Below are 125,156 nucleotides of genomic sequence, written 5' to 3'. Positions count from 1 at the left end.
ATTGAGTGCACCTGAATGTAAACTGCACGTTGCTGTCTCCAACGTCTCGCCATCGATTCACTGATGCCAAGCTTACATGCAGCAGCTCTATTTCCTTCTTCGACAGTCTGATCGATTGCCTTTAACTTGAAAGCTGCCTCATATGCATTTCTTCATGTGTTTTCCACGATGAGGGTGTGTGCATGATGCGCAAAATGACTGATCTGAAGAATTTAGTGTGAGTGTGTTTGATTGATGGTGATTCAAACAGTTTCATTGGTCCACTGTGACCGGTTTGGTAATTTCATTGGTCTGGTGTGACAAGCCTAAATGTATTGGCAGCATGAAGCTCGTTAGCCTGTAAAACATGAATTAGCCGCATCATTGTTTAAGCCACAGGGTTCAAAGTGTGCGAAAAAAGTAGTTGATTATAGTCCAGAAATTATGGTATATTCATCTGAAAATAAGAAACATGAATGTGTTTGTTGCCTTGGAATGACTATGTGGGACAAAATGTTTCAGCATATCTCCAAACAGACCTCTTCTTTTTTCTGTTTTGTAGAGGGTGGAATCCAGCAATACAGTTCGGTTGCATATCACACAATGACCCTTTAACTACTAAGGTGTAGTTATTATTCACTGGACTTCCTGTCCTTCCTATCAGGCTTCAGTTCTTCTGTAGTAATGTAACAGTGGGCTCAACAAGGTTAAAGTCTGTCCTTTAATATGGACATAAACAGCTCCTCAAATGCAGATGAGGTTGCGTTTGTAAGGTAAAGTTGCCATGGTTACATGAGGAGGATCAAGCAAAAAAAAATGCACACTGCGCTTTTGAAATTATGGAATTATTTCACTGTTAATTTCCTAGCAACTCCATTAGAGACACTGGATTCATAATTCGAATTACAGGGGGTACTGGGGGGGTCGGTGGTGGTTCTGTAACCCCAATAAAGACCCCAACCCCCTCAAAAAGACAAAAAAAAAAAAAATCACTTTTGAGGGGTCGGATAATTCTTCTGATTTTATCTCATTTTATGAAAAAAAAAAAAATTTAAATACAAGTCAACTGCCATTCTTAGTGTAGGAACAGTTTAATGTGGGCCTGTTCTTGTGCAGCTGCGAGTAGTGCCGCTGTGCTGTCTTTCAGTCCACCCTTTTCCAGCCACTGGTACGTTTTCTTGATATCAGTCACTTCCTCAATTTGATGGTGGTACATGCCATGCAAGGACTTGTCCTACCATAATCCTCCTACACAGTAGCTCTGACACTTGACACCTAAAGATGCTGGACTCAGGGTGAAACCCTCCATGCCTGGATCTTATTTTTGCTATTCAGGACAGGTATTTGTAACTGTCCTGCACATCTGCAATGTTCCCTTCAAGGTAGTTCAACCTGAAGTTCAACCTGAAGTACCTGCAGTGTACTACATATATATATATGTGTGTGTGTGTGTGTGTGTGTGTGTATGTATGTATTTATCTATTTTCTATTTTTCTGGTATGTCAATGTAGGTGTGTATGTATGTATGTATTGAGGAAGAAAATTTGTGATTTAAGAACACAAGACAGCACCCTTTTGTTTGAGAGCACAGAAGGCACCCTGTTGTTTCATGTTCCCTGCCGAGCTAACCTCTTTAGCATTAACCAGTGATGTTTTGATTATATGTTAAGATGCCTCCACCAGGTCTGAGAGACTTACCCTCCCTTCCCTTAGTGTGAACCCCCCCCTTCCTGGAGTGCGACCCCCCTCCCCTTTCCCCTGGATGTAAATTCTCTTGTCTCCTTCCTAAAATACAACCCCCTTTTTCTTTATTACTTTGTTTGTCTTTTGTTTTCTATTGACTGCTTTGAAGTAACTGTATAAATACCATCTGAAAACATAGATTCGGGGTCAGACTACTGAAACAGACTCTGTCTGCATCGGTACTCCCACCATGCTCCGGAACACTAAATAAAGCTACGCTGATCACAGCAAACTTTGAACCACGTTTTGTGATTTTTCTTCAACAAATGGTGCCGTGACCCGGATGGCAACAGACCTTCAATGGAGACTCCTCTTTCCAGACAAAACAACGCCAGTGACCTAACAGCCAAATTTCAGAGGTAAGGGTCCTTTTGAAAACCCAAAATTTTGTTGCTGTGCATTGTTGAAGGTCTGAGAGCTGGAGTCCCAAAGAAGGGTGATGCCATCCAAATTTTAAGTAAGTTTGCTGTGTGAATGTGGACAGAGGTTTTCGTTAAGGTTTTGCTCTGTTATTGTTATCCTGTGTATGTCTAGGAATGCTTGTATTTTCATAATATACTTAGTGGCAAAAGTTACTTGCATCGTCCTGCTGTAGAATCTGACTCGCTCTTCCAGCGGTTTAACATCTCAGGTAAACATAGAGAACAGAAACTGGCCAATGTGCATAGACCCTTGGACCTAGTGTCTGGGACACAAGAGAGATAGGTCCGCAGTGTCTGGGACACTGTTAGGAAAGTGTCTTGGAGACACGGTAAGGAAAGTGTCTTGGAGACACGGCAAGGCAAGTGTCTGGGACACTGCTAGGTAAATAGGCCTATACAGGACTGGTAGGAAGAAGTGGGGATGATTTGCTCTCCCACAGATGATTCGCTCTCCCAATACTTAGTGGCAGATTTCTCCCTCGATGAATAAGAGGGGATGATTCGCTCTCCCAACACTTAGTGGCAGATTTGTCACTCGAGGTATATCTCCTAAAGGCGGCCTTACACTGTGTGAGTTTAGAGACGATTTCTCACTCGTGTGACTATTTCTGGGATTGGGCCCGATGTGCCTCTAATCGTGTGTCGTGCTTCGTGCAGTGTACATGGGGTAAAGAGAAGCAATTAGCACCTCATGACCACCTCACGACCAGCAATCGTGTGTTCGCAAGGAAAATGGAGCTGTTTGAAATCCTGCTCGCTCCTCGTGAGTGTATCGTACTGTCAAAGCAGTGCCACAAACCGATGTGCCTCAAATTCTCACACTGTGCATGCGCAAACACAGAAGTGGAAGTGTAAATTCACAGAAGCAACATGGCGACGCAGTGTGTGGTTTGGACTCAAGTAATGGAGGCTACACTCGTTGAACTGTGGCAGGCTCACCCATGTCTTTTCGATGTAACCTCACAAAACTATCATGATTGGAACAACCGTGAGAAAAGTTGGTGTGAGATTGCCACTCAATTGCAACTGTCTGGTAAGTGGAAAGTTTGTTTACTAGCTAAATTGCTAATGTGTTGCCGTTTCTCTATGCCCCATCCGAATACTCCAGCTAGTATACAGTTCAGTACGACAAATTACACACACACAGACACACACACATATGTATATATATCCGAATTCATTACTGCTCATCCGCTTTTACGTCGAAGCCGTAGGCACAGGCTTGTAAAATGTGTGTACTGCGCATTCGGATGGGGCTTGTGTATTTGTGTGTGCTAATACGGTTGCTTGTGTTTGTGTATTTCTTGACTCTGACCAGCAAATAGATATGCTTAGTCACTAATATGCATAATGACTGGTTAATATTACTTTTTCAGTGAATAAGGTGAAAACCCGTGTGGCATCACTCAGAACACAGTATGGGAAACTTCTGAAACCCAAGCCAAGCAGCAGTGGCCACAAACCACTGACTTCAAAACAGTAGTGGATACTACAGCATTTGGATTTTTTGAAGGGTCATGTCATTCACAGACCTATTAGTAGAATGTTGATTAGAGGGATTGGTAAAGTGATTTGTGGGATAGAGAGAGTGTAGAGAAAAGTTGTTTTGGTGTTGGGAAGGATCTTACAGAAGGGCAATGGGAAGTTATTTTAGAAGAAAGCCAGGGAAAGAGTTAACCAGTCCTGTCAAGTACATGTACGAGAACTATGGTACCAGTAGTGTTAAATTTGTTGCAGCATGGGTTGAATTAACTGCAAATGATGGTCTGTTGAAATTTCCCCAAAACAGGACATTTGATCGAACCAGATTAGAAAATTTAAAGGCAAAATTAAGTATTTGAACAGATAAAAACAGCACTTTAATTCCCTCAGATTTTGGACAAATGAAAGTAAATGTCATCATGCAGAATCCCAAATAGCTTCACTTACTGATCAAAATAACAAATTAATGGCCCAATTGGAAAAAAAATAAATAAATAAATAACACAACGCAGATAAAAACTAAATTGAACAGCGTCACCACTATCAAAAATGATAAAATAAAAATGCTATATCTTGTCAAAGAGCTAAAAGAATCCAGTGATGACATTAGTGATGAAACCAGTGATGATGATTTTCTTTTGAGTGTCCAAAAATCTAAGGTGAATAGTCAAGGAGCATAAAGGTGGGATGCAGTTAAGAGAGATAGAAAATTAAAGAAAACATAACAGATGGATGGATGGATGGATGGATGGATGGATGGATGGATGGATGGATGGATGGATGGATGGATGGATGGATGGATAGATAGATAGATAGATAGATAGATAGATAGATAGATAGATAGATAGATAGATAGATAGATAGATAGATAGATAGATAGATAGATAGATAGATAGATAGAACAAGGGAAAGATGATAACTCTTGGGAGCTTTATGAAAAATTCAGAATGACAGTGAGAGAGAGAATTGTAGTTTATCCCAATATATATAAATAACTAAATATAGAAATAAATAAATATATAAATAAATAAATCGAGCAAAGGAAAGATGATAATCCTTGGGAGATTTATGAAAAACTCATGATAACAAGAGAGAGTTTTAGTCTCTGACAGTATCAAATTGATGATCTTCCACCTAGTTTTTCTTTTAAAAAAAAAGTATTTTGTGAGTAGTCTACAACCAAAAGTTTAAAGAAAAGGTACAGTTAACTGTTGGATGGACAGGAAAAATCAATGTCAGAACTGTTAGAAATAACTTAACATCATTGGGACAATACTGCACAAAAAGAATATAAAGTGTGTGAAATGCTAATGTTCGCCCAAGTGTCTCACTGTCCAGGCAAGAGCAACCAGAGGGAAAACAACGGCAGAAGTAACGGCAGCAGGGAAGGTGGGGACGAGCCACATTTCACACCTGGGACAAAGCAACCTTTCACCCTTCTCAAACAAAGGGCGTGATAATTGCTTCTATTGTGTTGAACCATTCCACTGGGTGAGAAACTGCCCACACCAAACATTTCAACCCCAGACAAACCCTGCCTATGGCACCTCCAGTAAACATTCAAATGGAAAACCATAAGCCCCGCACTCATAGAGCTGCCAGGATAGAAACCAAAGTGAAACAGAGATAAATGTGATCCAAGCTCCTTTAATTAAATTGGCAAAAACAGATTAAGAACCTCATCTATTGGTAGATGTTAATGGAAAATCTACATCATTCCTAGTAGACACAGGAGCTTCACTTTCAACCTTAAAACCAACAGAATCCACTAATCCAAAGTCATCTAAAGAAACTGTAAGAGCTGTGGGGGTTGAAGATATTCCTATGTGCCAACCTTAATCTGAGCTGACAGTAGTTTCTATAGATCCTTTTACTGAAAGCATGTCAAGTTTAACCCCAAAACGGCATGGAAGTCATCTCTTGTTCATCTAAAACCTCGCTTTGACCTTTCTGAAACTCCTCCTTCTAACTCTGATCTTGTTTTTGATACTAATGGCTCAGCATATAAAAAAAATAAAATAAAAAAAAAAAAAAAAAATGGAGTGCCACACGCGGGGTATGCAATTTGGGATAATTTTTGAATTATTGAAAGTGCCACTATGCCACCCTCAAGCTCTGCCCAAGTAGCTTGAGTTACATGCATTGATGAGAGCCTGTCAACTTGCAAGAGGTAAAACTGTTACCATTCATATAGATTCCAGATATGGTTTTAAATGTTCATAAAACTTTAGTACACTGTGGGCAAACCGAGTATTCATCATATCCTCAGAGACACCCATTGAACATGGCAAACTGATTGATGAATTGTTAGATATAAATATGTAAATAATTTGAGGGTCGACGATGACGGCCGCATTGTGGCTCCTGCATCCCTGTGTCTGTGGCTAGCACGTATTTTACATGGGTTATCACATGTAGGCAAAAGGGGGATGTGTCAAATAATGTTGAAAGACTGGTATGCTCCAGGATTTACATCTTATGTCCAAAAACACTGTGAACAACGCCTGATCTGTCAACAGCACAACCCAAGAAAGACAGTACAAGACAACTCTGTCAACACATCTTTCCCCTGGAGGACCTTTTGCAACTCTGCAACTAGACTTTATTCATACACTGAAATGTAAGGAATATGACAATGTTCTTGTGTGTGTGTTGATACTGTATGTTTTCCAACTGACTGGAAGCCTGACCTTGCAAGAAGGCTGACTCCATTTCAATGACAATACCTAGTTGTCCATTACTATGTATGAAGATGGATCTCCATGCTATGAATGAGTCTCTGACCTCATTCTGCTCTGCCCTAACCTATGCTGTTCAGTCAATTCACAGACAGATAAAAGCTGTTCAGTCTCCTCCAAGTGACCAACAGTGCCACACATCCAATCAGGAGACTGGGTCTGCGGGACCGTTTACACAGCGTAGGATTCAGTCGACTCCGGGAAGATTTCATCGCGGATTAGCCTTCTGTTAACATGGAAACGGTGCCTAGAGTGCCTGAATCCGGAAACTTTTGATACCAGGGTCCAAGGTGGAATGTTATCGATACGCTCCGCATTTCAGCTCCGTGTTAACGTGAATTGGAGCGTTCCGGGGTAAAATATGACGTCACCGCATGCGCGCGCAGCCAAGAACCGCCAGTTAACCCACTCCAGGCCAGTTGGTGGCGGTAATGCGCCTCCAAGCTGGTTTGCCAGCCTCTATGACACAATAAAGCTGCTGAAAAAGAAGGAACAACCACAACAACAATGGCCGGTTTCAGAACAACATACGTGCTGTTGACTGTGCTCAGTTTGCTGTCGCTTCTCCACCAAAAGTTAGACTTACTGCGTCTACACTCTTACCAGCAGAGACGCATTTCTTATATCCACCTCTTCTTCTTCTTCTTCTTCTCATTTAAAGGCTGTCTAAACCAGAAATCGTTTGTGCGCAGGCGCGTGTTTTACTGCCACTGTTTCACTACAGCTCTACATCGCCAGCTACTGGTCTGGCATGGCCACTACAGCGTATTCAGCCATCCTTGCGGACTCATGTTAACGCAGATCGTTATCATAGCGGCTTCGTCTTAACGCGAAATGATTTTATAACGCAAAGGAGAAATCTTTGCAGAATTAGATCCTAGTGTTGCCGTGTAAACGTACCCTGCATCAGAGAGTTCCTGCGGAAAAACGCCCTGAAACCCCACTGGTCCAAACCACAACACATCCTGCTGAGCACAGCAGTCAAGTGTGAGGATCGTCTCACTTGAGTCCATGCATCACATTACAAGAAGACGCCTCCTCCATTGTGCACCACAGACCAGCGGAATCCTTTACATCCTGTGGGCCCTCTTCTTCATCACCTACAGTGCCATAGAATGTCAACTGCATCTCTGGAGGAATCCATCTCACCTGAAGGACAACGCAGGCATCAGAGTCCTAGAAGAAGCTGACCAACAACTGCTACAATCAGAGGAGCAGAGGAACAACGCTGGCACCGGAGTCCCAGAAGAAGCTGACCAACAACTGCTACAGTCAGATGAACAAAGGAGCAGCACAGGCACCGGAGACCCAGAAGCAGATGACCAACACTTTCCAAAATGGACCACAAGCACAATTATGGAGAAAAAGTCTGAGTGGATTATTGCCAAGAAAATTCCTGAATTGATTTTGTAAAACAAACCAGGAAATCTACAGATACCACAAACATGACCTTTTGGTGTATCAGAACAGAGAGACACCAAATGAGCATGAACCACAACCAGAAAATCAGAAAATTAATGAATGAATGAAGTGTTGGTGATTCCTTCCTAAATGTGTGCTAGTGTTTCCCGTCACACTAATGGCGGCAAATTCAGATGTAAAGTACATGTTTTAATATTTAGTCTCTAATGTGTCTTTGAAAGGGCCAAAGGCCTTGAGGGATCCCACCAGGAAACCAGAGGGAAGAGAACTGAGGACATATTTGATAAAATGTCAGAATGGTATGAATTTTTGAAAAAAAACTAGGCATTTTGGGGACCTTTAACCTACAACATGACCTTGACATTAGACATTTCACTGTACAAAGTACTCTTACGATACAATATGGCACTTATAAGATCATTAAATGGCCCATCATGAACAGATTTATGACTGCACTGGACAAAAGAGTGAAGAAGCTGGGAAAGTTGTAATTTTCAGAATTAAAAAAGTAATTTTCAGGGTAGGGGGGGGTTTTGGATGAAAATTTAAAAAAAAAATGACACAGGAGTGCTTAGAACATCTTGTTACATCAGAAAATCAGGGCTAATATGATATTTGATATTAAGCCCCCCACCCCATTATTAACTCTTCAGGTAACGTTCTCCTTTACTCCTCTTATAAGCCTCTCTCCACTTTTTTCGTTGGGCATGCTGTCCTCTCTCACTGCGGTCTTTTTGAAGCAACTTCTTTCCTGTTTCTCCATCTTTCCTCCACTTCTGTCTTTCTTTTAGTAAACACTGTTGTCTCCTCTGTACATCAGCATCACACTTGGCACGGTGGCATCTCTGCTTTTCAGCAGCACTCAATGGTGGGCCACACTGTAAGAAAAAAATTATCTAACTTAATTTAGTGTCCCCTATTATGAATTGTAACTCATTGTTTATATATAGTTTGATTTATGTGAAGTTAATAATCCCATCAAGGTAGCTGCTGCAACCATAATCCATTTGGACTACAATTAGGAAATAAAAGGAAACAATACAGTCTGGAAAATTCAGGAATGTGTTTACAAGATGTAGATGAACTAAATTCTATCTCAGATAATGTAAATTATTGACTTGAACCATAAATAATAGTTTGTAAAGTCTGAGTAAACTGGAGGAGATGCAACCCTATTAATGTAGTGCAACCCTGTTACTCTAATCACAGTAACAGGGTTGCGAGTAACAGGGTTGCAAATCCAGACTAATATTATCTTTTTCTCAGGCATAGAAGCTAGCTACTTAGCTAGCTGTTACTGCTGACCAAGAGGACACACTTACTTATGTAAATAAGTAAAGAAAAAATCAAAAAGAATTTGTCTTATTCTATTAATATTGTAATGCTTTCAGCACAGACCCAGAACCCAAATGCAGAACGCAGAGACGGATGTAAAAGTTTACAGGGTTTATTGAATACAATTAGTACGATAATGATAAAGAACAGGATCTTGAGGACAGCGGGCAAGGAAGTCCTCGTCTGAACCGTCCACCGGGTTTCGAACACGAACCCACGGTTCGGCACCGGGTTTACTGCCGGAACGCCGACTAGGGGAAAGCAGAGGGAGGTCAGGGACGGAAACAGGTCATGCACAGGAAGGCAATCAGACAGGCGACAGGACATAGGGAAAGGCAAAACTCACGTACCGAATAAACAGGCGAAGGCGTCAAAAAACCAGGAAGGCAGATAGAGGCTGACAACAACCGACAGGGAGCAGGCAAAAGACAGGTAAAACGGATGACAAAAAACAGGTCGAACACGGTAAGGCAAACGAACAAACAGGATCAGAACGCTGGTAAGTTATCTACAAGAGAGAACAAACTGGCGTCTGATCAGGGGAAAAGGCAGGGTATAAATACACAAAAGGGAGGGAAGACAACGAGACACAGGTGGAACAAATTAGGGCGGAGTCAGGAAATCAGGGTAAGGGTGAACACCAAACAGGAAGGGAAGTAAAGACAGCAGACAAGATACATGAGGAAAACTTAACAAAATAAAACAGGAAATGACAGACAAACATAGAAGACAGACAACCCCAGACTAACGTCCGGTAACCGGCTTCACAGTACCCCCCCCTCTAGGGACGGCACCAGACGGACCAGGGGCATCAGGATGACGTCTATGGAAGTCCCGAATCAGGTCTGGGTCCAAGATGAAGGAGGCCGGCACCCAGGATCGTTCCTCAGGTCCATACCCCTCCCAGTCCACGAGGTATTGAAAACCTCTCCCACGGCGACGAGCTGCCATAAGGCGACGGACAGAGTAGGCCGGGTCTCCATCGATGAGGCGGGGGGGGCGGCGGCGGTTGGGCGGGTGGAACCAAACGGCTCTCCTTGGCCGGCTTCACTTGGCTCACATGAAAGGTAGGGTGAATTCTCATAGACCTTGGTAGTTTCAAACGAACAGAGACAGGATTAATCACTTTAGAAATAGGGAAAGGACCAACGAACCTGGGTGCCAGCTTGCGGCTCTCCACTCTCAGGGGGAGGTGCTTCGTGGATAACCACACCCGCTGGTCAGGATGGTAGACTGGAGCTGGAGTCCTATGGCGATCAGCAGCCGACTTGTACCGTGCAGAAGCCTTTAACAGGGCCTGCCTGGCCCGGAACCACGTCCTCTTACATCTCCGGATAAGCGCCAGCGCCGAAGGGACACTAACCTCCTTTTCCAAGGATGGGAACAGAGGTGGTTGATAGCCGTACACCACATGAAACGGGGACAGCCCAGACGAAGCACAGGGTAGAGAGTTGTGAGCATACTCCACCCACAACAGCTGACGACACCAAGAGGCGGGGTTCTGCGAAGCCAACACCCGAAGCCCCACCTCCAACACCTGGTTCAAACGCTCCGTCTGTCCATTAGTCTGTGGGTGGAAACCAGAGGAGAGACTGACAGAGGCCCCAATCAGGGAGCAGAAGGCACGCCAAAATCTAGCAGTAAACTGCGGACCTCTGTCCGAGACAATGTCTTTAGGAAAACCATGTAACCGACACACATGTTTCAACAGCGCCTCTGCAGTCTCTTTCGCAGAAGGCAACTTAGGCATAGGGATGAAGTGAACCATCTTAGAAAACCTATCCACCACAGTCAATACAGCAGTGTTACCGTCAGAAGAGGGAAGGCCAGTCACAAAATCCAGGGCAATATCCGACCAGGGCCTCCTAGGGGTCGGAAGCGGACGCAACAGTCCGGACGGAGATCTGCTTGACGCCTTACAGGAGGCGCAAACGGGACAGGCAGCCACATACTCCGTCACGTCCTTTTCCATTCCTCTCCACCAAAACCGCTGTTTAATGATGAACAGGGTCCTCCTCACCCCGGGGTGACAGGCCATCTTGGTGGTATGGGCCCAACTAATCACCTGGGAACGAAGGTTATGGGGAACAAACAGCCGGTCTGGTGGAACACCATCCGGGACAGCATAATTAACCAGTCCATTAGCAACAGCTCTTTCAATGTCCCACAGAAAAGCCCCCACAAAACATGAGCCTGGTAAAATGGCTTCAGGGACATCAACAGAGTTATCGGGGTGAAAAACCCTAGACAGAGCATCCGGTTTGCCATTCTTAGATCCGGGACGGTAGGACAGGGTGAAGTTGAAACGAGTAAAGAATAGGGCCCATCTAGCCTGACGGGAATTGAGACGTTTAGCTGACCTTAGGTATTCGAGGTTCTTGTGGTCGGTCCAAATCAGGAACGGAACCTCCGTCCCCTCCAACCAGTGTCGCCACTCCTCCAAGGCCACCTTGATGGCTAACAGTTCCCGATTGCCGATGTCATAGTTCCTCTCTGCCTGAGAGAGTCTTCTGGACAGAAAGGCGCATGGGTGGAGCTTATTGTCCTTCAGAGAACGCTGGGAGATTACCGCCCCCAGTCCCAGATCAGATGCATCGACCTCCACCACGAACTGCAGGGACGGGTCCGGCACAGACAGGATGGGAGCCGAGGAGAAGGCTCCTTTAAGGGCGTTAAAAGCCCTGTCCGCCTCCACGCTCCATCTAAACACAGACTTGGGAGAAGTGAGACTATGCAGGGGGGCAGCCACTCTGCTGAACCCCCGGATAAACTTTCTGTAGAAGTTAGCAAACCCTAAAAATCGCTGAACTTCCCTCCGAGACGAAGGCGTGGGCCAATCCTTGACAGCACTAACCTTCTCAGGGTCCATTTGAACCCTTCCCTCGGAGACGATGAAACCCAGGAACGAAACAGTCGAACGGTGAAACTCACACTTCTCCGCTTTGACAAACAGCTGATTCTCGAGGAGCCTCTGTAGGACCTGACGAACGTGCTGCACATGAGACTCTTCGTCTGGAGAGAAAATTAGAATGTCGTCCAGATACACAAAAACAAAAACGTTCAACATGTCTCTGAGCACGTCATTCACCAGAGCTTGAAACACAGCAGGGGCATTAGTAAGGCCAAAAGGCATTACGAGATACTCGTAGTGGCCGCTAGGGGTGTTAAAGGCTGTCTTCCACTCATCCCCCTCTCTAATCCTCACCAAATGATAGGCATTACGGAGATCCAATTTAGTGAACATCTTAGCCCCATGTAGCAGTTCAAAAGCAGAAGACATTAGTGGTAAAGGATATCTGTTACGCACAGTGATGTCATTTAATCCTCGATAATCAATACATGGTCTGAGTGACTTATCTTTCTTGTCGACAAAAAAGAAACCAGCCCCCGCAGGGGACGAGGAGGGTCTAATAAGGCCGGCAGCCAGCGACTCGTCTATATACTTCCTCATAGCCGTAGTTTCAGGTCCCGATAGGGAATACAATCTCCCCTTAGGGGGAGAAGTGCCAGGGCGCAGTTCAATGGCACAGTCATACGGCCGATGTGGAGGAAGGGACGTGGCCTTAGATTTACTAAAAACCTCCTTAAGGTCATGGTAACAAGGAGGGACCTTCTCTAAGGCTGGAAACTCCTCTTCACTATTCTTAGGGAGGTAGACCGGTGCCACAGCAATCTGTGGAGTCTCAGATACAGTCACAACAGAATTCACACTTAAACAATGGGTCTCACATCCCTTACCCCAAGACTGGACCTCCCCCGTGATCCAGTCAATATGAGGGTCATGTTGTTGAAGCCAGGGAAACCCCAAAATGAGGGGCTGTGAATCAGACTTATACACATGAAAACTAAGATTCTCTGTGTGCCCATCCGGAAACTGTATGTTGACAGGTTGGGTGCGATGAGTCACACGACAGATAACATGGTCATCCAGGGCCCGGGCCTCCAACGGACGCTGTACTGGGACCAGTTCCAGGTTCAGTCTCTTGGCCAGGCTACTGTCCATTAAATTCGCGTCTGACCCGGAATCGATCAGAACGGGAAGCTGCAGAGACACAGAATCAGAACAGAGAAGAACCAGTGGAAACTGACGAGATGAAGAGGATAAACATACAGTCCTGCTTAACAGGGGCCCCTCACCTGACTTGCCCTCAGGCTTAGTAGGGCAGCTGGCGACCCTGTGGCCCTCCTTACCACAGTATAAACAGAGACCCTCGGTAAGGCGTCGTCGTCGTTCTTCCGAGGATAAATGGGTACGCCCCAGCTGCATGGGTTCCTCCTTAGGCGGTCTACCAGTCTCTTTTACCGGGAAATGAAAAGTCTCTCGAGCGACCACAGTAACAGACGAAGCGGATGGGTGATTCTCAGATCCTTCTGCCCGCCAAACTGCCTCCTGGTCAGCGACCCGGATCGCCTCGGCGATGACGTCATCCAGAGAATGGAGCTGTTGACGGAGCACCATCTCTCGGCCCACTATGCGGCATAAGCCGCCTAGGAAGGCAGCAATCAAGGCCTGATTGTTCCAGCCCGATTCTACCGCTAGGGACCGAAAATCACTAACATACTGCCTGATAGGCCTGTCTCCCTGTCTCAGCCTCAATAGCTCGTGACTGGCTAGTTGGTTTCTAACTGGGTGATCATAAACCCTTTTTAGCTCAGCCACCAAACCGGAAAAAGACTGAACGGCCGGGGAGCCTTGTTCAAATAGAGCATTAAAGTAGCTCAGGGGAGGGCCTTCCAACAGACTAGCAACGTAAGCAATCTTGACAGAGTCTTTAGAAAATCGAGTAGGTTGAGAGTCAAAAATGAGTTGAAGCTGAGTGAAAAAATTACGACAAGTGTCAGGGTTACCTGCGTACTTAGAGGGAGGAGGGATGTTAGGCTCATCCGTACCTCTCGTCGGGGAATTGGTAACCCTGGATTCGCCTGAGGCGGCCGCGGCCGCAGCCTGGGTACTGGTGAGCAGCGAGACCTGAGTAGTCAGCTGATTCATCTTATCCAGCAGGGTATGGAGGGCTTGATCATGTCCCCCTAGTCTCTGTCCCTGGGACTGTATTGCTTCCCGGACCTGATTAAGTTCTGCTGGGTTCATTTTCTGGCCAGTTTGTACTGTAATGCTTTCAGCACAGACCCAGAACCCAAATGCAGAACGCAGAGACGGATGTAAAAGTTTACAGGGTTTATTGAATACAATTAGTACGATAATGATAAAGAACAGGATCTTGAGGACAGCGGGCAAGGAAGTCCTCGTCTGAACCGTCCACCGGGTTTCGAACACGAACCCACGGTTCGGCACCGGGTTTACTGCCGGAACGCCGACTAGGGGAAAGCAGAGGGAGGTCAGGGACGGAAACAGGTCATGCACAGGAAGGCAATCAGACAGGCGACAGGACATAGGGAAAGGCAAAACTCACGTACCGAATAAACAGGCGAAGGCGTCAAAAAACCAGGAAGGCAGATAGAGGCTGACAACAACCGACAGGGAGCAGGCAAAAGACAGGTAAAACGGATGACAAAAACAGGTCGAACACGGTAAGGCAAACGAACAAACAGGATCAGAACGCTGGTAAGTTATCTACAAGAGAGAACAAACTGGCGTCTGATCAGGGGAAAAGGCAGGGTATAAATACACAAAAGGGAGGGAAGACAACGAGACACAGGTGGAACAAATTAGGGCGGAGTCAGGAAATCAGGGTAAGGGTGAACACCAAACAGGAAGGGAAGTAAAGACAGCAGACAAGATACATGAGGAAAACTTAACAAAATAAAACAGGAAATGACAGACAAACATAGAAGACAGACAACCCCAGACTAACGTCCGGTAACCGGCTTCACAAATATGGGTAACAGGGTTGCGTGAGGTAGAGTGAGACATTCAATCAAGGCTCACAATCTTATGAAAATATGAAAAATAGAAGAGAGGACATACCTTTGCTCTACCCATTCTTTTGGAAGACTGTTTGATGATGTCAATTCCAGCATATCATGCGATTCACTGCTTTCTTCTTCTTCTACCATGCTAAAAGGTTATGGGTAACAGGGTTGCGTACATGTTGTGGGACACAGGTTCCATGCATAATAATTATTATTTAAAATATTATGTTTATTAAAAAAAATGTTCCCGCAATTACAAGAGACAGCAATGAAACAAGTCATACCAAAAAAAAGAGATTTAAATTTCATTTTAACTGTTTTATTTGAGATTCAATTTGGTCATCAGGGGGTTGGGACAAGAGAAAAATGGCATTTTAGGGGGTACTCCAGACTTATTTGGTATTTTTAAAACTATTTACAAACATTCTTTTCTCCCAGTTTTTTTAGATTTGGTCTCAGGACGAGTAAATTTACACAGAAACTCCATGTTTTGATATTTTGTACATGGATTATTTAAAATTTGATGGGTGGGACGTCAAATGTCCTCCAATTCTGGAATACCCTCAGAATGAGATTGATGATGTCTGAATAGGAGATTTAAAAAAAAAAAAAAAAGTGTGGATTGAGGAAGAAAATTTGTGATTTAAGAACACAAGACAGCACCCTTTTGTTTGAGAGCACAGAAGGCACCCTGTTGTTTCATGTTCCCTGCCGAGCCAACCTCTTTAGCATTAACCAGTGATGTTTTGATTATATGTTAAGATGCCTCCACCAGGTCTGAGAGACTTACCCTCCCTTCCCTTGGTGTGAACCCCCCCTTCCTGGAATGCGACCTCCCTCCCCTTTCCCCTGAATGTAAATTCTCGTCTCCTTCCTAAAGGCGGCCTTACACTGTGCAAGTTTAGAGACGATTTCTCACTCGTGCGACTTTCTGGGATCGGGCCCGATGTGCCTCTAATCGTGAGTCGTGCTTCATGCGTGTACATGGGGTAAAGACAAGTGATTAGCACCTCACGGCCACCTCACGACCAGCAATCGTGTGTTCGCAAGGAAAACGGAGCTGTTTGAAATCCTGCTCGCTCCTCGTGAGTGTATCGTACTGTCAAAGCAGTGCCACAAACCGATGTGCCTCAAATTCTCACACTGTGCATGCGCGAACACAGACGCGTACAGTAGCGTACAAGCTAACAGTAGCTGGCTATTGTCCTAGTGCAGTTTGGCTGTTGCAGCTTACCTCTAGTTCCTGGATGACAGCCCATACTGTCCACGTCTGGACAACCAATGCCTGCACCAAACACATCATTGTCTTTTCTTCTTTTTTGATTCCTCACAGATAATGGCACATATTACCAAAGCAGCTCGTTGGTTTTTGTTTAGCACTACCATTTCGTGACTCACGCCAATGCACAATCGTCTATGCACTTTTACGGATTCCTTGGTATTTTAACATTGTATTTCCGGATACAACACTCAAACGTGTCGTGCGTCCTGTGGTGTATGGTCCTACAGTGTGAGCAGTCAGGTCGCATACGAGCGTCGGTCCATACAGTGTGAGAACAGGAATCATGAGCCTGACTGTACGACTGATTCGCACAGTTTGAGATGGCGCTGCGTGCGATGATCGAAATAATCGCACAGTGTATGGCCGCCTTTAAGTACAACCCTCTTTTTCTTTATTACTTTGTTTGTCTTTTGTTTTCTGTTGACTGCTTTGAAGTAACTGTAAAAATACCATCTGAAAACATAGATTCGGGGTCAGACCACTGAAACAGACTCTGTCTGCATCGGTACTCTCACCGTGCTCCGGAACACTAAACAAAGCTACACTCATCGCAGCAAACTTTGAACCACGTTTTGTGATTTTTCTTCAACAGTATGTATGTACTGTATGTATGTATGTATTTATTTATCTATTTTCTATTTTTCTGGTATGTCAATGTAGTTTTGTGTGTATGTATGTATGTATGTCTGTCTGTGTGGATGTATGTATGTGTGTATCTATGTAGATATGTATATGTGAAGATGTGAAGATGAGAAGTGAGGTTAACTGATCCAAGGGACTTGATTTTTCATGTATTATGCTGATAGGAAGCTAAACGACTGTTTTGTGGCGAAGGGGTGGGGTTAAATAAATTTTACTTCCTCCCACTCCTTTTCGAATATGCAAATGAAGTCATACTTTGTTTTCATGTGTATGTACAGGTTTTTGTTTGTTTTGTTTTCTTATGATCTGGTTCATTTGTAAAAACTAAGTGGGATTACTTGGTTTTGCTGCATATTCGAAATAATTAAATTAAATTAAATTAAATTAAATTAAATTAAACAGATACAATAACACATAAAAAGAAATTTTCTGATACACACAGAGACAATCAGACACACTTAATTATAAAACACAATCCCACAATACACAAAATCAACAAAAAGGCAAAAAAGAAACCCCTGAGAGGTAAATGGGGTGGATCCACAGTGCCCCCAAGGACGCACCAGCCAGCGAGCTTCGGACAAAGCGGGGCAAGCCTGTGCCGACCATGGATAAATTGAGAAGAGATTTAAAAAAAAAAAAAAAAATCCCATCTGAGCCAGGACAGCAGTGCCTCCAAGAAGAGGGAAGGATGGTAGGCCACCAGCAATGGGGGGCCACGCACCAGCTCTGCAGCCCAGCCGCACAGAGGATAGAGGAGGAGCCTTGGCCCACGACTCAACTATGCTGCAGCAGAAAAATTACAATCAGCCTGGAGCCAGGTAGCAGACAGATAGCGACCTATCAATGGATATACGACTGTGCCCCAACAGAACTCCAGCGGGGCAATGTGCTCTCCCCACCATACTGCAATGAATAACTGGCGTTACCAGTGTTCTTTTATGCACCCGACCATGCGGCTACAGAGAAAGAGGTAGGGTATGGATACACCTGTGTATATAAGGGCATGTAGAACCACCCACTAATCAGTGCCAACTCAGGACATGGGGGGGAGGGGAGGAACGGAGCAGGTTCTCCGGTCACATCAGCGAGATAAGCAAAGTCTCTTTGTCTGTCTTTAAACCAAGTTTTTACATTTTTGTGATGTAAAATTTATTATCATTTTCCATGGAGATAAACTCCCTTTGTTTCCATTCTCATTTTATCGTGAATAAATTGTGCTGTAGAGGTACAATCAGTGACAGTGTTGTGCAAGTTTACACTTCACATGAACTAGTTCAAAGTTCAGTTCATACAGGGGGGCACTAGTGTGCATCGTATGGAGTCGATGGTTTTTTGAGAGATTCTGCAACCCTCACCAGAAATACATAATAAAACACACTTGTACTGCGAACAAAATGAACAAAGGCCACAAATCTGTAAGGGGATACAAACCAGCCAAAAACTGTTCCCCGAAAAGGAAGGTAAAGCTACTTCTAATGTTATTGACAGCAATGCTAGCTTAACTGTGCTAGCTAACAACTCCAGCACCGCTGGCACGTCAGGTTCTCTGGCTAGTATCTTAGCAGCTACCCAGAAGCTAGAGGGGGACATCAGCACCAGATTCACCATGCTGGACTCAAACTGAATGCAGTCCAAACTTTCCTCACCAACCACACAGCTTCTATCACTGACTTGGAGGAATGTACAACTGGCCATGAGACCCGTATTACAGCCCCAGAGAAACAATGCCAGGAATTGACTGAAAGGAACAAAGCCATGAAGAGCAAACTAATCAGCTTGAAGGGCTGTTCAAGCTGTTCAAAATCACTTGTCTACCAGAGAAAGTCGAGAGCGGCAACCCACCACAGTCCATGGTAGAGTTCTTACCTAAACTTCTAGGAGTGCAGAGCTCAGCACAGACTCAAAGTAGACCAGGCGCACCTTATCGGAGTGCAGCCATCATCCACAAGACCTCGCACCGTGATCACTAAAATCCACCACTTCCCAGAGAAGGTCCTGAAATTAGCCCGCCAGCAAGCTCCACTGTCCTTCAACGGATCCCGCATCAACTTGTACCTAGACTTCGCGCCTGAATTGACCGAGCAATGCCGAGCCTTCACCAGAACCATGAAGAAGTTGAGGGATGCATGGATAAAACACAGTCTTCTCTTCCCTGCTAGACTGATCTTCACCCATACAAATGAGGAGAAAATATTCTAATACACCCCTTCACGGATTGTGATCAAGCAGGAACTCTCCAAGAGCTTGCTCCCTGCTCTTCTCTTCTCTAAGAACATACCTTTGAAAACCATCACAGGTGATAATTTTATGCTTATAACCTCTCTAATATCAAATCAAGAAAGAATTTGCTCTACCTGACGTCCCTGGATACACCCATTTGCCACAACCATGCCTTTCCCCATTCTCTCACTGATAAATCCTTCACAATTTGAAACAACAAAGGTTTCACCACTATCGCAAACCTTTATATAGACAACTCTTTTGCCACTTTTACACATTTGAGGGAAAGGTCCCTTATCCCAGTTTCCCACTTTCTCCATTACCTTCAAATAAGAGATTATGTCTGCACTAATTTGCCTAACTTTGCAATTACCCCTGCTGCTATCAGTTTATGTATTCTCATGAATCAGGCCCCCCACTCAAAGAAATTGGTTATCGTTGGGCCCTCATTGCTCTGACCAAGACCTTTGGGAAGAAAATACCGCTGCCCAGGAATGGATTTGGCATTGGCATAATAAGATATGATGATCCTCTCTGCTCCTCCTCCTCTCTGTCCTCCTCTCTGCTTCTCTTCTCTGACCTTTCTCTTCTACTTATGCCCCAGCAAATACATGCTACTGACTTGACTTCTTCACTGGAGTCTCTATGCTTAATCACCTCAGGTTTTCCCTGGATCATCCCTGAATCTGCTGCTGTGGTCCCTTTTCTCTCCTGCCTTCATTATCATTGCTCACTTATCCATATAGTTGTGATAGTGTTTATTATATAGTTACATAAATGGAGATACAGTAGTAGTTGTAGTAGACTGTTAATACTTGTAGTAGTAATTAGGACATTAACTGAAAAGTCGGTTTGTCGACACGTTGACATCTGTGGCACAAGTCGATGTTACTTTGGAGGAGTCAACTAGTCGTATGTTATTTTCTCTCTCCCTTCCATCACCCAACAGCGCGCGAGCCTTCATTCAGCGCATGTTGATACTCTCATCTTTCTACATGAAAACATGGAGCGCAGTGAGCAGTAGTGATGCGCAGATCAGTGGACCCAGCTCAGGTTGGTGCGGGTCCAAAACATGTCACTTTATTTGCGGGACGGGTCAAAAAATTCCACAAAGTGAGTTTTAAAAAAAATACCCACGCATCACTAGCGCAAGGCCAAGACTGAAGGAAGAAGACGACTCAGAATAGGATTACTAAACTGACTGTGATCTAGGAAAAGTATGGTCTCAGAAATGTTCTGTGAAACTTGGAAGCACCACCAATACTGAAGAATAATTTGGACAGCCAGTGTGTTTCGATTATTCTGTTCATTTATTTCATGAAGACAATGTGCTCTTTTCTCTAACATGCTGTGCGTCTTTTCTCCCGCTGTCTTAACTTTTTCCCACTTTAAGTTGTTCACTTAAATTTAAAAGAAAATTCAAGGTGTCAGCCTATGTTTTGTTTTGGTTAAATGTCTGAGAAGGACTGTTGATGCTCGTGTCTTAGTTTTTTATTCTGCTCTTTACTGCACATTGTTAATGTTACAGTGAAGGTTAGTACTAGTTGCTCATTGTTGAATGGCTGTGTGTCTGTGGTGTTCCTCCGCTGTTAATGTGATGACATCATCATATGACAGGTCAACTTGACTTCGACTTTATTGACAAATACATCAACCTGAAAAAATCTGGAGTCACTAATGCCCTAGTAGTAATATTAACAGTTATGGACATTTGTTCTAGTTATTAATAATTATACTAGCACCAGCTGTTCTACTTTTAAACAGGTCAAATTCAGTTTGCTGTGCATCCATTGCATCCATGTGTCTCCCCCTACTTCTTCCTTTACCTTCTCTCTTTGACCCCAACTGGTCAAGGCAGATGACTGTCACATCCCTATCTACTCTGCTCTCTTTTCCTTCTCTCCCCCTTGGCCACACCTCCTCATTCTCTCTTTCCCGCTCCTGCTAATCAGCCTAACCCGTTCCACCTGTGGTCACAGCCTCGGCTCATTAGCTGGGGGCGTATATATTCTCTCTCTCTGCTCTGGTCATTTGCCAGATTGTCTCACCTAGTGTGTACTCTCCAGCTTTATTGTCCGAGGCTGTTTCTAGATCCTGACCGTGCCCGTTCTGACCTGACCCGCCTGCCACCTGGATTCAACCCCGCTTGCCTGCCTGACCTCGCCTGCCTGTCCTCGTCCCTCCTGTAACGACCAGCCTTTGTTTCACCTCGCCTCTCCGCCTGAGCCCCGGATGTTTGAACTGCCTTCTGTCCCCGACCATGTCCTCAGCCTGCGCCCACCTGGTTCAGATTGGGTTCCCCGGCTCCCGACCTCCCGCCTGTCTCTGACTCTCCTACTGCTTAAAGTCTGTCTGTTAATAAACTGGTTAAAGACTTTAATCGGTGTATCTGCTTTTGGGTCCTCTGTACTACCCGTGATAGATGACCATCCTTCAGGAGTCAGGGTCTGCTCCAGGTTTCTGCTGTTAAAAGGAAGTTTTTCCTTGCGACTGTCACCAGTCACAAGTGTTTGCTCTTGGAGGATTCTGTTGGGTTCTGTAAATTGGCTTGAGAGTCTGGTTTCGACCAGCTCCATATGTAAAGTGGTATGAGATAACTTTTGTTATGATTTCGCTCAATATAAATAAAATTTGATTGATTAATTGATTGATTGATTTGTCAAAACAGCATTGAACACATTCTAATGTATGTCCATATTTGTACCTACCACTCTGTATTAAGTCCATGTACTGTATACTAACCTTCATAATTACCTCCGCCAAGGACGGCGGCAGTTATGTTTTCAGCGGGGTTTGTTTGTCAGTCTGTCTGTCTGTCAGCAAGATAACTCAAAAAGTTACAGATGGATTTTGATGACATTTTCAAGAAATGTTGATACTAGCACAAGGAACAAATGATTAAATATTGGTGGTGATCGGAGTGGGGGATGAGGGGGGGCAGGGACAGGGGGAGCAGATTTTTTTTGTTTGTCTGTTAACAAAATAACTCAAAAAGTTATGGAAGGATTTTGATGAAATTTTCAGGAAATGTTGATACTGGCACAATGAACAAATGATTAAATTTTGGTGGGGATCAGGGGGGACTGATCTGCCTTGGAAGAGGTCTGCACTCTCCAAGTGCTTTTCTAGTTACTGTTATTATTTTTTTTAGACTGTACTGAAAATCATTGTAGATGTATACTCAGCTATAAGCACAGGTAAGGGTTACCTGCAGGGTGTTTCCACCTGACTCACCTCCGACAGTGCCTGTGGGGTAGCTGCAGGGTCATCAGCCGGGAGTCACCCATCATTGATGTTTTGCCCCATTATTCTCGGAACATCTCACGGTGGTGGAGCCAACGGTAGGGACATCTCCCTACCGCCCCCTGCAGCTCCCCCTAGGACCCTTGTTTTCCCCACGTCCCATCCTTTCTTCTCAGCCAGAGCCAAAAACTTGCTCTTTCCGCCTCCTCTGCCAACTCCTTGGAGGCCTTCCTCAGTTTGGGCCCTGTCACTCCCACATTCCTCAGAGGCCACTGGATTGAAGTTCCGATGAAACCTCTACAGCCAACCTCCACCAGGTAGATGACAGTTGACCATCCTGCCTCTCGACACTGCGCTGCCAGCTCGGCGTATTTGTCCTTCTTCCTTTGATAAGCTGCATCCATTCCTCCCTCCCAAGGGACAGTGAGCTCTGCCATAATCACTGTTTGGTCTGAGGGGGACCACAGGATGATATCTGGTCTCAGAGAGGTAGTAATTATCTCTGTTGGGATCTTAAGCTGCCAATCGATGTCCACTCTTAGGTTCCAATCATCTCCAGGTATTAACAGAGATCTTCTCTCTCTTTGGGCGATGTTCTGAGCCCCTGTTCCTTGTTGAACGAAATGTATCAGCTTCTGAGATGTTAAGGGATGTTCTTTGGCCACTTCCAGCCTGCGTGCTTTGAGGACTTCTGCCATCTTCTGCAGGACCTGATCGTGGCACCACCTGTACCGATCCTGAGCCAGAGCTGTTTTGCAGCTCGACAGGATGTGCTGCAGGCTTGGCTTGAGGGCATTGCAGAGTGGGCAAAGTTCTTCGGTACCATACCACCAACACAGGTTGCTGGGACTGGGGAGGGTGTCGTAGGTGGCCCGGTTGAGGAAGCTTAGCCTTGCCTGGGGCATCTTCGATATATCCGTCCACTTGATGGTCCTGTCATCTACTCCTTCCCAGGTTGTCCAACATCCCTGCAGCTGTTGGCTGAATGCTCTGATCTTACTGATCTGACAGATAATGCTGATTGTGCTGTTATATTTTTCTTTTGTACCCCTTTAGAGCAGATAGTTCTTTTGTTATTGTCGCTTTTGTTGTCCTCTGTTTTATTTGCTTAGGGGAGGAGGGAGGGGTGTGGATTTCTTTTTCTTACTTTTTCTGTTTTGTGATGTATCTGATATGTTCTTGAAAATGTAAAAAAAAAAAAAAAAAAAAAAAAAAAAAAATCTATCAATAAATTTGATTTAATTATTATTTTTAAGTTCAGTTCACACAGAATAAAATAAATTAATTCACGTCCATAGATCATTTCATATGAGAACTAGTTAACATTCAGTTCATTTAACATTTTTTTAAGTGAAGAAATAACAAGTATTTCTGTGCTTATCTTTCCAGATAAACCCTCGTCATATTTTTGCCCATCACTACTATCTCCAACTGTTGTGAATATCATTTATACCTGTTTCATTTATCACAGCTAAGGCAATAACCCCATATTACCAAGATTTTATCTGGTTGTAAAACATTCAGAATCTAAGAAAAAAGTTGTAACTGGTTCAAGTTCTGCAGTATTTAAATAAATGTAAATATGTTCAGTTCAGATCATAGAAAAATAAATGTAGTTCATCCACAACACTGATCAGTGAAACCTCTGGGGGCAACATAAAAATAATGAGCTAGTAGGCTAGGCAAAATAGTGCGCCCTATTCTTTGAAGTCAGTTTGTATTGTTTCTACGTTCCATAATTTCTTATTTATAGTTAGATATTTATAGCTTCACATGGGAGCCCAGATACTTTCACAGAGACACTGTGAGGAAAAGGGAAGGGCACACTGACGTCAGGCACTTTTTTGGTGCTAAAAGACTAAGTAAGAAACACTAGCACTGAGATCTATAGACCGTTATAGCAAAAGTGTTGGTGCAGTTAGGTTTTACACACTGTTCATGTGTATGAAGGAAAGTAGTGGCCAGCAGGCAGGAGGAAAGCAGTGAGCAGGCCGCAGGGAGACAACAGTATGAGGGCAGTGAGCAGGACATTGAGCAGGTAGCAAAGTGACAGCAGGAGGATAGCAGTGTTCAAAGAGAGAAAGGTTTTTTTGCATCAGGAGGTCATGACAGTGTGACCTGACAGAAAATGACACTGAATCTGCATTTTTGCACAGATTTTGGCTTTTAAAGGCTGTGGTCTTAAACGTTTGATTGACTGATGAACGGCCTATTTCAGGTTAATTGTTGTTTTCAATAAATTGCTTAGTCAAAATTTTTTGGTCTCACTCCCATTTCTTGTTTTTCCATTTTGAAACTGTACTTAGAACCTTCTTAAGCTCCAACAGTGCCAGTGCAAAATGTAAATTCTTGCATTTTTTCAACTGGCCTTAACATATATATATCTATATATATCTATCTATATATCTATCTATAAATATATATATATATATATATATATATATATATATATATATGTGTGTGTGTGTGTGTATGTATGTATATAGATAGATAGATAGATAGATAGATAGATAGATAGATAGATAGATAGATAGATAGATAGATAGATAGATAGATAGATAGATAGATATTATACGGTGTGTGTGTGTGTGTGTGTGTGTGTGTGTGTGTGTGTGCGTGTGTGTGTGTATGTGTGTGTGTGGTGTGTATATGGAGCTATATTTGTGTTTGTTCTTTTTTGTTTTATTGATAATTCATTCCCTGCTATTTATAATGATACTTGACTGGAACAACTGTAACACAATAATTCCCCTCTGGCATAGATAAAGTATTCTGATTGTGATTATGCAATGCAGTAATTATTCCAATCCAGGTCAATAGGTGTCAGTTTGTGCGATATGAACAAAGACAAAGAAAACTATTAAATGATAGTAAACACAGTGTTACATAAGGGAAGTTATATTTTCTCCGTTCCATTAGAGCACAGGTGTCAAAGTCCGGTCCTCGAGGGCCGGTATCCTGCATGTTTTAGATGTTTCCCTCTTCCAGCACACCTGACGGTCGTTATCAGGCTTCTGCAGAGTTGGATGATAGACTCATCATTTGAATCAGGTGTGTTGGAAGAGGGAAACATCTAAAACATGCAGGATACCGGCCCTTGAGGATCTGAGTTTGACACCCCTGCATTAGAGTGACTTAGTTAATTGAAGAACGGCGATCAACCACCGCGAGTTTCAACGCACTTGAGGGGTTGGTGGTTGGTAAGCACTGGGCTGTGAATGGATGGAGGATGGCAGAAGGAAGTGACGGATCAGGGAGTGAGTTGGACATGGAGTATCGTGGCGGGGGAATTGAAGGTCGGATGCCAGTAGAGAGGAATAGTAAAAATTCGAAGCGTAGAAAGAAAAGTCAAAGTATTAATGGGTCAACATCAGATGAGGGTGGAAATGAAGGAAATGGAAGAGTCGAGGAAAAAGAGAAGGAAGAGCACAAAGTTTTTCTCAAATTAACACAGGAAGGAGCGTCGTTTGGTGAGTTCAATCCCATACAGTTGACGTAACATATTCATAGATTGATAGGTGAAGTTAAAACAGCTAAAGTGTTAAGAAGTGCTGCGTTGTTAGTCATTTGCAAGGACAAAAAACAACTAAAGAAAGCTTGTAAGTTGAGTAAGATAGACGGGAGAATGGTCCAAAATGTTAGCCAAAGCAGGAAGCAGGTAACTCGAGGAGTCATCACAGGAATACCAGTGTCAGTTTCAGAAGAGGATTTGAAAGGAAACATGCCTGGGGCTAAAATCTCTGAAGTCAGGCATCTAAAAATGTCAAGAAATGGAGAAAGGAGTGATAGTTTGTCGGTTATGATCGGAGTGGAGGGTGATAGAATCCCGTCAAAGGTGTTTGTAGGATACATGAGTTATGAGGTTAAACCTTATATCCCTCCCCTGCTCAGATGTTTTAAATGTCAGAGATTTGGCCATGTAGCGGCAGTATGTAAAGGGAAACAGAGATGTGGAAGATGTGCAGGAGATCATGAATACAGAAAACGTGAAGAAGGAGCGAAACTTAATCCTTAATCCTACACGGCGTAGGATTCAGTCGACTCCGGGAAGATTTCATCGCAGATTAGCCTTCTGTTAACATGGAAATGGTGCCTAGAGTGCCTGAATCCGGAAACTTTTGATACCAGGGTCCAGGGTGGAACGTTATCGATACGCTCCACATTTCAGCTCCGTGTTAACGCGAATCGGAGCATTCTGGGGTAAAATATGACGTCACCGCATGCGCGCGCAGCCAAGAACCGCCAGTTAACCCACTCCAGGCCAGTTGGTGGCGGTAATGCGCCTCCAAGCTGGTTTGCCAGCCTCTATGACACAAAGCTGCAGAAAAAGAAGGAACAACCACAACAACAATGGCCGGTTTCAGAACAACATATATGCTGCTGACTGTGCTCAGTTTGCTGTCGCTTCTCCACCAAAAGTTAGACTTACTGCGCCTACACTTACCAGCAGAGACGAATTTCTTATATTCGCCAATGCCTGAGTCAATCCCTAACGTACCATCGAAGGAGGACAGTTAGGAGATCGCCAGCTACTGGTCTGGCATGGCCACTACAGCGTATTCAGCCGTCCTCGCGGACTCATGTTAACGCAGATCATTATCATAGCGGCTTCGTCTTAACGTGGAATGATTTTATAGCGCAAAGGAGAAATCTTTGCGGAATTAGATCCTAGTGTTGCCGTGTAAACGTACCCTGAGATGAGGTGTTGTAATTGTGGAGGAGAGCACAGGTCAGCCTTCCGAGGATGTGAGGCTCACAAGAAGGCAGTGGAGGTGCAGCGCATTAAAAATGAACAGGGAATCACATATGCAGAGGCTGTAAAGAAGGTTCAACCAATTACTAAACCTATGGTAGTGCCAACAGTTAAAAAGGGTGTAAGACCATGTGAGGGATTCAAAAAGATAAAAGAAGACACGCTCCTTGTATCAAGCAGTGATTTTGTGCTTTTCATGGTAGACATAATTAACTGCACAGCGCGAACTGACAGAACAGAGAAAATCAAGATAATCGTCAAATCTGCGGAAAAATAGCTCACAGTCAGAGGCATTAATTGGGAGTTGGTGAAGGACAGGCTGAATGGAGGAAGAAGTAGTCAACCCCCAGGGGCTAGTTCATCCTAATGGCACACTGTAAATAAAATACCTGTAAAATAACAGTAAAATACTGACAGCAGGGACGCCAGTATTTTACTGTTATTTTACAATGCACCTACTGTAATTTATTTTAACAGTATAGTACAGTGTTTTGAACTACAGTAAATTACCGTAGGATAACAGTGGGTGGTGTAATTTTACAGTGCATCTACTGTTTTGTTTTTTTTTAACTGTACATTACAGTAGAATGACGGTGTTACGGTAATTTTACAGTATACACCAGTTTAAAGGATATTAAAGGATATTAAAACTGCCATTTTGCATTTTATTCCCATAAATCCCCACAAATTAAAAAATAGCTTATAACATCATTCAGGGCTTTTGAAATTCTGGACTGAACAGCAAGTCAATCTGGACCCATGTCCATCAGCATGTTTATCATGACAGCAGGTAGCTTCTGTCATTCCGTCCTACTATTAACACACAAGACCAGATATTTTACTTAAATTATGTACCTTCTTGTGCCTGTAAAATACTTTGTAAAATACCTTATTGTACTTGTGTAATACTTTTCTTGTATTTTAGGTAAATTTTTTACCTTCTTGTGCTTGTTTCAACCTGAAGCCTGTCACAAACGTACTCAACATGCATCCATCAATATGTAAACTAAAGAAAAGTTGCAGGTTAAGCTAGCGAAGGAGACTGAGAAGAGTAACACAGAATGAACAATGCATCAACCACTCATTCTGATGGTGTTTTCAAGAATCAAGAACTGACAGAGTATAGACGCTCACACTAATGGTGTTTCCCAGAATAATTAGTGAACGGATTTGTTTTTGATTAAATGTTATTGCCAATCATTCCCGAACCATTACCTTGAAAAAAAATAGATCAGACCTTTAAGTAGAAAGTTTGTGAACCCCAGGTATAAATCACCCAAAAGAATACATATTTCATAGCATTGCTGTACTTTAATATAAACCGTCAGCAGACTTTGTAATACATAACATTTAGAATGCATGTACAGTTCATAACAATAAAATTATTAATGGATTTACTAAGAAGCATAACTTCAAACACTGCATTAAAATACCATCAAGAAGAGTGTAACACTATATTAACATACCATAAAGAGCAGTGTAACAGAATAGTCTAGCTTGTAAATAAGTATTTTGCAATGTGAACAAAAAGAGTAAATGTGGAGAAAGAGAATAGAAGGCGAAAGAGAGAGAACAGTGAGTGTACTTGACTGTAACATTTGGCTGGTATCCTTAATCACTGATGACTTGTCCCTGTAAAACAAACAGAAAAACAAACAAAAATTTAGCAACACAATGTCACTAGTAAAATATATAAATGTGAAACAGACTAATGGAGGGAGGGAAAGACACAATTATGAGGGGAGAGAAAAGGGCCAGAGCAATAAAATGTTCAAGGGAGAGCGAAAATTAAAAAAAAAAAAAAAAAAAAAAAAAAGAGAAAAAATCAAGAGACAAAGTTGGTATAGTTTGGGGAGGGGGTTAACTCTTAGGTGGGCTAAGTCAGTACAGCGGTAGCATGTTGTTTAAAAGTTGAGTAGGGCTTGTGAGAGGAATAGAGTCGAGCATTGTGTGTTACAGTATGTGCTTGCTTTCACTTCAAAAAGTGGAGCATAGAAATATTTTAAGATAATCTTAAGCTGCTTCAGCTTTATGTTGCTGAAGCAGTAGTTGAACAGGCTGAAGCAATACTGGTATATTAAGAAGTTTAAAGAGTAGGATGAACAGTGCTCTTATATATTATAGTAAAACTAGGCCATTCCTATGATCAATGTTAAAAATAAGATGAAATTGTTTGCACCCACTCCTACTACTCTTCTTCACCAAGCGCAGCCTGCCTGTTGAGACCATGGTGTTCCAGCATGTTGCTTTGGCAAATTTATCATATGCTGTATACTCAAAAAAGTGCTGTTTTACTGGAGCTGAAGCAAGCCAGTCCATAAAGAAGTGACAAGACAGCTGCAGCATGACCTACCTAAACGAAGTCCAGCAGGTTCCTCAGCAATGTGGCAACATGCGGGTTGACACTTTTGGCCCTTTTCTGAGCCACCTTGCCAGTCCTCTTGGAGATGACCTTTCCATGGGTGGCCTTTCTACGTCTTTCAGGATTTATACCAATGAACCGTCTTTAACACTTTCAGTGCCATGGGCCGATTAAATCGGCTTTACGAAAACAACCTGTAAAGTGCCACGGGCCGATCAGATCGGCTTTGGAGAACACGCCATATTTGTGTACAAACAAACCATCCACCCCCATTTCTTTCTCACATTTCGATGACGTTCTTTCTGTGTCCCCCTTTTGAGACCAAGCAGACGGGAATTTGAGGTCACGCGACCGAATAATATTTTTATATCTTTTTAATGTTTCTTATTCTCCGGTGTTTCATCAGAGGGAGCCCTCCATGCCGGGGGGCGGCTGTGAACTCCGGGGGCTGTGGCGGGTGGGGGTCTCAGTTGGCCCTCTCCCACTAGTTGGGATGCGGGGCTGTGTTGCTGGTGCCTGGTTGCCGACTGAATCCTGGTGCGGAAGGCTCCCTGAGACAGCACCTCCTAAATTGATGTTTTACTTTTACTTGTACATTTTTGTTCTGGTCTACCCGTGCTCAGTCAGTCTTCTTAAGTATGTGTGAGCTTGTGGGTTTGCATGTATATGTGTGTGTGTGTGTGTGTGTGTGTGTGTGTGTGTGTGCGGGTGGGTGGGGGGCGGTACTGATTTTTAAACTGATATGTAAAGCACTTTGTGCTACAGTTTTTAATGTATGAAAAGTGCTATATAAATAAAGATGATTATTATTATTATTATTATTATAAATTATGCAAATTACGATCAATAATGAATCGGCTGCGTCCGGTGCGTTTTGGATCTAATCAGCAATCGGTCGGATGTTACCGAGCGGTTTCCTGCAGGATTCTTCAAATATTATAAAAACGACGCGAAATACTGAAAAACGGCCAAATTCTGTGGCACTTTTAAGGCTTATTATCCCCTTAACTGTCTGGCACTTAAAGAGTTAAAAAAAAAGAGAGAGGGAAAAAGTTCCAAATACTGTAAATGAATAATTATCAAATTGGTCTAGTGACAGGAAATGTGTCTATGATTGCTTAGCTCATAAATAATTGGAAACTGTGACGATTTGAAGCACTTGTAAGGTTTTTTGCTGAAACAATTTGAAAGTAGGTGTTGCCTTGCAAATGCAGGACACACTCTCCATTAAAAGCTACTTTCCAAAAGAACCATCATTTTAGGGTTCTATTGGCCAATATGAAGTGGAAACTCTTCCTCTTCTAGTCATTAAATAAGCCTCTAAATCATCTTAACCATCCTCACTCATGTTGCATACAGTGGGCTCTTTGAACAACTCCACTACTTCCTGAACATAGTACAGCTTCGTTTCCTGTCTTTCACTGATGGACAAATTGATTAAACCAGGTGTGCCTGACCTCAGTAACCATGACAACAATGGCCAAACACACCTGGATTAAACAGTTTGTCCAGTAATAAAAGACAGGAAACAAAAGAGCTGTATTAAGTTCAAGAAGTAGTAGCAGTGTGCAAAGAGCCCATATCAGTGGGTTTAATGAATTAGTTGCATCATTTACACCAATAATAGCCACCTATGAATGAATTCCAGGGTTTGGGAGGCTGCGTCTGGATACTGGAGGTTGAAATTGTAAAACACTGCAAACAGTGCAGCCAGTCCAGACACAAAGGTTGGCTGATTGCCCTCACAGACCACGTGCCCCTCGATGCTGATCATCCACTGGCTTGTTGTCCTGGGCTCATCTCCTGTTAAGTATAAAACATGAAATTACTTAAGAGTCTCCACAGCCGGAAGAATTTTTCACCTTGCCCAGGGCCATCTGACATAAATTTGAATGACATCTACTATATTTTTCAAAAACAGGGAAACAGAAAGTTGCCAGGAATGTTATATGGGCAGAAAACATTGAATTTGACTGGAGAATACATCCATTTTTCAAGTGTACCGCTGTAATTTCAGTTTCATTTGAACAAAATCAAGGACAATTGCTCCACACAGTTTTTCAGTATGATATGGCATTATATTGATGGACATGGAATCTGCACAAGCACTTTATATAGTTACCTCATTCTCATTGGAGAATAAACTTCTTTTAAAAATGTACAGCAAAATACATACCAAGCAAAATGAGCCGAGGGCTGGCTGGTAGAGTAATGCTCCTCTCAATATCTGCAGCAGTGGAAGACACCTGAAGGATTAGGAGAAAGAAGAACAAAATGACATTGTTACAGTACATGTTCAATCACAAGAATAATGCAACAATAACTGACCAATACTCACATCGGTATGAATCATCAGTCCATCTGGGCTCTCACCAAAATGAGCCATGAGAAGCTGGACTACATGGAGAGTCAAATCACCATCCAAACCCTGGGAAACAATAGCTTGGACATCACACTGGTTCGATTTGGTCCTGAAGTACTCCACAACTGCTCGTCCACATTCCTCCATGGAAAGCTCCAACACCTGGAGTACTTTGATATCTGTCAGCAGCTCAAAATGAGCATAGATGCCCCTCTGAGTAAAAAGGAATGGCCATTTCATCCTTAGATCCTCAATGGAAGATGCTGGCATTTGATTTATATGGGTACGCTGAAGGCTGTATGTAGTCTCCATCAGATGTATCACCTCCGCCCTCTGTCCTCCATTCAAGCCCTCGTGCTTGTACATGTTTTCCATTTGGTCCCGTTTCTCTTCCAATGTGTCAACAGTCTCTTCTGCTGGGGGCTCTGGCTGGAATCGTGTGCAGCCATAGGAATCAGTCGGTCCACGCCGAGGTCTAGTTCCGCTGTTGGATCTCACTGAGCGCTGCCGATACAGCCCCCCGATATTGATATTCTCAGTGCGAGTTTTCACCTACTGAAGCAGTGAGGTAAAGCCTCCAGGAATGAGGATTCCTTTTCTGGTCATGTCGGCGAAACTCTTTGGGTACTTCCTAACAATGCTCTTGCAAACAGTGCGGCACTGGGAGCGAGTGGGGTTGGTGTTGTATTTTCTAATTTCATCCACCAGCACTCGGATCATATGGCGTCACCACTTAGGAGAAGGTCTTCGACCATTTGTGATGGCTGAAAGTAATTCCTGGGGCATTTTATCCCATGGTACCTCAAATCTGTCAGGCCATGATATGTCTTGTGGAATTGCACCTTTTGGTAGTGGGTGTGGTGATGAGCTGGAGCAGGAGGGGGAGCTGCTGAGTGAGGGTGAGGTGGATGTGAATGAGGAGTTAGGCTGAGTAGAAGCAGTTGAATCTGATGAATCACTGGAAATAACTTGGAGATCCAAAGTGATAGTCTCAGTTTCTGAAACAACAAAGACTTAAACATGAATAACTGTTAGAGGAAATGTTTTGTGTTCTTTTTCCAACTTTTTTTTATCCATAGACATCTTTAAAGTAGCTTTTGCAATGAATCGCAGTTTAAAAAAGATCTGTATTTACTGTATACTGGCTGTTTACTTAGCATATCTTAAACAGCCTGTTATAGCTTCCAGTAACCCTGCTGTGTTCTGATTGGTCAGCTTCCAGAAGCTTTGTTCCAGAGCAACACAAACAAATTAACAAATTAAAAGTTGGAAGCCTAGCATTTAGAGAGGTCTGAGGCTGTACCTGTAGCTTTTTGATCATAGGTATTACTTCTACAGGTATTATTTTGGCCACATTTAATATGAACAAGCAACATCATAACATATTATATACAACAGAAAACAAGCAAAATATGTCCTTTTTACAGAAGAAAATCACTAATCTAAAAATTGCCTTTTGAAATGCCGTCCTTATTGGCATGAACTTTATGCAGCTATGATTACACTTTACTGAATGGAAATATATGTGAAATAATCTAAGTATTAATTACCAAATTTGAAGGCCTCCAGTAATTTTCTCTGCTGTATGACTGGTAGCAGGCCTTTGATGTCCTCAAGTTGCACATATTTCAGGTCATCCAGAGACTCAACACCAGATGTCTGAAGAGTGGAAACAATCTCTAACTGTGTCTCCACAGAGAGGGAGGGCAAAGTGTTGAAGATAATCCTCTTGATATTCTCTTCCAGTGAAGACATTCTTCTAAAACATTGGGATAGAATGACGTAGAATTAGGAGTGACATTCCCCAAACAGTGTATTCTGTCAATGGATAATAGTCAAGTAGCTTCTCATGAGCAACACAGCAATACGCTCTCTGCATAGGTGTAATGCAAAAAATATCCAATTCTGGCAGACACACGACTTGATACTGTTCAGTGATGAAAAAAAACATATGAACTCTTATGAATAAGAGCTTGTTTAATTTTCCCAACAATGAGGCCATCATCATTCTGAGCTATTACAACAAACATTTTGCTCCTATATTCAGTCCCCTTTACTGACACATCATGGGTAACCAGAGTGTTCAGAGGATCAAAGTTGTAATCTGCAACTGACTGTCTGATGTCATCATTGTGGTCTTCCAACACAAACTCTGTGCATCTTTCCACCACAACATCTGGTGGGAAACGGGAGCCAGCACCCAGAAGAGCTTGTAAAAGCTGATGTCTCTCTGCTAAGGTACCACATAGGTTTTTAAAGTTTTGCAGTTTTCTTGCACAACACTTGAAGTATATATGTTTACTTTCAAACCTTAATGTTCACAAGTGGATGAGTGGTCCAAAGTCAAAGATGAGATCAGGATAATGGGTGATATAGTGGTGCTTGGGCTTAAGTGGGTGATCGGGAAAAGCTTGTCGTCTGGAATCCAGATACTCCTCTATTAGGACACCCAAATAGGCTGCCTGACCTGTGGAAATAGCAGGAGCAGTGATAAGGTCCACAATCTCCCTGAGCTGTAAAATTAGCTGCCAGACCTCACTGTCCCCTGGATTTCCCATTTTGTCACCAATCAACACTGGTAACATCCTGAGAAAGCACCAGTTTTTCTGCTCCCGGGTTCACCTCACAAGGTTTGTTTGCATCACGACCAAAATATTTGAACTGAGTAATGCGGCGATGCAAATCAAGATAGGTGAATTGTTTCTCTACTGTGGCGAGATGTTTAATATAGAGTGCCAAATCAGAGGACAAAATGCCCTCAAAAAGGTCATGGCCTAGGCAGGGAGGTAGCCCAGGTTGGCAAACGTGAAAATGAGTCAACTCATTGAAAAATGAGTCAAATTTGACTCCTACATTTTGAGTCTGAGCATGTTCCTGATATGACTTTTCAGTACGCTCTTGGCACTTAGCAAGAGGATCTTCCAGAAATGTTGTACGGTCAATCTCACAATATCTACAGAAGTGTAAGCTCTTGCTGAAATTCTCAGTGAAGCCTCTGATGCAGTGAGAACCTAAGTTATCATCTGCAATGGCGCACACAGTTCCTTTGTAGGCCTTACCATCAGGCATGATGCCACTTGTCTCAAGATCTTTTAGATCCTTTATCAGAGAGCCGAACACAAGCTCTTGGCCAAAATACTTAAAGTCCTGTTCTTTACAGAGTAACACCAGTTGTATGTGGTCAATTTTTGATCTGTTGTGGGGTAAAATATTAGCGAGGGTAGCATATACAGCAAGGATTTTGTGCTTTTTTTTTCCCCGACCCAAGTGGATTAACAACCTCAAAGGCATCCTGATAGAGAATTAAGCCTAAGGAGTTTTCCACCTCAAACATTTTGTTTTTTTCAATGTTTGTGCCATCCCACACATCTGTGAACACTTGCTGTTAAGCTGATAGTACGGACCCAGAACCCAAATGCAGAACTAGGAGGCGGATGTAAAAGTTTACAGAGTTTATTATATTCAGGTAGTACAAAAATAAAGGCTGTGATAATGAACAGGATCTTGAGGACAGCAGCCAAGGAAGTCCTCGAGGGATTCGTCCTCCGGGCGAGGGACATGAACCCACGGTTAGGCTCCGGGTTTTGAGTCGGCACGCCAACTAGGGAGAAGCAGAGGGAGGTCAGGGACGGAAACAGGTCAAACACGGGAGAGCAAACAGACAGGCAACAGGACAAAGGGGTAAGGCTAGCTCACGTACCAAAAAACCAGGCGAAGAAGTCAAAATCCAGGAAGGCAGATGGAGGCAGACAAAACCGACAGGGAGCAGGCAAAAACAGGATGACAAAACAGGTCGAAACACAGGTAGGCAAACAAACAGACAGGATCAAAACGCTGGTAAGTAGACTGCGAGAGAATACAAACTGGCATCTGACCAGGGGAAAAGACAGGGTATAAATACACAAAAGGGAGGGAAGACAATGAGACACAGGTGGAACACATCAGGGCGGAGTCAGGTAATCAGGGAAAAGGTGAACACGAACCAGGAAGGGAAGTAAAGACAACAGACAAGACACATGACACAACTAAGACACAACTTAACAAAATAAAACAGGAAGTGACAGACAAACATAAAAGACAGACAAAACCAGACTAACGTCCGGTAGCAGGCTTCACACTTGCTCTGATTTGACATTGATATTTGAATGCCAATGTTCAAATACATTATGTTGAATGTTGAATGTTGAATGTTTATTTATTTCAGTTAAATACAAGATACAAAACACACACATATAAAATACATTAGTTTGCAGAAGAGATACAACAGTCTCTTTGATGGGGATATATTGCACAAAACTCTCTTTGCCTGATTTGTTCTGGCCCAGACAAATGGGCTTCAGCTCAACATAACGGAAGTTCATCTTGAAGACTTTTTTCCTCCTCTGGTCAGATTTCAATGTTTCCGTATTACATTTTCTGAAAAGATCTTCACATTTCAGTGTATCAATTACATTATCTATGTCAGTTTCTGCAATACCAAGATTTACCATCTTTTCCTTAAGCTTGAAAAGGAGATCTGACTGACTGATGTCAGGCATCTGTTGATAGTCCTCTATGATAGTCTGAATCACAGAGGCTGGAAGGAGAAATCTGGCTTACAACTTGATATAGAACATTGCTAAATTTCTGAAGAACTGGTTTTCTTCCACAGCCTCTGGGCAGACCTCTGATTGTTCACATGTCAACTGACCTGGATCATCAATCTGCATATCTCCACCAGCATCTAGAGAACTGGACGGATTCACAATGCAGTCCATCAAACTCTCTTCTGATGATTTTTTATGTTTCCTTGAAATATGTGATGAGAATGTAGACTGGACTTTAAATCTTTTGTCACAGTTTCTGAAATGGCATGCCACCTCTTTCCCCTCTCTTATATGCACTTTCAAGTGCGAGTAAAAGCTCCGAGTACAGTCACATTTAGTGCTGCACAAGCCGACGTGACAAGTTAAATCAATGACACTACACAATCTAGACGTAGACTGGCCATGATAGTGACGGTAGCTGTGAGATTTAAATGATCTGAACTTTTGAAAAGTTTTATGACATCCAGGAAAAACACACCTAAAAAAAGCATTAGGTGTGCAACTGTGGGTCCACATGTGCCTCACATATGTTAAGATATCAGTGCAAGTCTTAGCACACATGCCACACAAGATCATCCTGCTATCGTTAAATGTCTGTCTTTGACAACAAATATGAATTCATAGGTTCAGTGCGTTAAAAGGGATTATTTTGGGATTTAGAAGTACTGGGCTGATATGACAGCATGATAAATGAACATAGTTGCCTACAGTATGTGATGAACTGATAAATGTGAAGTTAAGGAAGCCAATTTGTTTTCAATTTCTAAACTGAATGAGAAAGTCAGGCATTAATACGATGGAATTTAATGTATTTAAAATAATGTTGCTTCTGAGAAGAGCACACAAACACACCGCACCTTACAACGAAATATTGGTGAGTCCAGGTTCTCACTCCGTCTTGATGATCCTCCTGTTCTTTCCCATTTTGGTTGTTCTGTCAGCTCTGTAATAGCACAAATAAACACAAGTTCATATTCACACTATAATGCATGCATGTTCTTTTAAACAAATGCCAGTTAAGTCAATGTCTTTCGCTGAATAGTGACACAGAATTGAAATTCCTTGCATTCAAGACGAGAAGCTATAGCCTATGAACAGGTTATTAGTGACGATTTTCCCAAGATATTTTCAAAGACTGCGCAGTTAGGACTAGTGTGTTTGACTGTTACCCACTGATAAAGAACAGTTTAACTCAGCATTTGATCTGCAAAACAAGTACAGAGCTAACGCAACAGACTTCAAAAGGTGAAGCAGCATGCATTTTTTTCTGCAAGCACGGTATCTCACAGACAACATGGTTTGGATTCTCAAGGCGAGTGAGGTCCCAAAATGACTAACCACCGTCAACACCACCTGTAACAAGTACAACCGGAACCCAGAAGCAGACCGACACAAAGGTATGAGTTTGAAAACCTTTACTGAAGCTTTGTTGAAGCAACAGGAGTTCAATATTTCAGTGACAGTTTTAAACGCAGTCACAAACTCAGTCCCAGTAATCAGACAGGGGTAAGGCAAAGGGGGGCGTCGGGGACAGGCAGATAGTCCAGTAACCGGGGAGTCCGTAGAATCCAGAGGGGCTGAGACAGAAGACAGGGTCCGAGGCGGAAACAGGTCGATACCAGGCGGCAGGCAGAGAGACGTGGTCTGGGACAAAGGGCAGGTCGAGCACCAGGGAAACGGACGAAAAGGCAGAACCAGGCAGACGGGTCAGGCAGTGATCAGACGACGAGTAGCAGAGCGGGTCAGGGAAGAACGAGATCAGACACGAAGAATCAGGTCGGTATAACGCTGGAAAGTTTCTCACAGGTAGAAGACAATCTGGCAGAGCACAAAGGAGAGAGAGGTGAATATAAACCCTCTACCTAATGAGCCCAGGTGTGCTCACAGGTGAGGGGAATGAACTGATGAGGAGGTGTGACAGAAAGAGCAATGAGGAGGTGTGGCTGAGAGTGAGGGGAAAAAAAAGAAAGAAAGAGAAACAGCAGAACAAAAAGACAGAGATGTTACAGAACCCCCCCCCCCCCTCAAGGGACGGCCCCTGACGTCCCAAAACAAAGCTGGGTGGGTGGAGGGGCGTGGAGGAGGGTCAAAACTCTTCAGAAAGGACCTCCTCCTCTGATCTCGACCCCTCCTCCTCCGAAGAACTCCCCTCCGCCGCCAGCAATTCAGGAGCGTGGGAAGGAGGGGAAACCACACCATTGTCAGCGGCGTGGTGTCGGTTACTAGATGGCTGATCAGAGTGCAGACAATGAAAATCACGGATGAGCTGACCATCTAGGATCTGACGAGCCGGAACCCACGACCTTTCTTCAGGGCCGTAACCCTCCCAGTCAACCAGGTACTGGAGCCCCCTGCCCCGGCGACGAGAGCACAACAATCTGCGCACAGTAAAGGCTGGAGCGCTGTCAATCATCCAAATATTAATATAGACTGTAGAGATATATTAAGTGGTGTTTCCTAAAGGTCCTCTATATTATAATAATTTGAGACTGGTTTGGAGTCTCTGGGTCACATGACTAAGAAGCTATTGAAGAAAAACAGACATTTTTATTAAAAAATATGAATAATATTCATTAAAAATATTAATATAGACTGGAAAGAAATATTAAGTGGTGTTTCCTAAAGGTCCTCTTTATTATAATAATTTGAGACTGGTTTGGAGTCTCTGGGTCACATGACTGACAAGGTATTGAAGAAAAACAGACATTTTTTTATTTAAAAAAAATATGAATAATATTCATAAAAAATATTAATATAGACTGGAGAGAAATATTAAGTGGTGTTTCTTAAAAGTCCTCTTTATTATAATAATTTGAGACTGATTTGGAGTCTCTGGGTCACATGACTAAGAAGCTATTGAAGAAAAACAAACATTTTTATTAAAAAATATGAATAATATTCATTAAAAATATTAATATAGACTGGAGAGAAATATTAAGTAGTGTTTCTTAAAGGTCATCTTTATTATAATAAGTTGAGACTGATTTGGAGTCTCTGGGTCACATGACTGTGAAGCTATTGAAGAAAAACAGACATTTTTATTAAAAAATATGAATAATATTCATAAAAAATATTATTATGGACTGGAGAGAAGTGTTAAGTGGTGTTTCCTAAAGGTCCTCTTTATTATAATAATTTGAGACTGATTTGGAGTCTCTGGGTCACATGACTAAGAAGCTATTGAAGAAAAAAAGACATTTTTATTTAAAAATATGAATAATATTCATAAAAAATATTAATATGGACTGGAGAGATATTTTAAATGGTGTTTCCTAAAGGTCCTCTTTATTATAATAATTTGAGCCTGATTATGAGTCTCTGGGTCACATGACTGAGAAACTATTGAAGAAGAACAGACATTTTTTCATAAAAAAAATATGAATAATATTCATAAAAAATATTAATATAGACTGGAGAGAAATATTAAGTGGTGTTTCATAAAGGTCCTCTGTATTATAATAATTTGAGACTGGTTTGGAGTCTCTGGGTCACATGACTAAGAAGCTATTGAAGAAAAACCTTTTTATTTAAAAATATGAATAATATTCATAAAAAATATTAATATAGACTGGAGAGAAAAATTAAGTGGTGTTTCTTAAAGGTCCTCTTTATTCTAATAAGTTGAGACTGATTTGGAGTCTCTGGGTCACATGACTAAGAAGCTATTGAAGAAAAACAGACATTTTTATTTAAAAATATGAATAATATTCATTAAAAACATTAATATAGACTGGAGAGAAATATTAAGGAGTGTTTCTTAAAGGTCCTCTTTATTATAATGAGTTGAGACTGATTTGGAGTCTCTGGGTCACATGACTGAGAAGCTATTGAAGAAAAACAGACATTTTTATTAAAAAATATGAATGATATTCATAAAAAATATTATTATGGACTGGAGAGAAATGTTAAGTGGTGTGTCCTAAAGGTCCTCTTTATTATAATAATTTGAGACTCATTTGGAGTCTCTGGGTCACATGACTAAGAAGCTATTGAGGTAAAAAAAAAAGACATTTTTATTAAAAAATATGAATAATATTCATAAAAAAATATTAATATAGACTGGAGAGAAATATTAAGTGGTGTTTCCTAAAGTTCCTCTTTATTATAATAATTTGAGACTGATTTGGAGTCTCTGGGTCACATGACTGAGAAGCTATTGAAGAAAAACAGACATTTTTTGTAACAAAAATATGAATAATATTCATAAAAAATATTAATATAGACTGGAGAGAAATATTAAGTGGTGTTTCTTAAAAGTCCTCTTTATTATAATAATTTGAGACTGATTTGGAGTCTCTGGGTCACATGACTAAGAAGCTATTGAAGAAAAACAAACATTTTTATTAAAAAATATGAATAATATTCATAAAAAAATATTAATATAGACTGGAGAGAAATATTAAGTAGTGTTTCTTAAAGGTCCTCTTTATTATAATAAGTTGAGACTGATTTGGAGTCTCTGGGTCACATGACTGAGAAGCTATTGAAGAAAAACAGACATTTTTATTAAAAAATATGAATAATATTCATAAAAAAATATTAATATAGACTGGAGAGAAGTGTTAAGTGGTGTTTCCTAAAGGTCCTCTTTATTATAATAATTTGAGACTGATTTGGAGTCTCTGGGTCACATGACTAAGAAGCTATTGAAGAAAAAAAGACATTTTTATTTAAAAAATATGAATAATATTCATAAAAAATATTAATATGGACTGGAGAGATATTTTAAGTGGTGTTTCCTAAAGGTCCTCTTTATTATAATAATTGGAGCCTGATTATGAGTCTCTGGGTGACATGACTAAGAAGCTATTGAAGAAGAACAGACATTTTTTCATAAAAAATATGAATAATATTCATAAAAAATATTAATATAGACTGGAAAGAAATATTAAGTGGTGTTTCCTAAAGGTCCTCTTTATTATAATAATTTGAGACTGGTTTGGAGTCTCTGGGTCACATGACTGACAAGGTATTGCAGAAAAACAGACATTTTTTTATAAAAAAAAAAATTATGAATAATATTCATAAAAAAATATTAATATAGACTGGAGAGAAATATTAAGTGGTGTTTCTTAAAAGTCCTCTTTATTATAATAATTTGAGACTGATTTGGAGTCTCTGGGTCACATGACTAAGAAGCTATTGAAGAAAAACAAACATTTTTATTTAAAAATATGAATAATATTCATTAAAAATATTAATATAGACTGGAGAGAAATATTAAGTAGTGTTTCTTAAAGGTCATCTTCATTATAATAAGTTGAGACTGATTTGGAGTCTCTGGGTCACATGACTGAGAAGCTATTGAAGAAAAAAATACATTTTTATTAAAAAATATGAATAATATATATAAAAATAAATATGGACTGGAGAGATATTTTAAGTGGTGTTTCCTAAAGGTCCTCTTTATTATAATAATTGGAGCCTGATTATGAGTCTCTGGGTCACATGACTAAGAAGCTATTGAAGAAGAACAGACATTTTTTCATAAAAAATATGAATAATATTCATAAAAAAATATTAATATAGACTGGAAAGAAATATTAAGTGGTGTTTCCTAAAGGTCCTCTTTATTATAATAATTTGAGACTGGTTTGGAGTCTCTGGGTCACATGACTGACAAGGTATTGCAGAAAAACAGACATTTTTTTATTAAAAAAAATATGAATAATATTCATAAAAATATTAATATAGACTGGAGAGAAATATTAAGTGGTGTTTCTTAAAATTCCTCTTTATTATAATAATTTGAGACTGATTTGGAGTCTCTGGGTCACATGACTAAGAAGCTATTGAAGAAAAACAAACATTTTTATTTAAAAATATGAATAATATTCATTAAAAATATTAATATAGACTGGAGAGAAATATTAAGTAGTGTTTCTTAAAGGTCATCTTTATTATAATAAGTTGAGACTGATTTGGAGTCTCTGGGTCACATGACTGAGAAGCTATTGAAGAAAAACAGACATTTTTATTAAAAAATATGAATAATATTCATAAAAAATATTAATATGGACTGGAGAGATATTTTAAGTGGTGTTTCCTAAAGTTCCTCTTTATTATAATAATTTGAGCCTGATTATGAGTCTCTGGGTCACATGACTGAGAAGCTATTGAAGAAAAACAGACATTTTTATTAAAAAATATGAATAATATTCATAAAAAAATATTAATATAGACTGGAGAGAAATATTAAGGGGTGTTTCTTAAAGGTCCTCTTTATTATAATAATTTGAGACTGATTTGGAGTCTCTGGGTCACATGACTGAGAATCTATTGAAGAAAAACATTAAGAGCAGTAATTTATTGATAGTCTCTAAAGCGATGGGTTTTGAATGTCTGTCGAATATCCAACCCGCTGCTAACTCCACCTCAGTTCATAATCATGCAAACAAAACAATACTGGACACCGACAGTTTCGGAGATAAAAATAACATTACCTCTTCGGTTGAAGAACACGTAGCCTACTGCCCAGAACTGATGTCAAACGTCAGGTTCAGGTCACACTTGTCACTCAAAAATGACGTAATGTGAAAAGTTGGATTAATAAAGATTGGGTATCATCAAAACAAAAACATAAGTTCACAATTATAATCAAGATGATGATGGATAGTGACAAGATTTACGAAGGAATGTGGTGCCTATCTCGACCGCGTGACAGAAAATACTGTTTTATACTGTTAAATTCCAGTTTGTTGTTATTACCAAGCATTTACTGTTAATTTACATGTGGGGATGGCTATTTAACAGTATTTTACAATTTTTATCAAAAACAGTAAGATACAGTAGGAAATTCACCGTTAATTTACAGAAATTTGTTACAGTGTACTCATAATTTTGCAATGGAATGCGAGGAGTTTAATAGCCAATGGACAGGAATTTAAGAGTTTTATTGCAGAGTTACAAAATAAGACACATGTATTATGTGTTCAGGGAACCTGGTTAAAACCGCAGTTAGACTTTGTTATAAAGGGATATAAGGCAGTTAGGAGAGACAGGGATTCAGGAAATGGGGGAGGTGTGATAATATTTATAAAGGATGGGCTGAGGTACTCAATATGGGATATAGGGAAAGGGAATGAGTATATAATGGTGAAAGTATGGGCAGAGGAGAATAAATTGGTCATAGTTAATTATTATAACCCATGTGGTAAGTTAAGTGTAGATACTCTGGAAACAGTCGGGGAAAGGGTTCAAAATGATAAAGTAGTTTGGTGCGGGGATTTTAATGCTCACAATACAGTACGGGGAAGTAGGAAAACTGATTGCAATGGGTTGATGGTAGGGAAATTTATAGAGGATAAAGGGCTAGTGTATCTCAATACTGTAATGATCTGAGTACGGAAACTGAACCCAATTGCAAGACCCGGAGACAGACGTAAAAGTTCACTGCGTTTATTAAACACAATAATAAATGACAATTCACAGACAGAATTAATAAGCAGATCCTTGGAAACAATGGGTCCCGGACTCTTCACAGGATCCAGAGACAGGAACAGAGATTGGGCTTCACCGCCCAGACCGGTAACACGTGTTGGTAACCCGACTAGGGAAAAACAAAGAACTGTCAGAGTCCAAACCAGGTCATACACGGGAAGACAAACGGATGGGCAACAGGACATTAGGAACAGGCAGGCTCACATAACAGTAAATCAGGTTGAAGGTCGAACACACGTAGAATCAGTTGGAGGCAGAGGCACAGACAAGGGTTGGACAAAAAGGCAGGAGTCAAAAAGGCAATCCGGGTCAAAAACAGGCAAACAGACAAACAGGATCCAAAAACGCTGGTAAGTATCACACAGAGGAGAATACAAACTGCCACAGGATAAAGGGAAACACAGGGCTTAAATACACAAGAGGGAGGGGAGAAAATGAGACACAGGTGTAGCAAATCAGGGCGGGGAAAGGTAATCACACAGGTGGGAGTAATGGGGAACAGGAAGCAAAGACACCAGACATGACACATGAGGAGGACTTAACAAAATAAAACGGGAAATGACAGACAAAACAGACAAACCCAGACTAAAGTCTGGAGGCTGATGTGACAAATGATGGCAGTGGCACAAGATACAACATTACAACTAACACAGAAATAGTCGTTGATTTAACTTTGGTTGCATGTGAATTGGCAGCAATAAGTACTTGGAAGGTGCTGAATGAGACAACCATAGGTAGTGATCATTACCCAATAATCACAAAAATTGGGGTAGAAATCCAACAAGCGGGGGTAAAGAAAGTGGCAAGATGGAACTTGAAAGGGGCTAATTGGGGGTTATTTGAACTACAGATAGAAAGGGAAAGTGTAAGTTTTATTAAGGAAAGTATATTGGATGTAACTAAACATAATAAAGAAATTGTGATGGCAATAAACAAAGGAGCTGAGGGAGCAATACGGATAAGTTCAGGGGTTAGACATGGTAAGGTTGTGCCATGGTGGAATAAGGAGTGTAGTAATGCTATTAAACTTAGAAATAAGGCAATTAGACAGATAAAAAGGCATCATTCATTTAGCACTCTTATTGAATATAAAAAGGCGCAAGCAGTAGTAAGGAGAACGATTAGAACTGTAAAAAGATCATATTAGAGGCAATTTTGTAATAAAAAAGGGAGAGAAACTAAATTGACAGATATATGGAACACAATTAGGAGGATGAATGGGATTAGAAGGAATTATGTACTTCCAGTTCTTGTAGACGGAGATGTAACAGCAGTTAGGGACCTGGAAAAGACTGAATTATTAGCTAAAACATTTGTGAAAATTCACAGTTCAGAAAACCTTTCTGAGGAAGTAAGGGCTATTAAGGAAGAACATTCTAAAGGAATATTGGTGGATAACTGAGAAGAGGGAGGGACCAGAAGAGGTATTAGATCAACCGATTACCTTGGTCGAATTAAAAAGGGCAGTCTCCAGTGCTCGCCAGTCTGCACCTGGAAAGGATGGGGTAAGTTATGCTATGCTAGATCACATGAGTGGTACGTCTAGCATGTTAATGTTAAATCTACTTAATGAAGTTTGGGAAACAGGGGTAATCCCTACAGCATGGAAACATGCAGTTATTGTTCCGGTACTAAAGCCAGGGAAAAAAACATCAGATCCATCCAGTTACAGACCAATTGCTCTAACATCTCATATCAGTTGAGGTGATGGAAAGAATTGTCACTGAAAGATTAACATACTTAATAGAGAGGGAAGATCTTCTATCTCCATATCAAAGTGGGTTTCGTAGAGGGCGAAATACTATGGACTCTGTTTTATGCCTAGAATCCAACATAAGAAAAGCTCAAACTAATAAGGAATCAGTGATAGCAGTCTTCTTTGATATAGAAAAAGCTTATGATATGATATGGAAGGGAGGGTTATTAATCAAACTATATTCACTAGGCATAAGAGGGCGGTTGTATAATTGGGTTCTTAGTTTTTTATTTGATAGAACTATTCAAGTCAAGGTGGGGACAGAGTTCTCCAATGAGTACTCAGTAGAGAATGGAACGCCACAAGGGAGTGTATATAGTCCAATACTATTCAGTATAATAATCAATGATATTTTTTCAAATGTAGACAGTAAAATTGGGAAGTCCTTATTTGCAGATGATGAAGCTTTACAGATAAGAGCTCGAAATCTCAATTATATTACACAGAAAATGCAATTATCAGTTAACAAGGTAGAGCAGTGGGCAACTAACTGGGGGTTTAAGCTGTCAGTAGGAAAGACTCAAGTCATTTGTTTCTCCAAGCGGCATAAGACAGTGTCTTTGGAGTTGTATAAACAACCAATAGAGCGGGTAAAGGAAGTTAGGTTCCTTGGGGTATGGATGGATGAAAAATTGACATGGGAAGAACATATTAATAGAACTACGAACAAGTGTAGGAAAGTAAATAACTTACTGTGTTGCTTGACAGGGCAAGGATGGGGAGCTAGTAGGAAATCATTACTTCAAATATATTGGGATTTAGAGAGAGCGGTATTGGATTATGAGAGCATAGTTTATATATCAGCAGCTGAATCTAATCTAGAAAAACTGGACAGAGAACAAGCAGAGGCTTTGAGAATTTGTAGTGGCTCTTTTAAAACATCACCCGTTACTGCATTGCAGGTGGAAATGGGAGAGATGCCACTTAGGATCAGAAGAGTTAGTCTGTCAATGGCGTACTAGGTTGGAATTCGGGGGCATAAAAGTTCACATCCAATCAAGAAAGTGCTAGAAGACTGTTGGGAACATAATGAATCAAATTTTAGAAATTTTGGATGGTTTGGCCAAGCTAAAGCAGAGAGTTTGGGTTTGTGCAATTTCAAGTACTGCCCTATTGTCCCTATATCAAACATACCTCTTTGGCTTTTTAAAACATTGCATATAGACATAAATCTGCATCAGGTTATAAAACAAAAAACACATAAGGTTCATACACAAGTTGCAGTTCAGAGATATATTGACCAGCACTGTGTGGGGAAAACTATTATTTATACGGATGGATCAAAACAGCCGGAATCAGGGAAAACGGCAGCAGCAGTTTTCATTCCTAGTCATGATGTAGCGATTAAAGAAAGGGCATCAGATCATTTATCAGTTTTTACTGTAGAACTTTTGGCAATTAGAACAGCTTTACAGTGGGTAGAAGAGAATTCAGAGCAGGATGTAGTTATTGTATCTGATAGCCTCTCAGCTCTATCTTGTTTGAAAAGTGGAAAGTTGGGATGTAGGCAAGACATTCTGTTTGAAATTTTGAGTGAATTATATCATCTCCAAAAGAGAGATTGTGAAATAAGATTTATTTGGGTACCTGCTCATGTAGGGTTAGAAGGTAATGAGAAAGTAGATCAACTGGCCAAACTAGCATTGAAGAATAAGGATGTAGGCTTTCAGACTTCTATCAGTAGGGCTGAAATGAAAAGTTATATTAAAAAGCAAATGTATAAAATATGGCAGGAGTATTGGGACGGGAGTGAAACAGGTAGACCTCTGTATAACATAAACTCACAAATAGGAAAAGGTAGGATTGGAGGGTGAAATCAGGAAAATGAAAGAATCATAACATGACTTAGGATAGGACACATTGGATTAAATCAGTCTTTACATTTAATACGAAAACATCCAACAGGTGTATGCAGCAAGTGCAGTGAGGTAGAATCTGTGAAACATACATTATTGGAGTGTAGGGCATATTCAGTACAACGTGGAAAATTATTTAAAGCGCTAAAGAAACTGAAAAATACAGATTTTTTTTTGCAGGGGCTTCTTGGGAGTCAATTTGGATGCACATATAAATATATTCTAGAGTATTTAAGGGATATCGATATTATAGGAAGGATTTAGGGTTTTTTTTTTTGTTCGTTTTGTTGTTTTTTCTCTTCCAAATCTCTGTTCACACTCCAGTCCAGTTGGTGGCGGTAATGCTCCAATAAATTGGCTTGCCAACTGCCATTAAAACTAAACGAAGAAGAAGAAAAGGGGGAGAAAAAGTCGCAGGAGAAGACGAAGAGAGTCGCTGCTATTTTGTTCGGGTAAACTGAGTAGGACTGGTTGGACAAGTGTTTGAGGATCATGCTGAGGGCTTGTCTGAGAGGAGCTAAAGCCACAGCTCCGGTAAGAGCCCGTCCTCCCCGGCGGACGTACACCACCGCGGCTAACATCTCGAGCTCAGTGTTAGCTTAGCAGTTGTCATTCAGTGACCCACAGACAGTGCTGAACCGTCATGGCACCGTGGCACCAAGGTGCCATGACGGTTTAGCAGTGACCCAGGGGTAAAACAAATTCTGCTCTTTAAAATTAAGTCTAAACAATTAGTTCTAATGAGGAAAGGTCCGATGGAAAAAACTGTCAGGTATGAGCTAATAGCTCCCATTCGTTCAGATAGCAAATGACATGTCATGGAGACAGGAGAAGCGGTCTCAGGTTTAGCTTGCAGTGCACACGGACATGTCTGTAAAGACTATTTAGATGAATTACTTAATCACTATTGCAAACACTTTCTTTTGTTACAGTGACATCATTCTCTCAGTATAAACGTGTAAAAAAAAAATAGTCAACACTTGTGGAGGATTTCAAAGGATCTTGCAGGCCTGTATTCTATTGCAAGGTTTTCCTTTGGTTAGGGTGCTGTCAGCCGCCCCCCCTACAACTCAAGTACTAACCCCCCCCCAAGACCTCTCAGGCCTGAAAAGGTCATGGATTTAAGTAATGTCGTCAAAAGGTTTGGAAAAGTAATAGAAAATTCTGTAAGTACCTCACAAAATGAGCCGTTTTGGGAGCAGAACTATTTAAATATTAATGACCGGTTTAATTGTAAATTCTTAATATATGGTGACGGATATAGAGTGACCTAGAAATAATTTTCAAATATTACAAGAAAGACCATAAACTAATTTAGTTCTCTTGATTGACGCAAAATTGATTGTAAATCCACTATTTAAAGCTGATATTTTCATTCCTAAGTTGTATCTTTTAAGAAGTTCACAAAACTAGAGAGTAAACCTGTCAGATTTGAGACAAAGACACTGAAGAGACTAATCATAGGGTGTCTCAGGGTACTACACTAACACTAGGTCTGAGGAGGATAAGTTCATTAGTCCAGTTCATGCCAAATTGCTGTTTACAGTAATCTGGAATCTTCTCAAATTTGCATGGGTGAAGTTTGTGGCAGACTTGGGGATAATAGGAAAATTCACCGTAAAACTTTGAAAATGCGAGAACAGACAAGTGTCCAAAAATATTAAAAAAGAAAGTTGAAAAAGAGTGGACTGTGGAGCAGCTGCAGCCCTGGGATGTGGTGATAGTTGTGTGGTTTTCATGGCCTTCACATTGATTTTTACATCAGTTATTGATTTTTAACCAACGTATATCTGGAGGTTGTTCGATAAAATCACAGCTTACTGATCATTTGGAAATGTGTAACTTTTCCATCTCAAACATACAATGATGAACTAATATAAAAAAAAATACAAAAAGTTGAAATCCAGAATAAGGAGGGACATTTTATATTTTTGCCACACTTGTCCACACAGTTAGAGTCCATGGTTCAGGTCTCCCATGGATGTCACCAGTATCACAAAGTAAGTTTAGCAGACCCAGGATTTGTTTCTGTGTCCCATTTTAACAAAACCAAACACCATCATTTCCAGTGAGTGGTGTCATGTCAGTGGTTTTCAACTGGCAACCCCAGGTTTAAGACGCTGGTTATGAGTGTGTTCCAGACCTGTGGCTTTGTAGTAATTCTGCTCATCCTCGTGTTTTCTGCCCTGCTCATTCTCCCTATCTCTCTCCATTTGTTCAGAAGAACTATGGGAGGTCTCCTTTAAATGGTCTGCAGCATTCCCGGCACTACACAGCTGGAGAGACCAGGTAATACATGAACACACAGTTTGGAAACACTCACTCATTAACCTTTAATAGGGTGATTCTCTGAATTCGGTGCCATTTGGGGTCTATGGTTGCTGGAAAAAAAAACATAAATGACTATGTTTTTGAAGATTCTTCTTGGCGTCCATATCGTAGAGTCGCACCATGCCGATGCCGCTGCCTAGCAACAACAGGCAGTCCATTTGGTGAAGGATTACTTGAACCTCTGTAAAAACATGTTTTCCCACCTTAGGCATTAAATGTCATTCAGTATTATGATTGTGTTTGTCATATATGGTGTATTAAAGTCAACCCTATAACAGGACATTTTGGCTTCAGTGTGAATATTATCCTAAAACATATTCAAACTAATTCTCTCTGTGTCTTGGGGAACACCTGTCCCTTGTGTAAAATAACTCATCGTAAGTGTATTTTATTTTATTCTAACAAATTTTTATTTGAGTTAATATTACGATATGGTATTTGATGTACAATTGGTCTTCATAAATCATGAAAAAATACTTATACCTTCAAATTAGATAGGGCTTCCATATATTTTCTACTTGTCCCCTAAGCGCTGTTAACATTTTAACAAACATTTATCTTCTATTAGTTGTTATCAAAAAAAATATAAAAATGTATCAAGTAACAGGGTTGAGCACAATGTAACGGGGTTGAACACACTGTAACAGGGTTGAATGAAATCCAACATTTAAGCAAATTAAAATGAACTTTATTGAATTATCAATTAATGAATGAATAAAAAACATACATTGTTGTATTCTCTAAACAAAAACTTAAGTAAGCTTCTCTAAAATCTTGAACTAATAAAACTTTTCCAGCGTGCACGCTCCCTCCTGAGATATTCTCCCCTTTTCTCAGGATCTGAATTTATTCTCGCCCTGTACTCTCTTTGCCTTTCTGCGTTGGACTTTCCCATATTTGAAAATAATGAACATGAAATGACATAACAGAGTAAGAACAGTCCAATCTTCAGCTCCATAACAATGATTCAATCCCGTAACAGCATTTTTTGTTACGGAGTTGAATGTTACGGGGTTGATGATTTTAGCTGAAAGTAGCCACAAATCTCCATTAGCTGGACACCACATGGCATGAGGAAAACAAGAATGTAATATATTTTACCAATATTATCATTTGATTTTTCCAAAAAAATATTAAATATCATTCATATACGTAACAGGGTTGAACGGGTGAGCTTGACAATGCCAGTCTGACAATGAAATACAGGAAAGAAAGCATGTTAACACCTACCTCTCTTTACAGTGTCAGTTGGAGAAGACTTGAGTGATGTCACTTCCTGGGTGCTGAGGAAATTGGACTGAACCTTTATGTTTAAAAAGGGGGGAATTGGTGTTCTGTTACGGGGTTGAGTGAAACTGAGGGACACGATTAAATAATGATATTTTATTAGTAAATTGTGTGTTTTTCTCAGATTTCATTTATGTAGGTTGAAGTAAAAAATCAGGTCATTTCATCAATATAAAAAACTTCGGCATACAACTGTTTACTCTTGGTTTTAAATCCAATAAAAATATAACTTTAGTCACTTGGGACATGCATATTTGGCTGACCTCTACACTTTCAGCAATCAATAAAAAAAAACAAAAAAAAACATGATTTTCACAGTATGTTTGTGTGTTATAGTCAAAGACACATGGGCCTTTCCATTTCTGACTTAACAATGCATTTTGTGGTTTACTGTATGTGAAAATATTTAGGGTAAACCAGTGGGACACAAAAGGCACCGAATTCAGAGAATCACCCAGTACATAAGTTTGAGTGTACAGCGATGTTCAGCTTTCATCACGTGCAGCTCTCATGTGATAATTCTTTTACTCAAAAAAAACAGAGACATATCTGGGAATTCCTTGGTGGTGTTTGTTATCACATGATCAAAACCCTTTGCTGTTCTTTCCATCACAGCAGTGCTGCTAAAGTGGTTGCGGCAGGTTTATTAACTGTCAGTAGTGGTATTGGAGGAACAGTACTCTACGCCAAATGGAACCACAAGTTCAGATCATCGGTGGAGAAAAACGTTCCATACGCCGACTGGCTATTGGGTATAACTCTGGGACCTGCTCCCCAAGACTCCAGCTCACCTATAAAGAAACAGGTCAGCATGTTCAGTAAACTGTTGAAACTACTATGTGTTCCTCGTCAAGTTTACATACATGACCATTAGGGCTGGGTAAAAAAATCGATTTGACCGATCTTAGATTGATTTCGTTTTAATTTTGCATAATCTATTAATAGTGGGTGAGATTGATTTTTTTTTCAGAGCAGGACCGGAAGTACGCGGAAGCGCGGGCGGCTCTGTCTTGCGAATGCCTGGAGAAGACTTGGTTTCGCTCGTGACGGCTCTGGCGCAGAAAAGACATAGAGGACGGTTGGGGAAAATCCCTCCACTGGAGGTCTTCCCCGCCTCAAACTCGAACCCACAGTGTGAAGATACTGGCCGTGCGGAGGTTCTCCGAGGCAAGTTGTGGAAGCCGGCCGTTCTTGGAATATTAACTTGGATCCATACTATCACCTATATGCCTGAGTATGGAATTAGAGGAATAGTAAAGCAACAATGGCCAACTGCTACGCTACCCCTCCTCCTCCCTGGAGCGCCCCCCTAGCCCCACTCCGACCACCAACAATCAGGGAGTGCAACCCCACTCCCACTCCAATCACAGCCCCCCCCCCCTGCAAGCGAGTAGAAGTTGCCGGCCATAAAACAGAATAAAGATGACAAAGAAGTCCGTTCTGAGCCACTGTAGTACATGGCAATGTTTCTGTCTTGTTCATAATTTAAGAGCAGATTCAGCTATTTACTGCTGAAGTGTCATATTTATTTCCTTTCTAATATCAATATTGATCCTAGTATTGATGTGTTGCATGACTGCGGTAGTCAAATAATCAGGTTACAACTCAAAATTGTACTTTGGTATCACTAAATTAATCTGAATCAATTAATACTGAATCGAATTGATATTGGATTGAATCAAATCAAATCGTGATTAATCGATTCAGAACCTTATGAATCAACACTGAATTGATTATGAAAATTGGCCATGATACCCAGCCCTAATGACCACATGATACAATGGTAGGTGTACTTTTAACCCCAACCCGAATAGTGTGATCAAGCTGAGAATATTTGAAACAGTCATCTAAACATGTAGCTCAAAAGCATTAAACATGATTATGTTGGAGGTTGTAATTAGTCTGGTAAACATTGCAGTCCTATGAAGTTTGATGGTATACCATATTTTGGACATTGGTTACTACACCATGTATATGTATTACCAGCAGTAATAAACAAATGGAATAAATGGAATAAGCAAAAGGACTTTTGAAGGTGAAACTTTGTATCACTAGCATTAAACGTTACTGTTGCTAACATTGCATTATTAACATTGATGTTAACATTACGTCATTTTTACAGGCCTGAGCAAAATATTCATTAAATTTATTCTTGCTTAGGTACATTTCTCTCACCCTTTTCTCTCCCTTTAGTCTTCTCTGTTACCTCTCTGCCGGCATTCTCAAGTGAGCCAAAGTAGAGCCGGACAGGAAGTTGAGACTCAAGTGTCTAGTTAGTAGTAGGGTTGTGTTTTGTAGAATTTAGGGTTAGGGAGTAGGGATAGTAATAGGGTTGTGTTTAGGTAGGGTTAGTAGTCGGGCTGTGTTTTGTAAGGGTTGGGGTTAGTAGTAGGGTTGTATTTTGGAAAAGTGAGGGTTAGTAGTATGGTTGTGTTTTTTAAAGGTTAGGGGGTTAGGATTAGTCATAAGGTTGTGTTTAGTTACAGTTTGTAGTTGGGTTGTGTTTTGTAGAGGTTGGGGTTAACGGTTAGGGTTATTAGTAGGGTTGTGTTTTATAGAGGTTACGGATTAGAGTTAGTAGTAGGGTTGTGCTTTGTACAGGTTAGGGTTAGTAGTAGGGTTGTGTTTCTTGGAGGTTAGGGTTAGTAGTAGGGTTGTGTTTAATTAGGGTTAGTAGGGTTTTGCTTTGTAGAGGTTAGGGTTAACGGTTTGGGTTAGTAGTAGGGTTGTGTTTAGTAGAGGTTAGGGTTAACAGTAGAGTTGTGTTTGGTAGAGATTAGGGTTAATAGTAGGGTTGTGTTTTGTAGGGGTTAGGATTAAGGGTTAGTGTTATTAGTGTTTTATAGAGGTTAGGAATAAGGGTTAAAAGTTAGGGTTAGTAGTAGGGTAGTGTTTTTTTAGAGGCTAGAGTTAGGGGGTAGGGTTAGTAGTAGGGTTGTGTTTCCTGTAGGTTAGGGTAACTTTATCCTAACCTTAACATTTGTGTTTTGTACATGTTCCCTGTGGGCACATCTAACAAACTGAGTGGCTATCATTTTATATCTGGTCCAGTGTCTTAAGGTAATGATCGAGCAGCATACAAAGTGAATGAAGAAGAGCGAGCACTAATAGTTAACCTTTTTTGCTCAAATGACAAAAACCTTGAGTATGATTTGCAACTCAGTGATATAAACCACAGAGCCTTGTCAACAATCAAACAATCTTTTCGTAGCATCAAACATTCTCCATGTATAGGCTGATGTCTCACCATTGTGGTTCAATAACCATCACATAGGAAGATCAAGTGGAAATATTAGAGGGAAGCTTCTGATATCCCAGTGACTGTTGTTTTTGTGTTTTAGATGGAGTTGGTTCAGCCTCCCAGTATGATGGAAAAGCAAGTGAAAGTGCCTAAAGCCAAGACAGAGAAAAAGGTCAAAGACACAGCGGAGAGTCCAAGCGTTGTCCCACCACCGACTGCACAGAGTATAGAGGGTAAGTGTCCGATCTAGGAAATACTGGACATGGCTGCAGTGCAGTTGGAAAAACTGAGCAACAGCTCAGCTCAACTGGGACGGAATTCTTAATTACTTTGATATATATTTATACATTTATTTATCTTTATAGTAGATATCTACCATAAGATAGTATATGAAGATAGATCCATAACACCCCCTCCTGCCACTGTTGGGAAATCCACCAACACTGGGTAAGAGCACATCATTTTCACCTAGAATATGGACTTGGGTTCAACTTAAAGTGTTCAGTTAAGATTGTTTGTGGAACACATGCATACATGGTTGTGGAGTTTGGTGCTACTTCCCCAGGAACAAATCATATTTTTCAATAAAAATTTAGTATCATTTTGGACCAGTCTTAAATTCATATGTGTTTACAAACGTTGGAGAAGTGTGTAAAAAGCTGAGGTGTGTCCATCTTCAATTAAGTCTGACTCATACACATGGACAAAATATTAGAATGGGACTGTTCACTTATTAGTGTAAGACTGGATTCCGCTTTACCTCAAGTCTCAAATTCAATTAACAGTTGTATTTTCTTTGAGATTATTTTTTGATTTGTTAAATTGTATGCTTCCCCCCCACTCCACCACACCTCATCACCACCACAGAGACCTCTCAAGGTAAGCAGCAGTGGTAGCAGTAGTCCTTAGAGCTATGATGACCATGTATAGTTAATTATTAGAAATATTCTTTGACTGTAAATATGCTTTGACTGTAGCTTAGGGCTGGGCAATATGTCAAATAATCAGATTAATACATTTTGCTTCCTGAGAAAATTCCTAAATCAAAAAGTCAAGATTATTCCTCTGAAGACTCAACAAAAATTAAAGATGTAATGTTTTTTTCCCTTGTAATATATTAATGGTAATTGTGTTTTCCAGTCATACATGCTGTATAATTGTAAAAAGAGAAAGCTCATGTTTGCCCATAAACAAACCATTAAAACAGTAAATTATCCATAACATGATTTAATTTTTTTGACATATTTCCCAGCTCTAATGCAGCTACTCTTTGACTGTTGAATTGTTAGCAAATTCCTAATTACCTTACATCTTTATCAGGTAAAGGCCAAAAATTCCCACCTTCTGAAATGCATTTAATGTACTCCAGATATGTTTTTCTTGTTCTTCAACATTTTTACTATCTTTGAGTGATTTTTTTTAAATTTTTCTCTTGTCACGGTCTGCTATTTTATGGACAAAATCTGTTAAGTAAATAATCAAAATTTGCAGTGTAATGAATGGATTACATTAGATGTCTTTTGTAGGATAATGGTATTTCAGTTTTTAGGGGTTTTCATTGTAATGACATAGCTCTGTGACACCCACTAAAGATGACTCTTGTGTTTTCTGATGATATTTCAGGTAGTTTTTGGCCTCCTGAATGGAACTGTTTTAATAGAACAGTGTGATTGCCAATGATGGCTCTGTTCTGTGTTCTGTCTCCCCCAGCAGGCCTTCTGTTCTTTGAGTTTATTAAAAGGTTTATCAAGGTCTGTAAGGTCTATGTATCGTTATCAATCTGTACTTTTGTGTATTCTACCGGTGTCAAGCAGAGGCTTCTGCAGAGGCAGGTCATATTATTTCAGCCATCAGTGAGGTCCAGTCCGTCCCTGCTCCATGTGACACAGAGGCAGCAGCACCACCTGTTGATGGTAATGACACCAAGCATCATTACTGCACATAATGACTTATACAGAGCACAAGTTTACTAGGGGACCATGAAGAACTGTGGTTGTATCTGTTAGTTGTGATATCTGATGGTATTAATTATTGTCTGTGTGTTTATTAAATGGGACTTGAATCCCTGTAAGGATGAGCCTTGAACTCCAGCTCAAATTTCCCTCATGCTCAGGTTCAGCGGTTCATTCCACTGTTGCTATGCAGTATGTACTCTGTGTAGTACTTCAACCAATGGGAAATGTGTAGTAAGAACCTGAAAATAGTCCCCCTTTATTAATTTTTTTTTTTTATTGAAATAGTCAAATTAGTATCATGTTAGTACGAGGTGGCTTCAAAAAGTTTGTGGAAAAAGAACATAGCTTTGACATGGTTTAAATGGCATGGCCCTCAGTTTTACACAGATAGACTTAAAGGCTGGTATTAATGGCTATAGAAGTGTACTGACCTAGATGGAGCATATGCTGAAAAATAAACATAACTTAAAAAGTTTTTCCAACTGTCTTTTTTCCACGAACTTTTTGAAGCCCCAGCGTATTATCAAAATGCACTTTTTAACTGCTCCCATTCACAGTAATATTGGTGACTTACCCCCCACCATATGCTCAACTGTAACTTCTGTTTGCCCTGTAGAATGCAAAGAGTGCCATGAAGGCAAGGACACCCCAGTGGCAGCAGAAGTTCACCCTGAAACCAAAGCAGCTGTGGCTGCAGAACCACTGAAAGAGCGTCCGGTGGAAGAGGTGGCTGCTATACTGGCCCAACAAGACCAGGAGGAGCAGGACATCCTTGCATGTATGAACCCACACACCCAACTGTTAAACATATACTCAACATCCACAGCCCTGGAAAAAGCAAATAGAGCTTTAATAATAAGTCACACTTCAGCGCATTAGGATTATTAAATACTTTTTACAGTTACAGAATTTTTAAATGTATGATGCGGGTGTCTGGGCTCTTCTCATTTCAACAGTCAAACATACAGTTAAATAGCACTTAACGTGATAAAGTGAACATGAACGATGATGAAACACATGTCCGTAACTTGTTTACCTCCAACAGTCACCGGGACCATTCTCACCTCACTCCCATCCATCTGAACATCATGACTTTATATTCATATCAAAACACTTTACACAAACTTCTGCACATGAAAGTAAATTGACACCCTTACTTAGGGCTGCATGATTAATCGATTTTAAATCGAAATCGGATTTTTTAATTAGGACGATTTTTAAAAAAGGGAAATCGTCATATTGATTTCATCTTTCTCATGTCTACGGGCCGCGCCTGCGGGCTACCGTAGGCTCTTCCTCCTATCAGTGACAGCGGTCTTTCACAGAAGTCTGTGTAATGACCACAGACGTTAAATCTGCTAATGAGCCCGCAGTACTTACAGCAGTATAAGCCGTGACTTCACGCATGGATTCTGCAATTAAAATCAGAATCAGAGTAGCTTTTATTGTCATTTGACAGCACAGCACAATGTACAGTACATCAAACGAAATTAAGATTGATGTTAGGGGCATCGAGCTGCTGCAAACTTAGTGCGCCACCACAGACCTCCTTCTTTGAAAGTTACATTGAAAGAACAGAGAGGATAATGCAAGCACATACGTAAGACATCATACATTATAAACACAGTACACGTGGTCACGTGTAGCAACTTTTTCAGTGGATTTGGTGGGAGTGTGGGGGACAGGAGGAAAGAAAGAGGATGAGGGCAGAGGGGATGGGAGAAGGGAGGGGGGAGCATGCATGAGTGTTAGGTGAGTCCTTGGGAAGTTCGTGCGTGAGGATAAGAGACACAGAGAGGCCTTCTGTCCTTCAGTTGTTGTCAGTCCTTATCAGTTCACTCCCTCTGTGTCTTGACTGTGGAAAATGTTTTGAGTGCAAATGGGTCATTCCATATAATTTCATCAAGTGGTCCCCACCTGACCCTCTCAGATTTTTCTAAATTTTTATATACGTATTTGGGCGTACATACGTACGCCCAAAATGTCCATATTTAATTTGAACATTTAACATAGAAGGATTTATAGAAGCAAGTTGTGCTTGGTGTCAAAATTTAAAAGTAAAAGACACCGTGTGAAAGTATAGGAATTGCCCTAAATTTTGACACCAAGCACAACTTGCTTCTATACATCCTTCTATGTTAAATGTTCAAATTAAATATGGATGTTTTCCAAATGGCTAAAATATGGGATTTATAGAAGCAAGTTGTGCTTGGTGTCAAAATTTAGGGCAATCCCTGTACTTTCACATGGTGTCTTTTATTTTGTGATACTACCTATCCCACATGCTGATATTGACCTTTGAATACGAAGGTCGGACAGATATTTTTGATTTTAAGCTGTTCATATATCATACATAACATAACATAGGACCTTCATTTTACACAGATCCATTCCCTAAGTAGCCAAGATATAGCACATAAAATTTTTAATGAATATGATGATTAGTTTATGTGTAATGAGTGGCCAAATGTAGCATTTTGGAAGTTCGCGATGGATAAAATCTCAACTTTGTCATTCTCTGTAACATGCAATTATAAATTTTAAGTAAATATTTTCACATTTCTTAGGACTATTGATTCCTGTGAAATGATTCTGAAATTTTCAGACCTCTAGCTCTTGTTGTTCAGAAGTTATAGAAGCCTGAAAATAGCCAAAAATTTCAAGTCTTAATTTTGGTCGCAATTTTAGGGTACCCCCTACCTACTTCTTTCCCATCAAATATAATGTTCTGTAAGTATGTAAAAATTTAGAAAAATCTGAGAGGGTCAGGTGGGAAATTTTCTTAAAATCTGTTGATTTCATATGGAATGACCCAAATGAAAAATCGAGTTTTTAGAGGAAAAAATCTGGATTTTATTTTTTACCAAAATCGTGCAGCCCTACCCTGACTGTTGATAGACTCTTAAGAATCAGACTTGACACCTGCTAGCCATATCACAGCAATGCTGACATCCCATAATACACACTAGTAAAGCCTGGACATTGCTTTACACTGTTTAGTTGGGGGAAAAAAAGCAAATGTTCAAATATCAAAATTAAAATCCTGTTTTCCAGCTGTCTCAACTACTCTGGAGGACTCACTGGGCAGCTCAGCTAAAGCTACACTACAGGCCATCGGAGCCCAGGAAGCGGCTCTACAGGCAGTGATACGACATACCCTCAAACTGAAGGAGGCCATGGAAGCTGAGGTACACAGCACCACTATGTGTAGGGAGGAAAAAAAACACACCTACTGTGATATAGGGATTGAATTTATGTGGATTATTTTTGCAGAGTTGGATTGAAACAAAGTAACCAGCCTGTTTTGAAAATGTTAGTAATAGGAACTACAAATATTTGTGTTGAAATATAGGGACTAAATGGATAAGTCATCAGAAAAACAGAAAGTGCGGGTTACAAAATAATTATAGATGTAGTCTCTGGTTTTAAATCCATACAGATGATGTACTGTAACTCAGGGCGTTTGTGCATGTCTTGAAAGTCTTAAAGTATGGAAATTTGTAACACTTTTTTCCAGACCTTGAAAAGCCTGGAATTTTGTGTGAAAATCTTAAGTCTTTGATTGCGATTGAGCATGCGCAGGAGCTGAGCAGACGGGGATGACACTGAGCTCTGACAATTTGACTACGTTGTGATGCTTAATCAATTTAAAAAGTGATGTAATGGGAGATCCAAGATGGCGTGTTGGTGAGAGGACACATGAACTTGGCTCACTCTGAGATCCTGGAAAGAATCCTTATGAAGACGGTCGACAACACTGTTATTTCATGGTAAAAATCTTGGGAGATACAAAAAAGAGACTATGCCATCTAAAAATCAGAAACTTGGTCAGCTATCGTTTAAAACAGCGGTGCAAACCAACACAGTTAGCCCCGCCGCTAACAGCACCGCTAGCGCTAATGCTAAGAGTGCTACAGATAGCGCTGCAGATCCGACTAATGCTCCGGATGGAGATGAGAGAGAAGCTACTGCTGCGCCGACGAACAGCGAAATACTGACGAAAATTCACTTGCTTAAGGAAGATTTTGTGAAAAAAATCCAATGATATGTTGGAATCTATTAACAGTATTAAAGGAGAAGTAATGTCACAGTCAAAGAGAATTGGGGAAGCTGAAGAAAGAATCTCCCAGACTGAAGAGGATATGGTTGCTGTTCAGTAAAAAATTAAACAACTAGAGCAAACGGTGGGCAAATTAAAGGATAAAATCCAAGATCAAGAAGATTGAGGAAGGTGCTCTAATCTGAGACTCGTCGGCCTCCCCGAAAAGACAGAAGGCTCCAATATGTGTAAATTCCTGGAGGATTGGCTTCCGAAAGCACTGGGTGAAGCCTTCACCACGGCTCCGGTCATCAAACGGGCACACAGGATAGGTCATGTGAACCCAAGCCAGCGCTCCCGACCCAGAACAGTTTTTGTGAAGTTTTTGAACTACAGAGACCGTGAGAAGGCACTGAGAGCGGCCAGCAAAATGAAGGAGGTGAAATATGGAAACCAGCGGGTGAGCTTCCCAGACCTGTCAGCACAGACACGGGAGTGGCAGCGACGGTTCGATGGAGTGAAGACCCAGCTCCGGGCCATGGATATCAGATATGGCATACTCTACCCGGCTCATCTGATCATCACACATGACGACAAACATCTCATCTTTAAGATTGTGAAAGAGGCAGAAGACTACATTCAGAGGATATAACCTGCTCCATGTTCAAAAAGGAACTGAACTCCAAACGCGTAAGAAATGATCTTACTCTAGGTTGATACAAGGTATGTTTACACCATATTTCACAAATGGATGGCTTTTACATTGTTACATGGTTTTTGTTTTTTTTTATATTCTAGGACGCTATAATTATACATGTTAGAGGGGAAAAAAAACGGAATGAACCTGATTGTTTAAAATCTACATATTTGAAATATATATATTTTTTGTTTTGTTTCTGTGTGGCGAGAAATCCAATTAATGGACATAAAAAATTTAAAAGTCCCATCTCTATTTATTTTGCTTACTTTGTACTTTTTATTTCAATACGCTTCCTAAAGCTTCTGAGGGACGACCGTTAGACGTTTCATTTGTTAGTGAGCCTGTTGTATATGCAAGGATGTGTGCACACTCATATGTTACCACCTGTAGTGTGGATGTAATGTACTACATAACTAAATTTTAGTTGTTTAAGGGGGTTAATAGATGCATTTCGTTTGGGGAAATGTACATGGGTTTTTAGGGTGGTAGTCTTCTCTCAGTGCTTTGTCACAAAAAATGTCCTTGTTAATCGATGTAGTTTTCTGTACAGACAACAAATACAACCATGGCAAAGCATCTCTTTAAGTCAAACTAAAATATACACTTTACTGAGGTATGAAGGATAGGTCAGAGGTAATAATCTTTAGCTGGAATGTAAGAGGTTTGAATAAATTGGTGAAACTTAAACAGGTATTGGGCAGAATTAAATAGATGAGATCCAAAATAGTGTTTCTTCAGGAAACTCATTTAGTGAAAAAAGATATGAACAGATTTCAAAACAGGTGGCACGGACAGGTCTTCTCAGCCTTTTTCAACTCACATGCAAGAGGGGTGCTAATAGCAATTTATCAATCAATTCCGTTTCAGTTAAAAAATAAATATGCGGATCCATCAGGGAGATTTATTATTTTGAATGGTACTATAATTTCTGCTCAGGTTAACCTGATGTCAGTATATGCAGGTAATGGAGATGATTCCTCTTTCTACCGGCACTTATTTCTTACCCTGTCCTCTTATAGTGGACATTATATAATTGGGGGTGATTTTAACTGTGCATTACATCCAGTAAAAGATCGGTCAACCGGTATAGATAATACTCACCAACAAGCAAGAAAGGTTCTCAAAAACTTTGACTGATCTAAATCTAATTGACATTTGGAGACATTTGAACCCTGAGAACAGAGAATCCTCATGTCTCTCTAATACATATAAAACATATTCACGGATAGATTTTTTTTTTTAATATCAGTTGGAATATTGTCAAAAGTAACAACTTGTTGGTATGACAGTATATTACTATCTGACCATGCTCCCATGTCATTATCTATACAGATGTTTAATATATTCCACTGGGTTACAAAAAAATTTTTTTGCAAGTTGTCTAGGTTTTTTCAACTGAATTAGGACCATTTTGCACTGCTAAATCCAAAAATGACATCTGTTTTTCTCAATCAGGTCAGGTTTTTTTGCTAATTGGATTTTGAAAAATTTGATCTTCTCACAAAATTGATTGCATTTTTGTGACTTTATCAGTTGATTTTTAATATAGTTCTCACCCAAAATAGGTTTTAAGAGAAAAAAAAAATCATTTTCGAACAGGATTCCTGTTAGGTACAATGGTGTATTCACCGCAGAAGTAGCACAATACGTCAGGCTTATTTTTGCAAGACCGTCTAGTCGAAGCCATTTCATTCACCTGTAATATTAAAAAAAACATTAATCATAAATTGGCAAAAGTAAAATCTTCAGAACTCATTTATTGCAAGAAATATGAAAGAATTTTGTATCATATGATGTGGAAATGCCCATAAATGTAAGCAAAAATGTTAAAAAGCCAGTATGTAGCATAGTTCAGAAAGTTGACGTGATTGAGCAAAATTAATGTGATTTTTGGATTCAGCGCACCAAAATTATCCTAAATCAGCTCAAAAAACTTAAACAATAAATTTGTTGTTGACCAGTGTTCTCATCCTCACCACCATTTCGTTTTCAGGCCAAATGGCTTCAACTTCCAGAGTTTGTAGAATTTTTGGATAAAAAAAATAAATGAATACTTCTCTATAAATACAAATCAGACAAGTGCATCAGTGAGGTGGGAAGCATTTAAAGCTTATATAAGAGGGGAAATTATAAGATACACTAAATATAAAACCAAGACACATTATGAACAATTAGATGCCCTTGAAAAAGAAATAAAAGCATTAGAACAAGATTTGTACCATAGTAATGTTATAGAAAAACAAGAAAAGCTGCTTCTATTAAAAGCCAAATATAATGAACTTACTACAAACAAAATAGCCACCAGTTTATCATGGCTGAAACAATCTTATTCTGATCAGGGTGAGAAGGCAGGTAAACTTCTATCATGGAGAATTAAGAAAATTCAGACTAAAAGAACAATTAATTCAGTTACACTAGAAAGTGGAGAGCAACTTATCGATCCTCTTGATATAAATAAAGCACTCTCCGAATATTATGAAGATCTATACAAATCAGAATATCCAGATAATACAGAGAAACAAAACAGCTTTCTAAACCGACTTCAATTCCCAATATTAACAGAAGAAGTTAAAATGGGTATTGAAAAAAACCTGAGTATTGAAGAACTGACAGAGGTACTAAAACATATGAACAGTGGTAAAGCACCTGGGCCAGATGGCCTACCTATAGAAATTTACAAAACATTTTCAGGGAAACTGCTTCCCCAACTTCTTGAAGTGTTTAACGATTCCTATGAAAAAGGCAGTCTTCCAGAATCACTGAGATCAGCAGTTATTTAAGTTCTTCTGAAGCCCGGTAAGTCTGCCTCAGAAGTGGGCTCATATTGCCCCATATCTTTAATGTCATGTGACACTAAGATTCTCTGCAAAACCTTGGCCAGAAGAACTGAGTCACACATTCCCACTTTAATTGTGAAAGATCAGAATGGATTTGTGCTTGGTAGACAAGCATACCACAATACATGAAGGCTATTAAACATATGTGCAAAACACAATGCTAGTGACCACGCCTTCCTGTCATTAGATGCCGAAAAGGCGTTTGATAAGATTGAATGGAGATATCTCTTTGAAACTCTTAAAAGATTCGGCTTTGGAGAAAAGTACATTAAATGGATTAAATTATTATATACAGACCCACAGATTAAAATATCAACAAATAATCAAATTTCAACATCAGTCAACCTTTGCAGATCCACATGCCAAGGATGCCCACTGTCCCCTCTCTTATTTGTATTTGTGATTGAACCTCTCGCTATGGCTATTCGCCAGTCCCCTGAGATCTCAGGTATTTGGATTGGTGAAACTGAACATCGGCTGGCCCTCTTTGCAGATGATGTTTTATTTTCAACAAATTTAGATAAATCTCTGAAAGCGCTTCCAAAACTTCTTGAAACATTTGGTGAGTTCTGTGGCTACAAAATTAACAAAAGGAAAAGTGCTCTACTACTATTAAATAAGCAAGAGAGAAATAATCCTTCTATACAGTCACAATTTACTTTTACCCCTGATGGTTTTGCATATTTGGGAATTAAAATAACACCTGACATTAATAAGACTGTGCCTACAAATTATAACTCTGTTTTACAAAATGTGTTGGAATCTCTAGAGAAATGGAATGCATTACCAATTTCAATGTTTGGACGAATTAATATTATTAAGATGTCTATTCTGCCAAAATTTCTATACCTTTTTCAGTCTGTTGCGCTCCCTCTTCCGGCCACCTTTTTCTCTACATCGAAGAAAAACTTAACAAGATTTATATGGAACAATAAACGCCCAAGGTTATGTCTTTCTCTGCTGTACCTTCCATATGACCATGGTGGGCTTAGACTACCCAATCTGAAACTTTATTATTGGGCTGCCCAACTCAGCACGGCCACACAATACTTCTGTACCACAGAGGCCCCATCCTGGATAAACACAGAAAACTACTCATTAACACTACCAATACAATTATACCTTTATTCTGCACAAACTAAAATGTTGGAAAAAAATACTCAAAACCCTTTTCTCAGAAATACTATATCTGTTTGGCACCAAGCTCACCACTTTTTAAACGAATCTCATGGGCTTTCATGCTCTTCACCAATCTGGGGGAATCACAACTTTAAACCTGGAAGAGCTGACATGGGATTTAGATGTTGGAAAGAAAAGGGATTATGTAAAATAAAAATCTATATAGAGAGGGCTCTGTAATGTCTTTTGAACAATTAATAGATAAATATAATTTGCTGAGGAAACATTTTTTAAAAAAATATTTACAAATAAGGAATTACATAATTACACAAATTAAATCTACATTAGAACCTTCTCTATCTACTATTGAAAGTATTACAAAGAACCATAGTCATAACAAAGGTCTTCTGTCAAAATTTTATGATGTGCTGTTGGCAGGTATGAAGGACAATTCTCTCTCTCATTTATCAGCTTGGAAAAATGACCTTCAAACAGAAATATCTGTAGAGGATTGGGAGAGGGCCTGTCTTATAGCCCAAACACAAACAATTAACACCAGGTTCAGACTATTACAGTACAAATGGTTATTTAGAACATATGTCACCCTAGTAAAACTACACCGTTTTAATCCTAACATTCCTGGCATTTGTACTAAGTGTAATAAGGAAATAGGCACTTTGTTTCATTGTATGTGGACCTGTGAGAAACTTCAGAATTTTTGGAAAGAGACTCTTAATTTAATTTATAGATTTACAGAATGTGTTATTCCTGTGGATCCAAAATGTTGTATTTTGCACATCTTCCCTGAGCAGTTTCAAACAATTGGAGGAAAAAGGAAACTTTTAAATTTTTATTACAAGCCAAACGAGTCATTTCTTTGAGATGGAACGATATTCAAGGACCTACAGTGAACCAATGGATTAAAGAAATGTCTTCTGACCTGGCAATGGAAAAGCTGACGTACCAGGCTAAAGGAAAGATCAAAGACTTTTATAAGATTTGGACACCTTTTTTGCAATTTTTAAAAGACTTCTCTGTATAGTCAATTTAAATTGTCTGTCAAGTATGTTTTGTTGCACGGGAGTGGATGCTATTGTGTGGGTGGGGGGTGGTAGGGATTGTTTTGATGTGTTATGTTTTTTTTTTTTTTTTTTTTTTTTTTTTGCTTGTTCTTATAAAACAATGAAAAAGGACAATAAATATATTCATGAAAAAAAAAGTGATTTAATGTAAACTTGCCACATGTAAGAGACTTTATGCTGTGCTACGCCGCACAAAAAGCCTAAGTACAGTCAAAACAAGGTGAAGAAGTGTTGCAACAGGTGGGAGCAGGTAACAAGGTGAAGAAGTGTTGCAACAGGTGGGAGCAGGTAACAAGGTGAAGAAGTGTTGCAACAGGTGGGAGCAGGTAACATGGCAGATGTGGAGTGCAACACGGACGAACTCTTAGTCCTGACACGTACTATAATGCGAGAGGAGTTGAACGTAGTGGTGGATAAGCTAAATAAGGATGAATAAGAACTAGATAGATAGATAGATAGATAGATACTTTATTCATCCCATATGGAAATTTACAGGTTCCAGCAGTATCCCAAACTTAAAAAACAGTCGTAAAAACACAATAGTAAAAAATACTTTAAATTCCACAAGCAGTCAGTGCAAGAGAGAGTGTTTAGAGAGTCTGTACAATGAATGAGTCTGTGCAAAACGGTGAGTCTGTGTAAAGGGTAGAAGTGTAATGTGAACTGTGTGAGTGTATGTGTCCTACAGTCTAGGAACAAGAACATGAGTGTTTGTGTTAAGTACTACTTAAACTTCTTCCCCCTTGCGTAGAGTTAAAGAGCCGGATGGCATGGGGGAGGAAAGACCTCAGTCGGTCAGTTGAACAGGACAGTGACAGCAGCCGGTCACTGAAGCTGCTCCTCTGCCAGGAGATGGTGCTGTGCAGTGGATGCTGTGGATTATCCATGATTGACAGAAGCCTACTCAGCACCTGTCGCTCTCCCACAGATGTTAGGCTGTCCAGCTCCGTGCCCACAACCGAGCCCGCCTTTCTCACCAGTTTGTCCAGACGTGAGGCGTCCCTCTTCTTGATATTGCTTCCCCAGCACACCGCCCCATAGAAGAGGGCACTCCCCACCACAGTCTGGTGGAACATCTGCATCAATTTTTGGTAGCCGTTGAAGGACGGTAGCCTCCTGAGAAAGTACAGACGGCTCTGTCCTTTCCTGCACAGAGCATCAATGTTGGCAGTCCAGTCTGTCATCCAACTGCACCCCCAGGTATCTGTAGGACTGCACCGTCTCCACACAGACACCTTTTATGGTCGCAGGCTCCGGTTGAGGCCTTGGCCTCCTTAAGTCTACCACCATCTCCTTGGTCTTGGCGGTGTTGAGGTGTAGGTGGTTGGAGTCGCACCATGCAATGAAGTCCAGGATCAGTTTCCTGTACTCCTCTTCCTGTCCCTTCCTGATACAGCCTACGATCGCAGTGTTGTCCACAAACTTTTGCACGTGGCAGGACTCTGAGTTGTATTTAAAGTCCGACGTGTATAGGGTGGACAGGACAGGAGAGAGCACAGTCCCCTGTGGTGCTCCAGTGTTGCTAACCACCATGTCAGACCTGCAGTCCCCCAGTCGTACGTACTGAGGCCTGCCTGTCAGATAGTCTGTAATCCAGGCCACCAGGTGTGAGCCCACTCCCATCTCTGTCAGTTTGACTCTGATGAGCAGAGGCTGGATAGTGCTGAAGGCGCTGGAGAAGTCCAAAAATGTAATTTTCACAGCCCCACTGCTCCTATCCAGGTGAGAGAGGGATCAGTGTAGCATGTAGGCTATAGCATCATCCACCCCCACCTTCTCCTGATATGTAAACTGCAGAGGGTCGAGGGCATGATGGGCCTGTGGCCTCAGGTGGTGTAGCAGCATCCGCTCCATGGTCTTCATCATGTGTGACATCAGGGCGACTGGCCTGAAGTCATTCAGCTCTCCAGGACGTGGTCTCTTAGGGACTGGGATGATACAGGATGTCTTCCACTGCCGAGGGACCCTCCCCTGTTCCAAACTCAGGTTGAATAGGTGCTCCAGAGGGTCTCCAACCTCCAACGCACAGGCCTTCAGCAGTCGTGGGGAGACTCATTCTGGACCCGCTTCTTTCCTGGAATGAAGCCTCTGCAGCTCTCCACTCACCTGGGCTGCTGTGGTCACCATCTTTGGAGGCCATCTTCTTCTTATTCAGAAGGCCCTTGATGTCACTTGTGATCCAGGGCTTATTAGCATTGCAGTGTACAGTTCTTACCGGAACAACAGTGTCCATGCAAAAGTTTATGGTGTCCATGGTGATGTTGACAGCCTCCTTGATGTTCTCACCATGTGACCTCTGTAGTACATCCCAGTCTGTAATTCCAAAGCAATCTCTCAGAGTCTGCTCTGCTTCAGGAGACCACTTCCTGAATAAGCGAGTGGTAGTGGGTAGCCTCCTCACTTTAGGTTTGTTGTGAGGCTGCAGCAGGATCAGGTTGTGATCTGCTTTCCCCAGTGCAGGCAGCGGGATGGTGCTGTATGCATCCTTCATGTTTGCATACAGTAAAGCAATCGACCTATTTCCCCTGGTGTTACAGTCCACATACTGGAAGAAAGCAGGTTGTGTTGTGTCCAGAGTCACATGATTAAAGTCCCCAGAGATTAACACAAGAGCCTCAGGGTGCTGTGTTTGCAGTCTAGCAACAGCGGAGTGGATGACGTCACATGCTACCTCTGCAGCCGCGCGTGGCGGGATATAGACAATGACAACTAGGGATGGGAATCAAGAACTGGTTCTTTTTGAGAACCGCTTCCCAGTAGCTTGATTCCTTGGAATTGTTTGCCTGCCTGCTTAACGATTCTGCTTATCGATTCCGCCTTCGTTGTTCATGCACGATGACGTCACACGTACGCTGCATTGTTTTGGTCAGAACATAGCCAACATGGCGTTGAGGCAGATTTAAAAAGACGACACCAGGTCCACTTACTTGGAACACTTGTAAAGCTTCAATGTCTTCAAAAGGGTGGAATCCCTCCAATATCCTCAAACATTTGTCCACAGCATGTGATTCATTTACAGGAATGTCAAGTATTTGATTCACTACTTAACGGCACTTGTGAATCTAGCGGCAGAGTGAACGTCGGGTCGGTTCCGGTGTGGGCAACAAACGTCGTAACTCCTCAAATACAAGTTTCTGAAGGTAAGAAGGGAAAGGAAATGAGGTGCACAACGGGAGACAAGCCGAGCTGAGTCGAACCAGTTCCATGTTGTAGAAATGCGGCAATAGAGGAATTAGTAAAGCGTCTTTAGTTTCACTTTCACTGTATGCCCCCCCCCCCCCCCGGACCAGACCCGGCGTCATCTGTTATTATTATTTGTGCTTACTGTATATGTTATATTTTCTGTGCAGAGATGGAAATATAAAAGACAGTTAATGCAAACATACCCGTTTGTACTCTTTTTATTCCCTCACCCAATGAGAATCGATAAGAGAATCCATAAGGAATCGGATCAATAAGCAGTATCGATAATGGAATCAGGAATCATTAAATTCTTAACGATTCCCATCCCTAATGACAACAATGGCATGTCCAAACTCTCTGGGCAGGTAATAGGGACGCAAATTTAAGCCAGAAGTTTGATGGCCCTGCAGCAGGTGGAGATTTTGATGCTTACATGGCCAGGGTTACACCACCGTGTGTTCACATAAAGAGCGAGTCCTCCTCCTTTCTGCTTCCTGCAGGCTTTTGGGTCTCTGTCTGACCGGATGATGCTAAAGCCAGGTAGCTCCATGTTAGCATCTGGGATGCTAGCCGTTAGCCACATTTCACAGAAGCACAGCAAACTGCACTCTCTGTGGGTCTTAACATTCTTCACTAACACAGCCAGTTCGTCAATCTTATTTGGTAGTGAGTTCACGTTTCCCACAATCACAGAAGGTACCGCAGGCTTATATCGCCACATCATTGCTAGCCACTTAGCCTTTAGCTTAGCGCCAGCACTGCAGCCACGATACAGCCTCCTCACCTCATCAGGTAAATTTGGAACCACACTGGCTTGGGCCTTAGTTCTCTGCACGTAGCTGGTTATTCGAATAAACAAGTTTCAGTGAGTGAAAATCCATATCCATAGGATAGATAGTAATTCAAATTAACACTAATGAAAAATTAACAATAAAAACACCAAAAAACACACGGTAAAACACGGAGCTATTAGAAGGGCTGCCACTTGCGACGGCGCCAGAAGAAAAAAAAAAAGATAATGATGATGACAGATCAACTGGACTTTAGCCTACAGCACTGGAGCTTAAAGTGACTTTCTATAAAGCTATAGACTAGTTTTGTTGTTGGTCAGGTAAAAGGACAGTTTAATTTGGATTAACCTGTGATCACAAGTCTTTGTCCCTGAATTTAATTTAAGACCACATAGCTGATATTTAGTTTAGGAGATGAATTATTTGTCATGCGCAAGCGTGGCTCAGTTGATGCATTTTCTTTATTTCATTACAATGTTGAAGATATTTGTGGGTGTGAGTGTGTACATGGGACGTGAGTGTTTGTATGTCATGTGTGTTTCCGTGATAGCTCAATTTAATATGAAAGATAAAAGTATTATGGTGGTAAAACAAGTGTCTGATGGTTAAAAATAATTTTTTGGCATATAAAGGGGGGGTTAAAATAGCTTTAAGGAATAAAATAAATGACATCTCAGACATATTACGGAATCATAATTTACAGACATTAGCCATGTCAGAAATGCACTTAGATTTAACAATTAAAAGTCCTGGGTATAATTTTTACAGGCAGGACAGAAACTTACATGGAAGGGGAGTAGCTCGTTATGTTCAAAACCATATTCCAGTTAAAATTAGAAGAGATCTTGCCATAGCAGGATATCTTTGTGAGGCTGGGTTTTCTGCGATGACAGTTACCAAGTAGACTGGATATATGGAACACAATTGGAGTGTGTGTCTCCCATCAGCCTAAGATGGGACCATCTAGTTGCAGGGAAACAAGTCAAACAAGGGTTCTGACTGATTCTGCATTAGGGTGAGTTGATATTATACTGTAGAATCATTGTAATTGCCTGATGTACAGTGTAAGTGTTTCAGATCACATGCTCTGAACTGACAAAGTTTTTTGTTATTGGAACCCCCGCACCTCTACCCGGTCTGCAGAAAATTTTCATGCATGACACTGGTCCGTAGTACAAAAAAGGTTGGGGACTACTGGGATAAAGCATGTGAAATAGGAAATGAAATCTACTTCTTTGGAGATTTTAATATAGACTGGAAGTCTGCAGGTTGTACATTAAAGAGCAAATTGCTTTCGTTAGCCAATACTTGTAATCTGTCTCAAATAGTTAAGGATTGTACAAGAGTAAGTTTTAAAGCTGATGGCACATACTTAGCAACTCTTATTGATTTAATTTTTACAAATGCAATAGACTTATGTTCAGAGGCAGTTTCTATTCCAGTTGGCTGCAGCGACCGTAATTTAATAGCAGTTAAAAGAATAACAAAAGTGCCTAAATCAGGTCAGAATTTTATTTGTAACAGGATATTTAAAAAATTTAACAGGAATGATTTTGTAGAAGAGAGAAGGACTGTTGATTGGTCGGAGGTTACACAGCAGCAGAATCCAGGTAGAGCTGTGGCCATCTTCAACAACTTGATAACCCGGGTACTAGACAAACACGCTCCTATAAAAAAAAAAAAAAAAAAAAAAAAAAAAATGCAAGAAATATCTCAACTCCATGGCTGGATCAAGAGCTCAAAGAATATATGAGGCAAAGGAATAAAGCCAAAGTGGATGCAATTAAATACAATGATGTTGCTCAGTGGAATAATTATCGGAAATTAAGAAATCATGTGACTAAAATGAATAAATGTAAAAAAACGAATGTATTATCAAAATAAAATTAAAGACGCTGGAATGGATAATGCAAAGGTATGGAGTACACTGAATGAATTAATGGGAACAGAAACAAAACCAGATACAACATCTTTAGAGGTTGATGGGATTTGCCTTACTAAACCAAAAGAGATCGCCAACTATTTGAGCATGTTTTTTAACAACAAAATACAAAAAATTAGACAAGCCATGGAGTTGGTTCAAGATAAAAAATATTTCATATGAATTGATAACAAATAGTATAGGGGTGAAACGATTCCTCGAGTTATTTGAGTACCTCGATTACAAAAAATGATCAAGGAATTTTCTCTGCCTTGAGGAATCACTTATTAAAGCTCATAGTACGGCATTTCCCACGGACTACTTTGAGGCACAACGCGCTTATGTCACTAACGCAAAGGAAGATGATAGAGGACACAGAAGTGTTCGGTTGAAGCAGCGGGAAGATGGAAGAGGCGAGTGAATACAACAATGTCAAAAGACAAAAAAAACAATAAAAAAAGACAGAAAATGTCGAACATGTGGAAGCATTTTGGACTGAACAGCAAGGTAAACACTGTGACATGTATCCGTTCTAACACGGCCCTTCCATACCACAACAGCACATCTCCAATGTATCATCTTCTCCAAAGACACCCAGAATGAAGCAGAAGACTTGAGCTAAAATAAAATTAACGTAGCACAAATCAATGAGGTTAACGTTAATGTACCTTACTAACATATTGTTAGCCTTGTGGAGGGCTAGGTTTCTGTTAATTATGGCTAATGTCGAATGTGTGGCTAGTTTATTACAATTGTGACAAGCATAGATTTAGGCAGCGAGCCATGCACCCATGATTTGCACAGATAATTTCCCAAAAGCACGGCCAAAAACGTGCACGGCTTGGTGAAAGTTTTCTCTTACCTTGTCACGGCCTAATTTTGGCAAATTCCAACTACTTTTTGCAGAAATTAAGCGAATCATCAATTAACTGGACGTGTATGTGTGTGTGTGTTGGGGGGGTTATAGGTTATGAGACAGACAGATGAGGTGGGGGGTTATAGGTTATGAGACAGATAGATAAGGTTGTGGGGGGGATAGGTTATGAAACAGACAGATAAGGTGTGTGGGGTTATAGGTTATGAGACAGACAGATGAGGTGGTGGTGGTGGTGGTGGGGGGGTATAGGTAATGAGACAGGCAGATAAGGTGGGGTGGCCATTGCCTTGATTCTCCTGAATATAGCAGAAATGTGTAAAACTGTTCATGCATGGACTCGTTCCAAGTTCCCGTTAAAATGTTCTTGCCTCTTATACGCTACAACACATTCCTATTATTTCTAAATTGTAAATTCTGAAACTTATAGCTGCCAAAGTTCAGTTGCACAACAAAAAGGCAATGTTTATGCTTTTATTTATTTATTTTTATTTATTGATGCCTTATATTTTTGATACTTACAAGAAATACTAAGTTGAAAGTATTTAAATTTTGTTTATTTTTATTTGTATTTTATGTATTTTTATTTGTGTTTGCCATTGCCTCTCTGGAAATGTTTCTTGTCAAGAAAATACATTTTGTTGTATATGCACAATATGAATGTGAGACATAAAACTGTTATCGAAAAAAAAGAATTGGTCCTTCATTATTAATTGAAATACCTTATTTCCTCTTGTGTATTTATAATTGCTCCTTAACCAAGCAAAAATAAGTTTTATCCGATTACTTGATTAATCGAAGGAATTTTCAGCACAATACTCGAATACTAAAATATTTGATAGCTGCAGCCCTAAAATGGTATAATGACAAAAGAGTGTACATTTAAATTTGACATTGTAACAGAGGACAGTGTGAAAAAAATACTACAAAAAAATTCCGCAAAACGGGTTAAAAAAAAAAAACACCCATGCATCACTAGCGCAAGACCAAGACTGAAGGAAGAAGACGACTCAGAGTAGGATTAGTAAACTGACTGTGACCTAGAAAAACTGTGGTCTAAGTAATGTTCTGTAAACCATGGAAGCACCGCCAATGTTTAATAATAATGTGGATAGACTGTGTTTGGATTATTCTGTTCATTTATTTCATGAAGACAATACGCTCTTTTCTCTAACATGCTATGTGTCTTGGCTGCCGTGGTCTTCACTTTGTGTTCACTTAAATTTAAAAGAAAATTCAAGGTGTTAACCTATGTTTTGTTTTGGTTAAATGTCTGAGAAGGACCGTTGATGCTTATGTCTTTCCAGTATTTTATTCTGCTCTATACTGTACATTGTTAATGTTCCAGTGAACATTAGTACAAGTTGCTCATTGTTGAACAGCTGTGTGTCTGTTGTTCCTCCGCTGTCAGTGTGATGTCATCATACGACAAGTCGACTCGACTTCGACTTTATTGACAAATAAGTCGATCTGAAAAAATCTGGAGTCACTAATGCCCTAGTTCACAGTCTACTTTAATGGTAGCTACTCAGGTTGAAAAGATGAGTTCTGGGGTGCCCCAGGGCAGTTCTTTAGGACCCCTTTTATTTTCACTTTCCACAAATGATTTTCCACTGGTATCTAAACATGCAACCATGGCAATATAAGCAGATAACACAATGTGTTGGCAAAAAATGTAGGCCAACTTAATACTATCTTAAATAAGGAGTTGGACTCAGTTGCACAATGGATTATAGACAATAAATTACTTCTTAATGCAGGCAAAACAAAATGTATGGGTGTTGGGTCAAGATATTTTCTTGAGGTGTCACCAATGTTGCACTTCACTGTAGGAGAAAATGTGATTCAGTAAGTAGATGAGGCTAATTTATTGGGTGTAATTGTTGATGGCACACTATCGTGGAATGGCCAAATAGATAATATATTGCCAAAAATGGGTCGAAGTATAGGAATAATTAGACACTGTAAGAAATTTATTCCCCAGTGGTTGACCACGCTATTAGTTCAATCATTAGCATTATCACATATGGATTATGCCTCAGTTATTTGGTCAAATACTAATGAAAATTAAAGCCGCAAGTGGCATCTAAAGGCCCTCGCCAAGGGGACGTCCAGTGGAAGTATGCCCATCGTTCAGCAGGTGGTGCTCTAGCACCAAATTTCAGTTTCTTCTGATGAATGGGTGTAGGCCTGGAAGATTGACAACTGATTCAAATTTGAGGGAAATCATTGCTTGAATGTCCGAAGTAAGGAAACTTTTGTATAAGTAAATCTGTAGGGGGCGCTATGCAGCTAAAATTAAATTTCTTCAATTGATTGGGTGTAGGCCTGGGAGATGTACCACTGATTCAAATTTGAGCCAAATCGGTGTTCTTATGTCTGAATTGATGCAATTTTCATGAAGGTAAATTTGTAGGGGGCGCTATTGAGTGAAATGGCAATTTCTTCTGATAAATGGGTGTAGGCCTGGGAGATTGACAACTGATTCAAATTTGAGCCAAATTGGTGTTCGTATATCTGAAGTGAAGTTATTTTTGTAAAGGTAAATTTGTAGGGGGCGCTATGGCACCAAATTTCAAATTTTTCTGATAAATGGGTGTAGGCCTGGGAGATAGACGTCTGAGTCAAATTTGAGCAAAATCGGTGTTCGTATGTCCGAACTGAAGCAATTTTAATAAAAAAATATTAAACATTTTTGTAGGGGGCGCTGTAGTGCAAAATTTCAGTTTCTTTTGATAAATAGGTGTAGGCCTGGGAGACAGATGTCTGAGTCAAATTTGAGCCAAATCGGTGTCCATATGTCCGAACTGATGTCATTTTTGTAAATGTACATTTGTAGGGGGCGCTATAGCGCGAAATTCCAATTTCTTTTAGTAAATGGGCGTAGGCCTGGGAGATGGACGTCTGAGTCAAATTTCAGCCAAATCGGTGTTTGTATGTCTGAGCTGAAGCAATTTTTGTGATGGTAAATTTTCGAAAAAACTTCGCAAAGTTTGCAACCTTGTCGCACAAAAACGGTGACACAGATTAAAAAAATTCGGCTAACTTTTGATGCCCCACTTGTCTAGATACTGTACACCGATTTTGAGCTCATTTGGCCAAATGGCTTAGTAGGAGATAGTTAAAATACAACGTCAGCGAAAACGCTGACTCAGCATTTTGAAAATTTCAATCCAACATGGCCGACTAAGGTTTGGTTTAGGGGCGTGGCCATAATAACATTTTTTGTTTGTCTCCTCATGATGAATCTGTGTACCGATTTTCGTGGCTCTATGACAAACTTTATGTTGGACGTGCTCCCATTGGCGCAATGCATTTCCACTTTTCAAGGGGGCGCTGCAGCAACATTTCTTTACCGACATCTACGAAACCTATATGTAAATGCAATTTCTCACATTTCTGAATTTTGTGCAAGTTTTGGTGAGTTTTCGTAAATGTTAAGGGGGTCAAAATTGAGCTCAAAGCGCAGGAGAAAGAAAAATAAGACAAGGTGTAGGCCTGGGAGATTGAAAATTGACTCAAATTTGAGACAAATCAGTGTTCGTATGTCCGAACGGAACAAATTTTTGTATAAATAAATCTGTAGGGGGCGCTATGGAGCCAAAATTCAATTTGTTCCATTGAATGGGTGTAGGCCTGCGAGATGTACCACTGAGTCAAATTTGAGCCAAATCGGTGTTCGTATGTCCAAACTGATGCAATTTTTGTGAAGGTAAATTTGTAGGGGGCGCTATTGAGTGAAATGGCAATTTCTTTTGATGAATGGGTGTAGGCCTGGGAGATTAAACACTGCTTCAAATTTGAGCCAAATTGGTTTTCGTATGTCTGAAGTAAAGTAATTTTTGTAAAGGTAAAATTGTAGGGGGCACTATAGCTCCAAATTTCAAATTTTTCCAATATATGGGTGTAGGCCTTAGAGATAGATGTCTGAGTCAAATTTGAGCCAAATTAGGGTTTGTACGCCCGAACTGAAGCAATTTTAATAAAAAATTAAAAAAAAAACTTGTAGGGGGCGCTGTAGTGCGAAATTTCAGTTTCTTTTGACAAATAGGTGTAGGCCTGGGAGACAGATGTCTGAGTCAAATTTGAGCCAAATCGGTGTCCATATGTCCGAACTGATGTCATTTTTGTAAATGTACATTTGTAGGGGGCGCTATAGTGCGAAATTTCAATTTCTTTTAATAAATGGGTGTAGGCCTGGGAGGTGGACGTCTGAGTCAAATTTGAGCCAAATCGGTGTTCGTATGTCTGAGCTGAAGCAATTTTTGTAATGGTAAATTCACAAAGAAACTTTGCAAAGTTTGCGACGTCGTCACACAAAAACGGTGACACCAATCCAAAAAATTCGGCTAACTTTTAATGCCCCACTTCTCTAGATACTGTACACTGATTTTGAACTCATTTGGCCAAACGGCCAAGGAGGAGATAGTTAAAATACGACGTCAGCGAAAACGCTGACTCAGCATTTTGGAAATTTCAATCCAATATGGCCGACTAAGGTTTGGTTTTGGGGCGTGGCCATAATAATAATTTTTGTTTGTCTCTTCATGATGAATCTGTGTACAGATTTTCGTGGCTCTACAACAAACTTTACGTTGGACGTGCTCCCATTGGTGTAATGCATTTCCACTTTTCAAGGGGGCGCTGCGGCAACATTTCTTTACCGACATCTACGAAACCTATATGTAAATTCAATTTCTCGCACTTCTGAATTTTGGGCAAAATTTGGTGAGTTTTCGTAAATGTTCAGGGGGTCAAATTTGAGCTCAAAGAGTAGGAGAAGAAAAATAAATTAAAAAAAAATAAAGAAAAATAATAAGAATCTGAGCAAGAACAATATAGCCGTTTCTATGGCAACCACATATTTGGCCTTATGTGAAAGCTCTCGAGGTCCCCCACATGTCTGTGGGGTCAGATGTCACGTGTCGTGCACTTACACCCACATGACTGACCCCGAGTGGGCGTGTCCCATTGACTCCCATTCATTCTGAGCAGGTGTAAATATGCGATTTGTGCACATGTCATGTACATCTTCGGAAAGGTCTCAGTGCCGTGAATGTGAATATGTGTGAGAGTGGCGACAGTGGCGAAAGGCGACCGCGCCACTGGCGATTTCGTCCCCATGCGCCCACTGCAGACTCAATAGGCCCTGCGCCGGCTTAACTCGGCTCGGGCCTAAAAAATAAAATAAATTAAAGCCGCAAGCGGCATCTAAAGGCCCTCGCCACGGGCATGTCCAGTAGAAGTATGTCCATCGTTGAGCAGGTGGTGCTCTAGCACCAAGTTTCAATGTCTTCTGATGAATGGGTGTAGGCCTGGGAAATTGACAACTGATTCAAATTTGAGGCAGATCTTTTTGCGTATGTCCAAACTAAAGAAATTTTTGTATAAGTAAATCTGTAGGGGACGCTATGCAGCTAAAATTAAATTTCTTCTGTTGAATGGGTGTAGGCCTGCGAGATGTACCACTGAGTCAAATTTGAGCAAAATCGGTGTTCGTATGTCCGAATTAATGTTATTTTCGTGAATGTAAATTTGTAGGGGGCACTACTGAGCGAAGTGGCATTTTCTTTTGATAAATGGGTGTAGGCCTGGGAGATTGACAACTGATTCAAATTTGAGCCAAATTGGTGTTCGCATGTCTAATGTAAAGTAATTTTCGTAAAGGTAAAATTGTAGGGGGCGCTATGGCACCGAATTTCAAATTTTTCGGATAAATGTGTGTAGGCCTGGGAGATAGATGTCTGAGTCAAATTTGATCCAAATCGGTGTTCGTATGTCCGAACTGAAGTTATTTTAATAAAAAAATATTAAAAATTTTTGTAGGGGGCGCTGTAGTGCAAAATTTCAGGTTCTTTTGACAAGTACGTGTAGGCCTGGGAGACAGATTTCTGAGTCAAATTTGAGCCAAATTGGTGTTCGTATGTTCGAACTGATGTCATTTTTGTAAATGTACATTTGTAGGGGGCGCTATAGTGCAAAATTTCAATTTCTTTTAATAAATGGGTGTAGGCCTGGGAGATAGATGTCTGATTGAAATTTGAGCCAAATTGGTGGTTGTATGTCTAAGCTGAAGCAGTTTTTGTGATGGTAAATTTCTGAAAAAACTGTTAAAAAACTTAAAAATGTTAGGGGGGTCAAAATTGAGCTCAAAGCGCAGGAGAAAGAAAAATAAGACAAAAAAATAAAAATTAAAGCCGCAAGCGGCATCTAAAGGCCCTCGCCAAGGGCACGTCCAGTAGAAGTATGGCCATCGTTCAGCAGGTGGGGCTCTAGCACTAAATTTCAATGTCTTCTGATGAATGGCTGTAGGCCTGGGAGATTGACAATTGACTCAAATTTGAGACAAATCAGTGTTCGTATGTCCGAACTGAACAAATTTTTGTATAAATAAATCTGTAGGGGGCGTTATGGAGCCAAAATTCAATTTGTTCCATTGAATGGGTGTAGGCCTGCGAGATGTACCACTGAGTCAAATTTGAGCCAAATTGGTATTTGTATGTCTGAAGTAAAGTAATTTTCGTAAAGGTAAAATTGTAGGGGGTGCTATAGCGCCAAATTACAATTTTTTCTGATATATGGGTGTAGGCCTGAGAGAACGACATCTGAGTCAAATTTGAGCCAAATTGGTGTTTGTATGTCCAAACTGAAGCAATGTTACTAAAAAAATTTTTTTAAACACTTATAGGGGGCGCTGTATTGCGAAATTTCAGTTTCTTTTGACAAATAGGTGTAGGCCTGGGAGATGGACATCTGAGTCAAATTTGAGCCAAATCGGTGTTTGTATGTCTGAGCTGAAGCAATTTTTGTAATGGTAAATTCGCGAAGAAACTTTGCAAAGTTTGTGACGTCGTCACACAAAAACGGTGACACCAATCCAAAAAATAACTTTTGATGCCCCACTTCTCTAGATACTGATTCTGATGAATGGGCGTAGGCCTGGGAGATTGACAATTGATTCAAATTTGAGACAAATCAGTGTTCGTATGTCCAAACTAGAGAAATTGTTGTATAAGTAAATCTGTAGGGGGCGCTATGCAGCTAAAATTAAATTTCTTCTGTTGAATGGTTGTAGGCCTGCGAGATGTACCACTGAGTCAAATTTGAGCCAAATCGGTGTTCATATGTCTGAATTAATGCAATTTTCATGAAGGTAAATTTGTAGGGGGCGCTACTGAGCGACATGGCAATTTCTTCTGATAAATGGGTGTAGGCCTGGGAGATTGGCAACTGATTCAAATTTGAGCCAAATTGGTGTTCGTATATCTGAAGTGAAGTCATTTTCGTAAAGGTAAATTTGTAGGGGGCGCTATGGCACCAAATTTAAAATTTTTCTGATAAATGGGTGTAGGCCTGGGAGATAGACATCTGAGTCAAATCTGAGCCAAATCGGTGTTCGTATGTCCGAACTGAAGCAATTTTAATAAAAAAATACAAAAAATTTTTGTAGGGGGCGCTGTAGTGCAAAATTTCAGTTTCTTTTGACAAATAGGTGTAGGCCTGGGAGACAGATGTCTGAGTCAAATTTCAGCCAAATCAGTGTTCGTATGTCCGAACTGATGTCATTTTTGTAAATGTACATTTGTAGGGGGCGCTATAGTGCGAAATTTCAGTTTCTTTTAATAAATGGGTGTAGGCCTGGGAGATGGACATCTGAGTCAAATTTCAGCCAAATCGGTGTTCGTATGTCTGAGCTGAAGCAATTTTTGTGATGGTAAATTTTCGAAAAAACTTTGCAAAGTTTGCAACCTTGTCGCACAAAAACGGTGACACCGATTCAAAAAATTCGGCTAACTTTTGATGCCCCACTTGTCTAGATACTGCACACCGATTTTGAGCTCATTTGGCCAAACGGCTTAGTAGGAGATAGTTAAAATACAACGTCAGCGAAAACGCTGACTCAGCATTTTGGAAATTTCAATCCAATATGGCCGACTAAGGGTGGGTTTAGGGGCGTGGCCATAATAATATTTTTTGTTTGTCTCCTCATGATGAATCTGTGTACCGATTTTTGTGGCTCTATGACAAACTTTATGTTGGACGTGCTCCCATTGGCGCAATGCATTTTCACTTTTCAAGGGGGCGCTGCAGCAACATTTCTTTACCGACATCTACGAAACCTATATGTAAATTCAATTTCTTGCACTCCTGAATTTTCGGCAAAATTTGGTTAGTTTTCATAAATGTTCAGGGGGTCAAAATTGAGCTCAAAGAGCAGGAGAAAAAAAAAAAAAAAGAAAAATAATAAGAATCTGAGCAAGAACAATATAGCCGATTCTATGGCAACCACGTATTTGGCCTTATGTCAAAGCTCTCGAGGTCCCCCACATGTCTGTGGGGTCAGATGTCACGTGTCGTGCACTTACACCCACATGACTGACCGCGACTGGGCGTGTCCCATTGACTCCCATTCATTCTGAGCAGGTGTAAATATGCGATTTGTGCACGTCATGTACATCGTCGGAAAGGTCTCAGTGCTGTGAATGTGAATTTGTGTGAGAGTGGTGAAAGGCGACCGCGTCACTGGCGATTTCGTCCCCATGCGCCCACTGCAGTCTCAATAGGCCCTGCGCCGGCTTTATTCGGCTCGGGCCTAAAAATAAGAAAAAATAATAATAATCTGAGCAAGAACAATATAGCCGTTTCTATGGCAACCACATATTTGGCCTTATTTGAAAGCTGTTGAGGTCCCCCACATGTCTGTGGGGTCAGATTTCACGTGTCATGCACTTACACCCACATGACTGACTGCGACCGGGCGTGTCCCATTGACTCCCATTGATTCTGAGCAGGTGTAAATATGCGATGTGTGCACATGTCATATACATCGTCGGAAAGGTCTCAGTGCCGTGAATGTGAATATGTGTGAGAGTGGCGACAGTGGCGAAAGGCGACCGCGTCACTGGCGATTTCGTCCCCATGCGCCCACTGCAGACTCAATAGGCCCTGCGCCGGCTTTACTCGGCTCGGGCCTAATAAAGAAAAAAAAAAAAAGAATCTGAGCAAGAACAATATAGCCGTTTCTATGGCAACCACATATTTGGCCTTATGTTAAAGCTCTCGAGGTCCCCCACATGTCTGTGGGGTCAGATGTCACGTGTCGTGCACTTACACCCACATGACTGACCCCGAGTGGGCGTGTCCCATTGACTGCCATTCATTCTGACCAGGTGTAAATATGTGACTTGTGCACATGTCATATACATCGTCGGAAAGGTCTCAGTGCCGTGAATGTGAATATGTGTGAGAGTGGCGACAGTGGCGAAAGGCGACCGCGTCACTGGCGATTTCGTCCCCATGCGCCCACTGCAGACTCAATAGGCCCTGCGCCGGCTTTACTCGGCTCGGGCCTAATAAAGAAAAAAAAAAAAAAAATCTGAGCAAGAACAATATAGCCGTTTCTATGGCAACCACATATTTGGCCTTATGTTAAAGCTCTCGAGGTCCCCCACATGTCTGTGGGGTCAGATGTCACGTGTCGTGCACTTACACCCACATGACTGACCCCGAGTGGGCGCGTCCCATTGACTGCCATTCATTCTGAGCAGGTGTAAATATGTGACTTGTGCACATGTCATATACATCGTCGGAAAGGTCTCAGTGCCGTGAATGTGAATATGTGTGAGAGTGGCGACAGTGGCGAAAGGCGACCGCGTCACTGGCGATTTCGTCCCCATGCACCCACTGCAGACTCAATAGGCCCTGCTCCGGCTTTACTCGGCTCGGGCCTAAAAAAATAAAAATAATAATAATCTGAGCAAGAACAATATAGCCGTTTCTATGGCAACCACATATTTGGCCTTATTTGAAAGCTGTTGAGGTCCCCCACATGTCTGTGGGGTCAGATGTCACGTGTCGTGCACTTACACCCACATGACTGACTGCGACCGGGCGTGTCCCATTGACTCCCATTGATTCTGAGCAGGTGTAAATATGCGATGTGTGCACATGTCATATACATCGTCGGAAAGGTCTCAGTGCCGTGAATGTAATTAAAGCTGCAAGCGGCATCTAAAGGCCCTCGCCACGGGCACGTCCAGTTGAAGTATGTCCATTGTTCAGCAGGTGGTGCTCTAGCACCAAATTTCACTGTCTTCTGATGAATGGGTGTAGGCGTGGGAGATTGACAACTGATTCAAATTTTAGGCAGATCTTTGGTTTTATGTCCAAACTAAAGAAATTTTAGTATAAGTAAATCTGTAGGGGGCGCTATGCAGCTAAAATTGAATTTCTTCCTTTGAATGGGTGTAGACCTGCGAGATTTACCACTGAGTCAAATTTGAGCCAAATCGGTGTTCGTATGTTTGAATTAATGTAATTTTTGTGAAGGTAAATTTGTAGGGGGCGCTATTTAGCGAAATGTCATTTTCTTTGGATAAATGGGTGTAGGCCTGGGAGATTGACAACTGATTAAAATTTGAGCCAAATTGGTGTTTGTATGTCTAACGTGAAGTAATTTTCGTAAAGGTAAAATTGTAGGGGGCGCTATGGCACCGAATTTCAAATTTTTCTGATAAATGGGTGTAGGCCTGAGAGATAGAGGTCTGAGTCAAATTTGAGCCAAATTGGTGTTCATATGTCCGAACTGAAGCAATTTTAATAAAAAAATATTAAAAATTTTTGTAGGGGGCGCTGTACTGCATCATTTCAGTTTCTTTTGACAAATAGGTGTAGGCCTGGGAGACAGATGTCTGAGTCAAATTTAAGCCAAATCGGTGTTCGTATGTCCGAACTGATGTCATTTTTGTAAATGTACATTTGTAGGGGGCGCTATAGTGCGAAATTTCAATTTCTTTCAATAAATGGGTGTAGGCCTGGGAGATAGACGTCTGAGTCAAATTTCAGCCAAATCGGTGTTTGTATGTCTGAGCTGAAGCAATTTTTGTGATGGTAAATTTTCGAAAAAACTTCGCAAAGTTTGTAACCTCGTTGCACAAAAACGGTGATACCGATTAAAAAAATTCGGATAACATTTGATGTCCCACTTCTCTAGATACTGTACCCCAAATTTGAGCTCATTCGGCCAAAAGGCTTAGTAGAAGATAGTTAAAATACAACGTCAGCGAAAACGCTGACTCAGCATTTTGGAAATTTCAATCCAATATGGCCGACTAAGGGTTAGTTTAGGGGCGTGGCCATAATAATATTTTTTGTTTGTCTCCTCATGATGAATCTGTGTACCAATTTTCATGGCTCTACGACAATTTTTATCTTGGACAAGCTCCCATTGGCGCAATGCATTTCCACTTTTCAAGGGGGCGCTTCTTTACCGACATCTACGAAACCTATATGTAAATTCAATTGCTCGCATTTCTGAATTTTAGGCAAAATTTGGTGAGTTTTCGTAAATGTTTAGAGGGTCAAAACTGACCTCAAAGAGCAGGAGAAAACAAGAATCTGAGCAAGAACAATATAGCCATTTCTATGGCAACGACATATTTGGCCTTATTTGAAAGCTGTCAAGCTCCCCCACGTCTGTCTCCGTGCCGTGAATGTGAATATGTGTGAGAGTGGCGACAGTGGCGAAAGGCGACCGCGTCACTGGCAATTTCGTCCCCATGCACCCACTGCAGACTCAATAGGCCCTGCGCCGGCTTTACTCGGCTCGGGCCTAATAATTTACACAAACTGCAAGTTGCACAGACCAAAGCAGCATGAATGGTTTTGGGTTGCCCATACAGAACAAATAGAACCACAATGCACAACAGTTTGGCATGGTTCACTGTAAAACCTAGATTGAAATATTTTTTTATTATCATTTATTTGTAACATTATAGCAACACAAACTCCAGAAATTATTCACAGAAAACTGTCATTTGTTGCTGATCAACATAATTACAAGACAAATTAAAGCTGCAAGCGGCATCTAAAGGCCCTCGCCAAGGGCACGTCCAGTGGAAGTATGCTCATCGTTCAGCAGGTGGCGCTGTAGCCCCAAATTTTGTGTCTTCTAATGAATGGGTTTAGGCCTGGGACATTGACAATTGATTTGAGACAAATCAGTGTTCGTATGTCCGAACTGAACAAAATTTTGTATATATAAATCTGTAGGGGGCGCTATGAGCAAAAATTCAATTTGTTCCATTGAATGGGTGTAGGCCTGTGAGATGTACCACTGAGTCAAATTTGAGCCAAATCGGTGTTCGTATGTCTGAACTGATGCAATTTTCGTGAAGGTAAATTTGTAGGGGGCGCTACTGAGTGAAGTGGCAATTTCTTTTGATAAATGGGTGTAGGCCTGGGAGATTGACAACTGATTCAAATTTGAGCCAAATTGGTGTTCGCATGTCTAACGTCAAGTAATTTTCGTAAAGGTAACATTGTAGGGGGCGCTATGGCGCCGAATTTAAAATTTTTCTGATAAATGGGTGTAGGCCTGGGAGATAGATGTCTGAGTCAAATTTGAGCCAAATTGGTGTTCGTATGTCCGAACTGAAGCAATTTTAATAAAAAATATTAAAAATTTTTGTAGGGGGCGCTGTAGTGCAAAATTTCAGTTTCTTTTGATAAATAGGTGTAGGCCTTTGAGACAGATGTCTGAGTCAAATTTGAGCCAAATCGGTGTTCGTATGTCCGAACTGATGTCATTTTTGTAAATGTACATTTGTAGGGGGCGCTATAGTGCGAAATTTCAATTTCTTTTAATAAATGGGTGTAGGCCTGGGAGATGGACGTCTGAGTCAAATTTCAGCCAAATCGGTGTTCGTATGTCTTAGCTGAAGCAATTTTTATGATGGTAAATTTTCGAAAAAACTTCGCAAAGTTTGCAACCTTGTCACACAAAAACGGTGATGCCGATTCAAAAAATTCGGCTAACTTTTGATTCCCCACTTCTCTAGATACAGTACACTGATTTTGAGCTCATTCGGCCAAACGGCTTAGTAGGAGATAGTTAAAATACAACTTCAGCGAAAACGCTGACTCAGCATTTTGGAAATTTCAATCCAATATGGCCGACTAAGGGTTGGTTTAGGGGCGTGGCCATAATAATATTTTTTGTTTGTCTCCTCATGATGAATCTGTCTACCGATTTTCGTGGCTCTACCACAAACTTTATGTTGGACGCGCTCCCATTGGCGCAATGCATTTCCACTTTTCAAGGGGGCACTGCCGCAACATTTCTTTACCGACATCTATGAAACCTATATGTAAATTCAATTTCTCACACTTCTGAATTTTAGGCAAAATTTGGTGAGTTTTCGTAAATGTTCAGAGGGTCAAAATTGAGCTCAAAGCGCAGGAGAAAGAAAAATAAGACAAAAAAAAAAAAAAAAAAAAAAAAATCTGAGCAAGAACAATATAGCCGTTTCTATGGCAACCACGTATTTGCCCTTTTTTGAAAGTTCTCGAGGTCCCCCACATGTGTGTGGGGTCAGATGTCACCTGTCGTGCACTTACACACGTGACTGACCCCGAGTGGGCGTGTCCCATTGACTCCCATTCATTCTGAGCAGGTGTAAATATGCGATTTGCGCACATGTCATATACATCGTCGGAAAGGTCTTAGTGCCGTGAATGTGAATATGTGTGAGAGTGGCGAAAGGCGACCGCGTCACTGGCGATTTCGTCCCCATGCGCCCACTGCAGACTCAATAGGCCCTGCGCCGGCTTTACTCGGCTCGGGCCTAATAATAATCTGAGCAAGAACAATATAGCTGTTTCTATGGCAACCACGTATTTGCCCTTTTTTGAAAGTTCTCGAGGTCCCCCACATGTCTGTGGGGTCAGATGTCACGTGTTGTGCACTTAAACCCACATGACTGACCGTGACTGGGCGTGTCCCATTGACTCCCATTCATTCTGAGCAGGTGTAAATATGCGATTTGTGCACATGTCATATACATCGTCGGAAAGGTCTCAGTGCCGTGAATGTGAATATGTGTGAGAGTGGCGACAGTGGCGAAAGGCGACCGCGTCACTGGCAATTTCGTCCCCATGCGCCCACTGCAGACTCAATAGGCCCTGCGCCGGCTTTACTCGGCTCGGGCCTAATAATAATCTGAGCAAGAACAATATAGCCGTTTCTATGGCAACCACGTATTTTCCCTTTTTTGAAAGTTCTCGAGGTCCCCCACATGTGTGTGGGGTCAGATGTCACCTGTCGTGCACTTACACACATGTGACTGACCCCGAGTGGGCGTGTCCCATTGACTCCCATTCATTCTGAGCAGGTGTAAATATGCGATTTGTGCACATGTCATATACATCGTCGGAAAGGTCTCAGTGCCGTGAATGTGAATATGTGTGAGAGTGGCGACAGTGGCGAAAGGCGACCGTGTCACTGGCGATTTCGTCCCCATGTGCCCACTGCAGACTCAATAGGCCCTGCGCCGGCTTTACTCGGCTCGGGCCTAATAATAATAAAAATAAAAATAATAATAATCTGAGCAAGAACAATATAGCCGTTTCTATGGTAACCACATATTTGCCCTTTTTTGAAAGTTCTCAAGGTCCCCCACATGTGTGTGGGGTCAGATGTCACCTGTCGTGCACTTACACACATGTGACTGACCCCGAGTGGGCGTGTCCCATTGACTCCCATTCATTCTGAGCAGGTGTAAATATGCGATTTGTGCACATGTCATATACATCGTCGGAAAGGTCTCAGTGCCGTGAATGTGAATATGTGTGAGAGTGGCGAAAGGCAACCGCGTCACTGGCGATTTCGTCCCCATGCGCCCACTGCAGACTCAATAGGCCCTGCGCCGGCTTTACTCGGCTCGGGCCTAACTAGTGAAACATGGTGTGCTCTGCCTTTAGGCAGAACAAATCAGTCACAGCGAACTGTTTTTTATTGGGCCATGGCTGCATGGAATGGATTACCAGGGTTTCTGTTGTTGGAAAGTAACAGAAAATGTTTTCAAAAGAAATTAAATCTTTTCTTCTTTACACAACAGATATGAAATGGAAAGAGTATTGATAATATTGAAAGATGTCTTCTGATTTGTATCAGACAGCTATTGTTTGGAGAAGGAGTACAAATGTATAGTACTTATTTTGTTTGTCTATTTTTTTGCATTGGGCTGTTGAATATGTCTCGTTTGTGTGTGTGTGGGTGTGAATGGTGTAAGATTAATGTAAATAATTAAAATTGTAATGTAATGTAGAGGAGACCCCAGGGAGAATAGCAACTGATGATTCAGTTGCTAATGGGGATCTTAATAAATGAAAGGAAATGAAGTATAGAAAAAGTTTCTCTCATTGTCAAATTTTAGAGTATGCTCAAAGGCATATAATCTTGTAAAAAAAAAAATACATGAGAAAAGCATATACAAAAAAACTTGATATGATTTCACTAACTGGTCGGTACTGGATTGACTCTAGTGAAATTTGTTTGTGTGATATCCATGCACTTCTGTAAATTTTCTTTTCTACTACAGCTACAATCTCAACCAAAAAAGTAGGCACACAACTATAAAACTACATAAAGTCAAGGTCTTGGGGAAAAAAATAGCAGTTTTTAAGAAGTCTGGAATTTTATTTGGATAAAGAACAAGCACCCTGTAACAGTTTTTCCATTTAAACAACGAACAGTACCTTCAGTGAACTTAATGTGTGAACTTAACGAACTTAATATGTTGTGTGAGTGTAATAATGGGGGGGGGGGGGGGGGGGGCTTATTTGAGGAAAATTTTCAGATTCAGCTTTAGCCCTGATTTTCTGATGCAACAAGATGTTCTAAGCACTCCTGTGTAATTTTTTTGAAATTTTCATCCAAACCCCCCCCCCTACTCTGAAAATTACTTTTTCAAACTTGAAAACATGGGGTTTTTGGCAACTTTCAAACCACTTTTGATAAAGTACAATGTAACAATATGCTCATGTTGGGCCCTTAAATGTTTTTTGTGAGACATGTCATGTCTTAAGAGTGCTTTGCACTACAAAAGGTGTAGTGTCAAGGTCAAATTATAGGTCAAAGGTCACCCAAATGGTCAAAAATGCATATTTTATGGAATTAAGCTGTTAATGTGGGTTCTTCAAAATGTTTTGCTCAGGTTCTCTCCTCATAACACATCTATTGACCACAAACAACTTCCATTCAATAGGACACATTAAACAGAACAATATTCTCAATGTATTATCCATATAGACATGTTAAAAATAACAAACAGTAGTTTCACATGACTTTGCAATTTACATGTATATGTCCCATTGCATGTGACACAGTAGTGCAGTGGTTAGCAGTCGTGCCTCACAGCAAGAAGGTCCTGGGTTTGATTCCAACACCAGTCCATGGGGGTGGGACCTTTCTGTGTGGAGTCTGCATGTTCTCCCCATGTCTGCGTGGGTTCTTTCCAGGTACTCTGGCTTCCTCCCACCATCCAAAGACATTCACTAATAGGTTAATTGGTTAATCTAAATTGCCCATTGGTGTGAATGTGAGAGTGATTGTTTGTCTCTATATGTCAGCCCTGTGATGAACTGGCGAAATGTCCAGGGTGAACCCCACCTTTTTCATAAGTAGCTGGGATAGGCTCCAAGCAACCCCCGTGACCCTAGTGAGGATAAAAGGGGTTCAGAAAATGAATGAATGAATTTCCCGTTGCAATACTTGTAGCTTCATGACAATGGGTTGTAATGTAGTGTTAGTGATGGGTGACACAGTTCTCTCTGGGTACTCTAGCTCCTCCCACCATCCAAACACATGCACTGATAGGTTAATTGTCTGCGTGGGTTCTCTGAGTACTCTGGCTCCTCCCACCATCCAAACACTTGCACTGATAGGTTAATTGGTTAATCTAAATCCCCCATAGATGTGAATGTGAGAATGATTGTTTGTCTCTATATGATCAGCCCTGCGATGAACTGGAGAAATGTCCAGTTCTTTGTGTGCCTTTGTGTGTAAGTAGCTGGGATAGGCTCTAAGTGACCTAGTGAGGATGAAGCAGGTTCAGAAAATGAATGAATGAATGAATGAATGAAGTGTTAGTGATTGCCACCAAAATGTGTTCTAGTGTTTCCCGCCACACTAATGGCGGCAAATTCAAATGGAATGTACATGTTTTAATATTTAGTCTCTAATGTGGCTTTGAAATGGCCAAAGGCCTTGGGGGATCCCACCAGGAAACCAGAGGGAAGAGAACTTAGGACATATTTGATAAAATATCAGAATGGTAGGAATTTTTGAAAAAACTAGGCATTTTAGTGTCCTTTAACATGACCTTGACATTAGACTTTTCATAGTACAAAGTACTCTTACGATACAATATAGCACTTACAAGATCATTAAATGGCCCATCATGAACATATTTATACATTACACTGGAAAAAAGAGTGGAGAAGCTGTGAAAGTTGCGATTTTCAGAGTTAAAGTAATTTTTGGGGTGGGGTGGGGGTTTCGATAAAAATTTCAAAAAAATTACACAGGGGTGCTTAGAACATCTTGTTGCATTAGAAAATCAGGGCTAATGTGGTATTTGATATTAAGCCCCCCCCACCTAGTAGTAAGTGCACTGTACCTCTTATTCACTATAGGTTCCACCTCAGGAGAAGTCGGCCCAGTGGAAGGATCTGGAAGCTGCTCTTGCCGATAGAACCTCAGCTGTCAGTGATGCTTCAGCTGCTCTGTTAAAAGCCAAGTAAGAAAACAACAATGAGCCTGTTTACATGACCATACAAATCCAATAACTGGGAGTAATCATATAATTGTAATAATCAGATCTGATGTGTTTACATGCACTGAAGAAATGCGATAATCAAAAATCCTGTTTTAGACGCCCCAGTCCATTATTGGATTTCTTTTGGAGTACGAACATTATTTACATAGTGATGGTAGACTTAAACTTCCTGTTATTGTCTTCTGCTCACGTTTGACTACATAGCTTCCGTTTTCTGTGATGTAAAAGAACAAAATAAATCAGATTAACTTGTATACATGCAGGAAGACATTAGAGTATTCAGGACCAATTCATGTGTATTAATGTGATTTCTCATAATCAAATTACGGCTGTTATTTGATAAAGCATATCAGATCAGCATGCTGTTTACATGATCCCTTGAATAATCTAATGACTCCAGAAACTGGATAATGATCACTAGCGCTGGGTATCATGGCCAATTTCCATAATCGATTTGATTTCGATTCATAAGGTTCTGAATAGATTAATCACGATTCGATTCGATTCAATTCAATATCGATTTGATTCAGTATTAATTGATTGATTCAGATTAATTTAGTGATACCAAAGTACAATTTTGAGTTGTAACCTGATTATTTAAGTACCACAGTCATGCAACACATGACTGGTATCAATATTGATATTAAAAAGGAAATAAATTTGACATTTCAGCAGTAAATTGCTGAATGTGCTCTGAAATAATGAACGGGACAGTGGCTCAGAATGGACTTCGTCATCTTTATTCTGTTTAATGGTGGAGGCTTCTACTCACTGGGGGGTTGGGGGGCGCGCCGTGATTGTTGGTCGGGGGGGGGGGGGATGTGTGCTCTGTGAATGTTGGTCGGGGAGTGACCTTCTTTACTATTCCTCTAACTCCATACTCAGCCACAGGTGATAGTATTGATCCAAGCTAATATTCCAACAACAACCGGCTTCTGCAACTCGCCGGGCAGCCAGTTCCTTCACACTGCGGGTTCAAGTTTGAGGCCGGAGGACCTCCAGCAGAGGAGGTTGCCCCACTGCGTCTTTTCCGCGTCTTTTTCGTGAGCGAGACCAAGTCTTCCCCAGGAGTTCGCTAGACGGAGCCGCCCGCAATTCCACGTACTCCCGGTCCTGCTCTGAAAAATCGATCTCATCCACTATTAATCGATTACGCAAAATTAAAATGAGATCGATCTGAGATCGATTAAAGCTATACCGTATGATATGGCATTTTTACACTTTTCTTTTGTCATCTTAAAATGCTCCTAATAAGTGTGTGTCAAACTAAAATGTAAACGAAATCCACCAGGTATTGAAACTCAAAAATGTTTAATTCTCATATATTTCTGATAAAAGTCTGACCAATCATTTTAGTCGGTCCGAATAAAATAATTGGCCGAACCTGACTGAGCCTCCTGTCAATCATCCATTACAGCTGTCCAGCATCCGATCCATTATTGCCGTCTCACATCCGATATGTGTACCTCTGAATCTGACGCTTCACTCGCGCTGGTTCTCCTGTCACTGACCACAGTCTACTGTCTAGGATGTGTTTGGATAGAACTGACATGCACATGTGGAAGGGAAAAAACGGATTTATTAACTGAAACAACAACTGAGGGGCACCAACGGGAGTCTGATTAATGAAGGATGGAGATAAAAGTCCGGAAGTCAGCTGTACTGGACTAAACAGGTCTGCATAAAGCTCAGCTTTTATGACGGTGGGACTCATACAGGTACATGTACATGGTGTCACACAATGTAAGATGATGTAGGATGATAATTGTATGGACTATGAAACTTCAAATGTCCACGGAAAATTCGCGGAGACCGCGCGTTCACAGTGCGCGCGCCCATCCCCTGGGCACTGCAGTGAAGACACTGACCCAGTACTGCACAGACCAGGTCTACTGATGAAACAGGAGCCACGGGCCCGCGGCAGGTGGATGATGCATCGGATTACTGAGGGAGGGGTCCGCGGACACGCCAAAACGGACCGAACCTCCACCTCTGCTTCCTCCTCCGTTTCCATCGCGCATCAGATTAGAGGAGGAGGAGCCTCAGTGCTCAGGCAGAGGGAAGGGGGCGGGGCTTTGGAGGGAGGCGGGTTGTTCATGTTCAAACTTTTACTAAGTGCGTGAGAAATGCCACATCGGTAGGTATAGCTTTAAATCGATTTTTTTTTACCCAGCCCTAATGATCACAGTATTAGTGTGTATGTAAATGGGCTCATTGTGATTCTGAAAGACACAGACACATTAACCTGGTTAAAAAAAAACAAACCACAGTATATGTAGGATTTGAAAATATATGGCTGTGATAACTTCTATAAATGATTTGCTTTAAATAAATATGAACTTTTCAACATTTCTGTGTGTTGACTGCTAAATCACAAATTGAGCATCAACATTATAAATTTTTTAGATCTTGTGTGAATTTACTCGTGAAACAGCTGACTCTTTGTAACCCTTATCTCCTTACAGTGAGGCTTTGGATGGACTCAAGTCCGAGATCGATAAATCCAAGGCCCTGAAGGTGGCAGCCACCCGCCCTCTGGTTTTAGCAGCAGAGGAAAACCTTCACAAAATGGTGGTGGACTTGGACAAGGTTGTCACTAAGGTATTGATAGTATTCAGGTTATTATTATACCAGGAGTGGCTTTGCAGATCACAGCATTTGTGTGTAGTCCTTGTTGAAGTTGTTGAACTCTGCTGATAGATAAGAATGTTTTCAATGCCAAAATCCCACTTTTCTGTCTTTGTCTTGCTTCTGTCCCAGGGCTGGACAATATAAGGTTATTTCTTTGAATTGATTAATTTCATTTCAATTCAGTTTTATTTGTAGAGCCCTATATCACAACAAGGTTGCCTCACAGGGCTTTACAGAATTAGTTGGATATGAAAACAGTCTAATAGACAGCAGATGAAGGAAATGGATTAATGTCCCAGGCCTCCCCCGTCCTTAGACCCTCCTCGGCAAAGAAAAACTCCAAAACCCAGTGGGAAAAGAGAACCCTCAGGGAGAACCACAGTCCCTTGGATGGACAGGCTATAGATGCACCAGGACTGATGAATGTCCATTTGCAGATGTAGTTGCAGTTTGTAAAGATGTGGTAGGGTGGGAGCACATGGCTCCATCTCAGATCCTGTCGTCATTGGGCCCTAGGCAGCTACAACTGAAACACTAGCCACTTCCCCCAGAGGGGGGTGCTCAACAAAAAAGTCAAAACATCCAGTGTTTTCCTACTGAGGATGCTTTATTTAATTTAAAACTAAGATACTTCATCATATATTTTGAATGTGTTGTTGCAGAGTTTTTGCCATAGCATCCTCTTCATGGACTGATAAGTTTAGTCAGTTTAACAACTAGTTTAGTAGTTGAGGGAGACATGTGGCTCAAACTGAGGTTTCTCAATTACTGACAGTACCTCACACGAAAATTTGTTCATCATGAGAGAACAAATTGGGCTGAATGTCTTGATAAGATTTGATGTAGATTACATACCAATGATGAGAAAGACATCAATGTAAAAAAAAAAAAAGTGTGATTTTTTTTTTTTTTTTTTTTTTTAAATTTGAACAGAAATGTTTGCTCTGATTTATTATTTAATGGAGCATGGATGGACATTTATTATTTAATGGAGCAGGTGTATTGAAGTCACTCACTTTGAGACTTTGGGAGTCCCATTGCCTGAAACAGGAAAAATGCAGCTGGATTTGCGGTGAATGAGGTGCTCCTGTTGCAAACAGTGTCAAAATAACTGGTTTTCTCTTGCTATTGTGGCATCACAATAGGTGTTCACAAACTGGGACTGTGTTTTCATGTGATTAATTTGATATTCATTATATATTTAGGGACTGAGCCTGAAAGGCGAGTCCCTCTCAATCACAGAGTGAGAGGACTTGCCTGAAAAGGCAAGTCCTCTCTCAAGTCCTATTGTATTTCGTTACTTTCTTATTAGGGGCAGAGCCTGAAAGGCTTTGTCTTTGTTCGTTTTTATATTATTATTCTCCCAACGCCACTTTGAACTGGAATTTGACCCCCTGAACATCCTCAAAAACTCACCAAATTTGGCGCAATGGTGAAAAATTTGAAAAAATATAAAAATTAACCCATAGGTGCCAAACTGTGCTCACTAGCACTGCCTACGTAAAAAAAACATCGGCAATGGCCCTAGTAGCCAGTAATGTCCTAGAGAAGGGGTGCTCAATCCTGGTCCTTGAGAGCTACTATCCTGCATGTTTTAGATGTTTCCCTCTTCTAGCACACCTGACGGTCATTATCAGGCTTCTGCAGAGCTTGATGATAGGCTTATCATTTGAATCAGGTGTGTTGGGTTAGTGGGTTAGGATAAGGTGTAGAAAATGGATGGATCGGATGTGAGGGCAACCAGTCTAAAATCGTTTAGGGTTTGGGGGGGACTGATCTTAGCAACAGTGAATAATTCGACATCGGCCATGCACATTCTCTCTAGAACATTGACCGATTTGCAGCAGTGCTCGTTCACATAGAGACACACACCCCCGCCAGTGGACTTGCCGGTGGTTAGTGCGTCCCTATCTAGTCGGACAGGCGATCCGAAGCTGCATAGTCCCAAGTCACTGTCCATGTCCCTGTTGGACAGACACATAAATGCCAGGAGGCAGGAGTCCCCGAACTTGTGGGAATACTGAGCCTGCGCCTGTAGCTCTTCGGATTTATTCTGAAGTGACTGTACATTCGATGATTGATGGCAGAGGGATGCGTGAGAGTGGCTGTTTTTTCACCCTAAAATGAGCGCCTCCTCTTCACCCCCGCTTCCTGGTCTTGGTTCTACGGGCTGAACCTGATCCTTAATATTGCTGTCTGACTGGCCATGCTAAGTCCCATATTGGCGAGTTTAAGTTCAATGGCAAATTAGTAGCATGACTCCAGTGTAGGAGAAACTCCCCAGAGTACTGGATCCTCTTTAAATGGAGTGGAGACGAGTCGCCAAAACTCCAAACCAGCCAAAACGCCATCCACAACAGAAGTATTGCCCAAAATTCTATAGTAGTTCACTGTTTCACCCTGATGACAGTAGGGTTGTACTGCTACTCATCCGGACGATAAGTTACTAAATTAAAACAACAAAACAAACCTCAAACAATGCACAGACATATCCTGCTGCCGGTCACTGCATGAGCATGCACCCTCTGTCTGTCTCTCTTTGTGTTATGGTTGTCATATGACGGTAAGAGCATTGGACCAGGACCTGTTGACTTCCAACCATTCATTCATTCATTCATTTTCTGAACCCGCTTTATCCTCACTAGGGTCACGGGGGTCGCTTGGAGCCTATCCCAGCTACATAGGGGCGAAGGCAGGGTACACCCTGGACAAGTCGCCAGTTCATCACAGGGCTGAACATATAGAGACAAACAATCACACTCACATTCACACCTATGGGCAATTTAGATTAACCAATTAACCTATTAGTACATGTTTTTGGATTGTGGGAGGAAGCCGGAGTACCCGGAGAGAACCCACGCAGACACGGGGAGAACATGCAAACTCCACACAGAAAGGTCCCACCCGTCGACTGGTGTTGGAATCGAACCCAGGACCTTCTTGCTGTGAGGCACGAGTGCTAACCACTGCACCACTGTGTCACCCACTGTCGACTTCCAACCACACTATTTTAATTAGCTAATTAATTATTGTGTGGAACAGCATCAACAAACAGCCCGACTATTACTAGTATACTATACTATAGTATACTAGTATATAATAGTATAGTATACTATTACTACTATACTAGTGAGGACTTTATGTGGAGTGTCTCTTTCCCTGGGTACTGGATGTGTTGAAACACAGAATCGAACCAACAAGGTTCTAGATGATGTTGAATCCATGACCTGAACCCTGAAAAGTCTTAACTGTCACAAATGTATTTCACACATTGGTGTCTTATGTTAGTCATGCAAGGCAAGGGAGATTTATTTGTATAGCACAATTCATATACAGGGCAATTCACAGTGCTTTACAAAAATGGAAAAGAAATTAGTTAAAAACACACAATTACATGCACTGTGAAGACCTCAGAATGTTGTAAATACTGTACTACATGTCAAGAAACGGTCCAATGAAGTCTGAAGTCTTCTGACCCTTCTACATTAAAGCGTATGAAGCAACAATGAAGCAGAATTTCTAATTTTTAATAACTAATGGATATTGACAGCTTGTCAAGCCATTGTCAACATTTGGAGTTTTTAACTGATAATGTGCACGCAATAGACTCGGATGAGGGGAAAAAAACAAAAATTAATGTTGAGATAGTATAATTATCCTAATATTGTGCCATTACAAATGACCATAGCTGGTCTGCAGCCTTCATTGTCAGAGTAGCACTTTTAAAGTGTGTGTTCTTTGCTATTATGAGCAATTTTCCCCTGTTCCATAATGCTGCTGTTCTTCTGCTCTCGGTGATCATTCCTCCACTTACACAGCACCAATGCTAGATGTGTGTGTATTTTTGTGTGTGTGCAGGTGCAGGCTGCAGAATCAGAAGCTAAGATCGTTTCCCAGTACAGTGAACTGGTTAATGAGGCCAAACTCCAGTTCCAAAGAGAAGTCACCAGCCTGACTCCAGAAATTCAGGCCAACTGGAAGGGACTCAGTAAGATGACAAAAACTTCCTCAGTGAATACTCATGCTGCACTGTACAGCACCAGCTGTGGCGGCCAAACCTGTCTCCCAACACCACATCATGATATTTGTGTATATTTAACCTTTTAGGATCATGTGTGTCTCCACTGCCACATTTATGCATTCACTTGCTATTGACATAATTCGAACAGCATTTGACTGCTGAGATTCAGAGCTTTCTACTGCTTTATGGTAGAGGCCCGAAATTGCCTGTGGGGGAGGGGTCAAAGTGGGCCGAGCATAGACTCACAGACCGGAACATGGCAGTCACCAGCAGGTGCAGTTGGTGAAAGACACTACTTTTATCAATCAAGTAATCAACAAAATTTATTTATGTGGCGTCACATCATAAGAAAAGTTATCTCATGACACTTTACATTTAGAGCTGGTCTTAAACAGACTCTTAAGACAATTTACAGAAATCCAACAGAATCCTCCAGGAGCAAACACTTGGTGACAGTGGCGAGGAAAAACTTCCTTTCAACAGGCAGAAACCTCGAGCAGACCCCAGTTCTTGGAGGATGGTCGTCTGTCATGACCAGTTAGGGTTAAAGAAAGAGGGTTAAATTAAGAGAGAGAGAGCGAGTGGGGGAGAAGGGGGGAAATAGGGGGAGACACATGGACGAAAAGAGGTGATGACATGCATCCAATTGTTAAAAGGTGTGCAGGATCCCAAAAAGAAACAGTGGATGAAAAAATAAGATAAGGTTCGCACAACATGTGAGCTGTCAAGAAGATATTTATTCACCACAGTGATGACGTTTCGGGCATCGGCCCTTCATCAGACATGGGACAGGTCATGACACACAGCTGTTTATATGGGAAATTAGTATTAGTAGTATAGTAATTAGTATCCTACTGCTGTGGTGAATAAATATCTTTTTCAGAGCTCACAGGTTGTGCGAACTTTATCTTACTTTTTCAAGGCACATGGATGCACAGCAAACTGACTACAACTGTTAAAAATTAAAACTTTTAAAAACTAAAACAGCTGGTGCTAGTATAATGACCAATAGCTAGAGCCAGGGCATAAAATTAGCACCCGCCAAGCGCCAATGGTGGGTGAAAAAATAGTTTGGCGTGTAAAACAAAAACACTCACCTGCCAGTGGCTGATGGAAATTTTTGAATTGCACGTGAGTTTTTGTTTTCATACATTTGACCATTTCTGCCGGATCGTCCTAAGCAGCTTGCTGACACAGAATCCCACATGTCTGACTCAGGCTGATGATGTGGTGATTACCTGAGCCAGTCGGGTTGACATGTGACCCAGTGTGGATCCAAGTTAATATTCCTAGAATGACCGGCTTCCGCAACCCTCCTCAGAGAGTCTCCACCGACCAGACGGTCCAGGTAGCCAATTCCTGCACAATGCATATTTACCTCTGCCAAGGAGGTTATGTTTTTGCCAGGGTTTGTTTGTTTGTTTGTCTTTTTGTCTGTCCGTTAGTGTGCAACATAACTCAAAAAGTTATGGACAGATTTTGATGAAATTTTCAGGGTTTGTTGGAAATGGGATAAGGAAGAAATGATTAAATTTTGGTGGTGATCGGGGGTGGGGGGGCCCATTTCCAACAAACCCTGAAAATTTCATCAAAATCTGTCCATAACTTTTTGAGTTATGTTGCACACTAACGGACAGACAGACAAACAAACAAACAAACCCTGGCAAAAACATAACCTCCTTGGCGTGGGGGGGGGCCCACAGGGGGGGCCACTGATCAGCCTTGGCGGAGGTCTCTCCGAGTGCTTCTAGTTGATTTTGAGATTGGGAGGACCTCCTGCGAAGGAAGGGTGGGTAAAACCCCTCCTGCGCCAGAACCGGCGTGAGCGAGACTGAGACGCTCCGTCTCCCACAGGGGCCCCACGATCCATAATAATCCAAGTCTCCCGCTATACAACAAAAGAAGAGATTTTGCACTAAGCATGGACCCAAAAAAAAAGTCACTGAATGGAAGAAGAATTTACTTTGATCAAGATTATCCCCCTGTCATTTTACAAAAGCGCAAAGAATAGTCTTAAGCGAAGAAAGTACTGAAACAGGAAAAAAAGTCAGGTTCCAGACCCTGTTCCCTGCTTAACTGAGAATATATTTTTTGAAGATGGAACTCGACTGTACCAGACATTGGAGGCGACCTGAAACATGAACAGCAGAGGGCTACAGGTGATACAGGTGATAACACCAAGCTTGGCAGATCAGCTATCCTGCTCTGCATGGAAGGTGATGGGAGACCAACAACAGTGAGGAACAGTAGAGACTCGTGAAAAAAACAGACAAAAACTCCAGGCCTTCAGGAGACCCTCCTCTCCCACCACAGGAGCCAGTCAGACACAATGAGTAACACTTAGTGTGCTTGCGCTAGGAAAATGAAAGATACAGCTACTGTGGCTACATTAGTACAAATGAGTGTAGCCACAAAAAGCCACAGCCAGTCTGGGTCCCTGCGACAAGCATAGCTCCCCTGGGAAATTTGGGGAAAAATGAAGTCTTTTTCCTGCATTCTGGTGCATTTTGAGCTTAAAAATATGTTCAATCTGGTTTCAGTTTCATACAAAAAAAATCATAAAGAATTAACTTAAGTCAACATTTTCATCTAAACTATTTTTATTTCTAATCTAATGTATAACAAAACAATAAATGATAGACTTATAAATACACTTATTCTGACCACTGATGTTCATGAGATTCAATATGAGATTCAGTATAAAATAAATTTACCAGTGAGACATGATTTATCATAGTCATTTGGTAATTAAATATGGACAGGTATGGACTCTTGAAATTATTTTATTTAGACTAGAAAGTACTGCTGACCAGACTAGAATGTACATGGACTTATTACTAATTTAAACTTGGATATCTCAGATAATTGACTTGTTTTAAACTATTTGACAATGGACAGATCCATAGGTAGATCATCACAGGTGTTTTCAGCCTCCTGACCCCGATCCTTTGGCACTACAGCCCTGGTTGCTGCAGCTGTGGCTTCTGATAGTTTTTCTTTATTAGTCTGGAAAAAAGTGCTGCTACTGACATTTAATGTGTTGGAATGAGCGTTTCTCAATTAATCCACCAGGGGGCGCTGCTCTTAATTAACCATATTGGACAAATACCACGAAGAAGAGTAAAGTTTTTTTTGAGGAGAAGAAGAAGAAAGTCAGTCGTAACGAGCATGGAGACGACAGAGGCAACACTAACGTGATACTAATATTGCAGCGTTTTCGCTGGTAAGGTTTAAAAGCGAAGCTTCAGCAGGTAGAGAAAAGATAAATGAGCCATAAGTTTCGTTTTCACTTCCGCTGGTGGCATTCTGCACCGCTCCGTACCCCTCTCTGTCTGGATACTCATCCACCGTCACCTGGAAAACGGATGGAATGTACGCAGAGGACGGACAGAACGCTGCATCCGTATCTGTCTGTGTCTTTAACTTTAGTTGCAGTCAGCGTTTACTTTAATCATTATCATTTATTTAGTAAAATCTCCACACTCTTTACACTCCTCACACGTTATTCCTCCTCCTCGTACCTGCTGCACTGAACTGTGAATGTCACATGGCCGTAAGTGGTATCGGTGTATTTGTATAGGATTACTTTTACGAGTAAGAGTACACACACGGAGTATCGGAGCTGATACCCGATACTCGTATCGGAATCCTTCCCATACATCCTATCTTTATAATGTAATTTTTTTTTTTTTTTTTATAAATTTACCTTCTCGCTTACCTTTGCTTCACCAGCTCCTTTGCTTTCAATAGATGTTGTACATGATGAAACGAACGAGTGGTAACTTCCCACAAGTGACGTGTGCAGTGTGAATTTGGAAAAAATCGGAAACGTTCGGGTGAGTTCCATCGCTCTCAGCAGCGTTCTTCAGTAGTGGAGACCACATTTGTTATTTTCCTTGGTTATCGCTCGGACATTTTCGATCAGAGATGTAAGTTGGTTGATTTTACTAAAAAATACCTTCACCACTGTGGCTCCATGGGTTGAAAACAACTTCGCCAACCAGGAAGATGCATCACCAATGGCGATGCGGCGATAGGCTAGCGCAAGCCTGGACTTAATTCATGGTAAGATTAGCATGGTATAAATAACAGCATATGCACCTCTTTCCCCCTAGTTCGATGAGAATATATTTGTGAGGAGGGACAAACAGCGGTTTTGCAGTAATGGAGGCAGATACATAGAGGTGTCTTAGGGAACCTCAGCCCAAAGTAAGGAGAGTTCTCTCCCTACTGCTTGACACCTTTACCAACACAGCTCAGGGTCTTCCACAAGAGACCCCAACCTTGGTATCTTTATGTTTAATGGTTGTTTATAGTTATTCAGTGTTCTTGTTTAATCAGGAAGTAGATCAGATGAATGTGTTTCATGTTTTCTACATGGACGGGTTTTATGTTAACCAGTTATGGCCAGTGGAAAAGGTAAAAATAATTTCTTTTAATGTCAATAGATTAATGAACCCAGTGAAGCGCTGTAGAATTTTAAACAAAATGAAGCGAGAACAAGCTCACATAGTGCATTTACAAGAAACCCACTTGAAAAAAGGTGAGCATGAGAAATTCAAGCGAATGGGATTTATGAATAAGTTGTTTTTTTTTCATCATATGAGTCTGGGCTAACCATTCTCATTTCAGATAAAAATAAATTTTGAAATGATGTTTGAGTTGAGGGACAAGGAGGGGAGACTTGTATATTATTATTGTTATTATTATTATTATTATTATTATATTAGTAATGGGGAGTATAGATGGGAAATTAGTCACCCTAATGAACATATATGCAGCCCTAGGAAGTGACTTTAATTTCTTCCAGAACAAGGTTAATATATCGATAACCAAAACAAAAGGTATTTTGATATGTGGAGGAGATTTAAACTTATGCTTGGAACCAGAACTTGATAGTTCAATAAAAAAAATACCAGAATCAAACTCTGTAGCTAATAAAGTTCAAACACTATTTGAAGACGTTGGTTTGATTGATATATGGAGAGATCTCTATCCTAACAGAGATTATACTTATTATTCAACTCCACACTCTATTTACACAAGAATAGATTACTTTTTAACATTTGGAAAAACAAAGATAAAATCCTAAAAAGTGAACAAAAGATATAAGCGACCATGCACCCATACACTTATTAGTCGACAATTATATATGATACAGAGCTTAGGATATAGCAATTGCTACTACAGACTTGAGAAAATGAGCCTACAGTACACATGTAAATATAAATAAATGTATAATGTGTATGTGAATATCTGTAAGTGCCCAAGATGTATATGGGTCAGTGCATCTCAGATCACCCAAAAAAGTGGCATTTTTAAACCTCATCTCCTCCATTTCTTATGAAATTTGGTTTAAAGGTAATTCATAGCCAGAAAAGCCAAAATTTCAACTTTATCGGACCAACGGTATTCGAGATACCACAATTTCATTTTTTCACTTCTTTGCAAAAAATGCTGTGGCGGCCAAATTTCAAATTGCAGTAACTTAGCAACCACTGGTCCGATTTGAAAAAGCAAGGTATTTCTGTAACAGGGAGACCATAAGGAATCTCAATCCTTATATGCATTCTGTTGTGCATCTGGGTACTTTTGAGTTGGATAACATTTTGATATATAATTTGACCTTGAAATTGACACTGTGGGACACGTCCGACCACTTTGACACCATATGAAAAATGTAGCCCTATGTGTCAACTACAACATATAAAAAAATAGGAAGGGTTTCTTTTTTCTTTTCATGCAATACCATGTAGAAGCTGACATGCTCATTCCTTCAGAGATCCATTCAGTGTCCTTTCTGTATACTTTTTTTTTTCCGAGCAGAAGAAAAAACAAAACTTTTATGTGTGCAAGGAACTAATAACAGAGCATATACATTAATAAATAGAGGTGATAAAGACAATATAGCAATTGCCATGTACACTAGTAATAACAAAATAACAAAATGCTCAAAAAGGACTGGGAAGAAGAAAACTTATTAAATCCCACCCCCATCTCTCATTTATACAACATAACATTACTTTTGCTTCCTTAATGATAAAGTCAATAATAATAACAAACATGGCGACGACGGAAGAGGTTTTACTAACGTTAATATTGAGAAGGGTAGTTGGAATTAGAATGGCTGTGCTCTGCGTCAGACTCAAGCTGGGGTCCACCACTTCCAGCTCATAGCTCGCACCACGTCCGACTCGGGCCGGGCTTGCTGCTTCCGGCTCGGGCTGGGGTCCACTGTGCAGCTGGGGTCAGGGCTCACTGTGTCCTGCTCTGCACATAATGCTGTAGCTGGGCTCCACGTGCGGCTCCAACAGAATTCCGTGAGTCAGTCATCTTGCAAAGCTCTAGTACAAAGTTGTCCGGAAATGTCATTGAAAATGACAAATGAGCCATACCGCGGTACATGCTCATACTGAACCGTGAGGGGTGTACTGAACATGAACTGATGGTACATGTTGTACCGTTGCACCCCTACACACTACCAGTCGTGGTAGTATGACTGCTAGGGGCAGTGGGGCAGTAGCTGCAGCTGCAGTACATCTAGAATGCTGCTGCTCAAGTCCTGACTAGAACCAGGAAGTACAACCGTATTAGTCCTGTGCTCAAATCTCTGCACTGGCTTCCTGTCGCTCAGAGAATAGACTTTAAAACAGCTCTGCTCGTTTATAAGTCTCTCCGTGGTCTAGCACCAAAGTACATCTGTGACATGTTGGTCCTATATAAACCATCTCGGACCCTGAGAACCTCAGGGACTGGTCTTCTGCTGGCACCCAGAGTCAGGACTAAACAGGGCGAAGCTGCATTTCAGTTCTATGCAGCTAAACTCTGGAACAGTCTTCCTGATAACTTGAGACAGGCCTCTACTCTGACAATGTTTACGTCCAGGCTGAAAACAGCTCTGTTCAACTGTGCATATAACAACTGAAAGGGTTCTATCTGCACTCCTCTCTTTTACTTTGCTTTAATTGATTATTATTTATGTTTTATTGATTATGTTTTAATTGTAATTGTGTGTTCTTAATCTGTCTCTTTTCCATTTTTGTAAAGCACTGTGAATTGCCCTGTGTATGAATTGTGCTATACAAATAAATCTGCCTTGCCTTGCCTAGTGATCGGGGCACTAGGGGCAGTAACCCCCAAGGTGAGTGAATGGCTCCAGCAGATACCAGGAACAACATCAGAGATCTCTGTCCAAAAGAGCACAGTCCTAGGAACAACTTAAGATCCTGCACAGAACCCTCAGGCTCCCAGGCCTCTGGTAGGGGACCCGAGCCTGAAGGTGGCACCGCCCAGGCATGCGAGAACACAGTTTTGTTTTTTCTCTACCAGTCAAAAGTTTGGAAACACCTTCTCATTCAATGTTTTTTTTCTTTATTTGTATTGCTTTCTGCATTGTAGATACACCCAGATGACATCAAAACATCAATTACAGTTAAATAACCTGTTACAGCTGAAACATTATTAGCCACTGCAGTAGTTACCTTTTTTTTGTTCAGGCTGTTTATTTAACTCTAACTGCAGCAAGTAGCTTCTCATTTCTTTAACGTCAAAAAGATTGGACAATGCCAGGATTGATCAGGGTCATCAGGCTTGTGACAATGGTTCAGGGTGATTGAGACATTTTCACACACGGATACCATCACCATATAGTCCAGACTCAAATTTGGGATGTGATGAAGATTTGATGCTGTGATCCCATTCTTCATCATCAGTCATCAAAAATTAATGTAACTATGGATGGAAAAAATATTATGAACCTTATTGTGACACTACATAAACATTATGTAGCAAAAAAGATGTTGCAGTGAATGTCTCCTGTAATCAAAACCAAAGGTGGTGCAGTGAAATATTGCAAGTGTGACTTCTTTTTTTTTTGGCCAGGCAGCGTGTATGTGTGTATACACATACACACACACACACACACACACACATATATATATATATATATATATATACACACACACACACACTCACACTCTACCGGTCAAAAGAACACCCCAATTTTTCCAGTTTTGTATAAAAATTCAAGGAGTTCAAGTCCAATGAACAGCTTGAAATGGTACAAAGGTAAGCAGTGAACTGCCAGAGGTAAAAAAAAAAAAAAAAAAGGGTAAGGTTAAACAAAACTGAAAAATGATGTACATTTCAGAATTCTACAAAAAGGCGAACAAGAAATGGGTTAACAACTTAAAGCAGTTCTGCTGCAATAGTGGTTGATCAAGCCTTGAAAGTTGGTGCTACCAATTCCTACAGGTGTCCCAATGTTTCTGAATTACTTCCAACCCCCTCTGTCTGCATGAAAGTAGAGTTGGTGCACACTTTGGTACCATACTGCTGTGAGCATTATTTGAACAGTATTGTACTGCAGAAAGTAATGTTTTACTATAAAAATGGCGAGGAAAAGGCAAGTAACGATAGAAGAGAGACAGACCATCATAACACTTAAAAATGTAGGTCTTTCCTACAGAGAAATTGCCAAGAAAGTCAAGGTGTCAGTAAGTCCAGTTTCCTTCACCATCAAAAGGCACTCAGAAACTGGGGGAAATGCTGACAGGAAGAGGTCTGGCAGACCCAAAGCCACAACAGAATCAGAAGACAAGTTTCTGAGAGTCAACAGCTTGCATGATAGACGACTCACAGGACAACAGCTTCAAGCACAGCTCAATAGTGGTCATAGTAAACAAGTCTCAGTTTCAACTGTGAAGAGAAGACTTTTAGTTGCAGGTTTGATGGGTCGAGTTGCAGCAAGAAAGCCATTGCTGAGACTTCAGAATAAGAAAAAGAGGCTTGCCTGGGCCATGAAACACCGCCAGTGGACTACTGAAGACTGGAAGAAGGTGTTATGGACTGATGGATCCAAATTTGAAATCTTCGGTTCATGCTGCAGGACTTATGTACGCCGTCGAGTAGGTGAAAGGATGGTTCCTTAGTGTGTGACATCAGCTGTCAAACATGGAGGAGGAAGTGTGATGGTCTGGGGCTGTTTTGCTGGATCCAGGGTCAGTGACTTGTACAGAATGAAAGGCACCCTGAACCAAAACGGCTACCACAACATTCTGCAGCGCCATGCGGTGCCCTCTGGGATGCGCCTAGTTGGTCAGGGGTGCATCCTACAGCAAGATAATGACTCAAAACATAAGTCCAAGCTATCCCAGAACTACCTTAAGAAAAAAGAACAAGATGGTACGTTTGAAAACATGGAGTGGCCAGCACAGTCTCCAGAGTTAAACCCCATCGAGCTGGTTTGGGATGAACTGGACAGAAGAGTGAAAGCAAAGCAACCTACAAGTGCTACACATTTATGGGAACTTGTGCAACAGAGTTGAGAAGAACTTTCTGAAGAATATTTGATTTCCATTGTAGAAAGAATGCCATGAGTGTGTTCAACTGTTATATCTGCCAAAGGTAGCTACTTTGATGAGTCAAAAGTTTAGAACACATTCTGGTTTCTAAATTGACTCCATGATTTCTTTTTTAACTTCAATTGTGTATTTGTTCTATGCTTTAATTTTAGAGTACACTGAGACATTAAACTGCATCATTTTCAATGAAATTCTGGAAAGATTGGAGTGTTCTAAAACTTTTAACTGGTAGTGTACATCTATCACTCCTACTGTCTTCCGATGTTTATCCACCACCACTATGATTGGCCATCACCATCTTGTCGGTCTGGATGTGGAAGTCCCACAGGATCTTGGCTTGTTTGTTCTCTGTCACCTTTGGGGGTGTCTCCCCTCTGGACCCTGGGACCTCCAGTCCATACTACCTGGTAATGCCGCTCCATGTATGCCTTGCCTTCCAGCATCTTACACCCTGTTGTGATGTGCTGGACTGTCTCAGGCGCTTCTCTACACAGCCTACACCTGGGGTCTTGTCTGGTGTGGTAGACCCCGGCCTCTATTGCTCAGGGCCTGTTCTTGTGCAGCCATGAGTAGTGCTTCTGTGCTGTCTTTCAGTCCAGCCTTTTCTCGATGTTTTCTCAATATCAGCCACTTCTTCAATTTGCCGGTGGTACATGCCATGCAAGGGCTTGTCTTTCCATGTTAGCCCCTCGGGCTCCTTGTCCTCACTGGGCTTTTATTGCCTGAGGCATTCACTTTTCAGTCGGTCATTGGGGGCCATTTTCTTGACATATTCCTGGAGGTTTGTCGTTTCCTCCTAGACAGTAGTTCTGACACTTACTAGTCCTCGGCCCCCCTCCTTTCTCTTTGTGTACAGCCTCAGGATGCTGGACTTGGGGTGAAACCCTCCATGTATGGTAAGAAGCTTTCTTGTCTTGATACCAGTGGCTTGTATCTCTTCCAGTGGCCAGGATATTATGCCAGCAGGGTATCTGATCACTGGTAAGGCATAGGTGTTAATGGCTTGGATCTTATTTTTGCTGTTCAGCTGACTTTTCAGAACCTGCCTTACCCTCTGTAGGTATTTGGCTGTGGCTGACCTCCAAGCTGCCTCCACATGAATACCATTTGCCTGTGGGATCCCCAGGTATTTGTAGCTGTCCTGCACATCTGTAATGTTCCCTTCAGGTAGCTCAACCCCTTCAGTTGTGATCACCTTTCCTCCTCTAGATATCATCCGCTAGTCTGAATGACATCCCAATGTCTTTGCTGTAGATCCGAGTGTGGTGGATCAGGGAGTCAATGTCTGGATAGCTCTGTGGTTTGCAACACTGACTTTGGGGCAGAAGGTTGCCGGTTTGAATCCCGGCAGGAGCGAAGCATGGATCCAGGTGGGCCCTTGGGCAAGGCCCTTTACACTATATGCCTATACCTCCGAATGAGCGTTACAATAAATGATAGATTCCTACCGGCTCAGACGTCGCCCGGGACAACAAGGTCTGCGTCAGGTGTCGGGGAACCAGGACATCCTGATGTCAAATTGGCTACTGGAACAAGACATTCATGGAGCAGGGCAGATATATATATATATATATGTATGTATGTATGTATGTATGTATGTATGTGTGTGTGTGTGTGTGTGTGTGTGTATATATATATATATATATATATATATATATATATACAGACAGACAGACGTTTTCAGTTTTGAAAGCCATGGCTCGGTTTTTTTCGGTTCGGTACAGGAAGAAAGAAAACCCCTCAAAATGTTTTTAATGCATTTATGAATTTTTGAACATTTTCCACCAATTTTTGGAGTAGAATATAGAAAAACAGGAATAATACAATTCTGCTGCTATAAATCAAATAGAAAATAAAATACATAAAATATTACTAAATGTATTTTAAAAATTAGTATTGCACTTTTCCCTGACAGGTAGTTTTGAACAAACAACAAAAATCAAATCCCATTTCTCAGTTCACATTCTGTATAAAAATAAAAACAAAAAAATTCCACATGAAGTGCAACATTAAGAAGAGGGCAAACTGGTATTCACTTTTAACAAACTGAAGAGCAAACACTGACAAAAAAAATTAACCAAATTATGTATTTTAGGACAGCTAACTGTTTAGGCCACTTTGTGTACTTGTGTGTGTATACATGGTGCAATTCGTCAAAAACATCGGGGGGGCACAGTTATATACGTGGGGGTTCGGTCCATAACTAACGTAACTAACGCTGGCATGAAACTAAAGTGAAACTTTATATACTTTCAACGTCCAACTCCCGGGTTCTATTCCTCTATTATACAGCGTGTGTGTGTGTGAGAGAAAGACAGACTGAGAGACAGACAGACAGAGCTAGTGTAAGTGTTTTAGAATTACCGTAGTTCATAGGGGTCAAACAGCGTTCATCTTATCTTCTCTTTCCTCATTGTTGTCTTTCACCTGAACCCGTAGGGATCCCAAACGGGACTGTAATGATGGCAGAGCATCTTCAGTCTCTTCCCTTCAGGTTGATATCATATTTGTTGTTTATTTTAACCTTATATCAGCTGCTATTTCATATTTGGGGTCATTGTGCGCTGCTTTAATATGTCCGTGTGGAACTTGCGCAGATTTAAAGTTCCACATCAAACGTCTTTTGTTCCTTTTTCTTTTTCTCAACATACTGTGCCGTTTTGGTACAGCTGTGTACCGAACCGAACAGGTGCATACCGAAACGGTTCGGTTTGGTATGTGTACTGTTACTGGCCTAATATATATGTGCAGAGAGCTTGCCAGGGCAGCAGGAGATGCACTGTCTGCAAAAGATGCAGGGTGGATGTTTTTGTCAGTGAAATGAGGGGCTCCGTTTACAACTAGACAAAATGAACAGAGACTAACACATGGGTAAAAAAAAAGACTATAAATACAAAGCTAGAACATGGACAGAGAATGATCTAGACAAACAAAAGTGTTTGAGCACATGTAAAATAGTTGAAAGTTTATTTCTATAATCTCATAAACCTTTGTTCTGCAAATTTAGTTGTTTTTCATAATAAATATGAATTTAATCCAGGTACATCCACCAATACTTTAGTCAGTTTTTTTACTTTCTACTAAAACACACTGTTTTAAGCATTTATTACATGTAATTATGATAATTAAAGGCCAGATATTGAAAGTTAGGTTCTTCCTGAAAATAGGTGCAAAAGAATTGGTAAAAAATACATTTTCTGACGATTTTATTGCAAAAACAACATAACTAAATCTAGGCAGCCTGTTATAATGGTTGTTTTAAAAGGGTTAAACTCATCCTGTTAGAGAATATTTGCTGTCAGATCCTTCAGTTATCCCCAGAGTCAGTTTTTAATTTAAATATACTGAGTGAGGCTGGTTCATTTACGCGCCCAAAGCAGGATGACTTAAAGTTTCTTCCTTTGTGTTTCAGCTGGTAAACTGTCGCCAGATGACCTGAACGCCTTAATTGCCCATGCGCACCGTCGCATTGACCAACTGAACCGCGAGCTGGCTGAGCAAAGAGTCAGGGAGCAGATCCACATCGACTCAGCGCTGGAGCAGCAGAAACTGGAGGATCAGAAGGCTCTGGACAAGGCTGTAAACATTGCTGTGCATCATATCAAGGAGGAGGCCCGCTTAGAGCAGGAGAGGAAGGTATGGGGTGGAGGGACAGTGTTTTCTTGATTCACTGTTTTGCTTTTTACTAAAGGCAGCTGACAGACCTGCTTTGTGAAGCCTCAGATTGGGGCTGATCTACTACATAAACAGTTTCTATAAAGGCTGTGATGGACTATCCCTGTGTTTGTACAGCTGTCTGAGTTAAGAGAAGTTATGGAAGCGGAGATGAGGACTCAGCTTCGGCGTCAGGCGGCTGCTCACACAGACCACGTCCAAGATGTGCTTAAAGTCCAGGAGCAGGAACTGAGAACTGAGGCAGATCAGGTCTGCACTGACGCACTGTTTGACACTACACGCACACAACAAGGAACCAGTGTTGTTTCCATTTGTCAACCTCATTCCTTTAGAAACTGCTGACTTGAAGGCTCTTTTACACCGTCCTCATTGGTGAAGGCTTTAGAATGATCCAATTGGGATTGCAAAGTCCCCCAGGTCAAACAAATAATTTTGGTCTGGATCAACCTTACCATGGTTTAGTTCATATACAGCATGAAAAACATTTTGGATTGGTTGAATTTTGGCAGTAATTAAAAATTATGTGATTTACGTAGTTGCTAATATCTCTCATACATAAAAACCCATCTAGGACAGCCTAGTATATAATGTAATAAAACCGTGAAGCTTGAACAAACTCAACTTAAAGCTATACCTACCGATGTGGCATTTCTCACACTTAGTTTCTCTCGCACTTAGTAAAAGTTTGAACATGAACAACCCGCCTCCCTCCAAAGCCCCGCCCCCTTCCCTCTGTCTGAGCACTGAGGCTCCCCTCCTTTCTCCTCCTCTCACCTGATGCGCGATGGAAACAGAGGAGGAAGCAGAGGTGGAGGTCTGGTCCGTTTTGGTGTGTCCGCGGACCCCTCCCTCAGTAATCAGATGCATCATCCACCTGCCGCAGGCCCGTGGCTCCTGTTTCATCAGTAGACCTGGTCTGTGCAGTACTGGGTCAGGGTCTTCACTGTAGTGCCCAGGGGATGGGCGCGCGCACTGTGAACGCACGGCCTCCGCGAATTTTCCATGGACATTTGAAGTTTCATAGTCCATACATTTATCATCCTACATCATCTTACATTGTGTGACACCATGTAATTGCACCTGTATGAGTCCCACCGTCGTAAAAGCTGAGCTTTGTGCAGACCTGTTTAGTTCAGTACAGCTGACTTCCGGACTTTTATCTCCATCTTTCACTAATCCGACTCCCGTTTGTGCCCCTCAGTTGTCGTTTCTGTTCATAAATCCGTTTAATCCCTTCCACATGTGCATGTCAGTTCTATCCATACATATCCTAGACAGTAGACTGTGGTCAGTGACAGGAGAAGCAGTGCCAGTGACGCGTCAGATTCAGAGGTACACATATCTGATGTGAGACGGAGATAATGGATCGGATGCTGGACGGCCGTAATGGATGATTGACAGGAGGCTCAGTCAGGTTCGGCCAGTTATTTCATTCGGACCGACTAAAATGATTGGTCAGACTTTTATTAGAAATATATGAGAATTAAACATTTTTGAGTTTCAATACCTGGTGGGTTTCTTTTACATTTTAGTTTGACACACACTTATTAGGAGCATTTTAAGATGACAAAAGAAAAGTGAAAAATGCCACATCATACGGTATAGCTTTAAAAATTACAGACTCATAAAAAGAGTTGTCATGTGTATGTACTTGATAACACATCCTTAGACTAGAATGGTTGGAAATGTGGGCTGGTTCACTTAATGAAACCAAGGTCCAAGAATCTTGAACAGAACCAGTTCAGGAGCCAGAACCAATCTTGTGAAGACCTGTCATATTCCAACAGATAAGGAGGTCATTACCATGGCTGTCCATCACATCACAGCCTTTTTTCAGTTGTCAAAATGGTAGGAACAACATGGATGCGATCCAGTACGTCATTAAATCCTTCCTTCCACTGTAGCCACATCGGAATCCACTCTCTCTGTGTCCACTGCATACAGTTGTATTCAAAATAATAGCTGTTCAACATCACTAAGCAGATTAATCACTGTTTTTGGTAGACATTATACTTCTACATGACAAATAACTTAGTCTTAGGTGTAGTAGTGACAGAAAACCAACAGTCATGACACGCATGCTGCTGATTCTGTGTAATTGAATCATTAACTGAAAGGGCGTGTTCAAAATAATAGCGGTGCTGCATGCAATCAGTGAGGTAATTCAGCTGTGAAAAACCACCTGTCAAGCAAGTGGCTCTTATTTAAGGACAAAGGCAGCATATGTTGTACATGCTGTTTATAGTGCATTTCTCTCTGAAAGTTGGAGTGAAATGGGTCATTCCAGACATTGTTCAGACAAACAGCGTACTTTGATTAAAAAGTTGATTGGAAAGGGGAAAACATATAAAGAAGTGCAGTAAATGATGGGCTGCTCAGCTAAAATGATCTCAAATGCTTTAAAATGGCAACCAAAACATGAAAGATGTGGAAGAAAATGGAAAACTATCATTGGAATAGATTGAAGAATAGCCAGAATGGCATAGACCAATGATCAGCTCCAGGGAGATCAAAGGTCTAAACTTTAGACTCTAAAGTTACCTGTGAGTACTGTAACAATTAGAAGACACCTATGTGAAGCCAAGTTATATATTTCTGTGGCAAACTATTGTACAACTAAATATTAGTTCAGTGATTCATAGGAAAGCCAAATCTTCAAGCATTTTTCAGTTTATACAGTAAATGTATTAGTTTGTAAATCAAAATGCAGATACTGATATATTTTTAACAACCTAATACTCCTTTTTCTTCACTTTCTGGAAAGGAATAACAAATAAGATTTTTTTTTTCATGTTTAGATTTGGAATAAGAACGTGCTCCAAGTGCAGTTGTGTGTATAGAAATTAAAGATATATGGATTTTGAGCTTTGCTCACTTTTTTTTTTTTTTTTTTTTTTTTTTTTAAACACTGCTATTATTTGGAACACAACTGTATATACAAGTGATCAGGTTTGTTTTTTCGTCTAAAAATCCAATCTAATCCAAAGCATGGCTGATATTGAATCTGTTTATGTAAATATGTGGTTTGTCCTGCAGGTCCTATAGGCTATAAACCCACCATCTGTCATCTTACTTTTTGTGAGTGTCTCTTTTGGACACTAAAAGAGTAAATAGTGTGCTAATATCTACATGACTCTGCTGATCTGGTTCAGGTTCTGAGCAGTAAACTACTGGAACAGGAGACTCTCCACCGCCAGCTGAGTCAGGAACAGCTGGACAACTTCACCCTGGACATGAACACAGCATACGCCAGGCTGAAGGGCATGGAGGAGGCCATTGACAGTGAGTGGATCGACCCTAACCCATGCATCTATATTATCATGAACAGTTTGATCACAGTGGAGAAATCATGCACCCATTGCACAAAAGTGGGTGGCAGTGGTTCCTTCCACTTAAACAGAATCATACGACGGGCTGATAATGTACAAAAAGCTATCGAGTCACTTTGGGCTTTGGATAATCCCAGTGCAGGAGAGGAAACTCAAAAAATTGCCAGTAGGGGGCATGGTTGCACAGATTTACCCAAAGCAGTGCTAATCAAAGCAAAAATATCATTCCAAAAGTATTAAGTTTTGAGCAAGACCAAAAGATGTGAACATGATTAGCAGGAGCAGCACCACACCGGTTACAGTTTGGATTTACATCAGAGAAAATCTTTGCCATCTTTTGATTGGTCCAAAAACAGCGATGTAAAATTTTACACTGCATAAATGACTGTTTAGCACAGACGGAAGATGTGTGAACCTTCTTTAAAATGCTAAACCATAGACTTTGACAAATTGTTAAATTTAACTCAGTTTCCCATTCTCCTTTTAAAACTGAGGAAAATGAATTCTGAATATTTAGAAATTTATTATATAGCATTGAAATGATTCCCTTCAGTGCTTGGGGACATTCTAAAATTGAGTCACATGGATTTATTTCTGGGGCATTAGGGAACTGAGGTGTCATTTTGGACAAAAAGTCACAAATCTGTAAGTAGCAGAAAAAGTCTGTTTTGGATCCGATACTTATCAATAAGATTGGTAAAAGACATGAATATGCCATTGTCATATAGATCAGCAAATGTCTTAATCCCCCTGTCCTCCCAAACAGAATAGGCTTTGTCCAATAGAGCTGGTTTAAAGAGATGGTTTGATTGGATAGGCGCTTTTAGAGAAATTGATGTCCAATTAAAATGATGCTTGAACTCAATCCAAATTTTAACAGTACATTTTACAATAATGTTTTTAGTATAATCAGTTGGAGGAACTGTATTTGAAAAAATTAGAGCTGAAAGAGAGGATGGGTGACAAGATGCTGCCTCCAGTTGTAACCATGATGGTGCATCAGCTCCCGGATGTTCATAAAGCCAGTGAACAATTGGTCGTATATTTGCAGCCCAATAATGATAGATAAGATTTGGAGCAGCCATTCCTCCCAACTTTTTAGGCTGTTGCAGCATAGACCATAAAAGCCGTGGTGGCTTGCCATTCCAAATGAAAGTTGATAAGATGCCGTTTAGTTTACTGAAAAATGTTTTGGGGATAAAAACCGGTAAACATTGGAAAAGGTAAGTAAATTTAGGTAAAATATTTTTTGGACAGAATTTATGTGACCAGCAACAGATAAAAGAAGAGAGGACCAACGATGTAGGGTGGACTTTGTCTGATCTAGTAAGGCTTGAAAATTAACGGAAAAAAGATCTTAATATTTTTGAGTAACAGTAATGCCCAAATAATCAAACTGGTTGGTTGTTTTAAAAGGAAGTGAGTCAGGTGGATAATTACAAGCTGCAGCATTAACTGGAAATAACTCACTTTTCTCAAGGTTTAACTTGTATCCTGAAAATCTTTCAAATTTTTTGAGAATATTAAAAACAGGTGGAAAACTGGTATATGGGTTGGATATGAACAAAAGCAAATCGTCAACATAAAGAGACGCGCGTTGTTCTTGGCCCTCTCTTGTGATCCCTTTAATTCCACTATTTTATTAGGCCCGAGCCCAGACATACATGTCGGCGAGGGCCTATTAAAATCGCATGGTTCCATTATTATTATTATTATTCTCTCACCTCTTTGGATGCAAATTTGACCCCCTGAACATTAACGAAAAGTCAATTTTATTTGACCAAAAATTCAAGCCTGGTGAAAAATTTTGTTATTTGAAGTCGCCAAGAAAAAATATCGCAAAATGACTCAGTGGTGCCCCCTCAAAAATCAAAATACATTACGCGGATGGGAGCCCTCCCCAAATTTTTTTCATCGTACAAACATGAAACTTAGTCCAGTCATAGCCCATGTTAGGACAAGTAAAAAATTACATTATGGCCCCGCCCTAAACCCAACAGGAAGTCGGCCATATTGGGTGGAAGTATGGACCTATAAAATCCCACCCCTCATACTTTCATTATCTCCTCCTAGGGTTTACATCCAATTTGGACCAAATTTGGCAAAAATCACCTACACACATGTGATCAAAAGTTATCACCTACATTTTTGATCAAATGTTGGGCGTGGCTGTGACGACCTCACAACGAAACGGCCATTTTTAGAAGTATAAAAGTGTGGATTTCTCGCACACAGTGTCAGATTGAGTTGGACCCAATGTAACATTCGTGCGGAATGACAACCTGAACACGATGATATGTAATTCGTGGAGTTCGATTGTAAAATGGCTCACTGGTGCCCCCTAGAGTTTTTGAATGGGAGCGAAAAAAAAATTTTGACATAGGAAAAAGAAATTTGATACACACATTCCACATGCAGTACTTAACCAAAAAGCCAATGAGGACATACCCCTGTTTACAATCGTGTTGCCATGACAACACCAAAACTGTACTATTCAAATGAATGGGGTTTTGGCGCAATGATGCTTTTGCTGAAAAACTCTTTGTGTTCCACTGATGGTACACAGACTGAAAATTACACTGTGGAAAAGTACAATTTTCCAGCAAGAAGAATTTTCAAAATATTGAAAAATGACTTGGCCATGCCCCCTCAAAATATGAAAATACATTGCGCGAATGAGAACCCACCCAAAAAAAATTTCAACATAGAAACATAAAACTTGGTCCAGACATAGCCCATGGTAGGACAAGTAAAAAATTACATTATGGCCCCGCCCTAAACCCAACAGGATGTCGGCCATATTGGATGGAAGGGTGGACCCGTAAAATCCCACCCTTCATACTTTCATCATCTCCTCCAAGGGTTTACATCCAATTTGGACCAAAGTGAGTGAAAATCACCTACACACATGTGTGATCAAAAGTTATCACCTACATTTTTGATCACATGTTTGGCGTGGCTGTGATGACCTCACAATGAAGCGGCCATTTTAAGAAGTATAAAAGTGTGTATATCTCGCACAGACAGTTTCAGATTGAGTTGGACCCAAGTAACATTTGTGCAGAATGACAACCTGAACACGATGATATGTCACTCGTATAGTTGGATCGTAAAATGGCTCTCTGACACCCCCTAAAGTTTTTGAATGAGAGTGAAAAAAAATTTTTGACATGAGAACAAGAAATTTGGCACACACATCCCACATGCTAAACTGAACCAAAAAGCCAATGAGGACACACCCCAAATTACAATCGTGTTGCCATGATTACATCAAAACTGTATCATTCAAATGAATGGGGTTTTGCCATAGGGACACAATTACTGAAAAACTCTGTGTTTCACTAATGGTACACAGACTGAAAATTACACTGTGGAAAAGTAGAATTTTCCAGCAAGAAAAAATTCTAATATATTGAAAAAGGACTTGGCCACGCCCCCTCAAAATTTTAAAATACATTGTGCAAATGGGAACCCACCCAAAAAAATTTCCACGTAGAAAGATGAAACGTGGTCCAGACATAGCCCATGGTAGGACAAGTAAAAAATGACATGATGGCCCCGCCCTAAACTCAACAGGATGTCGGCCATATTGGATGAAAGTGTGGACCTCTAAAATCCCACCCCTCATACTTTCATCATCTCCTCCTAGGGTTTACATCCAATTTGGACCAAACTTGGCAAAAATCCCCTACACACGTGTGATCAAAAGTTATCATCAAAATTTTTGATTAAATGTTGGGTGTGGCTTTGATGATCTCACAATGAAGCGGCCATTTTTAGAAGTATAAAAGTGTGTATATCTCGCAAAGTGTCAGATTGAGTTGGACCCAATTGTAACATTTGTGCGGAATGACAACCTGAACACAATGATATGCAATTCGTATCGTTGGATCATAAAATGGCTCACTGGTGCCCCCTACAGTTTTTGAATGGGAGTGAAAAAAAATTTTTGACATAGGAAAAAGAAATTTGACACACACTTTCCTTATGCAGTACTGAACCAAAAAGCCAATGAGGACACACCCCTATTTACAATCGTGTTGCCATGGCGACACCAAAACTGTATCATTCAAATGAATGGGGTTTTGCCACAAGGACATAATTGCTGAAAAACTCTTTGTGTTCCACTAATGGTTCACAGACTGAAAATTACACTGTGGAAAAGTAGAATTTTCCAGCAAGAAGAATTTTAGAAATATTGAAAAATGACTTGGCCACGCCCCCTCAAAATATGAAAATACATTGCGCGGATGGGAACCCACCTAAAAAAAATTTCAACATAGAAACATTAAACTTGGTCCATACATAGCCCATGATAAGACAAGTAAAAAATTACATTATGGCCCTGCTCTAAACCCAACAGGAAGTCGGCCATGTTGGATGGAAGTGTGGACCTCTAAAATCCCACCCCTCATACTTTCATCATCTCCTCCTAGAGTTTACATCCAATTTGGACCAAACTGGGTGAAAATCACCTACACACATGTGTGATCAAAAGTTATCACCTACATTTTTGATCAAATGTTGGGCGTGGCTGTGATGACATCACAACAAAGCGGCCATTTTTAGAAGTATAAAATTGTGTATGTCTCTAACAGTGTCAGATTGATTTGGACCCAATGTAACATTTGTGCGGAATGACAACCTGAACACAATAATATTTAACTCGTATAGTTGGATCGTAAAATGGCTTTCTGGTGCCCCCTACAGTTTTTGAATGGGACAAAAAAAAATTTTTTTTGACATAGTCAAACAAAATTTGGGGCACACATCCCACATGCCAAACTGAACCAAAAAGTCAATGAGGACACACCCCTATTTACAATCGTATTGCCATGAAAACACACAAACTGTGCCATAGAAATCAGTGGGTTTTTCTCAGAATCCCACCCCTCATACTTTCATCATCTCCTCCTAGGGTTTACATCCAATTTGGACCAAACTGGGGGAAAATCACCTAAACACATGTGTGATCAAAAGTTATCCCCTACATTTTTGATCAAATGTTGGGCGTGGCTGTGATGACCTCACAATGTAGCGGCCATTTTTAGAAGTAGAAAAGTGTGGATATCTTGCACACAGTGTCAGATTGAGTTGGACCCAATTTAACATTTGTGCGGAATGACAACCTGAATACGATGATATGTAATTCGTGTAGTTGGATCGTAAATTGGCTCTCTGGTGCCCCCTAGAGTTTTTGAATGGGAATGAAAAACATTTTTTGACATAGGAAAAACAAATTTGACACATACATCCCTCATGCCAAACTGAACCAAAAAGCCAATGAGGACACAGCCCTACTTACAATCGTATTGCCATGATAAAACCAAAACTGTGCCATTCAAATGAATGGCGTTTTGCCACAATAATGCAACTGAGGAAAAACTCTGTGTTCCACTAATCGAACACAGACTGAAAGTCACACTGTGGAAAAGTAGAATTTTCCAGCAAGAAGAATTTTCAGAATATTGAAAAATGACTTGGCCACGCCCCCTCAAACTATAAAAATACATTGCGCAGATGGGAACCCACCAAAAAAAATTTCCACGTAGAAAGATGAAACTTGGTCCAGACATAGCCCATGGTAGGACAAGTAAAAAATGACATTATGGTCCCGCCCCATACCCAACAGGAAGTCAGCCATATTGGATGGAAGTGTGGACCTCTAAAATCCCACCCCTCATACTTTCATCATCTCCTCCTCGGGCTTGCATCCAATTTGGACCAAACTGGGTGAAAATCATCAATCACACATGTGTGATCAAAAGTTATCACCTACATTTTTTATCAAATGTTGGGCGTGGCTTTGATGACCTCACAATGAAGCGGCCATTTTAAGAAGTATAAAAGTGTGTATATCTCACAAAGAAAGTGTCAGATTGAGTTGGACCCAGTGTAACATTTGTGCGGAATGACAACCTGAACACAATGATATGGAAATCGTATAGTTGGCTCTCTGATGCCCCCTACAATTTTTGAATGGGAGGGGAAAAAAATTTTTGACATAGGAATGGGACATTTGGCACAATACATCTCTCATTACCAAACTGAACCAAAAAGCAAATGAGGACACACCCCTATTTACAATCGTGTTGCCATGACGACACCAAAACTGTGTCATTCAAATGAACGGGGTTTTTTCACAAGGTCACAATTGCTGAAGAACTCTTTGTGTTTCACTAATGGTACACAGACTGAAAATTACACTGTGGAAAAGTACAATTTTCCAGCGAAAAGAATTTTCAAAATATTGAAAAATGACTTGGCCACGCCCCCTCAAAATATGAAAATATATTACGCGAATGGGAGCCCTCACCAAATTTTTTTCATTGTACAAACATGAAACTTGGTACAGACATAGCCCATGGTAGGACAAGTAAAAAATTACATTATGGCCCTGCTCTAAACCCAACAAGAAGTCGGCCATGTTGGATGAAGTGTGGACCTCTAAAATCCCACCCCTCATACTTTCATCATCTCCTCCTAGGGTTTACATCCAATTTGGACCAAACTGGGTGAAAATCACCTACACACATGTGTGATCAAAAGTTATCACCTACATTTTTTTATCAAATGTTGGGCGTGGCTGTGATGACCTCACAACGAAGCGGCCATGTTCAGAAGTATAAAAGTGTGTATATCTTGCCCAGACAGTGTCAGATTGAGTTGGACCCATTTAACATTTGTGCGGAATGACAACCTGAACATAATGATATTTAATTCATATACTTTGATCATAAAATGGCTTTCTGGCGCCCCCTAAAGATTTTGAATGGGACTAAAAAATTTTTTTAACGTAGTCAAACAAAGTTTGGCACCCACATCCCTCATGCCACAGCCCTATTTACAATCGTGTTGCCATGACGACACCAAAACTGTGCCATAGAAATGAATGGATTTTTCTCAGAATCCCACCCTAATACTTTCATCATGTCCTCCTAGGGTTTACATCCAATTTGGACCAAACTGAGTGAAAATCACCTACACACATGTGTGATCAAAAGTTATCACCAACATTTTTGATCAAATGTTGGTAGTGGTTGTGATGAGCTCGCGATTGAACGGTCATTGTCAGAAGTATAAAACTGTGCATATCTCGCAGAATGCCAGATGGAGCCCATTAAATAATGTCCTCTCGCTGTCGGTGGCCTCGGCGGTCATGTGGGGAGGCGGTAGCGCGGGAGGGCGAGGGCCTTAACACCGCTTGCGGTTTTAATTATTATTTTAAAAAATAAATATTTAAGCATAAATAAAATAATTGCAGTATTGCACACAGTAGCGACAAGCAAGCAGCATAATATAGTGCTCACTGTACTATAGACACATTGATGAGTGATGTCATGTGATTTTTTTTGCTCCACCTCCAACTGGAGGGCAAGAAGACTGCTCCTCCGGTGCCCCGCATTGATTTTAGCCGTGAAGTTGTCAAAAGACCGTACTAAGTTTAAATACAGCCGTGAACAGACAAACAAAGAAGCTGCTTTTCCGGATAAATGAAGGACTGGTTGTAAAATTTTCCAACTTGAATCACCGGTATCCCATAGCAACGTATACAGCACCATTCACTTTGAAATGCCAGCTCTGCAGGAAATGCACACATTTTCAGAAGTCTTAAAGATTATTATCGACACAGACTCCAACAAATTCAAGGTATGATGAAACTTCAGAACAACTTTTTAGAGACAGCAATGGATAAATAGGAGGTGAGGGAGGTGGACACAGGGAATCAGAGGAACACTGGTCCGAGACAGAGATGAGGGAAACAGCAAGAAGTGTGTGAAAACGGAGACCATCACAGATGGGAGTAATTTATAGTGGGCATTCAAGGAAAAGACAGACAACCAGACATGGGACAAAACAAAGGACGCCTAGTCTTCACAGATGTCATTCTCAGCTCCCTAATGCCAGCAGTGACAGAGTACAAAAGAGGTACAGCTCTGGATGGAATAATAGGCCACTATGGATCGGTCCATTGTCACCGATACCCGATCTAGATGGTAATTCTGTATTGAGGCCAATCCTCAATAAAAATATCAGATTGGAGCATCCCTAAACAGAAGTGTACTACGAATTAGACATAGCCACAGGTAGATTTACATTAAATTTGAATTCTTACCCTGCTTTGCATGAGCAGTGGGCAGACACTACATAGCCTTTTGATTTGTATGATTTTCCTTTTTGAGCAAATGTTTCTAAGATGACAACAGTGGTTGTTAGCTAAGTTTTGTAAGTAGTGGGAGTGGGGCTCTTTGCCCTCCAGTGTACTGTGCATTTGTGGGATTACCAGAAATAAACAATAACATGCAACGTGTCTTTACTTAATTTTAAAAGTAACCAACTATGTCCCACCTAGTCATTTAATACTTAGGCCTAAGTTTTAGTGCACTTAACTTAAATAATCTCTTGTAGTGCAAATGGCTTTCCTAAGATAAGGAAAGTGTAAACACAATTCAGAACAAAAAACAACCTAAAAAGTATTGTGCGTAATATGCGCATTGCCCCACTTCCAATGCTCTTTAACCTCTTAGTTTATTTGATTTGCTTATTTTTCTTGGTAAGGAATTGCTATTTAATAACAGGAATAAGGTGAAAAGTAGTTGCTGCAGTCTTTTGAGCACCACCAGTGAGTGAACAGCCACTCTCATTGCCACAGTGGCGATGAGAGAACGACATACAGAGAGAAGCTATTTATTTCACTAAAAACACACTTTACTACTACTAATGAGCTGCACAACAGCAGAAGGCTTAGAGGAATTAGTAAAGCATCTTAAGTTTCACTTTCACTTTGTACAGTCATATGGTGTCCACGTACTCGTTGTGAGGTACATACAGCACAGCATGCACAGTGCTATCTGCAGCACCCCTGGCACGAAACTGTGGTACCCGCAGCATCCCTGGCACAAAGCTACGGCATCCCCGGCACAAAACTGCAGAACCTGGGCAGCTGCCACAGAATCCATGCCAGTGCCTCCATAAGCACCCGCTGTCTCTCAGGCACGTGGGTCACAGTCATCAAAACATCACACCTTGGTTGAGTAACAAGAGGTGTTCCTTTTACATAGTGTTTCAGAATCATGATTCCACCTTTACCTCCCTAGTCATGATCCATCATGGCCTATTATTCCATCCAGAGCTGTACCTCTTTTGTACTCTGTCACTGCTGGCATTAAGGGAGGTAAAGGTGGAATCATGATTCTACAAAGCTGCGATAAAGGTGGAACCAAAGGATCCCACCATTTCGTTTAAACATACGTTGTTTGGAATAAAGGCAGAAGTGCTGTGTAAAAGGGGCTTATGATAACTGCCACATGATTTCTATATGTAGTTGTTAGGATTTATTTCACAAGGTCAAGTAAAACATTCACTAACTGTTTCCAGGTTTTCATGTTGATGTTCCACTCAGTTTCTTGACTGTGGTTGTGTTTTTGTTGTGCACACTTTTATTTCAATTTCTTATTTTAGGGATCTTTTGAAACCACAAATAACCTTGTGGTTTCTTTGGCTTTCTCTCAGAACGAAAAATCAGTCTGTAAACTTGAAAGAAATAATGATTTGACATTCATTGTGTTGAAATGACCTAGCTCTGGTGTTTACATGAGGTCCAGTGTTAGAGTAGTGTGACCTTTGACCCTTCTTGTGGTGTGAATGCAGGTCACGTGATTGCGGAGGACGAGGCCCGTAAAGCGCACCAGCTCTGGCTGTCCGTGGAGGCTCTCAACTACACCTTAAAGACAGCAGAGGGCGACGCTGCCACCAAACCTCTGCAGAGTTCGGCTCAGGCTGTACGTGACAGCTGCGCCGACAGCGACTTTGCCCTGGCTCTAGCATCAGCTCTTCCCAAGGAATCCCTGGAGCGTGGTGTGTACAGCGAGGCCTCCCTCCGTGCTCGCTTCAACTCCCTGCGCTCGGTAGTGCGTCGGGTTGCCCTCATCGACGAGTCCCACAACTCACTGTTTCAGTATTTCCTGTCCTATGTCCAAGCTGCACTGCTGTTTGAGGAGAAACAGGAAGTGCCTCCAGCCCAGCTGAGTCCAGAGGATTTGGATCCATTCAAACTCCTGTCCTACGCCAGCTACTGCTTAGAGCATGGCGATCTGGAGTTGGCCGCTAAACTGGTGAACCAGCTGAGAGGAGAGGCCCGGCGGGTGGCAGAGGACTGGCTGACTGAGGCCAGACTCACGCTGGAAACCAGGCAGGTTGTCAGTCTGCTTTCTGCTTATGCAAATGCCATGGGCTTAGGAACCACCCAGGCTTCATAGTCAGCATCACAGGATACTGCGCTGAAAATCAGCTTTTGAGTCATAAATTACTCACCTGTAGTCGGGAGTCGAGGGCAGCAGATACTGGAACATGTGATACTTAAAACAGATATTTAGTAGTGAATTCCTATGTAGTAATCACGTGATTGAGTTAATATGCAAACATGTTCATTTGTTTTAATGCACTAATTGTGGGTAATTATAAAGTACATTGTATTGATGATGATCCTCTTTCTGATCTTGGCCAGTGCATATATTTATTTTTGTTAAATTTTTGGCCCAGGTTTATCAGTAAATACTATTAGTTGTAACACTGATTTAATGTCATGCCAAACAATATTTTAATTTTGTCAGACTCCACATATAACAATAAATCACAAATGAGAATGTTGTTGTCATTGCTTCATTCCTGTGACTATGGATTAGTGTTAACCCTAACTCTGAGGTCCTGCTAAAGTTGGAATAGAGACAGAAATGACGGAATTAATGCGTTAAAGTGTCATTAGGTGCATTTCCATGAACATTTTTAATTAGTATTTTGGGGGGTGGGTGAACTGAAGACTTAAACAAAAGTACTTTAACACCACTGATTTTGTTCATGTGACTCATCAGGACTGACTACTTTAAACTGGAATCTGATATCAATCAAAGGGTTTGTCTCCTTTCTGTACCTAGCTGGCCCACTTTCATAGACATACTCAGAAATAATTTAATTTTTGGTTCCAAGAAGGATACATCTTATGATGCCATATACTGATATTGTACAACTATCTAAACCTCAGATGGTGCTACAGCAGCTGAACTCACCATTTGCCATCACCTTACACCAGCAATATTTCCTAAAAATCACAACAAAGCTCTTATGCAATGTTAGAAATCTGTATATCATTCATGCATATAATACTTAAGTAGTGCCTTTCATACGTATTCAGCTCCATATAATGACCAAAGATGACCTTTAACCTGAACTAATTTGAATATCATGTTGGGAAATACAGCAAAATCATTAGTTTTGACTTAAAATCTAAAATAACGTTCTTGCCCACTTTGTAAATTCTATTGCTTGAAATATGTTAACACTATATTTATACATAAAATATATCAAGCTTTAGAATCTACAAGGAGGGCAAGATGTTCAACCTTAAGGCAAACTAATAAGATTTAAAAAAAATTATACATGCAGAAGGGAACATAACTGATCATCTAAAAATGTCTTATTTACAAATGTTTGTTATAAGTTTTTCTAGCTCAATAAATGCAACATCTACTTTTTGTTGCCATACATGTGGCAACAATTCTTCCCACCAGCCTGCAGCTGATTAGCTAGTGAGGACCCCAGACAGACAGACGGCTCACTCTCTGCCTGATTAGAACATCCTTAAGTCTGTCTGTCATGATTTATAA

At 40.8% G+C, this 125,156-nt stretch overlaps 1 protein-coding gene across 2 annotated transcripts; it reads left to right on the top strand.

Annotated features, from left to right (window-relative positions):
• The first annotated feature begins 47,872 nt into the window (after nucleotides 1-47,872).
• Nucleotides 47,873-124,143, top strand: immt (inner membrane protein, mitochondrial (mitofilin)). Of its 2 annotated transcripts, XM_030145272.1 has the most exons (15): nucleotides 47,873-48,031; nucleotides 49,719-49,786; nucleotides 51,731-51,920; nucleotides 54,457-54,589; nucleotides 55,224-55,235; nucleotides 56,171-56,269; nucleotides 56,928-57,089; nucleotides 59,366-59,499; nucleotides 90,333-90,436; nucleotides 92,941-93,076; nucleotides 96,965-97,094; nucleotides 109,902-110,125; nucleotides 110,282-110,413; nucleotides 113,317-113,446; nucleotides 123,145-124,143. In XM_030145272.1, the coding sequence occupies exons 1-15, from the start codon at nucleotides 47,990-47,992 to the stop codon at nucleotides 123,750-123,752; spliced, it is 2,304 nt and encodes a 767-aa protein (XP_030001132.1). In that variant the 5' UTR covers nucleotides 47,873-47,989; the 3' UTR covers nucleotides 123,753-124,143. The 2 variants fall into 2 exon arrangements, with proteins under 2 accessions (XP_030001132.1, XP_030001133.1); XM_030145273.1 differs by lacking the exon at nucleotides 55,224-55,235.
• Nucleotides 124,144-125,156: the final 1,013 nt, after the last annotated feature.

Source organism: Sphaeramia orbicularis, chromosome 10 (genome assembly GCF_902148855.1).
Source record: "Sphaeramia orbicularis chromosome 10, fSphaOr1.1, whole genome shotgun sequence".
NCBI lineage: Eukaryota > Metazoa > Chordata > Actinopteri > Kurtiformes > Apogonidae > Sphaeramia > Sphaeramia orbicularis.
This window is presented reverse-complemented; position numbering and strand designations above follow the sequence as displayed.

Coding starts and splice junctions, on each gene's coding strand:
- immt (XM_030145272.1), top strand. CDS start 47,990: ATGCTGAGGGCTTGTCTGAGAGGAGCTAAAGCCACAGCTCCG. Junction 57,090..59,365: donor GGAGCAGGACATCCTTGCAT/GTATGAACCCAC, acceptor CCTGTTTTCCAG/CTGTCTCAACTACTCTGGAG. Junction 113,447..123,144: donor CATGGAGGAGGCCATTGACA/GTGAGTGGATCG, acceptor GTGTGAATGCAG/GTCACGTGATTGCGGAGGAC.